Here is a 107,156-nt window from a genome sequence, read left to right on the forward strand (position 1 = left end):
AGCAGTACTTTAAGAAACCGTCTTTCATGGACATGGTAATGACTAATGTTATAGCCACAGCCGGTGTTATTGTGAGCAAGCCAAATCTCAGACTAAAATCCATGTCAGCTCATCATAATTTTTTTTTGTAGAAACATAGAGGGAAATTCAAAAAACATAAAACTCCAGTGATAAAACTAGTTGAATTAAAAATGTTTAATTATAAAAAAGTTAAACACACATGATAAAAGATCGACATGTAGACATGATCTTACAAGATAACCCCCGAAAATGCTCTGCAAAAGCTACACAATGAAACTAAATTTTTGGCAACAGCCCTTTGAGATTCTTAACTGAAAAAATTCAGGAAACATTACCCAAGTCAAGAAACTGCCTTCCACGGCAAAAAGTATGTTATGCAACGGAACACCCTGATGTGCTTTTCCAAAGGCAGATTCAAACACACTGCTTCACAAGTTGTTTTTCTCAATTCACAACTTTTCAGCAAACTTCAACACAAGGAAGCTGGTCTTCAATGAGATTCTGCCACTGCAACTCCACTCTAGCTAAAAACCTGTTCTCATAAATACTTTTTTTCACTTTCTATTGTCTTCACAAATCCTTTTAAACTTAGCTTCCCCATAGTATCATACAGCGCAGATGAGTTCGCACTCACACATTAAAAACACCTTAACTCCCACCTAATTCAATCTGCCAGCACTTGGCCCGTAGCTCTGAATGTTATGATGTGCCAGGTGTTCATCTAGATACTTTTTAAAGGGTGTGAGGCAATCACCTCCACCACTCTCCTATGCAGCACATTCCAGACTGTCATTGCCCATCTGGATAAAGAAGTTTTTCCTCTTCCTAAACCTCCAGCCCCTCACCTTGAACCTATTGCCCTTCTTGACTGCCTCTTCAACTAAGGGGAATAGCTGCTCCTTATCCATTCTATCCATGTCTCTCATAATCTTGTTCACCTCGATTAGGTCGCCCTTCAGGCTTCTCTGCTCCAAGAAAAACAACCCAAGCTTACGCAACCACTCTTTAAATATAAACTCTTTTCATTACTTAAATGTTCCATTCCAGGCAACGTCCTGGTAAGTCTTCTCTGCACCCCCTCCAGTGCAATCACATCCTGAGAACGTGGCAACCAGAACTGCACACGGTACTCCAGCTGTGACCTCACCAAAGTTCCATACAACTCCAACATGACTTCCCTGCTTTTATAATCTATGACTCAATTAATAAAGCCAAGTATCTCATATGCCTTTTTCACCATCCTACTAACATGTCCTTTCACTTTCAGAGATCTGTGGACAAACACGCCAAGGTCCCTTTATTCCACAGAACTTTCTCTTGTCATTCATTGAATACTTTCTTGTCAAATTACTCCTTGCGAAGTGCACCACCTCAACATTTCATGGTTAAGTTCCACCTGCCACTTATCTGTCCATTTGACCATTCCATCTATATCTTCTTGTAGCCCAAGGCACTCCACCATACTGTTAATCACCCATCCCATCTCAGTGTCATCTGCAAACTCACTAATTCTACTCCCCCATATCGTTTATTTAAATGACGAGTAATAGGGGGCTCAACACAGATCACTGTGGTATGCCATTGGACACTAATTTCCAGTCATTAAAACAGCCTTCTGTATCACCCTCTGTCTCATGCAATTGAGCCCATTTTGAATCCATTTTATCAAATTACCCTGTATCCCATGTGAATTTACCTTCTTTACAAGTCTCCCATGTGGGACTTTGTCAAAGGCTTTGCTGAAATCCATATAAACTACATCACCTGCAACTACCCCCATCTACACACCTGGTCACCTCCTCAAAAAATTCAATCAAATTTATTAGGCATGACCTCCCTGTGAAGAAGCCATTGCTGACTATCCCTGATCAAGCTTTGCCTCTCCAAATGGAGATAGATGTTCTCTTTCAGAAGTTTCTTAAGTTTCATCCTGCATTTACTATACCTCATTAATGGCTCCACTGATTTGCTCACCTTGTACTTTTTAAAAACCTTTCTTTTCCTTTTCATTGTATTCTGAATGTCTCTGATCACCCATAGTTCTCTGGGCTTGTTATTCCTAGCTATCACCCTAGAGGGAACATGTCGGGCTTGCACCCTCTCCATTTCCTTTTTGAATGCCCCCCACTGCTCTTCTGAAGATTTTCCCATTAGTAGCTGTTTCCAGTCTACGTTGGCCAGATCCTGTCTTTTTTTTGCGCTGAAATCCACTCTCCCCAATCCAAAACTTTTTTTTGCAACTTGTCTTTTTCCTTGTCCATAACAAGCTTAAATTGTACTATGTTATGATCGTGATCACTAAAATGCTCCCCCACCACCACATCAACCAATTGTCTGGCTTCATTCCCCAGAATTAGGTCCAGCACAGTTCCTTCCCTTATTGGACCCTCCACATACTGATTTTAAAAAGAAGGATGTTTTTCCTCCTGTTTATCACTGGAAGGCTTCTTCTTCCCATTTTTTGATAGATGCAACTGCACCGACCTCTCCCAGAATGTTCCTCAGTGAAGTCTCTCTGCCACCTCTGCTGGATATACTAAACATGAAAATGTTCTATTGTTGTATTTTGTTCAATTTTGGACCAATAAAATTTAAAATGTCTGCCCCTGTTCACTCACTACTCCTGTAAAATGCAAATGTTCCTTGCAGCCTTTGAATATCTTTTGAAAAGCAATAATTGCACAACAATTCCAACACTTAACCTCAATTGTAAATTTCAAATCTACTCTGTTTCCCTGAAACCTAAAACTCAACACCAGGTTAAAGTCTTGTGCTACCAAATAAACCTGTTAGACTTTAACTTGGCGTTGTGAGACTTCTTACTGTGTTTATCCCAGTCCAAAGCTGGCATCTCCACATCATGATATTCTAACTACAGGGTCCAGTGAACAAGACCACTTGAATAATTTAGAAACAACATTGCAATATCTCCAAGCACATGGACTGCATAACAAGAAATAAAAGTGTGACTTTTTCCAGACATCAGTCCAGTATTGGGATCATGTGATTGATAGTAAAGGCCTACATAAAGCCCCTAAAAATATGGATGGTATTTTAGAAGCACTACGTCCAAACAATTTGACACATTGGAGGTCAATTCTAAGATTAGTAATTTATTATGGCAAACTTGTTCCTAATTTAGTGACATAATTGAAGCCATTGCATAATTATTATGGGTGAAACAGGCATGGGACCAGACAACAGAATGTGAGAAAGCATACAAGGATGTCAAAGATGCTTTGCAGAAGTCTGGAGTATTAAAATCTGAAGCTACCATTACTTTTTGCTGCGATGCTTCACCTTATGGAGTGGGGGCAATAGTTTCACAAATGTGTTTGGGAGAAGAATAACCAATAGCCTTTCTTTACATATTCTGACTAGTGCTGAATCTAACTATGCTCAGCTAGATAAAGAAGCTTTGAGTATGTTTTCTTGGTATATGAAGGTTTCATCATTATTTATATGGTTGATGTTTCACATTATTCACTGATCATCAATCCTTTTCTATTTTTGGGCCAAATAAAGGCATACCTCTTAGTTGCTAACTGATTACAAAGATGGTTACTGCTTGTGAAAATATTGTCATTACTGCTTGTGAAAATATTGTCAATCATTGTGCCATGCAAATGCTGATACAGTATCTTGTTTACCTTTACCTATTGAACAGATGCTACCAACTAGTTTTGCTAATATTAGCCGGAATTCTCCGGCCTTTCAGGCCCTACCAACACTGCCAGTGAGAATAGAGAATCTGGTGCTCAGCCAACCCTCCATTTGCTGCAGTGTGACTGGAAAATCCCAGTTACCATCAATGTTGGGGAAACTGGCCCATTCTTTATTTGATAGTAGATCATTTTCCTGTGACTGCTCCTCAAGTTCAGAGACGTACCAGAAATGATCCTGTGATGGGAAAGATGACGGATTTGGTATTGAAAGGAACAATAGCAGGAACAAATAATACACATCCTGATTTGAAACCGTATATGTCAAGAAAGCTTGAGTTGTCCATCCCAGGTGGTGCCTATTGTGGAGAATCCATTTTTCAATACCAATTTAAGATGGAATTTAGGAGGTTTTGTTTTCTCTCAAGGGGTCATTGGAGGCTGGTTCATTCAACTTATTCAAGGCACAGATTGACAGATTTTCAATTGACTAGGGAGTTGAAGTAACAGGGGTGCAGATGGCAAAGTGTAGTTGACACCACAAAGACATCAGCCATGATCTGATTGAATGGCGGAGCAGGCTTGAAGGGCTGTATGGCCCTGCTGTAACTCCGATGTCTTATATTCCTACATTACATTCACATGACAAAAAAATTAAAAGGACTGCCTGATATTAACACTTACATAAAATATTTTCAGTTTGGAGATTAAGAAGTTCACAGCAAAAATTCATATTTCATTTTTTAACCTAATGGCATTGAAGTGGGGTAATGTTGTGGTGAATTGCCAGCATTTTCTGTCCTAACCCCTGAAGCCATTTGCAAAACTTCAGAAAGCCAGGCATGCAGAGATGAGCAAGGAAATCCTGATGCTGCGGTTTGTCACTTAGTGGTCAGACTCAGGCTGCTTTGTGCCAACCCATGACACCCCCCCTCCCCCTCCCCCTCCACCACCACGCCCCAGGCCCTGCCAGAGTCAGCAATCATTAAAATCAGCAACCATTTCAACTGTCCTACTCCAACACGTCTCTTAGAAGCCCTGTCAAAATGTCTGCTTGTTCAATCAGGTTTAATTGGGTTTTTAACATATGTTATGAACATATGACAAACAGTGCAACTTGCCCTGAAGACAATTGTAATCTTAGAGGGCTGTCAATTAATTAATTAGTAGGATATTTTTCTCTTTTTATATTTCAGATTTTTTAGCTTCAACCCTCACCCCTTCTGTCTATTCCAATCTTTCATTTGATCTTTGTAATCCATTTTTCCTGCTGCCTCAAAACGCCAGGGATCCGGGTTCAATTCCCAACTTGGGTCACCGTCTACATGGAGTCTGCACATTTTCCAAGTGTCTGTGTGGGTTTCCTCTGAGTATTCCTGTTTCCTCTCACATGGCAGATGGGTGGAGTTATCCACATTGGTAGGAAAAAACAGACAGGCATTAACTATTTATTAAATGGTGAGAGATTGGGGAGTGTTGATAACCAAAGGCGTCCTTGTTGATGAGTTACTGAAAGCTAACATTTTTCAGGTGAGAGAAGAGAGATACAAAAAGGTCCAGGGGGCCAATTTTTTCACTCAAAGTGTGCTGAGTGTCTGGAAAAAGCTGCCAGAAGTAATAGTAGAGGTGGGTACAATTTTGTCATTTGAAAAGCATTTGGATGGGTAAGATGAGTATAGAGGGATATGGACAAAATACAGGCAATTGGGACTAGCTTAGTGGTAAAAGAGGGTGGTGTGGACAAGTTGGGCCGAAGGGCCTGTTTCCGTGCTGTAAACCTCTATGCCTCTATAACATGCAGATGCAGCAAGTAATGAGGAAGGCAAATAATATGTTGGTCTTAATTGCAAGAGGATTTGATTACAGGAGTAAAGGTGTCTTGCTGCAGTTGTATAGCATCTTGATGACACTGCACCTGGAGTATTGTGTACAGTTTCAGCCTCCTTACGTAAGGAAGGATATACTTGCTATAGAGGAAGTGCAACAAAGGTTCACTACATTGATTCCTCAGGTGGAGGCAGTGTAGGGCTATTGTCAATGGTCTAGTAATCCAGAGACCCTGGGTAATGACTTGGGACCAGGGTTCAAATCAAATCCCACTACAGACAGTGGAACACCTCTTAGTGGAGGTACAACTGATGGAAGCAAGGGCATAGAATGTGCCCTTAGTACAGGATTTCAATTTCTATCACCAAGATTTGCTCTTTAGTGGAGTGCCAAAGGCTATATCTTCTAGACTGATTCTGCGGCAAGTGGTGAGGGAGCCAACAAGAGAGAAAGGCATACTTGACTTCATCCTCGTTAATCTGCATGCCCCCAGTGCATCTGTCCATGACTCTATCAGTAAAGTGATGACAACATAATCCTTATGGAGACAAAGTCTTGTCTTCACATCACGGTGTATGGCAGTACCACCATGCTAAGTAGATTGCAAACAGATCGAGCGACTCAAGACTGGGAAATCGTGAGGCATGTGGGCCATCAGCAGCAACATCTTACTTAGCCATAATTGGGAAATGAAGTGGGCCTATTCCCCACTCTACCATTGCCACCAAGCCAGGGGATCTTCCTGGATTGTGTTGAGCTTCTTCAACGTTATTGGAGCCGGTCATCCAGGCAAGTAGGAACCTTTTCGTCACACTCCCTGACTTGTGCCTTGTAAATTGTGGACAGCTTTGGGGAATCAAGAGGTCATAAAGTTATAAGGAATGTAAGCAGGAGTAGGTCATTCGGCCCATCAAGCCTGCTTCACCATTCAATAAGATCATCATGGATCTGATTGCAATCTTAACTCCACTTTCCTGTCTATTCCCAATAATCCTTGACTCCGTGTTGATCAAAGACCTGTCCAACACAGCCTGAAATATATTCAATGACCGGCCTCCACTATTGTCTGGGGAAGAGAATTCCAAAGACTCTCACTTCCAGCTTAAATGGGTGACCTCTTACTTTTAAACTGTGGCTCTTTGTTTTAGAATCCTCCATGAGGAGAAACATCCTCTCAGCATCTACCCTGTCAGGGGCGGCACAATGGCACTGCTGCCTCACAGTGCCAGGGACCCAGGTCACTGTCTGTGTGGAGTTTGCACTTTCTCTCCGTGTCTGTGGGTTTCCTCCCGCAGTCCAAAAATGTAAGGGTTACATTTATTGGCCGTGCAAAATTGACTCTAGTGTCAGGGGAATTAGCAGGGTAAATGAGGATTATGGGAATAGGTCCTGGGTGGGATTGTGGTCAGTATAGACTTGATGGGCTGAACAGTCTGCTTCTGTAGGGATTCTGTCAAACCCCCTCAGGATCTTACATGTTTTATTAAGATCATGCCTCATTTTCCTAAGCTCCAATGATCATAGTCCTAACCTGTTTGAACATTCCACATAAGACAACTCCTTCATCACAGGATCAGCCTAGTGAATCTTATCTGAACTGCTTCTAACGCAAATATATCCCTTCTTAAGAAAGGAGGATAAATCATACACAGCACTCCAGGTGTGGCCGAACGTTCACTGTGCAGTTGTAGCAATTCCCTATTTTTATATTCCATCCCCTTTGCAATAAAGGTCAGCATTCTATTTGCCTATCTAATTACTTGCTGCATCTGCATACGGACATATTTTGATTTGTCTTCAAGAATACCCAGATCCCTCTTCAGCATGTTGCAGCCTCTCTCTAAATAATATTTAGCTTTTCTATTTCTCCTGTCAAAGTGGGCTACCTCAAATCATACTCCATCTGCAATTTTTTTGCCTACTCACTTAACCTATTTATAGCCCTTCCAATTAATCCATTTATCCAAGTTATTAACATAGGTCGTAAATAGTTGCAGCCCAATCACTGATCCCTAACGTATTTCACTGGGTACAATTTGCCAAACTGAAAACAACACACTAATCTCAATTCTATGTTCATTAACCAATCTCCATTCATAATGTCTCATCTTCAACACCAGTGAGTGACTTGTCGCAGATTCTCAGACTCCTACCTGCTCTTGCAGCTGTGTATTTATATGGCTTGTCGAATTAAGTTTCTGGTCAATATGAAATCTCAGGATATGGATGGTGGTGGAATCAGTAATGGTAATACCATGGAAGGTTAAGGGAAAATAGTCTATTTTCGACACTCACTCCATATCTCCTCAGAGTTAAAATGAACAGGATAAATTCAATAATCTCAGACTTAGAAGACTGAGTTAAGAAAGTGAAGTAAAGACAAGTCATCTACTTTGTGTAAATTAATAGTAATTAGTCAAACCCAATTTTTGAAAGTTTTGGTTACACAATTGTCAATCATAGAATGGTTATATATAGACTCATCTTGACTATATAGGCTTTCCAAACTTTTATGTTTGTGCCAGCTCTCTGCTAGAGTTACTAAGCTAGTCCCACTCTTCTGTCTTTCCCCCACAACCTTGCATATCTTTTACCTTCAGATAATTAGCCAATTGCCATTTGAAAATTGCAACTGAATCCAGCTCCAGCACTCTCAGGCAGAGCCTGTATTCCAGATCCTACCAAAATACATATCGGCCAGAAACCTGCTTCTTCCACCAATTCAACAAGGCCAAAACTAACTAGCAAACATCACCTTCTGTCTGTTAAGACACAAAAAGGGCAGTTGACAACAGAAAAATTTTTGGAAGTAGTTTTATGAGACATTTTCAGATTTAATTTTTTTTGTCAAGAGCAGGGACTTAACAGGTGGTTTTTTAGCCAATGCTTATCCCTCAATCAGCATCAATCAAAAATAGATTATCTGGCCACATCACATTGCTATGTCTAGGATCTTACGATGCACAAATTTGCTGCCTGCAATACCCATTTCAGAATGGCTATTGCAGGCATATCTTCTCGTTGTGAAGGGTGCTCAATAAATTATTTTAGCTTTTTTGATTTGATTTATTATTGTCAGATGTGTTGGGATACAGTGAGAAGTTTGTTTCTTGCGCACTATACACACAAAACATAACGTTATTTGTTGATATCACAAGTAGGCTTACAGTAACACTGCAATGAAGTTACTGTGGAAATCCCCGAGTCGCCACACTCCAGCGCCTGTTCGGGTACACTGAGGGAAAATTTAGTATGGCCAATGTTCCTAACCAGCACATCTTTCGGACTGTGGGAGGAAACCGGAGCACCCGGTAGAAACCCATGCAGACATAAGGAGAACGAGCAGACTCCATACAGACAGTAACCCAAGCTGGGAATTGAATCTGGGTCCTAGGTTCTGTGAGGCACCGGCACTAACTACTGTGCCAACCCATACATAGGGTAGAACATAAAACAGTACAGCACAGTACAGGTCCTTTGGCCCTCGATTTGTGCCAAGCTATGTCCGAACCCAAGATCAAGCTATCCCATTCCCTATTATTCTGGTTTGCCTAGCCAATAACCGCTTGAAAGTTCCTAAAGTGTCCGATTCCACTATCACAGCAGGCAGTGCATTCCACACCCCAAACACTCTCTGAGTAAAGAATCTACCTCGAACATCTCTCCTCTATCTCCCACCATGAACCTTAAAATTATGCTTCCTAGTAACAGCTACATCCACCTGAGGAAATAGTCTCTGAACTTTCACTCTATCTATCCCCCTCATCATCTTGTAAACCTCCATTAAGTAGCCTCTAATCGTCCTCCACTCTAAAGAAAAAAGCCCCAGCTCCCTCAACCTTTCCTTATAAGACCTACCCTCCAAACCAGGCAGCATCCTGGTAAATCTCCTCTGCACGCTCTCTCTAATGCTTCCACATCCTTCTTATAGTGAGGTGACCAGAACTGCACACAATATTCCAAATGTGGTCTCACCAAGGTCCTGTATAGTTACAGCATAACCCCACAGCTCTTAAACTCAAATCCTCTGTTAATAAATGTTAATACATATAAACCTTCTTCACAGCTCTATCCACTTGAAGGCGACCTTCAGAGATCTGTGGATATGAACCCCAAGACCTCCCTGTTCCTCCACAGAAGTTAGAAATTAACTTTAATTTAGAGATTGAATAAACTACTAATGAGGTTTATGGGCCACCTACATTGGGGAAGGGTAGGAGGGGAGATAGCAACTCCTGATTGTTGTGGGAAATGTGTTGATTTATAGCAAGGTGGAATTGGCAATGTGTGTGTTTGATGAGAAGATGAGATTGGCAATATGTGTGTGATGATGATGTGGAGATGCTGGCATTGGATGGAGTGGGCACATTAAGAAGTCTCACAACACCAGGTTAAAGTCCAACAGATTTATTTGGTAGCACAGGCTTTTAGAGGCTGCCCCTTCATCAGGTGAGTGACTTTAAACTGGTGTTGAGACTTCTTACTGTGTGTGATGAGAAGATGAGATTGGCAATGTGTGTGTGTGATGTGAAAGTGGGTTGACAATGTGTGTGATGTGAAAGCGGGTTGACAATGTGTGTTTGTGATGAGAAGGTGGGTGAGACTGGCAATGTGAGTGCAACCTGCCAGCATTGGCTTTCGGTATGTGTGTTTGTGTGAGCTGCCAGCATTGACCTTTGGGGTGTGTGCGTGTGTATGCCTGTGTGTATGAACTGTCAGCATTGGTTTTTGCTGTGTGATGGCTGTCAGCATTGACGTTTGGTGTGTGTGTGAGCTGCCAGCATTGACTTTTGGTGTGTGTGTTTGTGTGTGTGAGCGACCAGCATTGGTTTTGGTGTGTGAGTGAGCTGCCAGCATTGACTTTTGGTGTGTGTGAGCGACCAGCATTGACTTTTGGTGTGTGAGTGAGCTGCCAGCGCTGAGTTTTGGTGCAAGCATCCTGCATTGCACCTGTTGGGGGAGCCCGGGCCAGCCTGACCTGTGAGCCGGAAGCAGAGCGGCAGCAGCCAGGACTGTTTCCGGTTCAACGGCTGACAGCTCAGCTCAGCTCAGCTCGGCGACGGGCGGACATCTTGAAGCTTCGATTGGCGAGTGGAGGAGGCGGAGGAGGAAGAGGGGGAGGGAGTCGATCCGCCGGCCGGGGACCCCCTCTGAACTTAACTTGCACCCAGTGGCGAGCAGCGGTGAGTGGCCTTCATTTCAGAAATCTTTCCCCCAGCGGGTGGTTGAAATTCGAGAGGAAAACGGAGGGGGGCGGTGGAGGAAATATTGTCGCGGGGGGCTGGAAGTTGGGTATTGGGGGGTGTGAGGGGGTCGATGCTGTCCACCTCACCGTCCCCCCCCCCCCCCAGCCCTCCCCGCGTCCCCGGGGGGAGGGAGAGTTGGGCCTCCCGCGGAACGTGAGCTGTCTGGCCTGGGCCTCCCGGGCTCCCCACATACCCGGAGCGGCTGAGCCTCTCAGTGTGACCGGAGCAGGTGTACCCGCTCCTCCGGGCAGAGTTGTCAAACCTGCATTGCTGTAAAATATCATGCGTGCTCCCTTCAAAATAAACAGTTCAACAGGGATTTATTAATCCCAGTTTCTGTTTCCCCGCACCCCCCCCCCCCACCTTTTCTAATTCATTGCTCAGGGCTCCCTGATTTTGACAATTGCTTACATTGGGCATACAACTTGCATTTAGGTAACGCCTGGGCTCGTTTCAAGGTTCCGGGCACGAATGGCTCAGAAGTGTTATCGCTGTTATTTAGGCAAACGTAGAAAAGAGAGAGAAAACGAGCTTCATGGTTGAGTGGCGGGGGTTGGAGGGAGCTTTTGGACCATGTATTGTCCCTTCAACCTTGAAATTTCACTGGGATTCAGGCACACAGAGAAAATCCAGTTACACACGTACAATGTTAGCCTTGGGCAGATAGGGACAGGAAAAATCTGCTCTGCTGACCCTATATCGATCGCTGTTTGGGCATTAGATTCAACTGGTGCCTGCAGCGTAACAGCATCCCCATTCTTTCTCGGTTTGGAATTGTTTTATTTTGTCTTTTTTAAAAAAAAAATCACCTCTATAATGAAGTTTAAAAGCATGCCAAAATTTTAATGGCTGTTATTGTGTTATGTGTGCAGTATTTGATCTCATCCTTGGCAAAGGCACTGGAATTGGCTGTGTACCATTTTAATATACTTAACCTGTCTGTGGTGAGTGACTGAAAATAGAAGCTGTTTGTGATAGCTGTGCAGTGCAAAAAAAGTGCAAGAGTGGGATAAAAGAGCAGGGGGTTGGTATTAATTAGATAGAATAGTTTGAATAATTCTGAATGATGTATGATATAATAATGCAATATGTAATTACTTAGAAGTTTACAACACATCATCAGGCTATTTGGCCTAATAGGTTGATGCAAATGCTTATCTCCCAAGCTTTCCACCTCCCACCCAATGGATTGCTTGCACTTTTTGTGGCTTTGATGACCTGTGTGGCTACTTTTATTAATTTGTTTGTTTGTATTTCTGGGTCCTTTTGTGCCTTTATCCCATTTAGACTGTTTTACAATGAATATGTAGCTTTCTTATCCCTCCTTCCAGGATGTATCATCTCTCACTTAAATTGAAATTAATTTGTTGTTTATACATCCACAGTCCAGGTTTTTTGAGGTTGTTTTGTATTTTCTCTTTTTTCTCAGTATCAACTGTATTTTCCAATCTGGTGTAATCTGTAAGTTGTGATATATTTCTAATTCTTGAATGTAATTTTGTTTTGTAAACTACAGCTCCTACATCAGTCCCAGTGAAATAACATCTGTCCTTGGCCAGTCTGAGTAACCACTTTTAAGTCCTACTTTTTGCTTTTGTAGTCTATTTGCTATTCATTCTGCTATTTGTTGTCTGAATCCTACAGACTCTGACTGTCATCCTGATTCTACTATATGGTACCTTGAAGGCCTTTTGAAAGACCATCTAAGTTGCATCAACTAATTATCTATTATTCTGACATTCAGTGTTCTTTATTATATTTTCTGTTTCTAGATGTTTTTCTGTTGTACATTTGAATGAAGATCCCAGTATCTTTCCTACCACTGATATTAAGCTAACTGCTCAATAGCTCCTATTCATCTTCATTTTTGAATATAGGAATAATATTGATTGTCCACTAACCTTTAGACACAATTCCCTACTCCGTTGGTTTTTAAAAACACTATCCATGTATTCAAGTGACTTTGTTATCTCTTAGCTACTTCGCATATGTGAGATGCAATCCATTTTGACCATAGCAAAGTTCTCTAAACTTGACTAGTCTAGCAGTTATCTCCTCTCTATCTTAATTGTCTTTATCCTTTTTGATTTTTTTAAAGTTGTTATATCCATCCAGGTAGTCCTTCTAGTAAAACTGAAGAAAATTAACTATTAACAACTTATTCCATTTCCCTGTCTTTATCCATATGGTAAATTTGCGCCAAGTCTTGATCATTCCTCACCCCACTGCTTACTGATCTATTTGGTTCCTCTTCCAGCAATGCTTTTTCACCAATTCCTTTGTGTGACCTTACCTTTACCTACCGCTAGCCGCTGAAATCTTTGCATTCCCCCAATTCTGGCCTTTTATGTATCCCTGATTTTAGTTGCTCCACCATTTGCAGTTGTGCCTTCAGTTCCCTTGGCCCTAAACTCTGAAATTCTTTCTTAAACCTCGCTGCTTTTCTATCTCTGTCCTCTTCCAAAATGCAACTTAAAACCTGTACTGATGCTGGTTACGCAACTTGGTGTCAAATTTTATTCGATACTCCTGAAGCACCTTGAGATATTTACTATGTTAATGATCTATAAGTGCAAGCTGTTTAAACTTATCTTGCGCATCCCTTGGTAGTTCTATCCTTACCTACTGTTATACAGCAAATTTATCTGTGAAAGACTTATTTTTTTCCCCTTTGGTCATTTTGTTTCGTAATTAATCATTGCTCTTTTTACTTACCTTTCCATTTCTTTTTGTCATCTCTTTCTTTATGGAAATTCTTCTATTTCTGTTTTTATTCATCAGTGGGTTCTCATTAGTTAGTTTCTTTGTGGTTGTTCATGGGACATACTTCTAAGCAGTCTCGGTCACCCATTTTAATGATTTCTCATTGTCATTCTATCTCTCTTTCAATTGTTCCATCCTCAGCCCCATGTAATTAGTATTTTTACCCAATCTGTTACTTGGGTGTTTATTTGTCTTAATTCTTGCTCAATCCTTATCTGAAATAGTTTTCCTAGATGTTCTCTTACCCTTATTTCTCTAATGGTTCAGTTCCCACTTATAGATAGATCCTTCTGTTGCTGACCTCCTTGGGTACTGGCAAAGACAGGACTCCTCTTTAAACTTATTAAAAGCTCCTCTTCATCGCTGTTGCTTGATGGTGGTGATTACTGAAATCATTCATGATTATTCCGTGTCCTTTGCTAATTTTGTAAACTTGCTTGTTCAAGGCTGAGGTGGACAAAGTTTTAATCAGTAAGGGAATGAAGGATTATTGGGGTAAAGCAGGAAAATGGAATGGAGCATTATTATATCAAATCAGTTGTGATCTCATTGAATGGCGGAGCAGACTTGATGGGCCAAATGGCCTACTTCTATTCCTATGCTTTATGATCTTATTTCTATTCTCCCTTTCCACCATTAGGTGGTCTGGAATTTACTCCTACAAGTATAATCCATTCCCCCTTATTCTGCCATGATTTGTATGAATTTTGTTTCTTTGTTAACCTTCTTTATAATGCTCTTTCTGATTAGTGCAACCACCTCAGCCCCCCTTTTCTTCTCTTCCCTTTCCTCATATACTATATCTTGCAGTACTTAACTGTCAGCCTTGATCTTTGTTACCTTGTTTCAGTTGCATCTGATTCCTTTCCAAGAATTATTACCTCCAATTTCCCCAGACATCATGTATGTTGCTGTACAGCCAGTTTATTTTTATTGATTCTTCTCATCCCTCTTTATACTTATATTCTATGAATTTTTCTGCTCCCTGACTGTTTGTGTTCCCTTCAGTTATATCTCCTGGTTGATGTTATTTCTACCAGATCTTCTCCCACCCCCATATATTAATAGTTTCAAGTCTTATCTATAGTTTATTCTTTCCACTGTAACTACTGTGACCTTGTATCATCTGCCCCAGCTGTACAGATCTTTCCTGTTCCAATGACCCGCAAAATATAATTCTGCCTCCCACACACTTTCAGCCATATAGTCACCTTCATAATCTATCTATCTTCTATCCCTTTGTCAGTTAGAATGTGGTTTGGGTGGTACTTTATCACCCTTACAAACATTTTTAAATTTAGTTCACAGCCCCTGTTACTCCCCCAGCAAGACCTCTTCTCTGCTCTTTCCTGTGTCATTGGTCCTGCTGTAAACTACAATACCAGGATATGTCCCCCACCTCTTAATTTCTTACGTTAATATCAATGCTGCTTTATGGATATTGATGTGTACAAATAAAGTAAACAACGTTGTGTAGAATTTTAAAATTCAAAGTTGTTACTGGAGCAAGGAATAAAGCATTTTTTATAACAGATTTGCACATTTTTGAAGGAGTTACCTTAAACCGCTAAAAGATAGGCAAGTTGCAAAACAAATTTCAGTGCAGGGTCATTGTACCTCAAAACTGATTAATCAGTAACTTTACTTTTCCTGTTTGGAATATTCATGTTGCTGGATCAGCAGGAATATCAACATTTTTTTTCTTTTTAGGAGACCTAACACTAGGATCACCATGACGGATTCTAAGTATTTTACAACAACCAAGAAAGGTAGCAACATTCCTGTCTATCTCTCTCTTTTATTGCAACAAATATAAAATTGTTAAGGAATTGTGAACCGCAAGCAAACTAATATAGCTTTGTTTACTGTAATTTATGCAGAAATAAATCGTTTTTAAAGGCGTGAAGCTGGTTTAACACTGGTTACTATGAGATTATTGATGGGTCAGTTACAGTAACATGTTTGGAATATTCAGGTTCTGTTCCTTTTCTGGTTTTCTTTCCTTCACTGTGAAAGTTTGAAGCTTGGAACTGTTAGGCTGTATAAAATGCTGTACACGATTGTGGTAATATACAGAAGGGTACAACAGGTCGCTTGTTGCATTGAAAAATATGTTTCCTGTCCAGTCCATGTGTTCTTCACTGACAATTGAAATCGGTTAATCATATGATGTCAGTCTAGAGTTGCACTCAAGCAGGAGTTTGGAATTGTGCTTCTTTTCACAGGTATCCCCTAATGTAGTTCTGGCTTGCAGTCAAATGCTGTGTAGACATTGGTGTATGTAACAGCATTCCTGGTTGAGCTTATTTTTTCCATTTATAACTTAGCACACTGTCCTGCAGACAAAAGGCACTATGCCAAAGCTGGAAGAAGAAATCTTTCTCAATACATTTTTAACATAACGATTTAACATAACATAATGAAAATTAAAATCACAAGGTAATAACAATTCTGCAAAAAGGGATAATATGCATAGTGGCAAAGATTAAGAGAGCATTATGGTAGGAATGCACAGCCTGAATGAGCAGTGAGCACCTCAGCAGTCTGCCCTTCATAGAGATCAATGAAAGCTTCAATGAAAAATTTGAGATGGTATTTCATTTGGACTGAAATATCATAATCTCCAGTCCACCCAAGACTTCTATTGTAATAGCTTTAAATTATGAGGCAAAAGACTTCCAATTGCCTCCTATCTCTATGATGCCTAGCAAAATAGGATGTGTTCAGTTCTTCCTGCAGGTGATTTGTAAATCTCATTTTCCAAATTGGATTAAATTTTCCTGTTCAGACTCTTAATGTATCAGTTAACGTATTGAAATGAGATTAATTCTATCTAGAAAAGATCTTTGAAAATGTATCACTTCCAACAGTGTGCTGAGTTATAACTGTACATTTTATAAAATGAAAAATTCTTCTTTTAGTGTTAAGTAGAACCATCACCCCATGACATTCAGTGCACTACTGTTGTTGAATCCCTCACTATAAACATCCTGGGGGTTACTATTAATCAGAAACTGAACTGGGTAAACCATATAAATACTGTGGCTTCAAGACTAGGTCGGAGGCTAAGAATCCCGAGGTGAGTAATTCACCTGCCCCTCCAAAGCCTTTCCACCACCTCAAGGTGTAAGTCAGCAGCGTGATGGAATAGTTTGTCTGCGTGAATGCAGTTCCAGCAACACTCAAGCTCGCCACCATTCAGGACAAAGCTGAATTGGCATCTGATTGGCATCCCATCCACCAACATTCATTCCCTCCACTAATACACAGTGACAGCAGTGTGTGCCACTCACAAACGTATTTATTAATGTCACAAGTAGGCTTACATTAACACTGCAATGAAGTTACTATGAAAATCCCCAAGTCACCACACTCCGGTGCCTGTGCAGGTACACTGAGGGATAATTTAACGTGGCCAAGGCATCTAGCCAGCACGTGGGAGGAAACCGGAGCACCCAGAGGAAACCCACATGGACACGAGAGAATGTGTAGACTCTGCACAGACAGTGACCCAAGTTGGTAATCAAATCTGGGCCCCTGGCGCTGCGAGGTAGCAGTGCTAACCGCTATGCCGCCAACAAGATAAGCTCCAAGGACTCAGCAAGGCTCTTTACATAGCACCTTCCAAACCTACATCTGCTACCATCAAGAAGGACAAGGATAGCAGATGCATGGGAACACTACCACCTGAAAGTTCCCCTCAAAGTTGCACATCATTCTGTCTTGGAAATGTATCACTGAAGCATCAGTGTCACAGGGTCAAAATCCTGAAATCCTGTAATATTATTAAAATGGCAGAAACACAGCAACCAATTTAGGCGTGAAAGGTCCGACAAACAGCAATGAGATGACTGAATAATCTGGTGTTTGAGGGATAAATGATGGCCAAGTTACTGGAAAGATTCTTCCCTACTCTTTTTTTCAAAGGCATGTCCTGTAATTTATTTTGAGAAAGCTCAATTTAGTCATAGAATTTGTATCATAAAAGAAGGCTGGTTGGCTAGCCAACCTAATCCCATTTTCCAGTTTTTGGTCTGTAGTTTTAAAGAGCATATTGTTATGGCTCAGGTCAGAAATTCCAAAGTGTTTTATGAAGCATAAGTTTTGTATCTTGAATTTGGCTAAGATAAGCATGATAGGTTTTATTTCAGGTATGATTCAAATGACCCACTAGGGAGCTTTATCAAACAAAGTTTATTTAAGAATATAGTTAACAAGTATAGTAAGAAAAATAGTAAGACCTCTTATCTATTGCAAACAAAAACAAACATAATATAACCCTTAACAAATATACCTAATGTGTTCCAATCAAACTAATGTGTCAACAAAAGACCCTTTTCACAGGTTCAACACAGCAAAAACTATTGCTCATGTGATACTGGACCTCAGACCTTTGGATGAAGTCTGCAGTTCTCTGGATAGACTCAGAAGTGTTTGAAGTTAGATCAGCTTCTCCAAACACCAGGGGCTCTAGGCAACCTACCAATATCCGATTTCCTCCCTTCAGAAAGGCAAGACCTTGCTTTCAGCTAACCAGCAGAATTTTGAAAAGCAGCAAAAGAGAGATTTCTTTTCAGCATGATGCCACTTCTAAAACTAAAACCTGCAGCTCCGAATTGAAAATGGGAAAAAAAACCATCACCTGACCTGCCAACCACTTTTTCTTCTAACAATGCAGAGTCGTAAATATCCCAGTAAAAATAAATAAACCCCCTTTTAGGCAGCAATAAAAAGACTCTGACAACAGCCCGACAACAATGAGAAGAACAAACTTAAGTTTGCTTATAGCTGCAGAGTACATGATTTAAAAAAAACACTACTTAAAGGTACTGACATCACAATATTTACATACTTTTTAAATGCAGAGGATCTGCCTCTATCAAGGAAGCGAGTTACAGATCCTTGAACCTTCTGGGTGCAAAGGATTTCTCCTGAATTCCTCTTTCTTTAAAATTTGTGCCCGTCCCCATTATTGACTTCTCTGCATAGAAAAATAAGCCCTTCCTTTCCACTCTATCTAGGCCCCTTGATTTTATGTAATTCAATTGAATTCCCTCTCAGTCGCTTCCATTGCAAAGAAAACAATCCCAGTCTGTGCAGTCTTTCCTTTTAGTTAAAATGCTGCAGCCTGGCAACATTCTGACAATCTCCCCTTGTACCTTCTCTTGTGCAATCGTTCTAGTAAATTGACAAAAAGAGTATGCAGTTTTATTTGAATGACAACACCTCTGGTAGAGCAGCCCTTCCTTAGTATTGCACAATGTGGCAGTAGAGATTTAGTACTCAAGTCTCACAACTTTCTGACTTAACATGTACTTATAAATAATTTAATATATATTAATAATAAAATGTTGTATTTTTAATGGTTTCTCTATAGGCTTACTCCAGTCCCTTTATCCAGGATGTAATGCTAAGATATATCTAAAGTTTTAAGCAGGCTGCTGTGCCTGTTGTCCAGTATATGGTGAATAAAGATAAGGTTACTACATGCCTATTCCTTCTTATTCCTGCCACCTTTTATATGATTAGTATTCTAATCAGCTATCCTTATAACGATAACCGAACTACATGGTGCCTGCCCCCCAATGATTTGGTATTTTTCAAGAAACTGGAATGAGCAGAATTTGACAAATGAACTTTTGACATGAATCCATTACCATGGCAATGTTTCCTGATGTAGTTAGACTAAACAAAAATGAACATCTTCACTGTAGTTGTGTAAGACATTAGGGCATATACATGCGTACAATGTTAGACTTGAATTTAACATTGTTGTTAAATTGTTGGATTTAATCAGCATGTATTTCAATGATATTTGCAAATACCAGTTACGTTGGTGCTTACTTTTCCAAGTTTGACATTTGTCTACTGTCGATTGGTTACAAGGTTGTAATGACATTGGTGCCTTCTCCGAAGTATTTTCTTCAGCTATATTAACATTTTATCTGAGGGCATAGGAAAGTTCAAGGGATATAGTGTTTGTATTGTGGTAGATGTTATTCTATCCATACAGGACTCAAGGACAAAGTAGGTTATGACCTTTGTTATAAATGTGAGTGGCTCAAGTTAAAAGATCTGCTCTGGTTTCAAACTTATGCTGTGTTTTTGATGACAACTTTGGCAGTAGCGTCAAGATTTTGTAAACATACAAAGATCACCAGTATTGAATTACTTCTGGGTTCAGTCTAGGACAGGCCTCAATGTGCATGTGGGGTAAAGAAGTGTTGGTAACCCTGGGCACCACAACCCATGTTTAAGGGGATGGGGTGGTTGCTGGGGAAGATGGAGAAATTATTCCATCTTTAGGAGAGCACTCAGTCTCTCACTTCTTTGATTTAGTGTACGACATTTTATTTTGAGTAGTTGAAATAGCTTTGCATGTGAAAAATGTAAAATCTAATATTAAAACAAGAAAATGATTCAATAACAAGTTATTCGAAAAGAATTGTGCTGCAGTTGCCCCCAGTTGAAGCAATTATCATTAGCATTTGCCATTAATCCTATCCCTTTCCTTGACCATTGTCTCAAGATGAACCAAACTATTCATAATCTGTCATTTTTGATTCTGAGGTTCACTTTGGATCCCATTGAGTAAACCATAGAATCCCTACAGTGCAGAAGGAGGCCAATCGACCCATCAAGCCTACACTGACCCTCTGAAAGAGCATCTTACCCAGGGCCTCCCCACCACCCTATCCCCATAACTCTGCACACTTGCCAAGGCTAATCCACCGAACCCTTACATCTTTAGACACTAAGGAGCAGTTTGGTGTGGCCAATCCACCTAACCTGTCCATTTTTGGACTGTGGGAGGAAGCAGGAGCACCTGGAGCAAATTCACACGGACAAAGGAAAGCGAACAAACTCCACACAGTCACCCAAGACCAGAACCAAACCCTGGCACTGAGGCAGCAATGCTATCCACTGTGCCACCAATATATTCGCCATTGTAAAGATTGCCTATTTTCACCTCAGTGGCATTTTATGCCTCTACCTATCTTCCACTAAAACTCCCACTCTTGCCCATTTCACCCCCAAATTAAACTATTCCAATGCTCTCCTGGCTGATTTCCCATTCTTCAACCACTATAAACTTCCAAAACTCTGTTATTCATATTTTGCACTAATTCCAACTGGTCCATTGCCTTTTATCTCGTTAACCTGCACTGTCTCCTAATCCCCAATAGCTCCCTGTCTCCCTACAGTGCAGAAGGAGGCCATTCTTGAATAGGGTTAGATATGCTAAATTACTTAAAATAGGGTTAGATATGCTAAATTACATTACACTGAAGGAAATGACTCTGCCCTTAGCAATTCACGATTGTAACATTGATGGAATCTCTAAGACTTCTCATTTGTTGACTGGAACAGATTACAGTAATTGTTGCCATAATTTGGAGAAAAGAGATGGTGTTAACCATGACAGGTTAGTGGGAGGACCTCAAAAAAGTAGGCAGTTATTTGAAGTGTTGGATAGCTTTCCTTAAAATGAATTGTGTAGAGACTAATTAAATAGTCATGTAAATTCTAGGGTTTAATCATGTTGCCATTCATAACTTTACAAACCATTGCATTGTTATTTTTTCACTTGCCATGGTATCAGTAAAACTTGGGTAAATTACTTTTTCCACCTCATATTACTTCATGTCAAGTTTAAAATTAAAGGAACATTGAGGATTTCTAAAGTGAACCTTTAAAAATACAATGCAGTATTACATTGAATCTGCACTAACTCTCCGATAGAACATTTTACTTAGGCCCTATTGCTGTAACTTCCATATTTACCCTACTAATTTCCCTAACCTTGGGATGCTAAGGTGCAATTTAACATGGCCAATTTATCTAACCTGCATATTTTTGGACTGAGGAAACAGAAGCATCTGCAGGAAATCCATGCAGACATGGGGAAAACATGCAAACCCCACACGACAGAGTCACCCAAGGCTGGAATCAACCCATGTCTCTGACACTGTGAGACAGCAGTGCTAAGCACTGTGCTACCATCTACCCTATTGATGTATTGTTTCATAAAACTTAAAATGTGGATTATGTTGAGGATTGGGAAGATGAAAAATGAACATCTTGGACATTGGAAATAGGGGAAAGGGATAGTCATCTGTGGTAGCCATAGACAGTGTTCCTAAGCTGTGGGGGTGGGTGGCCTTGCAACAGCTGAAAGGTGCTGTGCAGATGTTATTTTTTGATAAATAGTATGTGCAGCCATGCAAATAATTTGAAGAACTGGAAAAAATAAATGCACACAACAGCTAAACTTTAATAGAGAACATGACCAGAGGTAGACATTTTAATGAAATGTAGTTTTCTGTGGGATTGAGAAGATAAAATTATGGTAACACTGTTTGCTTGCTTCCATTCAACTTGAAGATGTTGGAAGTCGTTAAATATGTTTAACTTGCTGTAATGTGCTGTTGAATTGCCGATGTGCAATTGTAAAGTATGTATTTCTGAAAAATGAAAAGCATAATTAAACTTTGGTTACAATAAAACCTTCTGTTAAGATAAATTATGCCGAGATTTTCTTTACGAATTGTAGGAGAAATCTTTGAGCTCAAAGCAGAGCTCAATAGTGACAAGAAGGAAAAGAAGAAAGAAGCAGTGAAGAAAGTGATTGCTTCTATGACCGTTGGGAAAGATGTCAGGTATGTAGAATTTTACAGGTTTTAGCAATTCCGTTTATAAGATTGGATGGGAGAAAGTTTTATTAATCTGGACAATGCTTTTAAAGCTGGGCTTACAGCACTTTCTGCGTATATGAAGTATTCAGATCTCAATTTTGCATTTCTTAGCATTAGTATTTTATCCCTTCAAATTTTGCAGAAGTCCACTTGTACAGCCTTTATGGTGGAGGTATAAAAAGATTATGCAACATTTTTAAAACTAGATGTGCTGCAGATTTTTTTAAAAATTGTATTTTCATTTGGCTTGTGCATAAGTGACAGTTATGTGAACACATATGGATCCAAAACAGTAGTCACTTCATAACGTGCATCCATTAAACCTGTTCTCAATGCCTAATTACTGTTGCAGACAATCAGCAGAATATTGGTGGAATTTTTGAGTTTTGTTAGTCAATGTGAAATTTGTATCAGTGAGTGTTGAAGAACTGTTGTTCTTCAACTGCTGTAGAACTGAAGAGTGTTGAGGGGGACTGGTGGTGTTGAGATGGTGGCGTGGGCTCGTTGGGCCGAAGGGCCTGTTTCCCAGGCTGATTTTGTTCTTTGTTCTTAACTCAGATTGTATGTAAATAGGAAAGGTCACAATATATTGTCAAAACAGCTAAATAAGAAAGTGAGAAGATTTTGAACTCAGAATGAAGGAGCTGGAGCACAGGAAGATGAAATAACCAGGAGAAGCCAATAGAGGAGGGAGAAGTAGATACTTATACAGAAAAAAATGAAAAGGGCACGAGTGAAAGAATAAAATCAAGAAGATTAGTCATGAACAGGGAAAAGACTACAAGATTCCTTTGTCAAATAGTACTCTAAAGTTTATTTATTAGTCGCAAATAGGCTTGCATTAACACTGCAATGAAGTTCTGTTAAAATCCCCTAGTCGCCACACTCAGATGCCCATTCGGGTACATGGAGGGAGAATTTAGCATGGCCAACACACCTAACCACGTCTTTCAGACAGTGGGAGGAAACTGGAGCACCTGGAGGAAATCCGTACAGACACGGGGAGAATGTGCAGACTCCACATGGGCAGTAACTCAAGTCAGGAATTGAATCCAGGTCCCTGGTGCTGTAAGACAGCAATAATAACCACTTTGCCATTGTGCCGTCCTATACTACTGTTTGTAAAGCTGAGGAATCCTTATGGTATTTCATGGTTTTCTGAACTCATCCTGCTACATTCAACTACATGCTTTATATATCCCTAGAGATCTCTCTCTCTCCCTGCACCACCTCAAAAATTGTCTTTCCTTGTTCTTCCTACCAGAGTGTATCAATTCACAATTTTGAGCTCAACTTAATCTGTCATGTACATACCCATTTCATTATTCCATCTGTATCCTTCTGAACCATGTTGCTCTTCTCACTGCTTGCTATATTTTTGAGATTTGTGTCATGTACATATTTTGAAGTTAAGCCTTGTAGACCCAGGTCCAGGTTATTAAATGTATATCCAGAGCAACAGTGGGCTCACTGTTTTTTTTTGATATGCATTATTAACCTGGATGTGTATGACACACATCTCAGAAATATGAATTGATACTTTTTGATAACAAGAATGAGGAGCAGCAATATAATTAAACAGGACATTTTTTTGAGGCGGTGCAGAAAGAGAGCTGTAGGGATAAGCATAAGCAAGTAACTGAAGGTCAAAGACAAAGTTGTTAAAAAAGCAAGTTCATCACTACTCTCGGCTTACTGTCCCTTAGCTACCTATCCACAAAGTCAATCCACTTTTATCCCATGAGCTTCAATTTTGCTAACCATCTATCCTCTTTGTCACTTCATTAAAAAGTTTGTAAACATGGTTTGCCTTTAACAAATCCATTCTGCCTTTTCCATTTAATCCTACATTATTGTTTCTTGATGCTTCACCCCACAGACATTGGATTGATTGGCTGGTAATTGGCAGGGTTAGCCTTTTTCCCCTTTGAGAGCAGTAAATGAGGTGAGGGAGTAGTGAGATTCAGGGGCCGCTAACCAAGATCAGGAAGTGGCAAGGGCCGTGGACCAGTAACTGGGATTGGAAAGTAGTGTGATCTGGGGGAAAGTAACCAGAGCCGGGGAGCAGCATTAGTCGGATGTAAGCCAGGCAACAGCAAGAGCTAGGGTCCATTATCTCAGGCCAGAGGACAACAAGAGCCTGGGTTTAGTACAAAGTATTTGACGCCAGGGAACAGCAGGAGCCCCTGACCCCACTATCCAGGGCTGGGGAGTGCCAGGAGCCAGGATCCAGAGGTAGGTGAGCGGCAAGAACTTGGACAGTATCTGAGGCTGGGGTGTGGAGAGAGAGCCAGAGGCAACAGTTGAGGTTGGAAAGTAGAGAGAGCAAGCCAGGGCAATAACCAAGGCCAGGAATTAGAGCGAGAGAGCCAGGGCAGTAACTGAGGCTGGGAAGTGGAGAGAGAGAGAGAGCCAGGGGCAATAAGAAGCTGGGAAGTAGAGAGAGAGCACCAGGGGCAATAACTGAAGCTGGAAAGTAGAGCAAGAGAACCAGGGGCAATAACTGTGGCTGGGAAGTAGAGAGAAAGTCAGGGGCAGTAACTGAGGCTGGAGAATAGAGAGCTGGGTGCAGTAACCGAGGCCGGGAAGTAGAGCTGGGGGCAGTAATTGAAAGCAGTGTAGAGAGAGCTGGAGGCAATAACCAAGGCTGGGGAGTAGATAGATGTTGCACAGTGGTCTGTTAAAGCCACATCTTAAGTGCCAAATTTAGTTCTGAAGTACAAAGTAAGTTGCCTCGCTATGTACACAGCTCAGAGAAATACCACAGGCTAATTCTGACTGCGTTGTGCCGAAAATTCTGAAAAAAAACTGTTTGACCTTGAAGGGTGACTGAGTAATCTTGGATGTTTTGAGATATAGCGAAGAAAAATGAAATATCAGTAGTTTTTCAGGTTAATGCAGAATGGGTAGACATGGAATCAGACTACGAAAAGGCAATCTCAGGATATCTTGAGAAGCACTTTTTCTTGTGAAGGGTGATTAATATCTGGAATAGTCTTACAGCGAGATATTGAAGCAAAGCTCTGAGCCTGTTTTTTTAGATCTCTGTGCAAGGATGAGCTTATTTGTGTCTGGCCGATAGTTCCATGATCAAGTTCACTGTATAATCTACTCTGCATAATCAAGTGGATAATTCAGCTAAATGGGGAAAATAAAACTCATCATTTGAACATAGCAATGTAAACAACGCAGCAAAGTGAGATTTTGTTTTAAGGTTTGAATTATCAGTTAATCTGAATTTTTAAAAAAATCAATCTTGGGATGGTGTTGGATAGGGTAGCATTTATTGCTCATCCCTAATAGCCCTTGAAAAGGGTTTTGTTTGGCAGTTATTAGGCAGCTTTGAATTTCGAATTGTAGGTTATATTGTAATGGCACTCTTGCTCATGCTGCAGAAGTTTTTATTAGAATTAGTGTCGATGCTGAACATTTAACTATAAATCAAGCTCTTCTGAATCTATATTGAATATAAAAATTCCATTATTAGAAGTCCTGGTTCCACAAAAGATGCCCTATTGTTCTTCAGTCACTTCAATACTAGAAAATTTATGCATAGTTCTTCATAATTTTGCAAGTTCCCTCTGAGTTTGTGACAAATAGCCATAACTATATGAATACAAACTTTTTAAAAAAAATTTGGAACATGTTGTTTTTGTTATAATATAAAGTGCATAATTTGCACTTTGATGCAGATTTTTGTGACCTAGAACTATGTGGTGGATCTTTTGCTGGCTATTGTGAAAATTCTGTTAGCCCAAGCACCTTGTTTGGTGGTTTTCAAAATAATTGTTCGTGCTTACTCTAAACCTTTCACTGATGAACAATTGAGTAAATTTTCTAGTATGACAGAGAACAAAAGAACAATTGGTGCCTTTTGTGGGACAGAGAATTCTGTCACGAATTTTGAAAAATGAAAAAAGTATTCAAGTAAACAAAAGTATTTTTGAGCACAGGTAATGTCTCTAGCAACAAAAACTGAAAATGCTGGCAAATCTCAGCAGGTCTGGCAGCATCTGTGGAGAGAGAACAGAGCTAATATTTTGAGTCTGGATGAATGTTAGCACGGTTTTCTCTCCACTGACGCTGTCAGACCTGCTGAGATGTTCCAGCATTCTTTGTTTTTGTTTCAGATTCCAGCATCTGCACTAATTTTGCTATTACATTGGTCTCTAGTGTTTAGGCACAGCACACTAATACCGTAGTAAACATTCTAGAAATGTATTCATGAGACTCAAGTTATAATGTAAGGATATAAATTCAATTCTAAATGTCCGTTTCTTTAATTTGTCAGAATGTCCCAATGAGTTGTGGATTTCTTACTTTGTGCCTTGCTTTATCTCATTCTCAATAGCGCCCTCTTTCCTGACGTTGTTAACTGCATGCAGACAGACAACTTGGAGCTGAAAAAGCTGGTGTACCTGTATCTAATGAACTATGCAAAGAGTCAGCCTGACATGGCAATTATGGCTGTCAACACTTTCGTTAAGGTATACATATATATCCAGTATCCTGACAACATAGAAACAGAATGTGGATAATGTTTTGAATGTCGGTCCCAAAGACAAGTGAGCAGTAACCAATGGAATCACCTTATCTGTAGGTCTCTAAAAGCAGAAAATTTCGTTAGCAATTTATCTTAGCACTTTACCTAATAAACTGCACATAGTACATTTAAAAAATCCTACTGATGGCAATCCAAAAGCCTAAATAAACTGAACTTGGTGCAGGGGGTGGTTACTTAAGAATTAATAACTTTCAGTTCACCTCTTGGATCTGTATTCAAAACGACCCCAATAATAAAGTGAAAGATTTTTCTTTATTGCCTGTAAATGTTGTCAACAAAGTGTGTTTGGGCAGTCCCAGCCCAGTTTCAAGTGAACACGCATCCATACACAGTTGTCAGCATGATTCAATTAGGTGAACTCTTGCCTCTAGGTCAGAAAGTTTTAGGTTATTGTCCAATTACATGACTTGAATGTGTAATTCTTTACAGCAAAACTGCAAAGATGGATAAAGCATTTAAATTGTGTGCCTGTTCTGTTGGCTGAGATGAGTGTTAAAGATTCCATGACACTATTTGAAGAGCTAGAAGTTTTGAGTATCCGGTCAATATTTCTCCTTTGGCCAATGCTATTTGATTAAAGTTTATTTATTAGTGTCACAAGGGCAATTTTTTCACTCAGAGGGTGGTGAATGTCTGGAGTGAGCTGCTAGAGGCAGCAGTAGAGATGGGTATAATTTTGTCTTTTAAAAAGCATTTTGACAGTTACGTGGGTAGGATGGGTATAAAGCGCTATGTGCCAAATGCAGGCAATTGAAACTAGCTTAGTGGTTAAAAACTGGGCCGAAGGGACTGTTTCCATGCTGTAAATCTCTATGACACTATAAGTAGGCTTACGCTTCAATGAAGTTGTTGTGAAAATCCCCTAGTCACCACACTCCAGTACCTGTTTTGGGTATGCTGAGGGAGATTTTGTTTAGTATGGCCAATGCACCTAACCAGCATGTCTCTTGGACTGTGGGAAGAAACCAGAGCACCTGGATAAATACACCACAGACACGAGGAGAATGTGCAACTTCCACACAGACAGTGACTCAAGCCAGGAATTGAAGCCGGGTTGCTGGTGCTGTAAGGTAGCAGTGCTAGCCACTGTGCCGCCCAACAAAATTATCATTCATTAACTGACAGCATTACCCAATCCCCTGATGTCTGAAGTAATCAATTTTGTCAATTTATCCATTTATCACCCTATGCACTGAAATGTGTACAGCATGTTGAAAAAGATGAACCCTGTTGATGGCAAAGTAATATTCTAAGCAAACTAAATTTAAACTGTTTTTCCTTGAGGTTAATGAGGTCTGACTATATGCAAAATGTGTACAATGTTTTCCTCTCAACAGCTTTTCAAAAACAATCTTTTCTGAGGCTGTTTGGCATTTGAGAAATATAAAGTGCTACCCAAGTTTCTTCTTTCACAAGGTTACTTAAAATTCAGCACAGTTTGACAATCACATTCTACCCTGGTTGGCTGAAATGAAGATGAAAGAGGGTGTATTGCTGTTTGACATATAATCTTAACGATTGGAGTAGACGGAAGGGAGCTCAGAAAATTCTGTTTCTGAGCTCTTCTTGATGCTTCTTGAATTTGGCTATTATATGGGCATTCTTTTAAAATGCAACAGATCATATTGAAATTACAGCATGTTGTTCATTCATTCATTTGAAATCTGTAAAATCGCCACAGTGCTCAAGGTACTTTTTAAAATTTTTGGAACTTACCTTCTGTTTCTTTGTTGCTGTAAAAATTGTGGTACACTACTTAGAACCCTATATCATTGACTAGATTGCAAAAATTATCCTCTTAATGCTTTATCAAGAAAAATAAATGTCTTTATATTTTATGGTGCCTGGTAATTTGCTGATAGTTAAATTAGATGCCAGGATAACACTTCTAGATCTGCCATCACGTTTGTTCTGTATACTGTGATTGAGTCCCTGTAATTTTTTTCCCAAAAACTTTCTACAGGTAACTGTAGGTATCTTTTTAAGTGGAAATTGTGATTGCACATAATCATTTATTTCACAGAATTTGATCCTCAGACATTTATTTGAATGGGTTATTCTGCACTTAGTTTTTAAATTGCTTGTGGCAATAAGCCATTAAATATAAAAGATGGATTAAGACTCGGATATTCTTACAGTTCAGGTATTATAGTATTGGGGAATATAGCTCTTTGTTGAAGAATTGATAGATACCACATTTCCTTTGGACTTTTCTCCTCAAAAATGTGTGTTATGGTGGATAGTGTTGTTCAGTGCAAGATACCTACTACTAACTTGCCAAAGGTCATTCATGAATAAGGCATGAATTAAAAATGCATATTTTCAGATGGGGGTGTTAGATTTTAGCTACAAGTAGTTTGGTTACATTCTATTTATTCTACTTAAGTTAACTAATTCCACGCAGACAAGAGAATCTGGAACTTTGTTTGTGTGGTTAAGGACTAGCTATGCAAGCTGTTGCAAACCATCAACCGAGTTCAACAAATATATTCATTTTTTAAAATCTGATTGTGCAAATCTAGTACTTTCATTCTCCTCTTTATCTTATTTCACATGCTGAAATGATACACATTTTGCATAACTGAATGTAAGTATGGATTTGATTGTTGATATTGTTTCTTTTCTTTTTAAAGCCGTGATTAAGTTTGTGATTGCTTGGTCAAATTTCAGGACTGCGAAGATCCCAATCCACTTATTAGAGCACTGGCAGTAAGAACCATGGGCTGTATCCGTGTAGATAAAATCACCGAGTACCTGTGTGAGCCTCTGCGAAAATGTCTGAAGGATGAAGATCCCTATGTACGAAAGACTGCTGCTGTCTGTGTGGCTAAACTACATGATATCAATGCACAGCTGGTCGAAGATCAGGGATTTCTGGACACTCTGAAGGACTTGATATCCGACTCCAATCCAATGGTAAACAAAACTTTCTCCCACTGTACCTGTAGACATTACCAGCTGATTGGTAAAGCTAGAAAAGATATTGTGAATTTGAGATTAGTAGCTGAAGTCTGTACATTGACTTCACCTTTGTAAAAGTACACAGATTTTCCCATTTTTAAATGAAAAGAATGCTGTCACAGTAAAGTACAAGGCATAAAGTCAAAATGCAAGAAGCACACAAGTCAGATAGCATTTAAAAAGAGAAAGTTGGCACTATTGCCTGTCAGCACCCGGGTTTGACTTCAACCTTGGGTGACTTGTGTGGAATTTGAACTTGTCTAGGTTTCTTCTGGCTGCTCCAGTTTCCCTCTTAGTTCAGAGATGTGCCAATTAGGTGGATCGGCTATGCTAAATTGCCCTTTATTGTCCAAAGATGTGTAGGTAAGGTGGATTAGCCATGGCAGCTGCATGGGCTTATGGGGAGAGGGCAGCGGTGTCTGAGTGGGATGCTCTTTCGGAGAGTTGGTGCAGACTCGATGGGCTGGATCACCCTTTTCTGCACTGTAGGGAACCATAGACTGTTAATGTCAATGGTTAATGTTTTGGTTATAATGACATGTTTGATTCTAATGAAGGGTTGTACTTAAAGTGTTAACATTTCATTACAGATGCTGAAGGCTTCCTGACTTTCAGCGTTTCCAGTTTTTCCAGATTTTCAGCATCTGCAGTATGTTATTTTTATAGGCTGTTAGGTGTTTAACTTCACATTCATTCTGCTGACCTGGTAGTCTAGTTTGGCAGATTTTCTTGCATTGTATCTCCTCTTCAACTTAAACATTTGGATAATTTGCTGAGCTTTTCAAAAATTGTAACGTAATTTTTCCACCAAGCAAATTATTCCAGTGGTATTAATGTTTCATGATGATGTCAAGTGTTAAATCCAGAAGAGTTTCCAATTTATTGATTTAGCAGTTGTTCCTTTTCAGTGTGTAGTTTAAGAAGTTGCTTATTTTGTTTTGCTTTGCTTTTATTCCAGTTCAATCAAGTCCAATTCAGAGTCTCAAATTGAGACATTCCCGATCCAAGCTGACAAGACAAGGCTCTCACCTCCTGTCTTGGGCTTGATCTACATGATCCAAGATGATTGCAGTAGACATAGCTCCTCCTTCAAGGCTTGATCTCATTTGCATCTTAGCCAAAAGGCTGAGAAGCGATTTTGTAAACTCCAGCAGCTGATCTAGCAGAGAAGACACAATGCAGCACAGATCCAATCCAATAATTTTCCAATTGGAGATGATTCTTTTTTCTTTAGTGCCAACTAAAGAAACTGCAGAAACTTCACTCTCACCATGATGAGGAAATTTTTATCCTTTTTAAAAATGAAGTTTCTAAATTCCTGGTTGATTGTGCACTATAAATCCAAAGCTTTATGGGTTCACGACTTGGAACTTAAGCACAAAATCTCGGGTAACAATTTCAGTGCAGCAACAAGGGAAAGTTGCAAAGTCAAATGCTTGGGTGGTGCAGTGAGGGTCTATCAGCTTGCTCGGGGGCAGATTGTAGTATTCAAAAAAACAGGTTGTTCCCATGTTCCATGTAACACACTTCCGTTAATGCATTGATATCAAAAGCAGCCTAGCAAATCATTTAATTTTTTGCTTGGACACACTGTATTCAGTTTAATCACCTGGCTGAGCTACATTCAAAAGCAATTAATTGTCTTTGAAACAACTGGGAAGTCCTAAGGTGGTATTGAAGATTTGTTCATTGCCTTGTGCATGAAAATTATTTAAAAGGGCAAGGTTTCCAGCTGATTTCCTAATCAGATTAGACAGGAGAAGAATTAAATTGCCTTTTTATTAGTTGACGTTTACTTTTTAATTGGTCTTTTTTGGAAATAATTATTGACTTGAAACTTTGTATGTATAATTAATAGAAAAAAATCTTTGGGATTAGCTGTGTTTCCATTTTTCAGTGCAAACATAATTTACTTTGTTGTTATGAATCCAGCTGATGTTCAATGAAAGGGCATCCCAAATCCCCAAAGGGAAGCTTGGAACACCGGTTCCTATTTATTTTTGCAATTTAGGAAGAAAAATCCGAGAAAAGAGATGAGACCTGGTGAGCAAATGGTTCAGTCTTGTCATAAATTATTTAAATAACAGAAGTTATTAAACTTCAAAACACACAAGAAAGACAGCAGTAAAGAATGACACAGTTAACTAATAACGGTTAGCCAGACAGTATGTTTACTTGCCTCCCCCTCTAATCTATTTACTTTCTTCAATTCTGAGAATACACCTTCCCCAAAACAGCATCCCATAGGTTTTAAAACAACGAGCCAAATCCTGCAAAAAATTACCGTATGATACCTGTAGCTTTCTTTTGAGCACCTTTTCTGCTAATTTAGAGCAGAACTGATGGGATCACATACAGACAGACGTTTGCTTTCATTTCTGTACGCCAGATTTGAATCTCTGAGAGAGGTATGCTTTGCAACTGGGCTCAGCTATGATCTTGCCCCTAGACTGCTAGTCGCCACTTTGCTTAACAAAGTATCTGTTTCACCCTACTACTATGCTAATCTGTATTTCAGACCCCATCCCCAGTACAGCTATCCATTTCTACTCAATTTTTTACTTTTCATTCCAACTTCATAACACTTTACAGTTTAGCAGAATTGAATTGCAATCATAATGTTAAGCAAGCTAAAATATCTTTCAAATTTAGTCAGACCTAACTTGAGTGCATTGCTAATAGAATGGTAATTAACCATGCTAATCACAATATAATAACATGACCTACTCTTCGACTTATTTCTTATAGGGCCTCTTGAGGGTGTCCCATTTTTCTATAAAATTATAACTAATCTTTAACCAATTCCAGTACTCTGCAGGATTCCTATTTCTCTTTAATTCCCTTGGAGTCCAAAGATCAATCTATCTTGATCTTGACAGTGATCAATAACTGAGCATTTACAGCCTTCTGAAGTAGCCAGCTTCAAAAGCTCATCCTGAGACTATGACACTAATTCTCAACTCTCCATTTGGGGAAGCAGCCTCTCAGCAGATAGCCCCTTGGTGCCTGCTCTAAGTCCTTTCAGAGTCTTAAATTATTATATATTATATATTCAGTGGGCAAGCACTTTCAGAAGAGAACAGGGTCAAAAGCCAGCAAGCACAGTAAGAATACTGCTGCCACAGTGGGCTGTTTACCTCTCAAACTTCTGATCTTCATACTGAATTACCAGTTTCAGTTAATTTGCTTTGAGAGGTCATGACCAAACATTTGTACTTTCCTTCTTGGAGGCATTTTTGTTTTAAAACAATGCAGAGAGAAAGAATGAATCAGGCACTTCTATTAGCAGCTGGTTTCAGAGCTATCCTGCCACTCATCAATAAAATTGCAAATGGCGGAGTGGGTGCTGACTGGGGAGACAATGTTTGTCCTTTTTAAATGGATTGACTGTCTCCAACTATTTTCCATTCTTACCAGTAAAGGCATATACTGAAGCATGGAATCTGGCAGTTCACCAGTACTTTAACTGCTACGCACATAGCTGGCTGCCCATTTTTCTTGAGAGTCAGTAACTCTGAATGATCTCCCAAGCTGAACTTTTGTTCCCATTAAAATAAAAGACTACACAGCATACTTGGAATGGCTGGTCTGCAATGGATTTGAGTGCAAAGTAGACTGCCTGAGCTAAAATCTTTTTTAATGATGTAAGGTTTTTTAAAAAGATGGCCATGACTGTCAGTTATTTAATCTATTCACTTCATTAAAATTATCTTGGCAATTTTGATCCACTGTCACAAAGTTTATAATAATGTGAAGAAATGTTAAAAAGGGAACAGTAACAATAACAGCATAAATCTTTATTTCATAAACTTGTGATTCTACTGATGCGTGTAGATTATCAAGACAACGTACACAGGACTCAGTTCCGTTACCATTTGTTCTCTAAAGCAGTGTTGGTGTCCCTGCAGCCTACTACAATGGAGGAAGCTACTTCTCATACTCTCATAACCTGGCTCGAAGAAACTTGTAGAAACCCAGTAGTACAATGAAATTGAATTGTTGTACTTGCTTTCTGCCACAAGGTGCTACTACAATATTACGTGATGGAACAGACTGAAATAGATTTCAACCTGCTGCCTTTATACTCTGGACAAAAAGATGTAAAATCAGTGGTCAAAATACAGTGGTATTTGGTAGAATAACTGAATGGGGGCATTATAGAAATATTGTGCTTTCTTTTACAAAAGGATTATCTTTTGCTTATGGTTCCACAGCAATTAAGCAAAATTGTGACTTTTGTTCATAGCCAAGCTTTGGAAATCCAAATTGCCAAGATAATTTTAATTAAGCTATCTGAATAAGTTGAATAAATGACACACAGCACAAGTTCAAATCTCATAACGACAACTGGAGAATTTAAATTCAATTAATTAAATAAACCTGGTGTCGCAGGCAGAATTTGTGCTTTCTTTTACTACCCATGATCAGTGTGTTTGTAAGAGATGCATGTTTTCTTACTTTCAGTGAGTGTCCCAATTAAATTAATTACAGCAGTTAACTTTTTTGAGTTTAAAATTAAGGGTTATTTATTATCATATGTTTATTCCAAATTAATGCAACGTTTCATTCACTTGCTTCATACCCACGCTCCGAGATTGGATGCAGATGAAGATACTATACTGTTGCAACTTACAAGTATCGCCGTCTCTTTTGTGGCAATTTCATAGATGAACTTGATGTTTTATTTGAAGTGAATGTTTTCTAAAGCAAATGATTTGCAGCAGACTCTGAGATTTCTCATAGTCAAATTTTTAGAAGGTTAATTCTCAAGTGAAATTTAATCAGAAGAGTTTAGGGACCCTTCCCTCTGGTGAGATCTTCCACTTTCATTCTTGGCAATTGCTTAACTGATCCAGGAATATTAGCTGCACAACAATTTGATAGAGTGAGACCTCTGTAATGTTATAAGAACATAAGAAATAGCAGCAGGAGTAGGCCGTCTAGCCCTTCGAGCCTGCCCCGCCATTCAATAAGATCATGGCTGATCTGTCGTGGCTCAGTTCCACATTCCCGCCCTCTCCCCATAACCCTTAATCCCCTCGCTTATCAAAAACCCATCAACCCGCGTCTTAAAAATATTTAGCGAGGCAGCCTCCACCACTTCAACGGGCAGAGAATTCCAGAGATTCACCACCCTTTGAGTTAAGAAGCTCCTCCTCAACTCCATTCTAAACTGCCCCCCCCCCCCTTTATCTTGAGGCTGTGCCCCCTAGTCCTACTGTCCTTTCTGAGCGGGAAGAGTCTCTCCACCTCTATCCTATCCATCCCATTTGTCATCTTATATGTCTCAATGAGATCTCCCCTCATTCTTCTAAACTCTAACGAGTACAAGCCTAGTTTATTCAGCGTCTCCTCATAGCTCAACCCCCTCAACTCCAGTATCAGCCTAGTAAACCTCCTCTGCACTCCCTCCAAGGCCAAAATATCCTTGTGTAAGTGCGGCGACCAAAACTGCACACAGTACTCCAGCTGCGGCCTCACCAATGCCCTATACAGCTGCAGCAAGACCTCCCTACTTTTATATTCAATCCCCCTCGCTATGAAGGCCAGCATCCCATTCGCCTTCCTGACCACCTGCTGCACCTGCAAGCTGGGTTTTTGCGACTCATGCACAAGGACCCCGAGGTCCCTCTGCACCGTCGCCTGCTGCAGTTTTTCGCCACGTAAGTAATAGCCCTTCCTACCATTATTCCTACCAAAGTGGACCACCTCGCACTTGCCTACGTTAAATTCCATTTGCCAGTTCCTGGCCCATTCGCCCAGCCTATCTAGATCCTTCTGCAGACTCTCCACACCCTCCGCGCAATTTGCCGTTCCACCAATCTTGGTGTCATCAGCAAATTTCGACATCATACACTCGGTTCCCTTCTCCAGATCATCTATATAAATGGTAACTAGCTGAGGTCCCAGCACCGACCCCTGGGGCACTCCACTAGTCACCAACCGCCAATCCGAATAGCACCCATTAACCCCCACTCTCTGCCTCCTATTTGACAACCAATCCTCTATCCACGCTAACACCCTACCCCCAACTCCATGCCCCCTTACCTTCTGCAATAACCTCTTGTGAGGTACCTTGTCAAACGCCTTCTGAAAATCAAGAGAGACCACATCCACCGGCTCTCCTCTGTCCACCACCCTAGACACATCCTCATAGAACTCCAATAAATTCGTCAGACACGACTTCTCCTTAATGAAACCGTGCTGCGCCTGCTCTATCAAGCAATTCCCCTCAAGATGCCTCGCTATTTCCTCGATGACAGATTCTAACATTTTACCTACAACAGACGTTAAACTAACTGGCCTATAATTCCCTGCCTTTTGCCTGCCACCCTTCTTAAACAACGGCGTAACATTAGCCGTTTTCCAATCTTCCAGCACTTCCCCAGAATCTAGCGACGTTTGGAAAACGACCACCAAGGCATCCACCATCACCTCCGCCATTTCTTTCAGAACCCTCGGATGCATTCCATCCGGTCCTGGGGACTTGTCCACAATCAGTCCCTCCAGTCTGTCGAGCACCGCCTCTCTAGTAACAATAATGTAATTGAGACCCTCCAGTCCTACCACCTTTCCATCGCTAACACCCGGCAAATTATTCACGTCCTCCTCCGTGAAGACCAAAACAAAAAAGTTATTCAAGACCTCAGCCATTTCCCCATCCCCTACCACTAAGCTCCCCCTCTCATCCTCTTAAGGATACTATACTGAGATAAAAATAATAAAATAAATATAATTTATTGAATCATTGTCAACTTGAAAATATTTAGATCTAGATTGCTCTTAAGGAGAAGGTAAATAATTTTTTGAAGCAATTCTGAGTTATGAAATATTCAGACTTCCGAGTGCAAAGTTAGTTGAAATATTTCCATTCTGATGCCCTTTGTGATTCTATGTGCTGTAGTTGCTCTCCTATGTTTTAAGCTCCATACCCTGGCTAAACGTTTTGAGTAGATAGACGATCTCTCACTTGTAAAGGTTTTCCTTAAGCTGCCTACTAGAAGCTATTCAAGAAGCTTCTAATTTCGTTATCTTTTTAAAAAAGATGTTTTCAGACATAGGGTATGATACTACTCTGGAAGATGTGATAATGTTTATCTGTACTTGTTCAGCTTATTTATCATGTGGGCTTTCTTTTTTGATCAGTAGAATCATTATTTTGATCACTAGTGATTCATTTTCAAAAGGTTCTTCAGGGTTAAGTCACCTCTGCAAGTCTGAAAGCTTTGACTGATGGATTAGTGCCTCTTGCACCTTGAATTATTAGGATAAGGAATGACTTAATAACAAGCTGTCCTGTCCTGTATCAAATCTGTATAAATTGTTATCTCTTTCACCTTGTGAATGCATTAGGGTAGGGTAGGGATGACTTGCTTGCTATCAAGTTGTCTTGGCCTGTATGTGATTTTTTTTTTGATAGAAAATTTTCTAAATACATGTCATCAAAATATAGTTTTGACAGTCAACTTTTTTAATGTAGTTAAAAGTTCAAACTTTTTTACTGCCATGTCAAAATGTTGCAGTTATTTTGAAAACCAAGCTGTTTTGTGCCTGTGTTGGTGAACTAGTCAATGGTATATACGAGAGTAGATTGAGAGGAAAGCAAGAACATCAAATAAGAAGATTGACAAAGAGCAAAGGAAGAGCAGATCAATCTTAGAAATTGTTGTTGAAAGAATAAGCTAAAATGGGGAAAAAATCTTGAAAAAATATTACTATCGCAAATACTACTTAAATACACATACTGTGTAATCCAGCTAGCTAACCAGTAAGGTAAACAGTCAATACGCTGTAGCTGAATGTGGTGTACCAATTATTACAACATAAGGTGGAAGATCTGAGCAGCCTCTGCAGATTTTCATCTTATTGGTATTTTATCTTGCATGAGTAGTCTGGGGATTGTACTCCGCAGTTTTGTAATGAATTGTGCACAATTTTTCATCATGTAAATGTCAAAGGTGCAAAATGAAATCTGATAATGCTAAAAGGTATTGGAATTTATAGTGCTCTCATTGGAGAGATTTGCAACAACTGCTAGTTGCTCCTTAACATATGGCTCCAGCATAGCATTTGCTGTGACAGAATGATTCTTCTGTTCTGAATGTTTTTTTCTTTCTACGACAAATTACCATTCAAAATATATGACACGCTCATATTTCCAAAGTTCCATTAATCAAAATGTCCATTAGGTTTACATACATCAGTAAATCTTAAGCCTGCATGATTATGGACAAAGTCATGAGCTACATGAGAATTTTATCAAGTTGTTCTAGCAGCAAATAAAGTCTCCACAAGGAGAATGATTACATGGAACATTTTGTCTGTCACCATCAAGAACCATCCTGTGCTGTAGAGGCTGATCTATTAATGTGCAAGATCTATTCATCTTAAATCCTTGATGTGCACATTGGAAACTGCTTCCAGTAGTTTCTTTTCCTACAAAGTAGTGGCTTTGTAGTTTCTTTTCCACTCTGGGTGTGTGGCCGATATTGGTGGAGAAAACAACATTGCCATGTTGATGTTTAACCTAGATTTAAATTGCTGCCTCTGCTAAAAGTTCAGCCGACAAAGCTATGATAGGGTGATGACAACTGCTGTCTTGCCAGAACTGCAACGCTGTAGTCAGCAGTTATGTTCATTTATCTTCAGGAATGTTGTATGTGTGTTAAAAAAAGCCTCCATGAAGCTTAGTATTTGAGTTCACTTGGCTTTTCAAATAAGAGGCTTTTGCTTTTCGTATCCAGTTGATTATATTTCTCTGTTTGGGAGTGAAGCATTTTGTCATTGTTCGCTTATTAGTGCTTTTTTAAAAATTCAGTTTTGGGTTTCACTGACTTAATACTAACTAGGCTTCTTTTGAGGGCAATTAATAGTCAAGTCCGTCGTGGGACTTTGGTCACATGTAGGCCAGACCAACCAAGGCCATGCATGTGATTGCAATATATGATGTCTCATTCAGTCTATCCACATTTAGTGCAAAATAAGTTAAGCATATATTAAAGTTTCAAATTAACCCATTTCTACTTGATAAGCATACCGATGTGACCTTTAATATATTTATCCTATGTCAGTATGCTCTTGTATCAGTAGGATTGCTATCAAGGAATGTGATGGGGAAAGTCTTTCAAGGAACATTATTATGGGAAGTGCACAGTATTCATTGGTGTCACAGAATCCAATCTTTTCGAAACTGAAAATATCTAGAGATTCTTATTTTTAAGTTCCTGTCTTCCTAAGGAATAGTTATACATAAACCACGGTTTCTTTTGAAGTACCTGAACACCTGTTTCTTTTTATCTTTTCCCAGAAATGATAATGAGCCATTCAATTCAACTTTGAACTTTTGTAATGGTGACAAAATGTTAAGCTAGGTTTAAATGTCCAAGTAGGTCACTCTGATATGAATGTGTTCTTTTTCATTAATTACACTAACTCTTTAACCTGCAGGTCGTGGCAAATGCAGTGGCAGCTCTGTCAGAGATTGCAGAGTCCCATCCAAATAGCAACTTGTTAGATCTCAACCCTCAGACCATCAACAAACTTTTAACAGCCTTAAATGAATGTACTGAATGGGGACAGATATTTATCCTGGATTGTTTAGCCAATTATAGTCCAAAAGATGACAGAGAGGCCCAAAGGTAAAACACAGAAATGGCAGCTTGAAATATTTTCTTACAATAAAATTAGATGTTATAGTTGAGTGTTCCAAATGTTTATATATTAAACATCAAGTTCAATCACCTAATAATGGAAAATAAAATTACACCTGTTGCTGTTTTTATTCTTCCATAAATGTTTTCTATCTCTTTAATTGTTTGATGAATACATGTCCAAGTTATTTGATTTTTAATAGAACTTGCAACAATCTGATTTTTAAAATTGGTATTTGGGGAACTTAAAGAATGTTATTTGTAATTTGATTCTTAGTTAAATTATTGCAAAAGTTGAAAATATTAATCTTTCATTCCTGATGATTCTGAATAATGTACTAAATGTATTTAAGATCTTGTGGGCCATACCTTTAATTTAACCAGAATCTCTTGTTCAATAGCATTTGTGAACGTGTGACACCACGGTTATCTCATGCAAACTCAGCTGTTGTCCTGTCTGCTGTAAAAGTTCTGATGAAGTTCATGGAAATGTTGTCAAAGGACTTGGATTACTATGGCACTTTGCTGAAGAAGCTGGCACCCCCACTAGTAACACTGCTGTCTGCAGAACCAGAGCTTCAATATGTGGCCCTCAGGAACATTAACCTCATTGTACAGAAAAGGTACAGTGATATGAATGTGATCAACATCTTTGTAGAGAAGGGGGTTTTGGTAACAAGTTACAAAAGCTTTCAAGAATGTATGTTTTAAATTATCATGGAATCACTCTAGTACAGAAGGAGGCCATTTGGCCCATCAAGTATGTACTGACCTCATTGCCGACCCAGACCCTAGTCCCATAATCCTCATTTATCCTGCTAATCGCCCCTGACCAATCAACCTAACCCGCATGTCTTTGGACTGTAGGAGGAAACTGGAGCACCCAGATGAAACCCACGCAGACATGGGGAGACAGTGCAAACTCCACACAGTGACCTGAGGCTGGAATTGAACCTGGGTCCCTGGTGCTGTGAGGCAGCAGTGCTAATCACTGCACCATTGGGCCAGTGGTAAGAATCTTACCATTTTGGCAGTTGCTGTTATCATTTCTTGCCTCAGTGTTAGCATTCTCACTTGAGTCAGGGTTTTAAGTCCCTCTCCAAACAAGTGAATGTTTCATCTCTGTTGACATTTTAGTGCTAAATTGAGGGAGCACTTCATTGTCTGAGATGCCATCTGTTGGATGATTCATGACTTTGTCTGCTGTCCATGTGGATGTAAAAGATCCATTACACTTGTTGTTTTGAAGAGCAGGGGAATTATCTGATTTCCTGGCTGGTGTTCAATCCTCAACTATTAGCAGCAAACACATTCATCTGATTGCTGGATGTGGGATCTTGTCAAGTGCAAATTTGCTGCGATTCCTGCAAAGTAACATCACAATAATTCACTAGCTGTGAAGTGCCTGGGAATGTTCTGGACAGATGGAAGATTCCATATAAATGCAACTTCTTTCTGTATTTCTTTGTGTAAAGCTGTTAGGATTTTGCATGATTTCATGCACAGTTGTTTGGACTGCAGTAAATTAGTATGTCTTCAAGCTATAAAACTCATTGATATATACTTGATTTTTGACTGAGAGTTTAAGTAAACTTGTTTGCTACCACCTAGTTCCTGTTTGAATCAAAGTTCTGCCACAGGATTGTGAAGAAAGTAGAAAATTCTAAACTGATGCAATCAGCGGTGTTAGATTAGTGTGCATCACAGACATGACATACTACATTTAAGCATGCCAGGGGATGCCCGTTGCTGACATTATTGAAATAGTTTCATTTCTTGCTTCAAAATCCTGGTTGGGATCAAGACTTTTCTGCTGAACAGTTCCACCTACTGATGCCCATGCATCCAACAAAACCTTTCTCTCAAGCGAATAATCCTCCACTACCACCTCCCAACCAACCCAGTATGGCCTCATTTGAGTTTCCTAAGTCCAAGGAGGGCAGACTTTAGAAAATCTAGCCCACAACTAATTGAGTCAATATCATAGCTGGGATTCTCCCAAAATAATTCTAAGTGCTGAATTTGCATAAAAACTGGGTTCAACCCTTGGTTTTTTCCAGCAGGATTTTCAAAATGAATCTCCCACACTCTGTGCACTGCAGACAACCGTAGTGTGAATTTCATTAAAAAGTTGTGGGTGGGGCCTATTCCCACTTGAGAGGCTGGTAGTCTTGCACTGAGCGGGCCACTGTGCGTGTGCCGATCTGTCACAGAGGAGATCAGCGCATACGCACTATCCCCCCCACCCCCACCGCCACCTGATCGTTGGCCTCCCTGACATGTCCGGGCCAGCCTTGATCACTGGCCTCCCTCTGTCACCAAGCCCAAGTGCTGCGCAGCAGGCTGGGAAAAATCTCCCCCCCCCCCCCCCCCCCCCCCCCCACCACCGCCACCACCGTCGTTCCTAATTGGATAATGTCAAGTGCTGCATTCTATTCTGCCAAAACCACCCACTACCCCAGAGTCACTCGGAGAGCAGATGTAACTCGTGTTACGAACTGTTTCCTTAAGGTCCCCTTGCTTGCCCTGCCCATCATCACCTTCAGCAGTAAGTGCAAGGAATTCATGGACTTCATTATCACTAAGGTTGAGTCTGTCCATTGAGCAGCCTCTGCAGTTCTTCCCCAGTTCCTTACCAAAGGCAAAAAAACACCGACCTTAAACCCTCTCTTTGAAAGAACCCTCTCTCTCGAACACATTGTCACTCTGCATCTTTCCTCCAGCCCAATATTGAAATCTCTCCAATCTAGTTTTCATCTGACCGTAGCACCAAAATGGCTCGAACTGAAGTAATGTTTGTCTGTGATAATAATGCATCATCACTCTGACCTCTGGTTGCAATTTATTTTCAAACCAATCTTTTGGAGGATTTTGTCCACGTTTCTCTCGGAACATGCAATAAGTTTTGTATAAAATAAGTATGCATTTACATACTTGTGAATCAAGTCATTTTATGCTTTATCCCAACCAGAGCTTCTATGTGTCTCTAGATCCACAGCAGTATGGTTGACTTTGAAATGCCTCTGAATTGGCGAAGCGAGCCTCTCAGTTCAACAGAATTGAGGGATGGGCAATAAATGCTGGCCTAGCCAGTGACACCCATAGCCAGTGATTTTTTTTAAATTCTGAGAGTTGGATAAATGATAGCAAAATAACAGAAGTTTTTTTTCTGTTATTAAATGATTAAACGTTATAATCGAAATGAAATAATACTGCAGATTCCTGACATTTTGTACACATTTCATTGTGTAGACGTAGTGCACAAGCGATGTATGATGAAGACTGCATAGATGGTTTTTGTTTCCAAGATTGCACATTTTGTAAATCTGAAATAAATGCAGCAAAATCCTGAATACAAGAATGAGAGATGTAGGAGCAGAAGCTGACCATGCAGCTCCTCAGGCCTGCTCCACCAAACCAGTAAGATTATGGCTGATCTGATGTATTCTTAATTCCACTTTTCTGCCTGACCCCATAACGCTTGACAATCAAAACGCTGAATAACTCGGCCTTGAGTATATTCAACCTCTACTGCTCACTGGAAGGAGTGAATTGCAAACAATTATTCTGAGTAAATCTAAATCAGTTTGGCATCTGAACAAATAGATGCTGGTTCATGTTTCAAGGTGATAACTTGTGAACATCACAAAAGAAACTTTGGCTTTTATATTAGTTGTGTGTCATTTAAGAGTGGTTTTCATCTGGAATATTAGTATAGATAACTAGTTGCAATGCAGTGGGTTGAATGGCTTCCTTCTGTGCTGCAATTTCTCTGACAGTTGCATTAAAGGTAGGTGGAATGTTGCTGTGGACTTAAGTAATGTTCTTTCAAGTTGATACAGTAGATGACAATATATTTAAACTTACATAAAATCCTATAGATACTTGGCAGTAATATCACGAAGAAAATTCATGCTGCCCACTGGTTACATTGGAAAATGATTCACAGTTGTTGTTTGCTTAGATATACATGTAAACTTGATTGGCCATCTACTGATAATATATAAAGTACTATGCATAATTCAATGCTTGGTGCTTCATAATTGAAGATAGGAATTGAGAAATGTTATTTCAAGATTTAGGGATATAACCAAATGTTACTTTTGTACTAAGATTTCCTTTTTTAATATAGGCCTGAGATTCTTAAGCACGAAATGAAGGTTTTCTTTGTAAAATACAATGATCCAATTTATGTGAAACTGGAAAAACTGGACATTATGATTCGCTTGGCTTCTCAAGCCAACATTGCACAGGTTAGTAACCACCTGAATTATATTAATAACAGAAAATGCTGGAAATAATCAGGTCTGGCAGCATCTGTGGAGAGAGACCAAGTTAACGATTCAAGATGATAGCCTTCAGTTCTGGTGAAAGGTCATTGAGCTAAACGGTTAAGTCTGTTCTCTACAGACCTGCTGGAAGTTTCCAGCATTTTTGTTAATTTCAGATTTTAAGCATCCACAGTATTTTGCCTTTGAATTATGTTGGTATTCTTTTATAGAAAAAGAACCGTCAATAACTGCTCGAGTTTTAGTCCATGGCCGTGCATTAAGAACGCCTTATTTTCAAATTGGCTTCACTTTAATGAAGCAGCTATATTCACACTTTAAAGTGTGAAGTTGTATTTTGCTTGCACTCTGGCTAATTGTTCAACATGTTTTGTGTATAATTGTTGAATATTGCGCAGTTGCTTTTATGAATAGATCCATTCTGCTAGCAGCAACAGCATGCTGAAAGTTCCACCTGTCTCAAACCATAATTTTCCAAGATTACTTAGTTTTTGTATACTGCCTTATGCTTTTGAGCTACATTAATTTGTGTTATAATCTTTATCTCATGAAAAAATCCTTGTTCAGCAAAAATGTTAGAATCTCGAAATTAATTTAATGCGAACTTGGCAGTTTAAGAGAATTTTCAAACTTCCAAAGAACTTTGTCATTTATCACTGACGGATTGACAAACAATTGTTCCTTTTTAAGTCGGGGGCAACAGTGGTGTGACATCATGGACAGGTGACCAAGTATTTAACTTATTAAATGGTTCAGCTGGTTCTCCCTTGCTTTTTAAACTGAAGTGAGACTAGCATAGATGCGGCCTGTGGACCATAGCTTCTGGGCCGTGTACCCCAAAGATGTACTGGGGAACTCCCCCACAAAAGTCCTCAGGTGAGGATTACATGCCATTCACTGGAAAGTTCGAACTTCCTCTGGGCAATTTCCCTCCACTGGGAACCATCCAAGAATGCAATTTTAAATTGCAAACTTCGAATGGCTCCGACTGTCATACAGCAATAGTTACTCAGAAAACGTTGGACAAATTAAAAACATTTTTGTGGCCTCTGGTTATTATAGTGACCCCTTTCCCACCCCCGTCAACCTTGCCCATTTCCCGAACCCACAAAGGGACCCCCCCCCCCCCCCCCCCCCCCCCACCACCACCACCACCACCACCACGCACGCACACTCGCACGCACACCCCTCAAATCATATCCATTTACCCTATGCTGTTACCTTCTCCCTGGCTTGTTAAAGTAGCTGAATCTTTTTAAACTTACCTGGTTTACAGCAACCAATGCTGTGAATAAAAGCGATATGACATGCTTACCTTCGGCGCTTGACTGTAGACCAACAGAAATCCACCGCGCAACACAGATCTAGCCCGGCCTGAGATGTAAGGTTTGGTTGAGATGGGAGCAGTTGGATTTCAAGGTAAGTAATTACAAGTGGAATGGCAATCCAACACAATTGCCAGTCCATTAGAAGTTTTAGACAGGCTATGTCTTTAAAAATGTTACCAAGTTACACTGAGACTCATTGTATCATCAGTCACCTGATGCAAATTTGGAGATTGTGCAATATCCCAATTTAATACAGACGTGGGAATTTGCAAGTGGAGTGGTTCCATTTTTGGCTTTTACCACAAAATGTCACAATTATCTTTTGGTATGTTGAACTATTGACTGGGTTGGTTACTGTCTGCACTTAGCTATTTGATTAGCTTATATTAATTGCCTGTCCAACTTGCAGGTTTTGGCAGAATTGAAGGAATATGCAACAGAAGTGGATGTTGACTTTGTACGGAAGGCCGTACGTGCAATTGGACGGTGTGCAATTAAAGTTGAGGTAATTAATAAATTAGAAGCATTAATATTTTGTATAGTCAAACCTCTCAAATACAATTTGTAATCTAATATTTCCTGATTCATGAATGTGCATGATGTGAAATGGTTACTTGCTTCCAATCCATCACCAGATGGGCTTCTTATCCCTTTACAGAGACCTGCTCTAATCAGTTTCATACCAAGAACTGAATTCAATTATACTGACTGATGCAATGCCAAGACCTCGATTTGATTGGAATGTTAAATAATACACAGTATGAGTTAACTATGGTTTTTAAAGAAATAATTGAATGAATGCAGTGGATTGGCACAGACTACCTATAAATCAGCATAGTTAATAACTCAGCAAAAACTAGTTAGCACACAATTATTATGAACTTTTCTTGTTTTGGGAATTTTAAGAATATTTTGTAGGGGTAGAAAGAGAAGATTAGCATTCATTGTAATTACAGTAAAATCTGGTCTTTTCATTTGAAGTATAACTGTCTGGAATAAACACTAACTTAATGAATTGTTTGTTGCAGCAATCAGCAGAGCGCTGTGTGAGCACACTACTTGACCTCATTCAAACAAAGGTAAATTACGTTGTGCAGGAAGCCATAGTAGTAATCAAGGACATCTTCCGCAAGTACCCAAACAAGTAGGTCCCATTTGTTTCTTTTTGTGCTAATATATCTATTTTATGCCCTTGCATTTTTCATTCCACCAATCTCAGGCAATATGTGACCAAACATTAAGTGTGTGTGCATTTCTTGCATGTACATATGAATTTCCATCAGGTTGAAAATAAATGAACTGGAAAAACACATACAAACGTGCACACTCTGAGCTGACCCATTCCATTTTGTAAACATTTCATGTAATTTGAAACTTTTCAGCAAGTAATATCTATTCAGGAGATGTTACACTTTTTTAAAAAAACTATGTTTATATTGGTTTCTAAAGCTTGCTGGTAGTAATTGGTCATTAAGCATTCAAAGAATAAAGAAAATTACAGCACAGGAACAGGTCCTCCAAGCCTGCACCAACAATGCTATCCGACTGAACTAATATCCCCCACCCTTCCAGGGACCATATGCCTCTATTCCCATTCTATTCATGTATTGGTCCAGACGGCCCTTAAAACTCATGATCATATCTGCTTCCGCTACCCCTCCAAGTAGCGAGTTCCAGGTAACCACCATCCTCTGTGTTTAAAAAAAAACTTGCCTCGTACATCTCCTTTTAAACTTTGCCTCTCGCATCTTAAACCTATGCTGCCTAGTAATTGACACTTCCACCCTGGGAAAAGCTTCTGACTATCCACTCTGTTCATGACCCTCAATCTTATGGACTTCTATCAAGTCACCCCTCAACCTCCATCGTTCCAGTGAGAACAAACGTTTCTCCAACCTCTCCTCATTGCTAATGCCCTCCATACCAGGTAACATCTTGGTAAATCTTTTCTGTAATCTCTCCAAAGCCTCCACATCCTTCTGGTAGTGTGGCAACCAGAATTGAACACTGTATTCCAAGTGCGGCCTCACTAATGTTCTATAAAGCTGCAACAAGATCTGCCAATTTTTAAATGCACTGTCCCAGTCGATGAAGGCAAGCATTTTGTATGCCTTCTTGACCACCTTCTCCACCTGCGTTGCCACTTTCAGTGACCTGTACACCCAGTTTCCTCTGCCTACCAATACTCTTAAGGGCTCTGCCATTTGCTGTATATTTCCTATTTGTATTAGACCTTCCATAATGCATCACCTCACATTTATCCGGATTAAACTCCACCTGCCATCTCTCTGCCCAATCCTCCATCCAAACTATATCCTGCCATGTTCTCTGATGGCCTTCATCGCTATCCGCAAATCTACCAACCTTTGTGTTGTCCACAAATTTACTAATCAAACCAGTTACATTTTCCTCCAAATGTTACAAACAGCAAAGATCCCAGCACTGATCCTGAGGAATGCCATTTGTCACAGCCCTCCATTCAAAAACGCACCCTTCTACTACTGCTTTCTGTCTTCTATGACCGAGCCAGTTCTGTATCCACCTTGCCAGCTCACCTCTGATCCCATTTGACTTCACCTTCTGCACCAGTCTGCCATTGAAGTCCATGTAGACAACATCCACTATCCTACTCTCATCAATCATCTTCATCACTTCCTTGAAAAACTTGGTCGTGTTAGTGAGACATGACCTCCCCTTCACAAAACCAATTCTTTTTAAATGGTTTCATAAACAAAATCACCTAATCTAAAACCATTGACTGACTGCTTGTATCAGTTTCAATGGTGATTGCATTATTAATTATGGTCATAAATATTATTGTTGCTTAAGGATTAAGTGAAGCTCGTCAACATTTAGTCATAGAATCCTTAAGTGCAGAAGTAGGTCATTCAGCCCATCAAAAGTGCACCAACAATGGTCACAACCTGACCCTATGGCCATAAACCTACGTATTTACCCTGCTAATCCCCCTTACCACTAAGGGACAATTTAGCATGGCCAATCAACCTAACTTAATCTTAGGAGTGTGGGAGGAAACCGGAGCACCCAGAGGAAGCCCATGCAGACACGGGGAGAATGTGCAAACTCAAAGGACAGTCACCCAAGGGCGGAATTGAATCCAGGTCTCTGGTGCTGAGAGGCAGCAGTGCTAACCATTGTGTCAACGTGCCGCCCATTCGCTTGTCCTAAATAGCCTAAAAGAAATCATGGCAACATTCTGTGCTAACAATTCTATGATTCAATTGTTCACAGTCAAGATTGGTCTTTTTTAAGATCTCAAGTTTAGTATGTTTCTCTTATCAATGCAAATTGAGAGAGACCCCCATTGTGGTAGAGTACAAAATAAAGATAGCTTCAAGAAAAGGGCAGCTTTCACTGGAAGGCAAAATAACACTAAATTTGCAACTACACTTGTATTTTGAACTAACTTCATTTTATTTTCATTCCCACCCTTTTGTTTTTCCTTTCTTAAACTTTGAATTCTTTGTTAACACTTTACACCATTTGCCTGAATCCAGGGGAAGATGACTTGGTGACGTTATTTTCTGGTCTCTTTTCTCTCCATGAGTGGGATAGTTAGCTCACGTTAGTCTTTATTGACCTTTTTGAGTCCTCGGCTCTCTTTGAACAATGTAATGCCTTTAAGTACATTCTAATGCACAATTGTTTGAAATGAGCATGTGAATCTTGGGCAAGCACGACAGCTGCATTGCTGTTACAAAGATACTAAGAAGTTATGTAAATTCAGCAATGGACTCATGTAACTAACAGAACAAATCATACTTCTTCCTTGGTGTTTTGCTCCACTTCATTCTGTTAAGTTAGGCCCTGACATTATACATGTAAATCAATGTATGTGCTGAAATAGTCAAAATGTTCCAAGGTTATGGGTTTTTATATATATGTTGCTGCCACTGCTAACTGCCTAATAAATCTTGCTTATCATCAAGGTATGAAAGTGTTATTGCTACACTTTGTGAAAACCTTGATTCCCTGGATGAACCAGAAGCACGAGCAGCCATGATCTGGATAGTAGGTGAATATGCCGAAAGAATTGACAATGCTGATGAGTTATTAGAGAGCTTCTTGGAAGGATTCCATGACGAAAGCACACAGGTAAGATGTTGGTATTCCAAATAAATAGATGCTAATTAGACCTAAACGGTTACTGGGCAACTTCCTCTGATACTCAGAATTATTTAACATACCTCATATTTTGGTACCACTTGCAAACTACTGCGTTAATCCTGTATCCAATGAGCAGAATATTCTTGAAGTTCCTAAAGTACTAATAATATTTGTTACTGGTGGTATATACATTGTCACTTCGGCGTGCTTTGCAATTTGGTTATGCACAAAAGGTTGTTTCGCTTTTGAATGCATTTTCATCTTATTTCTAGAAAATTGCATCAAATGGAAGTCATGACTGCCGCTTGTCAAATGAAACTAATGCCATGAAGAATCATGAGTTGTTTTGTCTTTTGTGACAGGTTCAACTTCAACTATTGACAGCTATTGTGAAACTGTTCTTAAAAAAACCAACTGAGACACAGGAGCTGGTGCAGCAGGTTCTCAGCTTGGCTACACAGGTTTGTTTTCGTTTTTCCATCAGTTTAGTAAACCTGACTGTAGATTGGAACACAGCTGTGGATTGTAACCCAATACTGTAGGGAATTGTTTGCTGAAATCCTTTTCATAGTACTGTTGAGACCAATAACATTTTTAGAATTAATTTCCCAGCAATTGATTAAAATGACCAATGAACAAAATGTTATGTTTTGAAACTTTTACTGTAACAAATGAATTCAAATCAACATAAACCAAACATTACCAGGCAGGCATCTAAACACCAACCCAAAGAAAATGTAATTTTTCTTTAATGAGTACAATCAAAATACTTTGGACCAAACTCCCAAGCTCCTCTCTTTTATTTGCCAGTACTTAGGGAGGTGAGATGAAGGAAACGGTTACTAAGCCTCGTTCTGTGCAGGGGAAAGAACCCTGCCACTTCCCCGTCAAAAATTGCTGAGTCCAGGGCAGCGTAATTGGGACATAACTCATAGATGCACTAGGGAACCTATCAGAACAGAAACCATTCACTGGCCTGATAAGCATGCATTGGAATAGGTACACAATTCATTGGAATGTTTACATTGTCCCCAGAAATGCAATGCCTAATTACGTAGTTAAGTGGGTAAAAATCAGATACTTGAGTCTGACAAAAACTTCAGACCATCAGCCAGTTGGTGTAACCACTTTGTGAAACAAAACAGTCTAGTGTTGAAGTACAAATCTGAGATTGCCCAGAGATTACCAAAAGACCACTGCCACAATTACCAGTTTCCAGCAATTCTTCATCAGTCGATGCCAAAAATACAAGTGCCCATTAAATCACATCGGCAACATGTATGAAATGCTGATAAATTTTGTTATCTCCAGCAACTAAACTGTGGTGTGGAAAGACTCGGAAGAAATTCTAATAAAAATGACAGGAAATGAAAAGACAGGATTCATGGTGGCACTAGCCTGCATGGCCAACAAAACTAAAGTTTAATTTTCAAACATAAACCATGCCAAGTATCAAGTTCCTTGCAGGGGTTTTGTGCATGCCTGTGATGAAGGTTAAATAGTTGGTAATGGTGTGACATTGTGGATCGGTAATGTGTGGGATAGGCATCCTGGTAGCCTGTATAAAGACTGCAGCTTTTTAATTTGGGATGTGTTCAGATCCAATATCAAAAAGTAGGTGCCTGTGAAGAAGTAACATCATTTTGGATTACACGAGTAACCTTTGAATGGTTTGTTGAAACACCCATTCAAAGTTGTGTTCATGACGAGTGGTTGATGGAGAAAAACCCTTTGTGAGAGAAAATATGCACCAGAAAATGCAGAATATTCAATTCAATGCATTTGAATGGAATGATTCTGAAAGAAAAAGCACCACATCTGCCCCAGAGTGGGATCCTTTATAATGATGCCATAGGCAAAATAACCCAATAAATTTAATGAGCTCTGTATCAGATGCCAAGACAATTAATTAATTCAATAATCCATGCCATGTTAATATGAATTATCGGTTTTGTTCTTTCACGTATCAAAATGACGACAAACCATGCCCGGTTTACAGTTTATACTTGATTACGTGAGTCAATCCCCATTTTGTGGAAGGATTTTGGTGGCTTCAAAAGTTGACTTAAATGCCTAATCCACAGTAGTTAATTACATAACATGATTGAATGTGTGACAGTTGTACTTATTCACTGAAATGATTTATGTTACCCAAAACAATTTCCTTTTTGTAAATAGACTAGCCTGAGTGCTTCATTTTCATGCTTTTCACTGTTACAAGTTTGATCTATAACTTCTGACAGAACACTTTTTTAAAGACTTCCCGAAGTAACTCTTATTTGATAATTTGGTATTGAGGTTGACTGGTGATTGAGTACATTGTGATTGTATTTAAATTGATTCTAAGCATCTTTTATTTGGATTCGGACCATTTGTTTAAAGTTTCTGTACATGAGAGAGAGAGATGACCCGTAACATCAATTTGTTCATAATTGAGCAAGATCTTTCCTGGTTTTGTGCGGATTTATTTTGCATTGACGGATTTGTGTGTATGATTCCACATTGTGGAAACATTTATGGAGATACACTTGAAATAATTTGAATACCTTCATTAAATATGACCATTTTGATAAAGTATGTGGAGGGGAATGGTTTCCATCATGAAGGTAGTCTGTAAACAGAGAGCAAAGATTTAGGATAATTGAACAAAGGAAGTTGTTGGCTGGGGTGGTGGGAGCATGTGGTTCAGAGGTTAAGAAAATAATGTTACAATCTTGAATGCATTAATTGAAAGTGGTGGAAACATTCAGTGATATCTTTGAAAGGGAAATTGGATATGTACTAAAAAGGAAAACGAAGAAGCTATTGAATGAAACTAATTGGATAGCTCCGAAAAGAGCCAGCATAGAGACAGTGGACCAAATGGTGGCCTTCTGTGCTGTATGGTTCAATGCCAAATGCTGGATGCAAGCTGTAGCAATTAAAGTTCATTCATGTTTTCTTATTTTGAAATTTCTTATATGAACAAATTAAGTAATTTTGCATTTTTAAAAATATATCAAAGTCCTTCACAACCAATATCTTTTGAAGTATAACCTGTATTATATTGGGATCAGAAAACAACAACAAATTGCAGTTGAACAGACATCAAGAAATGTGTAGTCAGCTGGAGTGAAAGTACTGTTTAGCAAATTCCGAAGTAAATCTTGCAACCAAAAGTCAGTGAACAAAATAACTACCAATTGGAAGAGACTTAAAGGAAGCCAATGAAACTGTACCAAATGTGGGTTTAAAGGCAGTATGTAGACGAGTATTAGAAGCTGTAGATACCACAATGTATTTCATTTACTAATCTTTTTCTAGATCATACTGTTATCCTTTAGAGTTATGTTTCTATTAATGAACATTTGCTGCCAGAATAATGGCTTCCTAATTTATATAGCAATAACCATGGTTGTTTTCTAGATTGCCACCTTTATTCAATACTTTGGTGACAGATATAGTAATCAAGAATCAAGTATTGTGTACCACAATCATTGATCTTTACTGTGGGCATTTTTACTGATTCAGTGACACCATTTTTAATATTGCAGGATTCTGACAACCCTGATCTGAGAGACCGTGGCTACATATACTGGCGTCTACTTTCTACAGATCCAGTAGCAGCAAAGGAGGTTGTATTGGCAGAGAAACCTTTGATTTCAGAAGAAACTGATCTAATTGAACCAACTCTCCTTGATGAATTAATTTGCCACATAGGAACATTGGCCTCTGTGTACCATAAACCACCCAGTGCATTTGTGGAAGGCAGCCGAGGTGTTCAGCACAAAAGACTGCCCCCAAGATCTGGATCGTAAGTGAAAATTCCTGAAGGCACTCCCTAACTTCTCCCCCACAATTTCCTGAGTTCAAGTTGACATTGATTCTCGGAGTATTTGTTTCCACTTTCTCACGTCAGACTGATCTTTGAAGTTTGGTGTCGCCTGGGTCGCCATTTAACCACAGCTTTTTAACGTACGAGACCTATCCAATGAAACAAGCAGCTGTCATATATATATATATATATATGTGTATGTATGTACGTCCGCTGTCTTGTGAAATAAACCCACTTGACATGTAAAATTTGCTTGACTCAATTATGAGTGATAATGAAGAACCTTTAACTGAGAAATTGCAGAACCATTGTGCATAAGCTAAATTATGTGTTCATAAGCAATTTTTCTATTCCAGTCTGTGCATTTTCCTTCAACCGCTGGATTTGCCTAGTACGAATGAAAGAGAGAAACTTTTCTCAAGTGTCTCACTTATTCAAGCGAATGTTTTACATTCCTTCTGACTTTTCTCAAACAACCAACTCGAGGTCAAGAAATTGTGAAGTAGAGAGAGAATGAGCATTATGATCAATATTGGTCATAGATTCGGACTTCTTATCACACTTCCGATATCCACTGCACTCCATCACTGCCTGACTCTGCTTTATCATAGAATCCTATAGTGAAGAAGGAGGCCATTCAGCCTATCGTGTCTGCATCAACCACAATCCCACTCATGCCCTATTTCCATAACTCAATTCATTTACCGTAACTAGTACCCCCTGAAGTTACGGAGTTATCTGAATCCACATAACCGGCACATCTTTGGACTGTGGGAAGAAACCAGAGCACCTGGGGGAATCTATGCAGACATGGGGAGAATGTGCAAACTCCACACAGACAGTGATCCAAACCTGGAATTGAACCCGGGTTCCTGGCACTGTGAGGCCACTGAGTCACCAAGCTGTCCTCCTTCATTGCAGTCAGAATTATTAGGGCTTCTTTTGCCCCCTCTCCTGCTTATGAGGAATGCAGTGGAAATACAAGTTACTAGTTGTACAGAATTGCCAAAAACCTGTAAGTAATTTTATGCCTAATTTCCTGTTGCCTCAGAAATGAAAGTACCGAGAGTCCAGATGTTGCCCCATCAGCTACAGCTCAGCCTGCAGAGCAGCAACCAGCCGTAATACCATCCCAGGGAGATCTCTTGGGTGATCTACTAAATCTAGATCTTGGTCCTCCAGTCAACGTTCCCCCTATCCCCTCATCAACAGTTCAGATGGGAGCCATGGACCTTCTTGGTGGTGGATTGGACAGTTTGGTAGGCAAATAACCATAAGGCTTTAACATTTTAGTTTTCAAGCCTTTTCAGAAATTGTCAGTGTACCTGTCAATTATTAAAATGTTATGCTGATCTGTTTGTTTGTTTGTAGAGCTCTATCAGGATTTTAGCCCCTCTTCTGGAGTGTAACATTTTTATAGGGCTTAAAAACTTTCTTCTAAAATTTCACCTGTCTAGCTGTATTTTCTTCATCAGTATGAAATGAGAATACTTAATATTATTAATCAACTTTCATTCGTTGTTTTGGTGTAATGTTTTGTCTCCTATTTTCCGATGTTGCCTTAACTAATAGTTGCCAATTGCTTGTAAAATGTTGACATTTGGATTTTAACAATTCTATAATGTCAAGCTGCTTTAACAAGTTACTTCAGAAATTCAGCAAATGCACCGAAATATTTTACATTTGACATTGTAGAGTCAACATTGAGTTAATGTTTTATTTTTGGGTTGATATACTTTTAGTAGCTGTAGCTGATGTACGTATACTAATAATGCTGTGTTTTCTTCTTTGAATTTATGCTGTTCCTTTTTTTTCACTCTACTTCTGCTTGCATGTGAATGTCCTTGCGTTGCCTCTGTCTTTGCGTATTCGTGTCTGGAGATGGGCGATGAGACCGAAGGGGTATGATCCTCTGTCCTTTTGGCTGGTGATTTTTGTTTCCAAGTTAAAGTTGCAGGCTAATCATATTTTTATGGATTATGTAATACCTGATCACAGTTCCAATAATTTGGGCTTATTAGTGGAGAAAAAAATCATAATTTTAGACATCGTGGAATAAAATTTAAACTTTCATAATTTTTATTCAGAATTTACTTTTTTCACTGCGGTGTGTAACTAAACTATTTTGTTTTCCTTTTAGCTTGGTGGAGACCTAAGTGGAAGCCCTGCAGTAAGTTGCATATCTACTTCATTAAATGTGAGAAGTAGTGGCTGGAATTCTCCCAAAAAAATTCTAAGTGTCGAATTCGTGTGAAAACTGCAATTCACACTGGTTTTTTCAGTGGTACTTCAGAGAAGAATCTTTCCCACACTGCACTGCAGAGGTCACTAGCGTGTATATCGGTAAAAATCAGTGCATGGGGCCTTTCCTGCTCAGGAGGCCGGCAGCATGGTGCTGAGTGGGCCACTGCACATGCGCCAATCTGTCAGTGCCGAGTTAGCACAGTAGCCCTGCACTACCACCTCCCAATTGCTGGCCACCCCCACATTGCCAAACCCCTCTCCCCCAAGCGGCCTGATTGCTGCTCCCCCACTCCGACCTTTCCAGGGCCATCCCTGACGAACCCAACCCCCCCGCCCGCAAACCCTGATCGCAGGCTTCCTCCACTGATCCTGAGTGCAAACTGGCAGTGGGATTCTGAAGCCACTCCGATTGGCCCATCAGGCCCCACTGTCTTGGCACTTTGCCCCACGCTCGGTGGGCAATGTCACAGTGCCCCCTGGACATTGGCACTTTGCCACTTGGGCAGTGCTGGGGGCCAGGCTGGTACTGCTAAGGTGCCAATACCCATGGGGTATTGATTGCCCCCTCCCCTCACTGCAGGGGGGTTGGGCCACTAGTTCCCTATTAGTGGGGAATTACTGTAATCCCCACTTGAGTGAACCACTGGCAGGGGTTGGGAAATGCTAGTGGGCCCGATGACTTCAGTTCCGGGCTTGCTAATTAAATCTGAATTATATTTAAATGACCAGTTAAATGGTTATGGTGCATCCCCGCCAATTTCCGATGTGGGGTTGACGCCACTGGAAAACTCGATAGGGGCGGGAATGCATGCGCAAATCCACCGATGAGAATCTCCTGGCCTGCTGCGCTTAAAATTAAAGTGGCAGGATGGGAGAATTGCAGCCGGTATGGTACAAGCCCACTTTTATTTTAAAAGAGAGTGAAAATCCACTGACTTCATGCTGTGTGCTTCTGACATACAGCTGGAACGCTTTCCATCTATACACTCACCTAACCACAATTCAAACCAGCTGAACTCTTGTTCAAATTAGCCTCGCTGCTTAACAATTGGACTTTGATTTTAAATGTTTTTTTTTGAAAGGAAAGCCAGGTTAAACTATAACCGATGCAATGTTCCTCATGAAACAGATCATTGTTAATGTGAAGCTGTGCCATAATCTACCAGTTATTCACCTATAATTTGTGAACGTTTATTGCCTTTTTAAAGTAGTACCAGGTAACAGTAAATTGGGCCAATTAATTAGGTCATTGGATTAGAATGCTTTAAAAAAGCCTATGATCCAGTCTGACCAATGCTATAAGGTTGGTTTTAATTGAAAGAAACTTTCTAAATCTGTATGCTGAAATATATTTTTTAAAACTTATTAATTCACTACATTCACACTCAGTCACACTCAGTTTATTTCAGTTTCTGTTTTTAGCAAAGTGTTTTAATTTCTGTCTTTAATATATCAAAAATGTGGCAAATCTAGATTATTTGTATCAATCAACATCAATGACCTATGATTTTATGATGTATGATGTACAAGATGTAACAAACGTATCTTTTGCTTTCCATATAGATTGGTGCTGGCTATGGAACTCCAGCAGTCATGCCAACATCCTTGAATGCACCACTTGGAGGTGGCCTAAGTGACCTGTTTGATCTTGCTGGTGGAATGGGCATGCCATCTGGATCTTACGTGGCACCTAAAACTGTAAGAATCATTTGCTTTTGATGATTTTCCAAGAACAGATTATGCCATCTCCTGACTGCCTGATCTAAGTACCTTGCTGCTTAGAGCAGTTGATGCCTTGCTCCCATGTTCACAACAAGATCCCTATAGCTGGTTGCAAGGAAAACTTCTGTCCAGGCGTGCTCTCTGTTTTTCTTTCATCTGCAGGTAGATGGCACAGCCAGTGGGTTACTTCCCCACTCAGTCTGACTCATATATTGAATGGAGCAGGAATCAAACCAAATTCGTCCTTACTCTGTTGCTATAAGTGTTAGTACTATAACACTCATAATTTAATCCTCTGTTTTATCAATTTGACTCTGTTATAACCTAAATACAAAATAACAGTGTTTAAAGTACATCAATATGCTCCATGATGCTAATAGAGAATTTAAAATCTGGTGAAGCCATTTGGATTAGAGGATATAACAGTTATAATGTAATTGCACAAACTTTGTTTTTGTGACTTGTTAATCTTGTCTTCATATTGCACTAAAGTGAAGGTGTAAAATGATAATTTGACAAGTGCATTCTTGCATTTTGGACAAGTGAAGGGCTTGTTTTCATGCTGTAAACCTGTATGACACTCAAATGGAAGACTGCTGTGCATAGGTTTTAGTATTAGCATGCCTTGTACCAAATATCATTATCGGTTATAGTGCATTCGCACTTCAGTATGTTATTGGTAACAAGAGCTAGGTTTTGTACGGTTGTGCCCCAACCCTCTTTAATTTTCCTTAGATAGTGGCCTAATATTATAGGCTATATGATTTGTAGGGTATCACGACAGGTCCAGTTTTCTTCTCCTCCAGACATTTGCAACTGGTCCTTTTCAGCCGGGAGCACTTGGTTATAACAGTTGGGTTGATTTACTGTGGTTGACTACGTGGGGTATCATTACTGCGATCCAAGGATGTGAATTATGAACAGCACATTTATATGGGATAAACTTCCTTTATTGTAGGCATGCTGTATTCCTCCAGGATGAATTATTATGAGCTATATGATTAACATGGTTATATTGAACTTTCCGTGTATTTTCCTTGATCAACATGAGCAACAGTGGGATTGTAATGCACAGTTGTGCTGTGATACCTTCCTCCCCCCAACTGCTTTGAAAGTTTATCACTTCCAATTTGGTTCATTTGCTGCATGTAATTTTTGACGCTATGGACAGGATTTTCCACCCTTCTTGCCAGTGGGATCTTCCTGCCTCGCTGAAGGTGAATCCTGATGGTGGGGCGAGTGAGCCATGTAAAATCTGCAAGATGTTGGCAGGACCAGAAGATCCCAATGGGGAGCTGCCTCCATTGCTGGAAAACAAATTTCAGGGGGAGCTAGAAAATCCCATTCCAACTAACTTGTTGAAAATAGGTTGATTTTTGATTGCAAGCAATTAGTACATGTATGCTGATTTCTATCACCATTTGATGTTTGTATAACTGCTGTTGAATATTAAAATTCAGTATATCTGACGGTAAAGTTTTTAGTCAATCTAACCATTCTGCCACTTATTTGAATATTTCTGACTGACTTACTAATTAAACATTATTAAGCATGAATTAATATAAATAGAGTAGCTGAAATTAGCCCTATCTTAATTTTGCTGAATTTTCCAAAAACCCAGTCACATTTAGCGTTGCTTGGTTTGTTTCTATCGAAAACTAATTTGTCTTTAACAGAATGCACTGCACAACGTATGTTGTTGCACTCTTACAGAATAACTTCAGGCTTTCTGGAAAACTGGCACACAACACAATTTGAGATTCTTTGAAATTGTAACCTGTTTTTCTTGGAGCACAAGTATTCCATTATGAAACTGTTATAATTCAACAACTTTGTTCCACCAGATTTGGTTGCCTGCTGCAAAAGCCAAAGGGCTTGAAATTTCTGGCACGTTTTCACGCCGCATGGGTCATATCTATATGGATCTCTCTCTGATGAACAAAGCCATGCAAGTAATGACTGACTTTGCAATCCAGTTTAACAGAAATAGGTGAGAATTGAATTCAACTGGTGTTCAAACAGCAGTTTTTAATGCAGGAGATCTTTCTTCAGTATTATCAAGCTTACGTTAAACCCTCCTTTCATTCAAGCCTCTTGTGATGAAAATATCACATTTATGTACTTTCTTCAGACTAGAATATAAATGTAGGTGGTTTAAAAAAAAGTGTTGTGATAATGCAGCATTTCCAATAAATTTATGGTAGAAAATAGATTGCAGTGTGCAATTGTCAAAAGAGCAACATGTATTCTTCCTTTGAAGAAATTATTTTTTTAAGAAAAAATTGTTACGAATACCAGCCTGCGAAACATGCCTTCAATGAATTGGTGGCATTATTTGCTCTATAAACAATCAGGGTGTCTTACTATATTGGGAGTTGACTCTCACTGCCCTGTGTTTACTTGCATATGTGGTGTACCTCTTTGTGGTAAATTGGATGTTTATGCCTTTTGCACATGTACTCTTGCAATCCAGCTGAATGTAGATGGCATTAACACTTGACCAAGTGAGCATTATTACAAACAGTGAAGCTGCTTTCCTTTTCCAGTGAGTGAACGTGCAAAGAAATGATTAAGATCTGATTCACTGTGTTCAATCCCTGTAGTATATTTTCTTGCATTGATTTAAGTAGAGAACAGAGAACATGCCATGTTTCCCTGCATTGGATGACTGCATTAGATGACTCGTCACACTTTTCCAGCAAATCTAATCTCTTTATCTTAGCTTCCCTTTAATAAAGCTTTTATAAATCCCTGAATCTCTTATTTCTGCCCTTGTAGAGATCGAAGGACTTTCCGGCAAAATAATGATGTCCGTTTTTGGTTACCTAGATAATCAGATAAATAGTTTATTGTTTAGTGTTTGGGGAAAACAGCACCTATTCACCACTTTTTTTTAAACTTCTGGAAATATTACTTGCTTAAGTAAAAAAGAATCAGACTGGTAGTTTCTGTAGAAGAAATACTTCCAACATCCAGAAACGTTCCTGTTAAGTGAGAAATAACTGTTAGAAGTCATTATCCATTATTGTGTTGTTAGAATTATTGACCTATTAGTTGTTTATTTTGTAGAAATTATTTGCCCTTCAGTGGAAGAAATCCTTTATGCCTAAGAGCTTTCTGCTCATTTTGCATTATAAGTGGAGATGGAAAGAGCACTTTAAGTAAATATTTGTGATTGTGTCTTCAGAGGCCACCTCTTTGAGAGAGGGCCTAAAGTCACAACTGATCCAATTAAATATCAACATAGTATATACTTCTGAATATCTATACTTTTTTTGTGCTGTAAGTCACTTTATTTATGAATAAATCTAGATGGTTTAAGTTACATAAATATCTCTGCTAAATAGCTGACCAGGTAACATCTTTTCCTGACCCCCTACTAGCTGATATTAATGGTTCCCCTTCTCGGGTACTCTGCACTTTCTTTTCCTACCTTCAGTCCACGTGTTCTTGAGAATTGCTTTCCGTTTCAAACATCCCTTTCCTTTCACATCCTATACATGTAGGTGCATCCGAACTCCATACTTTTCTTTCCTGTAATTCCCTGTTTGAGCTTTTGCAAGTAGGTTTCCTCTCTCACAATGCTGAAACAGTCCTAAACAGTTACAAGTGATGAATCCTGGGATTGTAAATGTGGTGCATCAGTCTTTTTCCTTCTGCCTATCCTTTCTGCAAACATTAACATGGTCAATCACACCATTGTCCTCCAACACCGCTTCCCCAATGTCTCGCTCAGTGGCACTCAGTTATCTGGTTCCACTCGCATCTGATTCTTATTTGACTATATGCAGCTTTGGCTTCTTTCCATGTCCTATACCAACATTTCTGGAGTCCCCAAGGATCCATCCATGGCCACTTGTCCTTCCCTCATCTATATGCTTCACCTTGGTGGCAATTTCCTGTGGCCTTGTGGTCAACTTCCACATGTACTTTGTGTCCAGCTGAAACTCCACTATCTCTATTATTCTACTGTGCTTTTCTATAGGTAGGAAAGAGAGGAGACAGGTTCCTTTGCTGAAACATTAGAGAGACCAAAGATATCACCTTTGTTTCAACTTCCATACCCTGGTCACTGTCCTTGACTTCAATGCAATTTGACAGAGTATGGCATCAAGAAGCCCAGGAAAAACTGCAGTCAGTAGGAAACGGGGGAGAACTCTGCAATAGTGGGAGCCATATCTAGCACAGAGAAAGATAGTTCAGGTTGTTGAAGGTCAATCATCTCAGTTCCAGGATATCACTACTGGTGTTTCTCAAAGTAGTGTTCTAGGCCCAACCATCTTCAGCTGCTTCATCAAAGACCTTTCTTCCATCATATGGTCACAGGTGGGAATGTTTGCTGATGACAATGTTCAGCAGCATTTGCAACTGCTTACATATACAAGCAGTTTATGTGCATGCATGTGCTCTAAGACCTGGACAGTATTCAGATTTGGGTTGATAAGCAAATAATGTTGGCGCAACAAGAGAGAAAGTAGCCATCGCCCCTTTACATTCAATCACACTACTGTCACTGAATCACCCACCATCAACACGGTGTGAGGGTTTAAGTAACCAGAAAGGAAACTGGACCAGCTATGCCAAAACAGTGACTACACGAGCAAGTCAGAGGCTGGGAATTTACCATCTGATTCCCCAAAGCTGACCACCCTCTACAAGGTGCAACTGAGGGGTGTAATGGGAAACACTACACAGCTCATGTGAATGCACTCCAGAAGCTTCACATCGTCCAGGACAAAACAACCCACTTGATTGGCATTCTGTTCACCACTGGTGGCAGTGTGTACTATCTACAATATGCACTGCAATGACTCACCAAAGCCCCATCAGCAGCATCTTCCAGATTCACAACCTCTACCTCCTAGGACAGGGCAGCAGACACACGGGAACACCACCCACCTGCAAGTTTTCCTCACCATCCTGAAGTGGAACTATATCACTATTCCTCCACTGTCATTGAGTCAAAATCCTAGAACTCCCAACAGCATTGCATGGACTGCTGCGATTCAAAAAGGCAGTTTGCTGCCAATTTCTCAAGGGCAATTAGAACAAAGAACAACACAGCACGGGAAACAGGCCCTTCGGCCCAATGAGCCCGAGCCGCCATTTTAACATTGAGTGCACTCCTCTACCCATGACCTTTGTTTACACCTATTGGGGAAGATTGGGGGAAGACTAATTTAGGGACAATTTGTTAGGGACAGTCAGCCTAAGAGCACGTTTTTTGAGATGTGGGAGGAAACGGGAGAAAACCCACGCAATCACAGGGAGAATGTGCAAACTCCTGCAGACACCGGCCCAAATCCATGTATCTGCACAGCAAACAGTGATAGTCACTGAGCTGTCATGTTGCCCGTCAGATGGTCCAGTTTAAGCGTACACTAACGACGTGAAGCACTAGGCAACTCTCAAAGCAACATCCAAGAGCAGCCATCGCACGACCCACCGTGTGTATGCCTCTTGTTGGTCAACAAGGCGGACTGAATCACCTGTGAAGTAAAAGAAGACATCAATAAACATGCAAAACTTTGACAGACATTTATGGAATCCCCAGAAGTGCAGAAATAAAGCAAGTGAGCCATGAAATATTTTGGAAGGTCCATAGGAATCAGTTGATTCCCAGGGACGTCCCAAAGCTCTTGATCTTTATTTAGAAAAGTTTCCTGTATCCCTCCATCTCTAGTCCGTTCGTGTGCCTGTCGAAGTAAGCCTTAAACAACCCCAGCGTGCCTGCCTTCACCACCTTACTTGGCAGTGCATTCCAGGCCCCTACCACCCTCTGTGAAAAACCTCCCTCTAACATTCAAGATATACCTCGCCCCTCTCACTCTACGCCCGTGGCCCCTCGTAATTATTGTATCCAACCTACAAAAAAGCTTACCACCGTTCACTTTATCTATACCCTTCATAATCTTATACACCTCTATTAGATGTCCCCTCATTCTCTGTCTTTCTAAGGAAAACGGCCCCAATTTGCCCAGTCTTTCCTTATAACCCAGTCCTCCCATACCAGGCAGCATCCTGGTAAACCACCTCTGCACTCTCTCCATGGTCTCCACGTCTTTCCGGTAGTAAGGCAACCAGAACTGGACGCAGTACTCCAAATGCAGGCGAACCAACGTTCTGTACAACTGCAACATTAGACGCCAGCTTTTATATTCTATATCCCTCCCTATAACGGCAAGCATACCATAGGCCTTCTTCGTCGCCTTCTCCACCTGTACTGCCACCTTCAAGGACTTGTGTACTTGCACCCCTAGGTCCCTCTGCATTTCTATACTCTTAATAGGCCTACCATTTATCGTGTAACTCCCCCCTACATTCTTCCAAAATGCATCACCTCGCATTTATCTGGATTAAATTCCATCTGCCATTTTTCTGCCCAATGTACCAGCCTATCTATATCCCGCTGTATTGCCTGACACTGCTCCTCGCTATCAACAAGTCCAGCCATCTTCGTATCATCTGCAAACTTGCTGATCATACCACTTACTCCCTCTTCCAAGTCATTTTATGTATATTACAAATAAGAGGTCCCAGTACTGAGCCCTGCGGCACACCAATAGTAACAGACATCCAGCTAGAAAAGGACCCTTCCACTACTACTGTCTCCTATTACCAAGCCAGTTCTCAATCCATCTAGACAGCTGTCCTTGTATCCCATGAGCCTTGACCTTTTCCACCAACCTACCATGAGGGACTTTGTAAAACGCCTTACTGAAATCCATGTAGACAACATCCACGGCTCGTCCTTCGTCGACTGTTTTTGTCACCTCCTCAAATTCTACCAGATTCGTAAGGCACGACTTCCCCTTAACAAATCCATGCTGCCTATCACTAATCAAATTGCCACACTCTAAATGCTTATACATCCTTTCCAACAACTTCCCTACCACTGACATCCGACTCACCGGCCTATAATTACCCGGGTTATCCCTACTACCCTTTTTAAACAACAATACCACATTTGCTATCCTCCAGTCGTCTAGGACCTCACCTGTGTCCAAAGAAGAGACAAAGATTTGCGTTAGAGGCCCAGCAATTTCATCCCTCGTCTCCCTAAGCAGCCTAGGATAAATGCCATCAGGCGCCGGAGATTTTTCCATTTTAATACTACCTAAAAACCCTAAAACTTCCTCCCTCATGATATTCCCTCTAATGGGTCTACAACTCCCTCCAAGACAGTACCTGATGCAAAGTATTCATTCAGGATCTCCCCCATTCCCTCAGATTCTAGGCATAGTTCGCCTCCTCTGTCCCTAAGAGGACCAATTTTTCCTCTAACCACCCTTTTATTCCTGACATAGGAGTAAAATGCTTTTGGATTTTCCTTAATCCTGTCTGCCAAGACCATTTCGTGCCCCCTTTTCGCCCTTCTAACTCCCCGTTTAAGCTCTCTCCTACTCTCTGTATTGCTCCAATGCTCTCTCTGTTCCCAGTTGCTTAGACCTAACATACGCCTCTCTTTACCTCCTGACCAAGTCCTCAATCTCCCTAGTTATCCACGGCTCCCTGATCCTACCTTTCCCATCCCTCCTCTTAACCGGCACATGTTTTTCTTGTACCCATTTCAGCTGTCCCTTTAAAAGACTCCCACAAAACGTGGACTTGCCCTCAAACAACCTCTCCCAATCAGTCCTGCCTAATCCGGCTGTATCTAGCCTTCCCCCAATTTAGCACCCTCCCCTTCGGACAGTGCTCACTTTTTTCCATTAGTATCCTGAAGTAGACTGAATTGTGGTCACTGTTTGCCACGTTCCCCTACTGCAACCTCGATCACCTGACCAGGCTCCTTTCCCAGAATTAAATCCAGTGCAGCCCCCTCTCTAGTCGGGCTAGCTACACACTGCTCCAAAGACCCTTCCAGTACACATTTTACAAATTCCTCCCTGTCTGGACCCCAGCCCTAGGCATCTTCCAATCCACCCCAGAGAGATTAGGGATGGGGAATAAATGATAACCAGTGACACCTGCATCTCGTGAAAGATTAAATTTTTAAGAAGCTAATATTTTGAGTCAATGATGATCGTTTGTCAGAATTTTTTAAAACTCCTATGGCCCTCCAACCGCCAACTCCTTGAGCCAAGACTGCAGACTGGGAATTGAACCTTTCCTTTCAGGTTTGTGCCTCGCAGAACACTCTCCACTCTGGTGGATGATGGGTATCTTGCTCTCAGAACAGTTGCACATTTTCTGGCCTCAGCAAATACAAATAATCAAGATTAAGATCCTCCTTCAGTTGCTTTCTGAGGGCCAATCTCTCAGCTTTTGATTTTGCCCGTTTGCTGGTGGAGTTATCCTTTGTAGACAAATTTCAAATTAGAAAACCAAAGTTCAGGTGAATAATATAATGGTCTAGTTCAGTAATATCATAGCCCAATCAGGAAGAAAATCTTTACCTTTACAAATGAATCAGTCAGCATGATTTAATCATCCTGAAGTACTTAGATACAATTTAAAGATATTGTTTACCACCATTGTTGTTCATCGCTTCAAGTGGCTAATGGAAGGTTACCCATAAAGTGTTTGCGGGTTTCAGCAGTCTCTGATGATGATTCCTTCTATACTTGACAAATGTATGATATTTCAAACCTCTGAGAAGTTGACTGAAGAGACTGTGTAATGAGTTAATCCTTTGGCACATGTCAGATTTTCTGCAGCTAGGGAAAGCTCAATGTAAACTACTAAGATCATTTCAGGAGTGTTTGTTTGTGGAAGCTTGTGCCTTTACTGCTTTTTTCCATGGCTAATTATTTTCTACCTTTTTGTCCATTTTATCAACATTCATCTTCCCCCACAAGCTGTTCATATGGAATTACAATTATTTTTTACATAGCAAATTGTCGTGACCTGGAATTCACAATGAATGGAGTGATGGAAGTCGATTCAAAAGGAGAATTATATGAGTTCTTGAAGAGAAAATAATTAAGGGGTATGGGAAAGAGCAGTTGGGATGAATCGGATAGCTCTTGCAAATAACCAGTACAGGCATGATGGGCTAAACAACCTCCTTCTGTACTGTATCATTCTACACTTCCATAGATGTATGAAAGATATGTACTTGCAAGCTGTGTTATGCCAATAGTTTTAAGTTCACATCAAACCACTGACGGGCAGCAGAAAGTCATTATACTTCATTCTTCAGTGACTTTATATTTTCTTTGTTTCATAGCTTTGGCATGGCGCCAGCTGCTCCCTTACAGGTCAATGCCCCGCTTGCTCCTAACCAGACAATTGAAGCTTCCCTTCCTCTGAACACAGTTGGCCCAGTTATGAAGATGGACCCCCTCACCAACTTACAGGTCTGAGTTAAACAGCAGCTAAATCACTCCCTTACCCTTCCTCTCTCTTGTTTACATGTAACCTGCATTATTTCAGTAAGAATGGAAAGGGATAGTTTTGGCTTGTGTAATGAGGTCAAATTGATTGTGTAAGTATTGGAACATTGAACTAATGCAAGCAAAATAGTAATTTTGGTGAGGTCATTATGCCAGCAAAAGTTAAGATTACAGGTGAGAGAACAATTCGTGGAGTTTGTCTTCAGTGGCTCCCATATATAGTCGAATAGCTGTGCAACCCCATTAATGTTAGTTTGCACATTTCTTCTCTGTAAAATATTATTAAATAATTTAATTTGGAATGGAAGGGAGAAGACACTTTACAATCATAAATACTAGCTTTGAAATAACATTACTTAGGTTTTGAGGACTACTCATAACGGTTGACTGTTTGTTAAAGAGGTACTTTTAGTAAATGATAGTTTGATTCTCCAAAACATTTTGAAAGCAATGCTTAAGTTGATTACTAAACAGATTGAATTGACTCTGGGTGCTAATGATGTGGCCACCAGCCATAATTTATGCTTGGAGCTATTGTCAAGCATTTAGCGCTTGTATCTGTTATGATTTTAAAAATCGTATTTATCTGTATTTTTAACGTAGTACATTTGCCTGGATCACAGGGTTATACAGTGACTTCAGTACAACCCATACAATTGCCAACTTCTACAAATATTAAATGCGAAATCACTTGTCAGATTCACTTACTGTCTGTGTGAGGATCGTAGATAGAGAAAAACACAAACAAAATCCAAATTATTTGTGATATGCCTCTGTCCTGCTTAAGGATCACTTTTTAGCATGTCTGGTTAATCTAGAGTTTTTGAGGAAGTTTGAACTTGAAAGTTATATATGGTTTCACTGAATGATGAACTATTCGTTGTAGTGTTGCCTAATAGCAAGCTCTGTACAGCTGCTTCTCTTACGACAATATAGCATTTTAAATGTTTCTGAATTATTGTTATATTCACTGAAGGGTTTGTTGCACCGTCTTGGTGAATCTGTACCCTTGTCCTCCTGTACTAGGTGTAAACTGAATGGAAGACAAGAAAGGACCCAGAAATCTAAGCCCATGCAGTAGACATTGGGTCAGATTTAGCTGTTGCAAGGTATCTAACAGCGTCTACCATTAGACTTGTCCTCGTGCAAATAGATTTAATTTTTTTTGCATGGCAAGTCACAGCGTAAGCTGATAACAGTGAAGTGAGGGAAACCAGGCTTTTAAAGTCTGAGCGATCAAGAAAAGCTCCTGTGTCTCAACGACCAATCACATTGAAGGATTGTGGGAAAACGACACACATACTGAGACGGAAGTATAAATTAGAAGTTTAAGTTTTATGTATTAGCATCACAAGTAGGCTTACATTAACACTGCAATGGCGTTACTGTGGAAGTCCTCTAGTCACACTCCAGCACCTTTTTTGATATACTGAGGGAGAATTTAGCATGGCCAATGCATTTAACAAGCACATCTGACTGTGGGAGGAAACCGGAGCACCCAGAGGAAATCCATGCAGACAGAGTGTGCAGACTCCACACAGACAGTAACCCAAGCCAGAAATCTAACCTGGGTCCCTGGTGCCGTGATATTGTAGTGCTAACCACTGCTGCCCAGTCAGTGGGTAAATTCACTGTCAGAACAGGTAAATTAAGAAAAATATAGAGGGGAAAAAAGATTGGATTAAGAGAGACAAGGAAGTTTAATTTTTCAAATTTGAAATGCTTAAACCTATTAATACCTAAAGGGATGAAACCTCATACTTTATCATTTTCAGTGAGTGAAATTTGTTGACAGTAACTAGCACTTCTCCCCCTGGTGCTTGCACACAAATTGGCCAGGCTTAACTTTCCATGACTAGTTTAGTTCAGATATACTTTGCAAATAGAGCAGCTTCATCCTCCTAAAGCTCAAGGGTAAGACAGACATTGAGTGAAATGACGCTTCTGTGAAGTTAACAACAGAGCAGCAGACTTGGACAGCATCCTTTGGATATTCTACCCCTTGTCTGAATTGCTGCACCCATTTGTGTATAAATAGCGACAAGCACTATAAGCATTACTGTTGTATTGACAGCAAAATCTGACCCATAATAACCTCATTATCTTTGCAATTCTCAGTAATGCTACTTCCAAGCAAGGCAAAACGGTATTCTATTCGACTCTCGTGCAAGCAGTATGAGGCTGCAGTTTCCTACAATGGAACATTATCCAAATTGTGTAAACCAATTACCACTGCAAATAAAATGAAAAGACCTTTGCTTGTAGTGCTTATTTTCCATTCCATCCAAGCTACTCTAAAATTAAAGCTTTATACTTAATGAAAAACCACATTTCAATACAAGTTTCTATGACAAAATTTTAATATAAAACTAATATATTTAGAATTCTTTTTGTAGAATTGTTGTAATTCAACGCAAATTATTAGAATCTGCTGCATGCAGCTTTTGGAGAAATAATTTTTGAAGAAAAAAATAGTGCCTGAGCTTATGCATAGTGAAATATTTATGAACAGCCAGCATTAGTGGATATTCAACAGTTCCAGCACAATCTTGATGTTAATCATTCTGAATGGTGTCTTAAATGCTTTTTATTTTAAATAATTGCATAACCATGCTTTGCAAATATATAGTGTAGCATTTCTCTACAAAAGGAATAAATGATACAGGAAAATCACCACCATTCATAGGACTTTAATTACCAGAAGTCTAACTTTTACTTTTGTCAACAGGTTGCAGTAAAGAACAACATTGATGTCTTCTACTTCAGTTGCCTGTATCCAATTAACATATTGTTTGTGGAAGATGGAAAGATGGGTGAGTGTTTTCAATAATCCTATGACAGCTGGTCAGGGTGATTGAAAGAGGGTTTTAATTACCAGTAGCAAGCATTACAAAGATCTGAAGGTGAAACAAAACATTGTTTACTTGGGATGGTATAAATGATATTCTATGTGCTGTATCTGATATGTGGAAGCTGATTTGAACGTATTACTAGTTCTGAATTGTTGCACGTTTGTGCCTTTTTTGGTTTTTGATTTAATTTATTATTGTCACATGTATTGGTACACAGCGAAAAGTATTGTCTTGCATGCTGTACAGCGAAAGCATACTATTCATAGAGTATATAGGGGAGAAAGAAAGGAGAGGATGCAGAATGTCGTGTTAGTCATAGCTAGGGAGCGGAGAAAGGTCAACTTCAAATAAGGTAGGTTCATTCAAAACTCTGATGGCAGCAGGGAAGAAACTGTTCTTGAGTCGGTTTGTATGTGATCTCAGACTTAAGTCTTTTTTCCGACGGAAGAAGTTGGAAATGTGTTTGGGATCCATGGCATCCTTGATTATGCTGGCTGCTTTTCTGAGGCAGCGGGAAATATAGACATTCAGTGGATGGGAAGCCGGTTTGCGTGATGGACTAGGCTTTGATCACAGCCATTTGTAGTTCGGTCAGAGCAGGAGCCATACAAAACTGATAGAACCGAAAAGGATGTTTTCTATGGTGCACCTGTAAAAATTGGTGAGAGTTGAAGTTGTTGATAACTTGTAATGTTTATTATCGCACAGATGAACTACAACCAAGATAGATGTGGATAGACCTCTAATATCTCTAATTGTTTAGATGGACTTTAGTAATTGGTGATGCAATATAATAGTAGCTAAATAGAACCTTTTCAGGGTAGAAGATCAGCATGATTTTGTTGAATGGCACAGCAGGCTTGAGGACACTAATAGCTTATTTCAACTCCTGTTTCTTACGTTCTTATAAAAAGTAAACTGTTAATTAGTGCTGAACTATCTTTATCTTGGGGTGTGCCACCTCTGATTTAGACAAATGCCATGCATTGGTACTAAATCCTTCCATAGCACTCGTGCCCATTCTTCATATGACCTTGGCAAGCTGTTTACAAGTCAAGCTTGATCATGATCTCATCCGACTTCTAAGTGAGCTTTCACAATGCACGTCTCAATGTAATTTCAGGGAGGATGCTGCCATGTACTCATTAGATCAGTGCTGACCAAAGTTTGTCCTGATCCCCAAAGCAATTGCAAGGATGAGTAGAACTCCTGGAGAGTTTGGGAGGGTTATGGGGGAAGGTGGGAGAAAGCTGGGAGGGGTGGGGTGCAGGGGGTTGGTGCAGAGCTGAGGACTGAGTGTTGGGATGGTGTTGGTGGCATTTTGCAGACCCTGGAGGCAATGATCAAGCCTCAGAACTGATTTCATTGGACAATTCTAGCGGACCAGGGCAAGAAATAAATCAGGCACATGCATATCAAGATATGTCAGAGCCAATTCCAGGGCTGTCCCCTCCCGAGTCCTTGTTCCACAGTCACCGTTGCTGCCAAGAAGGCACAGGACCTCAATTGCTAATCACAGCCCCCAATATGGAAACCACTGAGTTAGAATGAATAACAAACAGAATTTTTTTGATAACCTTTAGATGCGATTCAAGTCCTGTATAACTTGTATCACCCATTTATTTCCTGTGCAGATCGACAGATCTTTCTGGCAACCTGGAAAGACATTCCAAATGAAAATGAAGTACAATTCCAAATCAAAGACTGCCACCTTAACGCAGGTAAAATGTGTTTTTCTTTATTATTTTAGAAATATATCAGGCACTAGGCATCTTTCAATTACATAATTAAATTATAACTGGTTTGTGACTAGCATTGTCTTCACAATAGCATCAGTTTATGCTGTATATTTGAGTGTTGCCATCCATTTGAAAAATAACATGAAAGATGGATGCAGAGTTTGCACAATTAGTGGACCTGCCAGATTGGAGACCTGAACCATAACTTCTCTTTCAGAAGCAACGCAATTTCAAGTGCACTTGAAGCAGGTTTCTTGCTTGTGTCTAAAGCTCCCTGATTTAACTCAGCAGCCTTTTAATGGAATGGGTGTTCAAATCCAGGTATTTAAATGACTGCAGCTTTGACATAGCATTCACCTCTCCTGATTCATAAATAAGGGGTTAGGCATAGTTGCATTTCTGCACATTGGTTTGTGAAAGCGTTATACCATTTTTACTGATAAGTCATACAGACTTGAAACGTTAACTCTGTTTCTCTCTCTACTGATGCTGCCAGACTTGCTGAATATTTCCAGCATTTTATTTGTTTCAGATTTCAATCATCCACAGTATTTTGCTTTATAATTATGTTAATGTTCTTTTGCACAACCTTAAGCAACTGATGAATACTTTAATCTGTAGACTTGCATTAATAACACTTAAAAATCATCATTGATTGTTTCGGCCAGTTGTATTTCCTGAAGTGAATTGTACTTCCTAGTATTGATATGTGCTGCAGGGAATGCTTTTCCTTTCATGATCTTAGATAACACTTTCTGAATTTGAAACTTGAGATCTTGATTTGTTCATTCCTCTTAACCGAGGTTATTTGAAGCCATCAATTTTAATCTGTAAAATTAAATTAAAAGAACAACATTTAATTTTGAAAACGATCTAATAACAAAGGGCCAAACAGATGTCAAAGTCAACTCCACTTTCTTTCCTTACAGATGCTGCCAGACCTGCTTAGTTTCTCCAGCATCCTTTATTCTTGTTTCAGATTCCATCATCTGCAATATTTTGTTTATTTTAGTAATTATTCAAACTTGACTTGTTTACATCCATTGAATTTAAGTAGCTGTCTTTTTAAAATCAGATCTAAATATATTTCCAGCTTTTGCAAGAGTGGAAATCTCAATGTGCTGGAACTTTAGTGGTGTGTTGGAAGGAGTCTGTGTGGAATTTGCACATTCTCCCGACGTCTGTGTGGGTTTCCTCCGGGTGCTTCAGTTTCCCCCCACAGTCTAGAGGTGTGCGAGTTAGGTTAATTGGCCATGCTAAATTGACCCTAGTGTCAGGGGATTAGCAGCGTTATTATGTGGGGTTATGGGTCTGGGGTCTGGGTGGGATTGTGGTCGGTGCAGACTCGATAGGCTGAATGGCCGCCTCCTGTAACGTAGGGATTCAATGATTTGATATCATTGAAGCAAAGTAGCTCAGCTGTAGTAGCACACGGCTGCTGAAATTCAGCTGTGTTTTAATCTTTGCTATATTCTGGGAAGCATCATGCCCTGATCTGTCAATTGTATTTAAAGTTTCCTTTAAATAAATTGTCATTGGTCAAAATGAAAGAATTTTTTTTAGAAGCAATAATGTTAAAAGATGGCTTTTCCTTAATCGGGAAAGCCCTGGACATGATCTTTATGCTGTGCTGTCCATTGCACATAAAATATAATTAAAATGAATGTATGTGGAAGGTTGATTACCATATCACAAATTTCTGATTTGTTTTAAATTGGTGAAATGAAATTTTTGTTGCTTAAATTAGTAACATTCACTAAATAACATAGTCTTGATAGATTTAAACAGATTATGAAATTCATTGGCACCAAAGGCTTATGAGCATGTAAATCTTAGATCCCCTGCAGTGCAGAATGAGGCCATTCGGCCCATCAACCACAATTTCCACCACCCCCCCCCCCCCAAGGCTCTGTTCCTGTAATTTCACATTTTTACCCTGCTAACCCCTGTCAATTTAGCACGGCCAATTAACCTAACCTGCAGTGTAAACATTGTTACAAGTTAGCAAATTAAAAACTCCAGTGCAGTCTGGCAGCTACCACAGGATAAATAATTTTTGTTTTGAGTCATCTAAAATGTCATTCTGTTATGCCATCTTGGAAGTGGGAAACAAATCAAATGTTATATTGCTACAGTATCACTTATTACAACAGTCAAAAACAATCTTTAAGAAAGTTACTTGTAGATTTAAGTTGTTTGATTGCATCCCATTAAATGAATTTTTGTTTTGTCACAGACTGTTTTGATTGAAGAGGGTGCTTACATGTATCATGTATCCAGGGTATAAACTGGGTACAAGGAACTGTTTGAGAGCAAAACTTTCTCGCTCTCCATATTTTTCCATTCCAGGTGCCTCTTCTACCTTTTTCCCCAGGTTGCCTGCTGAAATTACCTGTGGAAGGTAGAGCTTCATACTGCTGTTTCATTAGGACATTCAGTAACCTAAACCCTTTAATTTTGTATCTTGTGACTATTCAGTTCATTTATGATATTAGCTACCTACACATTCAGTAACCTAAACCTTTAAATTTGCACCTTATGTCTATTCGATTCATTTGAAGTGTTACCTACCGACACATTTCTGTATGTTATAAAGGCTGATTTCAGAAAATAATTTTCGATGCTGATAGTTGAGATCTTTCTTCAGTGATAAATACCGATAATGGTTGCTGCAAGTATACACACTTCAGTTTGAATAGCAGAATTTGTCTAGATTTTGTACTACTTTGGTTGCTGAACGTAATTGTTTTCTAAACTTGCAGATGCAGTCACTAATAAGCTTCAAAGCAATAATATTTTCACTGTTGCAAAGAGGAATGTTGAAGGGCAAGATATGCTTTATCAGTCCCTAAAACTGACCAATGGAATCTGGGTTTTAGCAGAACTTAGGATCCAACCAGGCAATCCCAATTACACGGTGAGTGTTAACCAGTATCTCCTATTATGCTTTTAAAGTTTTTACTTAATATTTTAAATCCTTATTTTTGTGTAATTACACTGATACGTCATTAAGGTTAAGTGTTGGTGGTGAACTTTATCATTTATGTTTTGTGACGTGTTGTGTAGAATGTATTTTTACTTAAGATACAACAATTTTGTTTATCACCAGCATTCATTTAACAGAAGCAAATACAGAATGACATGCTATCAAAACTTTTTGTCTTGCACTCATCCAGATAGATTTGCAAGAATACACAATTTCAAAGGGAACAAAAATTTATACTGCATCAGGGGAGCGTGCTGATTGGTAGAAGTGTTGCCATGGAGAATGCAGCAGAGAACAGTTAACTGGCAAACTTCTGTTTAAATTCAAACCAGGCAGGTCAGCTCTGGTCAAGGTATTACCGTGTGGAATGAATCAGGAAGTGACTTTCCCCTGAGCTTTTGTTTAGTCAAAAAGGCACAATACATGAACGTGTTCTTTCTGTTTGCAAAGGACAGTGCCTTAAGCTGTACTGAATATATGTAGCTTCTCGCACACACAAATGAGACACACTGTGAGCCTGACTGATAATCTTAAATTGTTTCTTAACACCATCAGAATTATTTAGCAAGTGTTGTCAAATCGTGGAATCATCTAATGTAGGACACCATGTTCTGAGTTCTGCAAACATGGGCTGTTAAGTACAGTCAGTACTTTGCCTATTGTGAATGGCCAATGGGACACGCAATTTAGTACGATCCTCAGTCGTTGGACCTACATACCTGACATCACATTGACACTGAAATTGAAATACCACATTAGTCCTCTGTGTGATAGGCAGAAAACTTCATCCTGTTAGTGGAGAATATCACTCATGTTACTACTGCATAGTAACAACGTGAAATATCTGTTACTCAAAATTTGGAACACTTTGCCCTTCCAAGATAAAGTGAGGTAGACTGAACGTTTTTCAGAATTAAAGGTACGGCAGCCTTAAAACACATTGAGTTTGTGTAGTACGTAGCAAGCAATGATCTGCCAGACAGCCATAATTCCATAGGGTAGTTTTGTTGCACCCTTTTCAGTATCAAGCCTGCATGGCGAGCAAATGTTAGGGCTCTGTTTACAATTGTTTGCCAATGGGCAATGTTGTAGCAGATGGCACTATAAAAATCCAGATACATAAATTGATCAGTAAAAATAGGCTTGCAGTGGACAAATAAAACTCAACATAATGTCCAACATTAGATGGGAGTCTGCGATTGTACAGCACTTGCCAAACGATCCTGGTTGTGCTGAGACTTGTACCAATTTAAGATTGAGTTCAGCTCACAATATGGCTTACTTACACATTCAAGAAGCTACATATTTGCACACACGCAACCTTGTCTTTTGCAAACAGAATGAATATGTCCACGCGTTGTGCCTTTTTCAATTAAGCAAAATGTTGGGGTAGCCATTCCCTAGGTTATTTCTGATGGCGGTGCCTTGACTAATCAGTGTTGATCTGCCTGATTTGAAGTTAAACAAAAGCTTGGCAATTAACTGTTTCCTGCTGCATTTTCCAAGCCAATCAGACTCCACTTGCCAACTAATCAGTACCCTGTTCATATGCAGGAGAAATTGTTGTTCCCTTTGAGATTTGATATTCTTGTGAATTTATCTTGTTGGGTACAAAACAAAAAACTTTGACAACTTGTCTTTTTTTTCAGCAACACTCAAATTCTGTACTACCAAACAACCGTCAAATACAAATTCTGGAAATCTGTTCACAAGCTTATTTATTTATTGACAGCTTTACAGACATTCCTCTTAACTTTCCACTGGAAATGGAATGAGAATGGAAATGTCTCCTATTATAGCTTTCATAAATTATTCAGAATATTTCATTCAAGTTGTGATGTCTTGCATAAAATACAATTTAACCATTCACTGTACTCCTAAATTGTCCACTGTTTCCACTGTTTAGAAGTGAACTTATTTACTGTTAAATATTAAACTTAGAAATATAATGTACTGTACTTGTCTAAACTATTTTTGTTGCCTTGTTCCGTAATATGCATCATTGTGTAGTCTTCCCTATGTGTGTGTTCTTAATGTTTTGCACTGTTATGTCCCTACATGCCATTTGTATATTAATCAAGACTAGTTTTTTCTATTTCTGTTGGGGAAAAGCTGTAGTATTTTATAGTTATCTTTTTTTTCCCTTTGTTGCATGCCTGCCATGGTGGTTTTGTCCTACGGGTCAGGATTTGGAGGTTAGCAATTCATTTAATTTTAGTCAGTTGCAAAAAAACTTGCCACTTCCATTCTTTGCCCTATGCTTCTGCAGTCTCTTTTTTGCAATGCTTTGCTGGCTAGCTTTTTCCTGATGCTTATTTTCCATGTCCCTGATTCACGATCCCATGATGACTGAATCAGCCTTGTACCATTAGCTCCTCAATTAAGCAGTTGATTAGAACTTTAAATAATAAATTCAATTCCGGATTTGATTTGGTTCAGGCAAAGCTGAGATTACTTTCAGAACTGGTTTCTGGTTTCAAAATTTGTTCTAGCCCTGCAATTTATCTTTGCTATAAACTCAAAAGCTACTTGCAAGAGCTTAACAGTGAATTAAGTGTCCTAATTAAAAAATATATATATTTGTGGTCAGAATTTTGTTTGGTCTTCTCACTTAAGTCGACAATTTCTCATCATGAATTGAGATTAATTGTAAATTTAAAAGGAGACGGAGGCTACAGAGTTTTTTAAAGTACAGTTTATATTTTGTCTGGCACCATGGATTATTTAATTTCGGCCAAATAATTGCTCTCTTGCTATTTTTCTTTATACAACATGTATTGCTAGTAGCACGCCACATTTAATTGGCATGAATTTTGGAGAGGCGGAGTTAGTACCTGCCCTAGGTGAGCAACTGAATTTGATGTTATGTAACACAATATATAACTCACCGCTTGAATATTTGTATGAAACAATTTTATTAGATTAATGTTGTAAACCAGAAGCCAGTAGGCAAATTAAGAATGTTGAAAATAATTTGTTCTAATAATGTAATAATGCCATTATAAGATATCTCCCCTGCCCCATGATATTTCAAAATAATGTTATATAGGATGTGCACATATTATAATGAACATCAATTTATTCATTCTTTTCAGTTTTCATGTCTTTTCTGCTTGCTAATTAGAAAAACCACTCTTTTGTTTATTGTGTGAAATCCAAATGAAGGTGACAAGCAATTATTGCTTTGTCGCTGATGGAAATCAATGATGTATCAGTTGAAAAATCACATTCATCTATGAGTGCAATTTGGATATTAACTGTATCTTTTTAAAGAAAAACAATTACGTAAAACCGCAGCTGCGTGTTCCACATGTATCTTCTACCTGTTCCTTACATGTGTTATTTCAAAACCTGTTGCTGTGACCCTTGCTGATTACAAATTATATAATTCATACAAGTTAATGAAATAGTGGTTTTTGCCTTCATTGCTGTTCAATGGAGACTTTTGTTTGAAGAGGCTGTGTTTTATTACTTGCTATTCTTCGTCTGCTGGTATGAATGAGCAGTTTACAGCCATCAGCAGTTTCATGTTCAATGCTATGCTGGTTTGATTGTTGTCAAATTCATGATGATTTTCTTTAAGCCAATGCAATAATAAAGTATAAATCTGTTTAAAAATCCATTTGAATTAATTAAAATCTTAATTCTTGGAGGTAATATTTTAATAGCCATGTTTGCATAATGCGTATTAAATGTGATCTCACTGAAAGGACAGTTTTCTTACACTTTGCTAATGTTCAATCTTCAGACAAGTTTTATATTGGCAAGATGTTCTTTCAGTACAGCTAATCCAATATGTAACCCTGACCTTACATTGTTGTGCTCTTGACTCTTTCTTGCAGTTATCGCTGAAATGCAGAGCCCCAGAGGTATCCCAACATGTTTTCCAGGCATACGAAGTAATTTTGAAGAATTGAGCAATTTAAGGACATAACACTGGCGGAAGATCCCTGCAGTTGTGGTGTTTATTCAGAAGCCTATAAGCACTGATAATGGACAGAAATTATATATGTGACACCCCGGTGTCATTGAAGAAGTTGCATTATTGTGAAGGGTATTTATTGTATACTCAAAATCTCAGAGTATATTGACCCATTAACACTAAAGTCTATTGTATAATCCCAGTATATCTAAATCCATTATTCCATTGATGATGCATTCTAAATACAAGATTCAGATATTTGCTATGTTGATTTGTCTCAAAACCTGGTCGTTTGAATGTAATGTAATATCATGACATGGTGAATTGCCTAGTCTGTGAAAAGGCTGTGCTCAGTACACTGCCATTCCAGCTGTTGGGTAATTGTCCTTGTTCAAATTTGTATCCTCTTCATAATGTGTGATGTGACTTTAAAATTTTGTGGTATGACATTTTATGTGTATTTGTACACTAGTAATATGGTTCATGCTGATAATATGCTCTTTGGGTTCCACCATTGCAGCTGACGTCAAAGTGTTGATCAGTAGTCATATCAGAAATAAACTGGACTTATGGGGAAAAGGTACCCAGCAGACTGATTTCAATGTATCACAGAATGACGTTTTTATTTCATTAGCGTATCTTTCTTCGGTGCACCAGTTTTGAGGGAATTTATTGTTTGGTTTAATTTATGACCATTTACGTTGGTTAAATTTTTCTCGTTTTGTTTTTAAACTAATTTGTGCCACAATTTACATTCTAATTACAAAGTTGAGTACACTTCCTGAATATAACGGGCTCAAATAAATTATTACAGTACCATTAATATATTGAGAAATATATTGCCTGAAGGGACCAAATGTACGGTAACTAAATTTGCTAATGACACAAAATAGACAGGAAAGCAAGTTGTGAAGACATCATAAGCCTCTACAAAGGGATTTTGATGGATCAGTTAGGCAAAAATTTGGCAGATGGCGTATAATATGGGAATGTGTGAACTTGTCCACTTTGACAAGAGCAGTAGAAAAGCAATTGTACTTTATTCATTTTCAGGACGTGGGTGTAGCTGGCTAGGCCAGCATTTATTGCCCATCTGTAGTTGTCGTTGAGAAGATGGTGGTGAGCTCGTTCTTGAACCTCTGCAGTCCCTGAGGTGTAGGTACAGCCACAATGCTATTAGGAAGGGATATTACTTGAATGAGGAGAGAGCACACAATTCTACACTAGAGTAACCGAGGTATCCTCAAAAAATTGGTTTGCAGATACAGCAAGTGATTACGAGGCAAATTGAGCGTAAAAGTAAAGTAGTATTGCTACACCTGTACCGGGCATTGGACCATACATGAAGTATACAATTTTGGTCTCCTTACTTGAAGGTTAGAATTGCATGAAGAATGGTGCAGAGGAGGTTCATTCAACTGATTCCTGAGGTGGGTAATCTCATGAGGAAAGATTCAGCAGGTTGGGCCATTACCCATTGGAATTTAGGAGAATCAGGTGATCTTTTTGAAGTAGCTAAAATCCGGAGGATAGAAGGATGTATCCCCTAGTGGGGAGTCCAGAACTAGAGAACACAGTTTAAAAATTAGGTGAATCCCATTTAAGACTGAGGGGATAACACATTAGTATGGGAAATTGATTGGTTAACCAATATGAAGCAGAGAGTAGGCATAAATTGGTCTTTTTTGTGTTGGCAAGCTCTAACAAGTGGACTGCCACAAGGAATCAGTATTAGGGCATCAACCATTTACAATCTATATCAATGACTTGAACGAAGGGACCAAATATAGGGTAGCTAAATTTGCTGATGAGTCAAAGATAGGTAGTCGGAATGTAAGATGTCAAGAGGAGTTAGACACCACAAAGGGATACGTATTGTGAGTGGACAAAAAGTTAGCAGATGGTGTATAATGTGGGAAAATTTGAGCATGATAACTTCAGCAGAAAGAATGGCAAAGCAGTATACTATTCAAATAGAGAATGAGAACTTGGTGGTACAGCGGAATCTGGGTGTCCTGTTACATGAATCACAAAGTTGGTATTTGGGTACAGCAAGTGATCAGGAAAACAAATGGAATGCTAGTGTATATTGTAAGAGGAATGGAATATAAAAGTAGGGGTGTTTATTGTAACTGGCCTTGGAGAGACCATACCTTGAGTACTGTGTTCACTTTTGTCTAACTGCAATAGAAGTAGTTCAGAGAAGGTTCACTCAGCTCATTCCAAGGGTGAAGGACTTATTTAATGAGGAAAGGTTGAACGGTTTGGGCCAGTTGGCATTGAGGTTTAGGAGAATGCGAGATGAGCTTATTGAAACATTAAAAGATCCTAAGGGGATTTGATAGCATGGATGTGGGGAGGATGCTTCTCTTGTGGGGGAGTCTAGAATGAGGGAACACAACTTTAAGTCTTCTTTTCAATACAGTGATGAGAATTCTTTCCTGTAAGGGCTGTTTGTCTATGGAATTGTCTTTCCAGAGAGCAGTGCAGGCGGGGGCCATTGAATGTATCCAAGGCCAAGCTAGACAGATTACGGGTTGCGGGAGGAAGACAAAGTGGACTTGAGGTCACAGTCAGTCAGAACAGTCATGATCTTGTCCAATGTCAGAGCAGGCTCCAAGGGCCGAATGGCCAATTTCGAATTCTTGTGAGTCACACCAGTATCACTTTGATTAAATATAGTGCAAGTGTTGGTAAGAATTTTCTTTAAATTGCAAAAGTAAATCACTTCTAATGTCAATCTAACTGGCTTTTGGTGACTTCTGGACATGTGGGTCCTAAATCTTTGCCCTTGCATTATGTACATGCTGGCATTTTTATATGGAGCTATGTAAATGATCAGGGGGGTTCAGCAGACTTTTTCAGAAGAGGGACACAATCATAAGGATCTTATATCTATGAATGTAATAACGTTCAAGAGACATCTGGTTGGGTATATGAATAGAGGGATATGGACCACATTAGAGGCAAGAAAATATTAGGTTAGAGGCATCTGTGTTGGCCTGACTTGGTGGGCCAAAGGGCCTCTTCCTGTGATGTATTCTTTGGATATTCATGCATAGTGATGTTTTATTGTAAAACCAGTGGTAAAAAGTTACACACCCATTTTGGAAGGTGGAGAAAGGAAACATTGCAACTCTTTAAAATATTGTCAACCTGCTGATTGGGGGGTGGTGGGGGTTTGGGCACTGTGGGCTAGTATTTGGGCTTCGCACTGCAGTGTACGTTATTCACTGAAGGATCCCCCCCACTTACCGTGTGTCAGATTTTCCAGTTGAAGCCTGTTCAAAAAGGTAGAAAATATGGAGAAGGAATATAAACCTCAACCAGCTTCAGATTTTTCATCAGTACCCTATATAAAGTAGAATAGATGAACCAAAAAGCTTTCATCGTCTAAAATTATATTGTGAACTTAATACTTAATTTGGAATACAAAAGTGGAAGACATAAGGAACTACTGGATCAAGCCCAAATGCAACTAATATTTCCTTGGGGAGGGAATGTGAGAAGCAATATTTTCAAGGTTATTCTAAACCTTTCAATTTAACTTTAGGAATTGGGTTGAGTTTATTTTTATAATTATGTAGACTTGCAGATCAAAATATCTAACTTTTGACATTTTAAATCACATCAAATTAGTCAAAAGTGAGTCTTTATGAACCTTGAAAATTAGAAACCTTTGTCAAGCCTTGAAGCAGTGACTTGGTCGTCTTCTATATAAGATTTGTTGCATTGAATAAGTTTTACACTGGAGAACCTATACGGAAAGATAATGAATTCATCCCTGGTGATGAAGCAGGGTAGCTTGTCCTTCTGCCAACATTTTATTTCAACTGCGTAGTTAAGGAGGACCTCAGTCTCAAATGGACCTCTATATAGCAAGCTGCTGACTCATGCAGTGAAGGCAAGTTTGATAGCTTCCTTTAAATGAAAGCTGGACCAATTCCTGGCTGGAGCAGAGATCATCTCATGCAAAAGGTAGGTGCTATATACTATTAATCAGGGCTAGGGTTTCTGTCACCTGGAATGGTCAGAGGGGAATTTTGCAGATTTATTTTTCCCTAATTGATTTGGGCTTTATCTGTTTCTTTGTTCGCTTCTGTTGAGGTGGCTTTCAGAGATTGGGACTGGTTTTATATATTGTGACGTTTAAAGCATCACAGTTGTGTGGGGGGAAACTGGATGAAACATTAGGTCTTTTGGTGTCCGTCTTTATTTATACGTTCATACTTGCTGTTGATGCATTCTATAATCCTGCTGCAGTATATTTTGATACACAAGAGTACTTTACCAGTGTTCCCTAGTGCCTCACTTGCATTATTCAACCTGGAATTACAACCAATCTATTTCTAGCAATTTCTCTTCCAGCCCAAACAGTTAACTCCAAGTTTGCCAACTTTTATAATTTCTAACAGGACTAGACAGGGTAGATGTAGGGAGGATGCTCTTGATGGTAAGGGCGTCCAGAGGATTCACAGGCTGAGGATTCGGGATAGACTATTTAGCAGAGATGCCACCCAAGGAGTGGTGAGCCTGTGGAATTCATTACCACAGGAAGTAGTTGATATCAAAGCATTGAATATATTCAAGACGAGCCTAGATATAGCACTTGGGATGAATGGGATCAAAGGTTATGAGGAGAAAGCAGGATTAGGCTATTGAGTTGGACATGCAGCCATGATCGTGATGAATAGCTGAGCAGACGCGAAGGGCCAAATGGCCTCCTCCTGCTCCTATCTTCTATGTTTCTATCATCTTCTATATACCACTCCATGGTGACAGCAAATTAAGACTTCTTCCTTAAGTAAACTGATAACGTTCTATCAACATCTCTGCTGCCTCTTGCATTAGCAGACTATCTGTGGCAGCCAGTCCTGAATGTGACAACTGTTGCTCCAGCTAAAGCTATTGTCCCTAATCCTCACTACTGACTTCATACAAGTTCCCACCTCCAGCAATTATCTCAGGCTGATCCAGACTGTAACTTAAGTATCCTATTCAATCTCAAACTGAGCTTCCAATCCCGTTACCTTGCTATCATCAAAGCTGTCTATGTCCAATTGTATGCCCAACCCCAGCTGCCAGTGAAACGTTCCTCCAAGATTTTGTCATGTCCAGGCGCAATTTTTCCAATATCTTCCAGATTGGCCTCCCATCCTCCACCAGCGAACTCTTCAGTTAATTCAAAATTCCCAAGCACCAATAACTTCTATCCTCTTTTATTTTACATCCATTTTATTCCTCTACCTATTTAAATGCTTTGTTTACCAAAATAAGCGTGAAGAGAAAATGTTGAACCCAAGATGGAATTCCAGTCAAATCTCAGCCTTTGATGTTGCACGATAATCACCAGGGACCCAAACAAAATTATCTTGTACTGCTTTGAGAATGGTAAAGCTCTTTTATGTGAGTTGCTTGAATTCTTTAACAAACTAATTTGTTATAAAGGTGTAACTTGGTTGTATTTTACATTTTAAGATTTTACACCTTTAATAAGTGACAAATCTGCCTTCTATTAAAATACCACCTACTAATGCTTAGCTTAACTTCATACTCCTGGCTCTGACCAAGGCCCTATTTCTGGCATCTGAGCAGAAATTTAATCTTACCAGCATTACCGGTCAACTTCAATTTTAGTGCCCTTTCTGTTCTAATTCCATTAATGTTGGGTAAATAATAAAACAGTTTCTTCTGACCTACATTGGCCACTCCAGTTCCCTGGTGGCTCCAAATTAAAATGCTCATTCTCATGTTTTAAGTTCCCTCATGGCTTTGCCTCTCCCTTTCTCTCTTCTAGATCATTGCAAATCTCCTCAACCCCAAATTTTCCATTCCTTTGACTCTAGCCCCCACTTTTGTATCATGGTGACTTTCTTTAGCTGGTTAGCCTTATAATTCCCTTCCTCAACCTTTCCACTTCCCTCTTGTCCCTCAAAGCAATCCGTAAAAACCAGCACTCTGACAAAGTGGTTACATTTCCAGTATCCACTTCATCGGCTTGCTGTTGCTTCTTCTCTGATGAAGCCCATCACACTATAGGATATTTTCCTATGCTATATGTTCTACTAAATGTGAGTGCTATGGGTCAGTAGTGTTATAGATAAGTTCAGGAGTCTAGAAAAGATTCCACAGAAGAGTCCTGGTATGCAATGCTATCAACAATTAGATTCATTGTTTACTTGTTGCAATTTATGGAATTTGCTATGTTTACTTTTCAAGTGACTGCAAAGGACCACATGAAGGTGATATTGAATCTACAATTTTTTTTAGTCATTGTATTTGCTACCACGCAAGAGATAAACCGCACTGTTTATAAGGTTGGATTGCATTCTTTCATCGTTTTTCTTTCCTGGGCCAGGGAGAATTTTATGCAGTGTCTGAAACCAGCTATCCTGTGGTTTTACTTTGAGGTCAATCCAACCTCGAGTCCGACTGGATAGATTTTGGCTCAGTGCATTGGAAAATTAAGTTTGGAATACTACATATGGCAGAAAAATTTGGAATTATGCATGAAAGGTCCAATCTGGATCATATATACTGTTCCTTTCCTTAAGCACTACAAAGTAACTCAGTATAGTTCAAGCATTTTGTTGCTTCCTCCCATTCATGTCCGATCTCTTGATGAATACTCCATAAAAGCATCAAATTAACAACACGGCATTCAGCCCACTGCACTTATGCTAGTGCTAACTCTTCAACCAGAGATATCTACACCCTTTTCTGAGTCGCTTTTATTCTTCCTTTTCACCAACTTATTCAATTTATTTGAACAGTCTCTGCACAGTAAGTAGATACACACATCTTCTGCCACCTTGAGTAAGGAAACAAAGTTTAACCAATGTTGGAAATTCTAAATCTGAATTGGCAACTGAGGAACAGTTTTGCATACTTGCAACTATATGTCTCATGTACGCTTGCATCAATATCTGTTGCGACATGCATTCCTGCATTTTAATATTTGAGTTAATATTATTTGTCATGCCAGTTTAATGATTGTCAGAAGAAAACACTGCTGTCAGTGTCAAAAATGATTCATGTGATACCCCTTTTACTAAAAGAGAAGTAAAATTTCTAAGTAATTCCAGTCCCAACTCAGTGTCTCAATTATGTCCATTTGTCTGAATAATGAATTTAAATCGTAAAAGATGAATCTTTACATCTTTACAGTCTTTCTACATCAGTAAAAGGGTTGTCGATTATTAAGCTTGCACAGCAGTAATAGAATTTTACAGTCAGGACACCAGTGTACAGTCACTAAATGCTTAAACGATCAGATCATAACCAACATAGTTGATCTAGTGCATGTTTAAACATTTAAACGTTTTTCCTATCTTGAGGTTCATCGCAATGTCACAGATCAAGTGTGGCTCAACACATTGGCACTTCTAACAAACCTTTGAAATGCAGTTTACTATGGTTTTGTGCCCATGATATGCCACACTAATAATCTTACTTTTAATAAAGAAAAAGAGAGCAATGAAATTGCTGAAATTGTGAAAGCAGTTGTTAGTGCTGTGAAAAGTCTGTAAATAAAGTTTGTGGTTGGGAAATGATGCATGACTAAAAGTGTCGACTAAATGTCGATACCTGGTTACATGATAGGCATCTTTTGAATCTTCTCCGTTTTAAAACTTGCACATTAGTTATTAGGATAACTTAAAAACAAATTGCTGGATGATGTACGAAACTGAGCAACTGGGTTTCTGTTTTTGCACTGTCTTTTGAATTTAAGAATGTTTGTTATAGTAGGTTAAGGATCTTGTTAAAATTCAGATCAGGCAACAACTATTAATATGCCCAGTGCTATTATTTTTATACAGTACCTTAATTCTGTTATTTATTTCACAGTCCAGGGATTGGACTTGAGTAGGAAAGAAAATAAAAGATGCTGGTTCCAAAGATTTTAAGCTTTTGAAAATAAGTATCAACCTTGGCTCAGTTATGACTGGGTCACAAGATTGTGGGTTCTAACCCTACTTCCGCTAATTGAGAATATAACTGAGGCTGGCACATTACAACAGGTAATAAGTCTGATGCTTTTGCTTTGTTTTCCAATGTTCCCACGTACCTGAAAGCGGTAGTCATGTGTACTTTACTGGGGTGTTGATTAAGTGATCGTGCTTTGTGTGAACCTTGATCAGACATGTTCACATGTCCTCATCAAGAGAAGAAAGCATGATGGAAAAACTCAATCGTACCTGTGCTTGATACCTGCACACACCCAGGAAATTTCCTGAGGGGACAATTCTCACAGCCCAAAGCTGCTGATGCTAATTGTAATATAATTACAGCATCGCAATGTGGCCAAGATCTGACAACTTGCCGCAAACCAGGAACCTTAATGTCTGTAAGACCCAGTTCCGTACTAGGGTAATCTTTTGTCAACTGAGCCATCTGGAAAAGAATTGTGTAACAATATTGATTACCATTTTTAAAAAAATCATGCCTTTCAGGAAACATTTGTGGCTTATGAGAAACTTCCAAACTTTATTGAAAAGATGAGAAATGTTAAAGACTGCAAACTTCTGTTTTGACATGTTCAAAGTTATTAATTAAATAATCAAATCTTGCAAAGCTCACAACAGAGATCTTCCTCTTGTCACTTTTCCTTTGCAATTGTAAAATGATGGATATTTTAAATGTTTGATCAGCATATATGCTGTAGAAAATAGTTAAAATGTTATTGGGCAACTATCAATATTAAAGGTATTCACAATATTTAGCATTTTCTCTAATGACCTTATATGCTGTATTAGAGCATGTTATACTTCGTTTGCATGCGTTTGAAATTATTAACATGTATTTTAACCAACTGGCATGTATCAGTTACATTAACTGCAAACACTCCTATAATTGGAGATTGTTATTTTCCAATTTTTATGGAAGCTACAGTAAAAAGCATAGAATACACATGAATGTACTATCACATAAGACTGATCTATAAATTGCAATCGTAACGCATAGATTGGCTATTAATTATGGTACCAATCCTACACTAATCCATTCATTGGATGAATAAGTTAATATAGATTCTTATGTAAAGATTGACTAAATGTCGATACCTGGTTATATGATAGGCATCTTTTGAACTTTCTCTCTTTTTAAAACTTGCATATTAGTTATTAGAATAACTTAAGAAAAACAAATTGCTGAATGATGTAAGAAGCTGAGCAACTGGGTATCTGTTTCTGCATTGTCTTTTGAATTTAAGCCTGTTTGCTTCTAATGTGATGTAATCTAATTTTCTGATATGTAACCCCTCCATTATTTTATAAGATCAATTAAACTATAGTGGAAGAGTAAACTGGACACTGATATTATGGTTTCATCAATTTAATTTGAGTTATTTTGTGAAACTTATCTTGTACAAATGTCAGTGTGTGCTGGCTAAGAAAAGGCTCTTCCACTTTTTCTGATAACTCATCATTTTGAAATACGTATGATTGACTTTGAGGTTAGAACAAGGTTATTTTTTATAAGGGAAAGTATGCCATGTGGAACGTAATGAACAGAATTTTGTGAGATTGATTCTAAGTGCCTAACTAGTGTGAAATGGAAGGGTTCCTGATCTCTTTTTGGGTGGATTTTCACGCCCAACCTTTCAAAGTTTCAAAATTCACCTAGGTGGGCAATCAGACCCCAATTCCTTAAAGTGGTTAAGCAACTGTATTTTAAAAGCCAATTGCAAAATTTAGTGAGTTGATACCTTGAAACAGTCAACTATGGGGTATTTGAAAGAAAGCTAAATATGCATTTTATAATTTTTTGGAATTGAATTTGTAAATCAGGCCAGTTAGCATAATGCTACTTTTAATTAATGTAACAACTGTACTTTGTCTTTATACCACTCACCTGTTGAAGGAGCAGCGCTCCAAACGTTCGTGATACCAGACAAACCTGTTGGACTTTAACCTGGTATTGTGAGACTTCTTACTGTGGCTTACCCCAGTTCAACGCCGGCATCTCCATCTTTATAAAGTTAGAATGTAAGTCACAAGAAACGACTATTTCAAATTAATCTATGTAGTTCGGTATTTCCTTTTGGCTTAACAAATCTAGTCTCAGTGTTTATTAAATTGTATCCTATTGATATTTTAAATGCATGAAAACGTGCAGAGTGTTAACTCAAACTCCTTGTATTGCGACGTTATTGAAGTATAGTGAAAAACTTCAAGAGAAGGCATGAATTCTAAGATGATTAAGGTAAGCAGTGTCAATAATGAGAAATGAGTCATACTTCCACTTTTTTGCTTAATATTACTGCAACGTACTCTACAGGCAATCATCCTGAGTAAGATTACGAGTTTAATGTCTATTAAATGTTGAACTCTGAGCAGTTTTGTGTTGCTTAATGGCACTTGCTCACAACTGATGGGAGAGAACAGGAACTTGCTTCATCTATTATTTACTTTAATATTATGTGTGACAGCAACAGGTTATTCAGGACAGAGGCTACACTGTCACTGAACAAACTTACATTTTTTTGACATACTAGTTGCAATATTGTAATGCAGTTTGGACAGAGAGGGAAATAAAAGGACAGTAATCTCTCAAAAAGCCAGCATGTCTGCTATAAGCTTCCTCAGCCCTCTTAAGAACTGGTAGACCCTGAGTGTCTGTAGCACAGAGATCTGGTTACTCTTGTGTGTAGGCAGTATCATAGAAACCTAGAAAAACAACAGCACAATACAGGCCCTTCGGCCCACAAAGTTGTGCGGAACATGTCCCTACCTTAGAGATTAGAACTTACTAAGTTCCATGTACTTATCTAAAAGTCTCTTAACAGACCCTGTCGAATTCACCTCCACCACCATTGCTGACAGCCTGTTCCACGCACTTAGCTTTTGAAAAGGATGATAAAGATTAAACCGCCTCCTCGAAACAGCTAAAGATTAACCATCGCCTCATTACAGGAAGGATGCCCACTCTAAGTGGAAAACGTACCCTTAATATCTCCTCTGCACCTACTCCCCAGTACCGTAAACCTGTGTCCTCTTGTGGCAACCATTTCAGCCCTAGGAAAGAGCCTCTGACTATCCATTCGATCAACATCTTGTACACATCTATCAGGTCACCCCTCATCCTTCATCTCTCCAAGGAGAAAAGGCCGCGCTCCCTCAACCTATTCTCATAAGGCATGCTCCCCAATCCAGGTAACATCCTTGTAAATCTCCTCTGTACCCTTTCTGTGGCTTCCACATCCTTCCTGTAATGAGGCGATGGTTAATCTTTAGCTGTTTTGAGGAGGCGGTTTTATCTTTATCGTCCTTTTCAAAAGCTAAATGCTGGAAATATATAATCTGAAATGAGAACCAAAGGTGCTGGTAATATTCCACTGGTCTGGCAGTGTTGGTGGAAGAAAAGTAAGGTTAACGCTTCCAGTCAATGACCTTTTGTTGAATAAATTGAAGTTTATTTATTAGTGTCACAAGTAGGCTTACATTAACACTGCATTGAAGTTACTGTGAAAATCCCCTAGTCGCCACACTCCAGCGCCTGTTCGGGTACATTCTGAAGGAGAATTTGGCATGGCTAATGCACCTAACCAGCACGTCTTTCAGATTGCGGGAGGAAACCAGAGCACCCGAAGGAAACCCATGCAGGTATGGAGAGAACGTACAAACTCCACACAGGCAGTGACCCAAACAGGGAATCGCACGCAGGTCCCTAGTGCTATGAGGCAGCAGCACTAACCAGCGCCACTGGGTAGTTCCTCAGGAAAATCAACAGAAAAATCTTTTCCTGTCCCTTTTGAAATAACTGCACAAGATCTGTATTTTGAATGAAACCTTATTATAATTTAAGGAAGGTTTTATTTGAACAATAAAGCTACACTGCATTAGATTAACTAATTGAACAATAAAAACAGAAAAAATAATAAGAGGACAAGGGATACATGCTGTCTTAAAGAGTGGACATGTCTGATCCAGTAGTGGTTTACAATGAGTTATGAGCATGTTATTCCTTTAATTTGCTTTTTAAACAGGTTGTTGATCAAACAACTGCATGGGATTATGCAAAGTAAACTATTTGTGAATTGTATTCTAATTCACTTCAAGTAATTGCTCATGATTAATTCATGCATCCTGCTGCCTGTCATGCACAAGTAACATCCAAAAATCCAGGACAACCTCAACTGCAAATTAAAATAGCACTTAAACATCTGGAGGAAAAAAGCTTGTAATGTTAAAATGCTCATCAGGGATTAGTTTAAGCCAAAAGCCACAACTGACTAATAGTGTCTCTTTGTCAAACATTATTTACAGTCTTGTTGAACTCACACCGTACATAATGAAAAGAACATAGACATTAGTTTCCTTAAACATCACAAGTATGAAGTACATTCAAATAGAAAATATCGTGGGGCGTGATAAAGATTGTAAACATGAATTTGTACTTCCTGTGTAAATCTAACACTCAGCAGACCAACGGATACCAATGTTGCAAATGGAACCACACCCTGGCTCAAAATGCAGAACAGTGCATTCTGCACAAAGATCCAAAATGTGACTTGGTTCCTAACCTCAGAAGACCAGTTTGTAGTAGTACCCCTAGGTAAAATGTTTCATTTATGCAACAACTATTCTGGGTTCTGTAAGGAAGATTACTGTAAGGATTTCTGTAAAGAAGATTACTTCCACAGTTTGAAAGACGTGCTGTTTAGGTGCATTGACCCGAACAGGCGCCAGAGTATGGCGACTAAGGGAATTTCACAGTAGCTTCAATGCAGTGTTGCCTTACTTGTGACTAATAAATAAACTTTAACTAAGATTAATGATGATATAATCACACCGTGGGACTGTGGATAACTGGCACTTAATAACCAAGTTGACACTATCCAAATTTGGAACTCTTTTTCAGCCAGCTAACAGAGGAAAAATTCATTCCCCGATTGGATTGGATTTTATTTTAACAAAAGAAAAGTCCAAAAATAGCCCAATAAATCATCCAGTTTCCAAAGATGTCAATCTATAGGTTCATATGATAGCCACAACTGTTTAAAGTTTCATTGTTGGATTCTTCAATTCTCTGAGTGAACGTAGGTCCAACACCCACAACGGTGCAACTTGGACGATGGGTAGGGCAAGGCGATTGGTCCCAGCCAAAACATAAGCGATGCTGTTGGCATCAATTTAATTCACATCATCCAGCCGCCCAGAGTTACAATGGCAACATAGCTTTTTCACATGCACGTTGCAGTCTGGAGCTGGAGTGGTGAAGGCTCCAATTTCCTTTGTCACACAGCTTACCAGGAATTTCTCCCACTCTTACCATTGCTGTAGGAAACTCGGCCTGTGTGATTGAATTGTGAACGCACCTTCCTTAGCTATCAAATTCTGGGGTGGGATTTGAAACTGGAGCTTCTGGCTCAGAGGCAGGTACACGACCTATTGTGCCACAAGATCTCTAAAATTGTTAGTTTGAGGCTAATGAGACTTTGAAGCACTGAAGGCAGTGCAAAACAAAGCAACAAATGTCAGTCTTTGTTCAGCGGTGTTTCGAAGTCAAAAAGCCCTATGTTCACAAAGAACTCCAGAGACTTCAGCTGGTCTGTGCTGGAGTTAATGTTCCACATGTTTATGTTCCTTATTTAACACTGACTGCATATCTTCCCTTTTCCTCTGATTTATCCAGCTTCCCCATAAAGGCATCTGTTGTTTGCCTCAACTACTCCATGTGGTAGTTCCAGTTCAACATTCTAATCACTGTCTGAGTAAAAACATTTCCCCTGACTTTGTTAGATTTATTTATTGGAAGTGCATATAGATATTGTTCAAAATAGTTTCAGCTGGAATCTTTGTAATTTGAATGGTTTATCACATTAAATATTCCTTGCATTCTAGATATGAAGATATAAAAAGCACTCTAATGGTTTAGCTGACCAAGGAGGTCCTCGGTTCAGCCCTTAATTTGTATTGAATAATCAAGGGCAACAGGACATGAGTTACATCTGCCCTCGAAGCCTTTGAATTTGGGTTAGAATAAAAAAAATCCCTTCAATGCAGAAGGAGGCCATTTGGCCCACTGACTCTGACAGACTATTTTACCTAACCTCACGCATTTACCATGGCTAATCTATCTAACCCACACATCAGCCATGATCTTATTGAATGGCGGGGCAGGCTCGAAGGGCCAGATGGCCTACTCCTGCTCCTATTTCTTATGTTCTTATGTTCTTATCTTGGGGGACACCAAGAGACATTTTTTTTTTAACCATGGCCAATCCACCTAACCTGCACATTTTTGGATTGTGAGAGGAAACTAGAGTACCCAGAGGAAAACCCATGCAGACACAGGGAGAATGTGCAAACTCCACACAGACAGTTAACCAAGGTTGGAAGTGAACCTAGATCCTTTGTGCTGTGAGGCAGCAAGTTTAGTGCTAACCATTGTGATGGGGATGGTGCGAATTCTGTAGGATTCTCTTTCCTCATTCCTGTCCATTGGTCCCTTCTCTAAACATACTTGTGGAAATTGATGATAAATCAGGTTTTGTGTGAATGTCTGCTGATTCTTGACAACGTGGAAGAAAAAGCTTTGAGTAAGAAACTGGAGGGAATTCAAGTCCCATAGATCTGTCCCGTAGTATACTGTCAATAACTTGAGGAAAAGTATGAGATATGTTTTCAAAATTGATAAAAACGTTTTTAGATATAAAAAAGACTTATTATTGCACGTGTAATTTGCACATTATGAACTCACGATCAATTAATCTGCTGACACGATTTAGACTCCCACTTGAAGAAAGGGCACTGCAGAAAAAGTAGCAGTGGGTGGGTAGCGCCTGTAGAACTGTATTTTAATATTTCCATCCTGCACTAAACGGTAAACATGAAGAAAGAAACTTTGGCAGATACCCTGGCTGACTTGATTCTGATTTTTGAATAAATCAAACAACCAATTAAACCTGCCTGTCTATGTTGATGCAACAGCCAATATGATGTATCAATAATGAATCAGTCCACTTCCCTAGGGTTCGCAGCTGTTGCAAATTAGGGGCTGTTCATGTGACTTACTAACCTCAATACTCAACATGCCCAAATAATGCAAAACAGCAATCAATAAAGCCAATTAAATGTGGAATTACATGACCAAAGCAGTAGAACACAAATTAGAGAAAGCTGTGATCATGCTGTCCAGTACACATTTCAGATCAAAAGTTGATTACTGTGTCAAGATCTTATCACTGAGAAACAAGAGGGAGATATTAAAGCACTGGAGGCAGTGTAAAGAAGGACTATAAGTGTTAGCCTTGGCTCAGTGGCAACATTAATTCTTCTGAGTCAGGAATGCATATATTCAGATTCCACTCGAATCATGTCAGTACATGTTCTTGGCTAACAATTCAGTGCAGTACTGAGAGAGGGAGGTGATGGCCTAGTGGTATTATCACTTGACTGTTAATCCAGAAACTCAGTTAATGTTCTGGGGACCCAGGTCCGAATCCCACCATGGCAGATCGTAGAATTTGAATTCAATAAAAGATATCTGGAATTAAGAATCTATTGATGACCGTGAAACACTTGTCAATTGTTGTAAAAACCCAGCTGGTTCACTAATGTCCTTTGGGATTGGATGCGGTCTGGCCTACAACAACCACACTATCTAGCCTTCTAATCCAATTGTCATCTGGAGGATATTGATGTGTGCACATTGACTACTGATCTTGCCTATATAATAATAATGACTATATATCAAAATGCACCTCTCAAGCTGAAAGGCATGTTGGGCTGTCTGGTGCTACATATGTTCAAATTTTTGATGATGGCTCAGTGTAAAAGAACTGAGAAACAATGCAAGACTTGATATTCTGTCAGCCTCAGTTCAGTCATACTGTTTTCACCAGAGCCACAAAGTCTTGGGTTCAAGCCCAACTTTACATCTTCTTAGCTAGCATTTCAGTGTCATACTGAGGGTGTGCCACACTGTCCATGCTGCCGTGTTTTCAATGAGACATTAAACTAAAGCTGTAGTGCCCTCACAGTTGGGTGGGAATGATTTCACGGAACTATTTAAAGAGAAGTAGGACAGTTCTTCTGGAGTCAGGACAAATATTTATCCTTTCGTTAACGTTAAAATAAATTACCCGGTCATTTATCTCATTGCTTTGTGTGAGACAAATTAATAGCCACATTTCCTGCATTACAACAGGGAGTATATTTCAAAAGCAGTTTGTAGGCTAAGGGGTACCTTGAGGTACTCTGAGATTATGCAAGGTGCTAAATAAATGCAAATGTATTGATTATGACCCAGTGGATGAATGGAACACTGTGCAGTACAGACTGGAATGCCTTCGATTTGTTATCTGGTAAATGCAGGATTTACTGATTTGAGCTAAAATAATAAGAATTTACAATTTGGAGCAGAACACTAACACCAGTGGTCTATTACGGACCTATGACCCTCCTTCAAATTGGGAGTTCACATAGATTAGGAGAGAGCAGGATTGGGTTCAGTCTGTCACCATTTACAAGTGAAGCATATACACTGCAAAGGCAATAGAGGCCAGTACCCATGCAAATATATTACAAAATCACAGAACACTGTACAAAAGGAGACCATTTTGCCCATCGTGCCTGCACTGGTTCTCCAAACAAGCATCACGACTTAGCGCCATTCCCCTGCCTTTTCCCTGTACCCCTGCACATTTTTTTCCATTCAAATAATCATCTTATGCCCTCTTGAATGCCTCAGTTGAACCTGCCTCCACCACACTTCCAGACAATGCATTCGAATCAGACCCGGACCACTCATTGTGTGAAGAAGTTTTTTTTTACTCACATCAGTTTTGCTTCTTTTGCAATCTTTAAATCTGTGCTTTCTCACTCTTGATCCTTTTTTGAGTGGGGACAATTTATCCCTATCTACTCTGTCTAACTCATTAACGCTGTAGAGTAGGTCAGTTACTCTAGAATAATGATTGAACTGTATCCTTCAAGTAATATTATGAAAAAAGGTTATCTGCTCATTTATTGGATAAGGAGAGAAGGAAGTAGACTATTTTGTGAAATTGTGCTTATGATTACATTCATATTTAAATGACATCCATTGTCTTTGAATTTGTGCCAATGTCATTGTGAAAGGGGCATTTTTACCCAAATGCAAGAGGAAAGACAGCAAATCAAGGTGCTACTCGCACATTCCTATGGAATATTCAACTCAAAACAAAAATTCTGTAGATGTAGAATCATCAAAGATATTCAATAACAATTGACCTGCATGTTTCTTGTGAGAAAGTTTTATTCTCTCTAATTGTTCACATGAATAGAATTCAATCCTTGTTGTGATATTTAAGAAAATCTCACCCAGAAAATATGTGATAACACATGGCTATTCTTAATCACAATAAGCAAAACTTAGCTTGTACCAAAGTAAGCTGGGTAAAAATAATGTATAACAAATCCGAATTTTATTCAGATTCTACTGTCAGTTAAACCCAAAAAGACAATGAATGGCGAAGAGATATGATCCAATTTTTGACAACTTCCTATTCTTTGTATAGAGAAAGCTAATTGATATTTTTATCTCTGACAAAGTTCTGATGAACGGACATCCTGACTGGAAACACTGGCTCTATTCTCCCTCTACACAGATGCTGTCAGACCTGCTGAGTTTCTCCGGCATTTTCTGTTTTCATTTCAGATGCCAGCATCTGCAGAATCTTGCCTTTATCTGAAAGTTGAAGTTTATTTCGATATATGTAAGTAAGGCTTACATTAACACTGCAATGAAGTTACTGTGAAATTCCCCTAGTTGCCACACTCCGACGCCTGTTCAGGTCAATGCACCTAACGTGCACATCCTTCAGACTGAGAGGGGAAACCGGAGCACCTGGAGGAAACCCACACATACATGGGGAAAACGTACAAACTCCTCACAGACAGTGACCCAAGCCAGGAATCAAACCCAGGCCCTTGACGTTGTGAGGCAGCAGTGCTAACTGTGCTGACCATGATCTTTTTTCCCCAAGGTTTTCACATTAATAGTTGCTTTATCTCTGTATAAGATTTGAGCACAGCAGATGATCCCTTCGAAGTCTGTTTTGAAGACCTGACAGAGTGGTGAACTTAATGGAATGAAGAGAGTGAATTAAGTTATTAATGATGCTTTTATTCATGAATTGATTGGGTCGTAGCTTTAACAGGAAATGAAGGCCAGACATGATAATTCAGAACTGTCAATGATTTACTTATTTTAATTGACCAGGCTGAAGTGTGCAGAAAGTCATAAAAGATATGGTTGCCTCAGGCAAAGTCAAAGACAATTGCCTCATTCATGGTTTCGTGAAAAATCCAATTACAAGTTAACAGCTGAAGCCTAGAAGCAGAGAATAGTGAATGCCTGATAATGAAGTAAAGGGCAGTGAACATGGCAGTGGTACATTATAAAGGAGGAGGCGAAGATTCTATTTTATGTAGCCCTGATAATCTTGCCTGACTTCACCCTTCCATTCCCCCAAAGAGCACATACAGTGATTCAGATAAACACACAATCAGAGGATGATATGTTGCAGGAGACCATTTGGCCCATTGTGCCTGCTGTGTTGGATCTTTGAAGGAGCTACCCAACTTGTCCCACATCCTTATTCCTTTTCCGCATCCCTGTATTTGTTTTCCCCCTTCCAAATAGACAATACAAGTCTATAAGTACAGAATCCATACCGTGCAGGAGGACACCATTTGTTTCATCAAGTCTGCATCGACTCTTCAAAAGAGCATCTTACCGAGGCACCCACAACAACCACCCCCACCCCCCACCCCACCACAACCACCACCACCCTATCTCTGTCACCCTGCGCATTTACCATGGCTAATCCACCTAACTTCTTTTTGCGGGGGTGGGGGGGGGGGGGGGGGGGGGGGGAGGTTCTTAACTTAGCTCAGCTGGACAGCTGCTTAGTAACACAGAGCAACACCAACAGGGCAGGTTTAATTCCCATAGTAGCTAAGGTTATTCATGAATGAACCACCTTCTCAAGCTTGCCCCTTGCCTGAGGTGTGGTGACCCTCGGGTTAAATCACCACTAGTCAGCTGTTCATCTCAAAGGGGAGAGCAACCTATGGTCTTCTGTGTTATAGCAACTTTACAGTACACATCTTTGGATACTAAGGGACGATTCAGCATGGCCAATTTTACCTAACTTTCACATCTTTGGAGAATGGGAGAAAAGCAGGGCACCTGGAGGAAACCCACGCAGCCACATGGGGGAAAGTGCAAACTCCACACTAACTAATTGATGCTTGTCTGGTGACATTTCTGTGAGGATTCAATGCCTGGATTTCCATTCACTATAAAAATTGTACGAAATCCGAAAGGAAAGTCCCTTCAAAAGTGAGATCCCCAAGAATGAATCTGGAAAATAACCCCAGACAGCTCTGCGCTCCACCCACTTTTAATCCAGCTTGGGCTAAGGACTGGTGAGTGCAGTTTAGAGTCAGTGAGAGCTCCATTTAGAAAATGCTGGAAAATCTCAGCAGGTCTGACAGCATCTGTGGAGAGAGAATAATAGAATGAACACTAGCTGTAACCCCATGTATTTACCTAGCTAGTCCCCTGATGTTAAGGGGCAATTTAACATGACCCAACCTGCACATCTTTGAACTGTGGGAGGAAACCAAAGCTCCAGAGGAAGGCCATGCAGATACGGGGAGAACGTGCAAACTCTACCCAGACAGTGACGTAAATCGGAAACGGGTCCCTAGCGCTGCGAGGCAACAGTGTTAAACACTGTGTCATCACGCAGCCCTGTGTACTCTCTCAGTCCAAGATGGCCATACTAAATTGTCCCTTAGTGTCACAAAGATGCGCAGGGTAGGTGGATTAGCGGGATTACATAAATTAAGTAAACACACAGGGTTATACGGACAAGGCAGAGGTGTAGGTCTAGCTAAGATACTCTTTTGGAGAGTTGGTGCAGAATTTATAGGCTGAGTGGCTTCTTTCTGAACTTTGATTTGATTTTGATTTGACTTATTATTGTCACTTGTATTAACATACGGTGAAAAATATTGTTTCTTGTGTGCTATGCAAACAAAACATACCATTCATAGAGAAGGAAATGAGAGAGAGCGCAGAATATAGTGTTACAGTCATAGCTGGAGTGTAGAGAAAGATCAACTTAATGCAAGGTAAGTCCGTTCAATAGTCTGACGGCAGAGAAGAAGCTGTTCTTGGGTCAGTTGGAACGTGACCTCAGAATTTTGTATCTTCTTCCTGAAGGAAGAATGTGGAAGAGAGAATGTCTGGAGTCCTTAATTATGCTGGCTGCTTTGCCAAGGCAGCAGGAAGTGTAGACAGAGTCAATGGATGGGAGGCTGGTTTGCGTGATGGATTGGGTTACATTTACTCCCTTTTGTAGTTCCTTGCGGTCTTGGGCAGAGCAGGAGCTGTACCAAGCTGTGATATAACCAGAAAGAATGCTTTATAGGGATATAGAGATTATATGGTTCTACAATGGAGGAAAGGAAGGTGATGATTAAATAGTGGGTAGAGCATGTGAAAAATGTGCTATCTAGGATAAAGGATAAGTGAAAAGTTGAATTTTCATTCATGCTCCATGGAATTAAAAATGGACATTTACTGTAGAGCTGATGGTGCTGTGCCTCATTTCTCTGGAAGATCACTTGAGAGAGGTCTAGATGGTAATGGAAGAGTTTGATTGTGTAAACATAGAGAAGATACTTCAACTTGTGAGGAAGGCCAAAACTAGGGGCCATAAACATGAGATAGTCACCAATAAATCCAGTAGGAAATTCAGGAGAAACCTCTTCACCCAGAGTAAAAGCAAATTACTGCAGATGCTGGAATCCGAAACCAAAAGGTGCTGGAAAATCTCAGCGGGTCTGGCAGCATCTGTAAGGAGAGAAAAGCAGTGTACTTTTCCAGTATCTGCAGTAATTTGCTTTTATCCAGTGTTTAACTTACTGCCACTTTTCTTCCAAGAATGCCTACCCTGAAGAAGTACTGCTCTTCTCCGACAGGATTTCCATATGTCTCCCCAGCCCCCACTCCCCCAGCCCCCAAATCCCCACTCCCCCATCCACCACCTCTGCTTTCCACTTCTCTCATAGTGTTAGAAAATCATCTGGATTCGAAATGTCACCTCTTCTTTCCTTGCAGATTTTGCCAGACCTGCTGAGATTTTCCAGCATTTTCTCTTTTGGTCTCAGAAAGTGGTTAGAAATTGGAAATCTCTATCACAAATAGCAGCTGAGGCAATTAGCAGACATGCAATCAAGGGAAAGCTAGATGAACCCATGAGGGAGAAAGATTCTGCTAATAGGATTCAATAGCAGGAGGGTAAACTGACAAGCACCTTCATTACCTATAAAGACATGGGAAGCAGATGCATGGGAACACTAGTCCCCTCAAAGGCACATCCCATCCTGACTTGGAAATGTATCACTCTCCATAAGTAATAACTGCATTTGAAGGAAGGAGTTTGAACAATGGCAAATAGATTTTGCTGAAAACAGGAATAAATTGGAATGCATCAACAATCAAGTTAAACCACTTGTCAAGCAGCAACCAGCTCAAGCCTTCTAGGGTGGCACAGTGGTTAGCACTGCTGCCTCACAGTGCCTGGGACCCGGGTTCAATTCTGGCCTCGGGTCACTGTCTGTGTGGAGTCTGCAGTGTTTACTCCGGTTTCCTCCCACAGTCCAAAGCTGTGCAGGTTAGATGGATTGGCAATTCTAACTTGTCCTTAGTGTCGGAAACTAGCTAGGGTAAATGCATGGTGTTATGGAAATAAGGCCTAGGTGGGATTGTGGTAGGTGCAGACTTGATGGGCCAAATGACCTCCTTCTGAACTGTAGGATTCTATGATACAAAACCTTGCTGACACACTGCGTTGTATTCAGTGTTTGCACTCTATAGCTCAGCTGAAAGGTTAAATGCTCATTATGACTTCCTGGCCCTAAAGGTGATCACGTCTCGATTAGTAACTCTTCTGCTATGTGTAAATAAGCCTGCGCTGATAGATTGTTTGTGGGAGTTCTGCTTGCTGTCCTCCTGACAGAGGTTATCACGAGCTTTCAACTACACTGACTCCTATAACTATAATAAAACGTGACGAGGAAATTAGATCACACAGTAAATAGTGTAACATGGCGGGAGTACTTTGCAATGCAATATGAAAGACAGTCAATTAAATGCATTCCAATTGCGATCAGAACACCTGAAGAGCTTGGATGTGTTTTTCTAATGTTTAAAAATCTTATGTGAAGAAATAAATTAAGAAAGCATCCAAGTAATCGAACATGATTTATGAAAGGGACGTCTAGTCAGCTTTTCCAATACCCTGCTCAGTCATGTGGAATATTAGTCTGAAAAGCGGGTGCTGTGCTTTTTATAACACTACGTTGTAACTTGTAGGTCATTATCCTTGGTTTCTCATGGCTCTGATACGCAGAGAATAGCGTTTGATGAAGAATGTTCTTAGGCAAGACCTTCCACGGACTTTCATAACAATAGGAAGATCATATTGGATTCCATAAGCTACCTAAGCAAACATTGATGGTGTTTTGTTGCACTGACAGTGTGTTTTCATACTGGAATCTTAAATGACCCTTTACTGTTCCGTTGCAAAACCAGTTAAACCACAGCCAACTCTCATATTTATCTCGGAAAGAGTTATTTCTGTATGTGCGATGCTCAAGAATTGATTCTGGGTTTTGAAATTCAAAACTGAAATCTATGCCAAAGTAACATATAATTGAGCCATGATAATAGCAGATTGAACTTTGGTAGTACAATGATACTGGGCCTTTAAGAAATGTATTTGGGTCAAGTTTCTTGTGTGGGATTTATTTTAGCAGTTTGTTTGATTATAAATACTATTTTGTCTGTACCTGACGGCCGCTGTTACTGCAGCAGCAAAATTGATTCTTAATTGCTAATGTGTATTTTAGTCTGAACTAATACAGAGTTCTTATTTTAGTGGTTTTTTTTTCCCTTGAGGTTTTTCAGACCAGGGCCTTGATTTGGGTGTGACAAGAAAAGGCATGTGATTGGATGGGGCTAGGTTCACAGAGAGAGAAACAGCTCAGTTATTGTTTGGGAGTTGTAGAGAGAAGAAATAATTCTAAGTCTGCAGAGATTGGAGACTCGGATCTGCCAGAAAGTAAGTATCTTTTACTGAAGTTCTTTCTCTGGAAACTGCTATATGGGAGGCAGAAGGTAGCTTTCTGTATCTTTTCAGAGGGGTTAAAAGGCTGAAAATCTAACATCAATGTGAGCTTTTCTGTTTTTTTGTGCTAACTAGTTCTGAAGAAGAATTATGTCTATGGGGTTATTGCTTAAATTGGAACTATAGAGATAGATAGCTGTTAAGAATTATACTTTACCATGTTTAAATATTTTATGTGGTAAAAGTTCTGCTAATTATTTTTGCTTTATTCTAATTGTGTTCTTAAATAAATTTTGTTTTAATATAAACTACCTTGTGGGTCAATAGAATCATACTTGGAGCAAAACACCTTATGCTCATACTAAAGATGTACGTGTTAGGTTGATTGGCCATGTTGAATTGACCCTCAATGCCAGTGGGATTAGTGTTATATGGGGTAACACTCATTTTCTTACAATAGCTGCCTGGAACATGTGTTTTGATTGACAAAACACCCTTATAAAGAGGAGTGTAGCACTTAAGCAGCCACTAGAACTCTCCATACAGTTTCATAAATCCTGATGGGACTGCCCACAGTCTGAAAGATGTGCAGGTTAGGTTGATTGGCCATTCTAAATTGTTGCTCAGTGTCAGGGGGATTAGCAGGGTAAGTACATGGGATTATGGGGATAAGACCTGGGTGGGATTGTTGTCGGTGCAGGCTCAATGGGCTGAATGGCTCCCTCCTGCACATTAAGGATTCTATGATTCTATAGTGCCAAAATTAAATAAAATTGGGGTCTAGGCTAACTTCATAATAAAACTTGGAGTTTCTAGTCTGGTCCCTAACAGGATTATATTCACTGGAGCTTAGAAGAGTGAGTGGGGTATCAAAGAAACTTACAAAATTCTAACAAGGTTAGGTAGGGTAGATTCAGAAAGAATTTCTTGAGGTTGGGGATGCTCAGAACTGAGGGTAAGTTTGAGGATAAGGGGCAAACCTTTTAGGACTGAGGTGAGGAGAAATTTCTTCACCCAGAGGGTGGAGAATGTGTGGAATTCACTGCCTCACAAAGTAGATGAGGCCAAAACATTGTGATTTCGAAAAGAAACTAGACATAGCTCTTGGGGCTAAAAGGGGCCAATCTTATACCATTTGCTGTACCCCATAACTGTTTTCTAAGCAAGTCAACGCTGCTAATCGGCCAATGCGGTACATGTAAGATGATTTTGCAAAGGACTTGAAACAATGTGTATGCCGATCTATTGCAATTTAGTGGTTCTGTTTGTAACATGCTGTTTATACAGTAATGAAATTTTATTGTGCTAATTAGATTGTGTAATATAATTTTGCTCTTCATCTCCACCTTCTCATGTTAATCACAGAGATGCTACCGATTGCAACATGATTTTTGCAGCATTTTACTTTTAGACAAGTCTGGGAGTTTTCTCTGCACATTTGTCTCTATTTCCCCACTGTTGTATGTGCTCTATTTGAGTCCACATCTCACATCCTCCCTACTGCTGGTCTAACGCAGTTTTAATCAGGTGCGGTATGTGCTGCCAACATGTTTTAGAAGGGAGCAATTTTAGAAATGGATGAAATCCTCTCACAGTCCTTTCATTACTGCACTTATTATAACTAGTTATTCAGTTAATAGATATCATTATGGGAGTGATATCAATCCCTTTATATTAAGGCCAAGTTAATCATCCCAAATTGATTCCTAGGATGGCAGGTCTTTCATATGAGGAAAGACTAAATTGGTTAGGATTATATTCACTGGAGCTTAGAAGAGTAAGTATCAAAGAAACTCAAAATTCTAACAAAATTAGATAGAGTAGATTCAGAAACAATGTTGCCGAAGATGAGGATGGCCAGAACTAGGGGTCATGGTTTGAGGATAAGGGGCAAACCTTTTTAGGACTGAGATGAGGAGAAATTTCTTCATCCAAAGGGTGGTGAATGTATGAAATTCACTACCACACGAAATAGATGAAGCCAAAACATTGTGATTTCAAGAAGAAATTAGATATAGCTGTTGGAGCAATAAGGGATCATGGGATATTGGGGGGGGGGGGGGCTGCTGGAGAAGGCAGGATCAGGATATTGTATTTGGTGGTCAGCATTGATCCAAGTCAGTAGCAGAGCAGGGTCAAAGGAATGAATGGCCTATGCAAGTTTCTATTTTCCATGTTTCTCTGTCAGACCTATGTAGGTGTAGGAAAATGCTTTGTTAAGATGGCGGCGCAGGCACGTTGGGCCAAAGGGCCCGTTTCCCGTGCTGTGTTGTTCTTTATTCTTTGTCTGTATCTGGCACTCAGTGATAGCTTTACACCTCAAGAACCTTTAGGTGAATTCTTATTACAACACAAATATCAAGCCAGTTTTATACCATCTGCTGTACTCCATAACCCCCTGTTTTCCAAGGAGGTCGATGCTGCTAATTGGTCTGTATAGTATGTCTGAGATGATTTTGCAAAGGACTTGAAACTGAATGCATCTACCAATGTTCTCATCACAAGTTGGTATCATGGAGTATAGCTAGATGAAGACTTCAAGGAAAATCTGAGTAAGGTCAAAAGAAAATCATCTGTCTGATTAATTTCATTCTCATGAAATTATCACATTGTTAGGTAGCTATTAAGTGAAAACCAGAGATTAATATGATGAAATCAAAGTCTTTACAGATGGGAGAATAAAACAGTAAAACAAGGAAATAAGAGTACTCCAACAAAAACAAAAATGCTGGAAAATCTCAGCAGGTCTAATAGCATCTGTGGAGAGAGAACAGAGCCAATGTTTCATGTCTAGATGGCCTTCATCAGAGCTCTAAAGTACTAGTCTTTTATACTTTAAAACAATGTGAAGAGGGGAAATACTGATCCAAACTGTTTGCTTTTGGATAATACAGAGAACTTTCCCCACTTTACTGTTATTCTTTCCTTCTGGGTATCCTAATGAATCTACACAGTACACTGTTTACAACTTGAACCTGCTTTCTGTATGCAATAACGCAAATAGCACATATAGTCTTCCAACTATGTCCTAACCAGTAACTACGTACTCGCTAATGCCCCTTGTGATAATGAGGGGATAAACCAGCCAATATTCCTGTATGCAACTGCTATCTAGTAATGCTCTGCAGGAATGTGTTTCTAGCTTTAGATTGGGGATAGGGCGAGACTTCACTGTGGATTGACTTGTCTACACTTCCAGTTTAGGTTCACAAAAGTAGCCTGGCTGCTGCAATGTTTAAAGAATCTATCCAAGTACAGCTACTGCCTTCATGAGAGGAAGGGTAAGAGCAGGACACAGAAGTAGACAGGGGTCGTGGGCGGAAAGGGGGACTGGTGGTGTCGAGATGGCGGCGCGGGCTCGTTGGGCCGAAGGGCCTGTTTCCTGGGCTGATTTTGTTCTTTGTTCTTCTCCAGGTGGCAATCTGTAACTAATGGGGTCCCTCAGGGTTCAGTTCTCGAACCACAACTATTTACAATCTACATCACCGATCTACAAGCAGGAACAGAGTGTAACATATCAAAATTTGCTGACGACATGAAAATAGGTGGGAAAGCAGACTTGTGATGAGGAGATAAGAAGTTCACAAATGGATATTGACAGGCTAGGGGAATGTGCCAGAATCTGGCAGATGAAGTTTAATGTGGATAAATGAGAGGTTATCCATTTTGGCCAGAAAAATAAAAGAGCAAATTACAATTTAAATGGGAAACAGATTCAAAAAGGTGTCTGTGCAGAGGGATCTGGGTGCCCTTGCGCATGAGTCTCAGAAAGTAGGGATGCAGGTGCAGAATGTTATAAGGAAGGCAAATGGAATCTTGGCATTTATTGCAAAGGGTTGAGAGTATAAAAGTAGAGAAGCATTGTTACGATTGTATAAGGCATTGGTAAAACCATACTTGGAGTTTTATGTTCAGTTTTTGGTCACCATTTTTGAGGAAGGATGTGGTGGCACTGGAGGTGGTCCAGAAGAGATGCGCTAAATTGATTCCAGGTTTGAAAGGGCTGTTGTATAAGTAGCTCAGGCTTGTGCGCGCTGGAGTATAGAAGAACGAGGGGGGGATTTGATTGACGGATATAAAATACTCAACAGGATTCATAAAGTAAATGTTCCTCCTTCTGGGACAATCAATGACAAGAGGTCATAGTTGTAGACTAGGAGAGGGGAGGTTCAAGACAGAGATAAGGAGCAGCTACTTCTCGCAGAAGGTTGGGAAACTACGGAACTCACCACCCCAGAGTGCAGAGGATGCAGAACAAATCAATGGATTCAAGAAAGAGACAGATAAACATTTTATCAAAAGCAGGATAAAAGGACTATGGGGAAAAGGCAGGGAAGTAGAGTTAGGATGAGATGGGAAACAGATTCAAAAGGTGTCTGCGCAGAGATAGAACAACCATGATCGTACAGAATGGCGGAGCAGCTTGAAGTGCTGAATTGCCTACTCTCACTGAATTCCTATGTTCCTAACCCTGACTCAATGTCTCTTCATATGCCAGTCCTGCCATCCCAGAGATCAATCCCACCACACCTGGCCTCCTGTCTCTCCTTGTTCAGTTTTGCTTTCACTAAGCATTGACCTTTGTTCTCCTATTAAAACATTCCACTATCTTACCTTTGCCACTATTAGCATTCTTCAGTCCTTAATGGCACCATTAACAACCTGCTTTGACTTATGTCTACAAAACCTTTGTCAATCCCTCCTTTGCTCCAATCTCCTATTCTGCCCCAGTTCCTCCACCCACCTCTGTATCTATGGGGCGGGATTGTCTGGCCACGCTCATTCAAAACCGGAGAATCCTGGCCAACGCCAACGGACCTTTGCACGGTCTGCTCCCCCTGCCCGCCTGCTACGATTCCTGTGCCAGGCAGGACAGGAGAATTTGTCCCCTTTTTCATTCATTACATTTCTATCCCTCTTCCATTCTGTTCTGTAGAAGGGTCATATGGACCTGAAATATTAACAGCTTTTCTCTCCACAGATGCTACCAGTCCTGCTGAGTTCCTCTAACGTTTTCATTTGAGATTCTAAAGATCGTTTCTCTTGAAGGTGGGTAGGTTGTGATGATGGAGGCGATTATTTCAGTTTTCTTCACTTCTTGCCTGAAGCCAGTGACTCATAGTCCAAAGGGACCACTGACATTGTCTGTGGTTAACATTCATGTATTCTATTATATTCATCCCTGTAGACATTACAGGATTCAACATTCTTAAACAATGACTCAGTTGTATTGACCATTACAAAAATTCTTCAAAAGACCAACACTGTCCAGCAGCAAAGTAAGTTTTGTGCCTTTTCCAATGAGTTCATCCAGTTCTAACTCCACAATGTCTTAGTCTGATTAAAGTCCAACAGGTTTATTTGGTAGCAAAATCTACTAGCTTTCAGAGCACTTGCTGCTCCTTCGTCAGGTGAGTGGGAATTCTATTCACAAACAAGGCATATAAAAAAGATACAAACTCAATTTACAAAATAATGGTTGGAATGCGAGTCTTTACAGGTAGGGCACAAATATTTTAGCTGGGAGGTTAGCTGGAGTGTTTCAGCAGGGTTTAAACTAATATGGAGGGGTGGTGGGGAAGAGACAGATGTGAGGAGTGTGGTGGGTAAAGCAGATGAACTTAGGGCCTTTAATGTTCGCAAGGAATTTAGATGTGGTGGCAGTGACGGAGACGTGGTTAAAGGAAGGGCAGGACTGGCAGCTAAATATTCCTGTGTATAAGTGTTTTAGGCATGACAGGGGAGGGTTGAAAAGAGTGGGGGGGGGGGTGGGGGAGTGGTGCTGTTAGTTAGGGAGCACATCACAGTGGTGGAGAGGGAGGATAATATAAAAAGGGGTTAGGAATTGAGTCTCTGCAGGTGGAGTTGAGGAATAGGAAGGGAGTGATTATATTTGAAAGGGTGCAGAGGAGATTTACAAGGATGTTGCCTGGACTGGGAGGCATGCCTTATGAAGTTAGGTTGAGGGAGCTGGGACTCTTTTCCCTGGAGAGATGAAGGTTGAGAGGCGACCTGATAGAAGTTTACAAAAATGTTGAAAGGAATGGATAGGGTGGACTCTCAGAGGCTATTTCCCCGGTTTGAAATGGTCGCTACGAGAGGACACAGATTTAAGGTGCGGGGAGGGAGGTTCAGAAGTGATGTTAGGGGTAAGTTTTTCACAGAGGGTGGTGAGTGAATGGAATCGGCTGCCGTCAGTGGTGGTGGAGGCGAACTCGCTGGGGTCTTTTAAAAGACTTCTGGATGAGTATATGGGGTTTAATGAGATTGAGG

At 39.7% G+C, this 107,156-nt stretch overlaps 1 protein-coding gene across 3 annotated transcripts; it reads left to right on the forward strand.

Annotated features, from left to right (window-relative positions):
• The first annotated feature begins 10,543 nt into the window (after positions 1-10,543).
• On the forward strand, positions 10,544-78,348 carry ap1b1 (adaptor related protein complex 1 subunit beta 1). 3 transcript variants are annotated; one of them, XM_080208220.1, is made up of 24 exons: positions 10,544-10,693; positions 12,186-12,217; positions 15,230-15,288; positions 22,074-22,179; positions 26,567-26,702; positions 29,450-29,695; positions 39,188-39,378; positions 39,792-40,013; positions 43,523-43,643; positions 45,417-45,512; positions 46,036-46,151; positions 48,958-49,123; positions 49,498-49,596; positions 52,669-52,928; positions 54,001-54,208; positions 54,831-54,851; positions 55,090-55,119; positions 56,757-56,891; positions 58,760-58,905; positions 66,088-66,217; positions 68,982-69,066; positions 70,740-70,826; positions 73,607-73,761; positions 77,673-78,348. In XM_080208220.1, exons 3-24 carry the CDS (start codon positions 15,252-15,254, stop codon positions 77,745-77,747), a joined length of 2,868 nt encoding a protein of 955 aa, XP_080064346.1. In that variant the 5' UTR covers positions 10,544-10,693; positions 12,186-12,217; positions 15,230-15,251; the 3' UTR covers positions 77,748-78,348. The 3 variants fall into 3 exon arrangements, with proteins under 3 accessions (XP_080064346.1, XP_080064345.1, XP_080064344.1); XM_080208219.1 differs by lacking the exon at positions 12,186-12,217 and having other exon boundaries at positions 10,545-10,693; XM_080208218.1 differs by lacking the exons at positions 10,544-10,693; positions 54,831-54,851 and having other exon boundaries at positions 12,199-12,217.
• The last annotated feature ends 28,808 nt before the right edge of the window (positions 78,349-107,156 follow it).

This window comes from Carcharhinus amblyrhynchos, chromosome 20, assembly GCF_965287045.1.
Source record: "Carcharhinus amblyrhynchos chromosome 20, sCarAmb.v2.hapA, whole genome shotgun sequence".
Lineage (NCBI taxonomy): Eukaryota > Metazoa > Chordata > Chondrichthyes > Carcharhiniformes > Carcharhinidae > Carcharhinus > Carcharhinus amblyrhynchos.

What these genes read in the sequence shown, in the direction of transcription:
- ap1b1 (XM_080208220.1), top strand. Translation starts at nt 15,252, where the DNA reads ATGACGGATTCTAAGTATTTTACAACAACCAAGAAAG. An exon ending in GGTGTGCAATTAAAGTTGAG is followed by an intron (nt 45,513 to 46,035) that starts GTAATTAATAAA and finishes TGTTTGTTGCAG; the next exon opens with CAATCAGCAGAGCGCTGTGT. An exon ending in TCCATGACGAAAGCACACAG is followed by an intron (nt 49,124 to 49,497) that starts GTAAGATGTTGG and finishes CTTTTGTGACAG; the next exon opens with GTTCAACTTCAACTATTGAC.